General features: G+C 54.2%; 7 protein-coding genes across 14 annotated transcripts in view; 3 read left to right on the top strand and 4 right to left on the bottom strand.

The window, feature by feature from the left end:
* Positions 1–38965, bottom strand: part of LOC144946158 (receptor-type tyrosine-protein phosphatase gamma-like) — a 77498-nt gene extending 38533 nt beyond the window's left edge. For 3 of the 6 annotated variants that reach the window (XM_078874933.1, XM_078874934.1, XM_078874935.1), the window contains exons 1-2: positions 37338–38965; positions 27689–27793 (exon numbers count right to left, since the gene is read on the bottom strand). In XM_078874933.1, coding sequence (XP_078731059.1) covers positions 27689–27793; positions 37338–37446 — 214 coding nt within the window. In that variant the 5' untranslated portion in view covers positions 37447–38965. Of the gene's footprint in view, positions 1–3919; positions 3936–6364; positions 6413–27688; positions 27794–37337 lie in introns of those variants that run through there. The other 3 variants (XM_078874936.1, XM_078874937.1, XM_078874938.1) reach the window with 3 other exon arrangements.
* A 16807-nt stretch (positions 38966–55772) lies between these two features.
* CFAP20DC (CFAP20 domain containing) lies at positions 55773–73760 on the top strand. Its single transcript, XM_078874932.1, has 15 exons — positions 55773–56125; positions 57479–57568; positions 58113–58206; positions 58304–58376; positions 58770–58884; positions 59250–59391; positions 60597–60719; positions 61997–62115; positions 62521–62941; positions 63422–64015; positions 64262–64377; positions 65300–65578; positions 66236–66318; positions 67517–67593; positions 73423–73760. Exons 1-15 carry the CDS (start codon positions 56039–56041, stop codon positions 73527–73529), a joined length of 2520 nt encoding a protein of 839 aa, XP_078731058.1. The 5' UTR covers positions 55773–56038; the 3' UTR covers positions 73530–73760.
* Positions 73761–77409: 3649 nt separating this feature from the next.
* LOC144946282 (pinopsin-like) lies at positions 77410–82400 on the top strand. The gene is made up of 6 exons (XM_078875172.1): positions 77410–77890; positions 78606–78798; positions 79502–79743; positions 79946–80029; positions 80762–81007; positions 82132–82400. Exons 1-6 carry the CDS (start codon positions 77747–77749, stop codon positions 82276–82278), a joined length of 1056 nt encoding a protein of 351 aa, XP_078731298.1. The 5' UTR covers positions 77410–77746; the 3' UTR covers positions 82279–82400.
* A 796-nt stretch (positions 82401–83196) lies between these two features.
* LOC144946251 (uncharacterized) lies at positions 83197–90144 on the bottom strand. Its single transcript, XM_078875144.1, has 9 exons — positions 90078–90144; positions 86477–86577; positions 85939–86021; positions 85606–85667; positions 85138–85217; positions 84502–84681; positions 83957–84086; positions 83340–83607; positions 83197–83204 (listed from the first exon to the last, which is right to left on the bottom strand). The coding sequence occupies exons 1-9, from the start codon at positions 90117–90119 to the stop codon at positions 83197–83199; spliced, it is 954 nt and encodes a 317-aa protein (XP_078731270.1). The 5' UTR covers positions 90120–90144.
* Positions 90145–92563: 2419 nt separating this feature from the next.
* On the bottom strand, positions 92564–103501 carry ATRIP (ATR interacting protein). 2 transcript variants are annotated; one of them, XM_078874924.1, is made up of 13 exons: positions 103326–103501; positions 102478–102994; positions 101634–101825; positions 101174–101307; positions 99806–99879; positions 99227–99313; positions 98784–98856; positions 97529–98281; positions 96856–97001; positions 96074–96171; positions 94266–94346; positions 93746–94043; positions 92564–93306 (listed from the first exon to the last, which is right to left on the bottom strand). In XM_078874924.1, the coding sequence occupies exons 2-13, from the start codon at positions 102874–102876 to the stop codon at positions 93224–93226; spliced, it is 2418 nt and encodes an 805-aa protein (XP_078731050.1). In that variant the 5' UTR covers positions 102877–102994; positions 103326–103501; the 3' UTR covers positions 92564–93223. The 2 variants fall into 2 exon arrangements, with proteins under 2 accessions (XP_078731050.1, XP_078731051.1); XM_078874925.1 differs by lacking the exon at positions 103326–103501 and having other exon boundaries at positions 102453–102510.
* Positions 103502–108465: 4964 nt separating this feature from the next.
* LOC144946154 (epiphycan-like) lies at positions 108466–120205 on the top strand. The gene is given in 8 exon segments (XM_078874929.1): positions 108466–108569; positions 108572–108642; positions 111727–111952; positions 113093–113228; positions 113564–113722; positions 115426–115628; positions 116927–117022; positions 119434–120205. Coding segments are annotated over 8 exon segments (1116 nt in total). The 5' UTR covers positions 108466–108512; the 3' UTR covers positions 119602–120205.
* Positions 120206–124776: 4571 nt separating this feature from the next.
* Positions 124777–137669, bottom strand: LOC144946153 (biglycan-like). 2 transcript variants are annotated; one of them, XM_078874926.1, is made up of 8 exons: positions 137525–137669; positions 134916–135276; positions 133794–133906; positions 130806–131019; positions 129146–129259; positions 128237–128330; positions 127743–127881; positions 124777–126527 (listed from the first exon to the last, which is right to left on the bottom strand). In XM_078874926.1, the coding sequence occupies exons 2-8, from the start codon at positions 135265–135267 to the stop codon at positions 126327–126329; spliced, it is 1227 nt and encodes a 408-aa protein (XP_078731052.1). In that variant the 5' UTR covers positions 135268–135276; positions 137525–137669; the 3' UTR covers positions 124777–126326. The 2 variants fall into 2 exon arrangements, with proteins under 2 accessions (XP_078731052.1, XP_078731054.1); XM_078874928.1 differs by lacking the exon at positions 137525–137669 and adding an exon at positions 137272–137291.
* Positions 137670–144179: the final 6510 nt, after the last annotated feature.

Below are 144179 nucleotides of genomic sequence, written 5' to 3'. Positions count from 1 at the left end.
CCCCACCACTCTCTCCCCAGCCCCACCACACTGTCCTGCCCCACCACACTGTCCTGCCCCACCACTCTCTCCCCAGCCCCACCACACTGTCCAGCCCCACCACACTGTCCTGCCCCACCACTCTCTCCCCAGCCCCACCACACTGTCCTGCCCCACCACTCTCTCCCCAGCCCCACCACACTGTCCTGCCCCACCACACTGTCCTGCCCCACCACTCTCTCCCCAGCCCCACCACACTGTCCTGCCCCACCACTCTCTCCCCAGCCCCACCACACTGTCCTGCCCCACCACTCTCTCCCCATCCCCACCACACTGTCCTGCCCCACCACTCTCTCCCCATCCCCACCACACTGTCCTGCCCCACCACTCTCTCCCCATCCCCACCACTCTACCCAGCCCCACCGTACTCTCCGAATCCCTCCCCATCACGCTGTCAGGGTCCCGCTCCCCACCCAACACACTCTTCAGCCGGCTCCCCTCCACGCTACTCGGCCTCACCACTCCGGCCGGCCCCAGCACACCGCACGAGACAACCGCGGCGCCGCACGCACGCAGCCCGGCGCCAGCGGGTACACACGGCGTGTCGGCGCGGGGTGCGGGGCACGGTCTGATAACGAGGCGCTAATATTGAATCCCCGCCGTGGCAGATTACAGAACCCCGGGGTCAACGCGCGGCTCGGAGGGGAGGAGGCTCCCGCCACGCACGGAGACTCGCGGCCCAGCCCGCGCGGAAGCTCACACGGCCCTCACCGGCTCTGTGAGTACGCAGTGAGTACTCGCCGCTCCGGTGAGCACTCGTGATGGCTACAGTACTCTTTTCATCGAGGCTTGGGGCCTAATTCTCCCGAAATGTATTTGAGCATCTTACGATTATTTTATCATTCTATTCATTCCCCAACCCCCTTCCCCTTATAATTTAATGAGTGTGTTTACAGATTTTCTCTCTGTGAGTGTGTTTGTTTTATCTGAACTTATCTAGTGTCCTTGAATCTCTTGGCATGGAAGACGCTCTCTAAATAAAGATTCGTATCATCATCATGATCATTGTGCCTGCGCTAATGCTCCCGGCTTCGCTGTTCAACTCTTGAACCACCACAGTCAATCGCGTGGCTGGGATCGAGACAGCCTCTCGGAATCGTTGTGGGGTCTGGGGGGGGGGTGTTTGAGGCTTTGGGGTTTGGTTGTTGGGGTGGGTGGGGGGAGCGCCCCCCCCCCCACTCCATCTCCGTCCATCACTGCTTCTAGCTTCGACGGAAAACAGGAACACAAACGAGGAATCCCACCGGATGACGGCCTCGGCCATCGGGCGCCCGTACCACACCGCACCCCCACGCCAGCCCCCCCCCCAACTCCATCACACCACACAACCCCCCCCTCATTTCACCCTACCACACCACCCCCACCACACTCCAGCTCCACTTAGCAGAGGTGGGACAAAGTCATTGTTATGCAAGTCCAAGTCGAGTCGCAAGTCATCAAATTCATGACTCGAGTCTGACTCGAGTCCAAGTCACATGACTCGAGTCCACATCTCATAGGTGGGACAAAGTCATTGTTATGCAAGTCCAAGTCGAGTCGCAAGTCATCAAATTCATGACTCGAGTCTGACTCGAGTCCAAGTCACATGACTCGAGTCCACACCTCTGCCACTTAGCCCCACCACTCTAGCTCCACCACGCTCCCCTTGCCCCACACCGCTCCAGCCACGCCACCCCAGCCCCACTCACGCCAGCCCCTGCGGTGAAATCTCTGTTAATCGGCTACCGCCAGGGAGTTGCCGGCTCAAAGGACGCGACTTGCGTGTTCACCGTCGTCGTCGTTTCAAGTTCAGAGTCAAAACAAACGAGCCGACTGCGAGCAGTTGCGTGAGCGTGCACAATACACATCAAATCTCGACAGTCACCGTAACGAGCCGTGATCAACAGACTGTCGGACAAAGGCCACCTCCATCCCCAAACCGCCTCCATCTCTCACGGTGGTTCCATCGGTTGAGACGATCCGTCCGGTTTGGCCAATCCCGTCGCTCCGTGTCCCTGGCGATCTCGTCAAGTTGAGATCGCTAATTAATAATTATTAACGATCGGCCTCAAAGGCCAGATGTCATCGGGCAGTCGGCTCGGCGCGCGAGTCAACGTTGGTTTAACGCGAGGGTCGCGAAACCGGGGCCAAACGGCGAGTCGTCCCAAATGAATTCTCGCCGAACTTTCCAAAGACCATCACCACCACGCTCGCCACCCACACCGCGTCCGGTGGATGACGCCAAGGGTCAGCAGCAGCAGCAGTAATGGGAGGCAGCAGTTTCAGCAGGAGCATCATCATCAGTAGCATCAGCGGAATCAGCAAGAGCATCAGCAGTGGAAAGAGCAGTATCATCAGTGGAAGTAACAATAGCAGCGCAATTAGCATCATCATCAGAAGCATCACCGTCATCAAGCAGCAGCATTAGCAACAGCATCTCTAGGAGCAGCAGCAGGAGCATAGACATCGTCATCATCGTCAGCAGCATCTGCATTGGCATAAGCAGCATTAGAAGCATCAGCAGGATCTTCGCCGCCACCACCACCATCAGCAGCAGCGGCATCAGCATCATCATCAGCAGGCCGGCCGTGCGTGGGTGCGGTACCACCACACGCCGGCGTGGAGGGGTACCGCACGCAGCGATAACCCCGACAATTTGGAGGCCGCTGTCAGTGGCGCTCTGCCGCCCCGATAACAAACCCCCAGCGCGGAATTAATCTCAAAACCCATTCCTTTTTCTCCTCGCCTTGTCCACTCCATTAGGGCCCGCACGCACGTACGTGCCCGTTCCGTACGCACGTACATCTGTATGTACGTTCGTCTGTCCGTACGTGCGTGCGCCCGTGCGTTTATCTGTGCGGGTGTAGTGGGGAGTGGTGGTGTAGCGGTTAGCGCACTGCGATACAAACCGGGCGAACAGAGTTCAATTCCCACTCAACACCAGTGACGATTATCTGAACCAGTCCAAGGCCTCCGCTAGGTATCAAATAAGTACCTGGTGCAGTGGCCTTCATAGGAACTACTCGCTAAAAGCACTTGCCCCAACAGTCTGTTAAAGGCCACATGTTGGAACTTTGTCTATGGTTTGTGTGTCGAGTGATGGTTGATATTGTATTGAGTGATGGTTGGTATTGTATATGGTATGTGTTCACGAGTGTAAATTTTCACGTGTGTTTTATGTGGTCTTGTGTGTCTGAGTCTGTGCTTACGTGCCCTTTGTGTGAGTGTTTCAGTCTATATATTTACATCAGTGTGTGTGCTTGTTGTATGTGTTGAGTGAAGGCTTGCAGTCTTGTGCATTTTTGTGCAGGCTTTGTGTGCATGCTGGCCTTGGGGCTCTCCTAGGTTGACTCAACCTTAAATGGGTGCCTACTGCAGTGTGTAACCATTAGCACTGGGGAGACAAAGGCGGCCGGGGCGCGGTTCCAGGTACGGTTCCGGCCACACGAACCCCCTCGTAGGCGCGCTGAGCTGGCCTTCACCGCCGCTCGCGAACAGCACTTGCTCCCGGAGTGTGCAGGTTACAGGGGGGGATTTAGTGTGTGTGCGTGCGTTGCACCGAGGGCTGAGTGACAGCGTGCGTCGCCTCCGATTGCTGCGTGGGAGCGCGCGGGGGGGGGGGGCCTCCCTGATGCACGGTCGCGCGGCGCTGATTTACGCCGCACGAGCTGCCTCCCGCGGGAGGCGGCGGAGTGATGGCATCACCGCCTCCATGGGCAGCTGTTTATTTATTTATTTTACTTGCCCCACCTCCCCCCACCACACCCCCACCCCCCGGCCCAAGCCCCCCACCGTTATCCCGATCGCTCAATCAGCGCCGCGTCGTCACTAGACGAAGGCGGCGGCGACACGCCCTCCCGCGTTCGAGAACGGCTCGCAGAAGCGGACATGGCAGAGCTACCTCCGAGATCCCCGGGAGCGACCGTCCCTCCAGTGTGGACAAAAAGACGATTCCGAGAACGCGAGTTTGGCCTCGTGCGGTGGGAGGAGGAAACCGGAGAACCCGGAGAAGACCCAGCGTCCCGCTGCTGTAGCACGAGGGGGAGACACTCAGCACCACCACCTCCTGGCCCACACCTCGCAGAGAGAGGTGAGCAGACCTACAGCACCTGGAAAGCTCTGACGAGTCAAGCGTGCAAGCACTGACCAGGCCCAATTCCGCTTAGCTTCCGCGATCTGACGCCATTGGGGAGGGGGCGCAAGCCACGTGGAGCGATGACGGCCGATATCTGCCCCGTGATCGCGACCCGCTCCTCCTCCCACAGGAAGCCAAACGCTAATTTTCCACATCGTCCAAACATCCCAAAGCAGGGCCCGGCCATGACAGTCTTGAGACTTTCCCGGCAGAGCGATTGGCATCGTCACCATCACTGCCATCACTGCCATCAGCGATGGTCTAACCGCCGCTCGGCAGCCTCCTTGCGTCGCTCGTTACGGCGACCGTGTCGCCAGCGAGTGTGACATCAAGTTTCAGGTTGGTTTTGTTCCACCCGGTGAGACCTCAAGAGACCAAGACATGAGTCTCATTTGCAAGAAGAGTGACCTGGGGCATCAGGCTGCTGCCGGTAGGGGGCGATGATTGATGCTGCTGATGCTGCTGATGCTGCTGCTGCACGTTTGGAATCCCAATTGAGTCTTTTGGCGTGTTTTTTTAATTTCAAACTTTTGTAAAATCCGGGGGATAATCTTCAACATCCGCTGCGAATGAGGCGAACGGCGCGTAGCCAAATTGCACGGCGACAACCAGGGCGGCTCCTCGGTTCGAACAGCAACCCCCGGAAACGGGGGGCAACGCGGGGGGGGACGAAAGCGCTACGGCTCCGCCACGGTTATGACTCGCCGTGCGTTCGTGTTCATTCTCTTAATTCCCCCGACTCCAATCGTCAGAACGTAACTTGTGATGTCGTCGAGACAGGCTTCAGCAAGCCCCCAGCCCCGTGCCTGACATTTACAAAGAATGCTGGAGCTGCTCTATTAATTGAATTGCCAAGGGAGGTGCTAATTGATGCACACCCTCCCCCCAGTGCCCATTAGCCCTCAATGGGCGAGGTGAGTGTCGGGCTGTCAGTGTTACAAGCGTGCAACTCTTCTCACCCGATTATCCGTGACCCCTATGATCCACAACCACTATTATCCGCGGGAGCTGTCGGGAAAGCAAAAACTCCTATTATCCTTACCCCCCTATTCATCCTAATATCTGCATTGGGGAATGGCTTCCCATGATCCGCTACATTTTTTAGGGATAAGAGGACTTCATCGCCAAATTCACCCCCTATTATCCACGACCTCTCACAGGGGCGGGGTGAGGACCGGTGAGGTCGGGCGAGGTCGGGCGAGGAGGCCACATAGGCGAGAGCTGCCCACCTGAGCGGCAGAGAGAGACGGAGGGAACGAGGACGGGAGAAACGCGCGGCGTCCCAGGGCAGGGGATTGGCCCAGTTCCGGCCGACTGCGTGGCGGGGAGATTAAACTGGCGCACAAACGATTCACGGCAAAAAAATGGGAACACGGGCAGAATTATCCGTGGGAGTTGAGATATTTCTGAAAACTGCCATTTCCGCTCCTCTCCCGTGCTGCCCCCCCCCCGCCCTAGACCCCAGAATCCCGAGGGCTTTGTTCCGCCCGCAGCCCGCGTTTAGCGAAAGCTCGAGCGGCCAATGGCCAACAAAAGAAAATGCAGCACACAGCTGCTGCTGCTGCTGCTGGAATGGAGACGCGGGGGCTCAAGGCTCCCGCACCGCGGCCGCGTTCCCACACGCCGTGCCAAGCGCTGCCGCCGCTGCTACCGCCGCCGGCACCACCGCCATGGGCGCACCGCAAACACAATCGCCAACGCCGCCGCCTTCGTCGTCACTCGTACCACCATGACCACCACCACTGCCGCAACAACCACACCGCAAATGCAACTGGAACAAAGCCTGCCACCATCACCGCCAACGTCTTCACTGACACCACCATCACCGTCGCCACCATCACTACCGACCGCCACCACCACCACAACCGTCACCTTCACTTCTACGACCACCACCACTGCTACCGCCTACACCGCCACCCAATTCCCTGGGGGCAGCCATCCATCAGAAGCCAGCCCGACCGCTCTAAGCCGGCAGTCACCACCACCCCACCCCCACCCCCCGCCGAACCGGCATTGTCCACCTTTTTCACGGCTCGCTAGCCGGGAGATTCACCGCCTGCGGTGAGCAGTGGGGAGACGAACGGGTCATTAAACCATGACAGCGCCGGCGGAGGAGGCAGCGGCGGCGCACAGAGGGAAGGCTCGGCGCACTCAAGAGGCGCACTGCATGAGGCACACGCATCGGCAAACACGCGGCGCGTACACACACACCGTGAAATATACACCACAGACAACGATCCGCCCCGCCATCGCCTCGACAGGCTGTGGGGGGGGCAAGTGCTGTTAGCGTGTAGCACCTATGAAGGCCGGCACGGCACGCGAGGGGGTGGGGTGGCCGGGACCACCACGTCCGGCCGCCTCGGTCTCCCCAGTGCTGTTTACGCACTGTGCATGGGTACACATTTAAGGCTCAGTTCACCCAGGGGAGGCCCAGGACTGGTTCAGATATTCGCCGCTGATGTTGGCCGTTAGCATGAATCAAACACAGTTCGCCGAGTTTATAGCACAGTTGTGTTAACCGCTGCGCCACCATCCCCGCACACGCGCGCACACACACCCATACACTGTCAGCACACAACGATAATATTCAGACCGCCAAATACACACCGGCAAACACTCGCCGCCAAATTCACACCGCCGAACGTGTGAGCGTGTGCACGCATGAGCGCGTGGTGTGTGTGCGTGTAAGGGTGTGCGTGCATTTGTGCGAGCGTGCGTGTGAGAGTGTGTAGGTGCTCGTTAACAGAACTTTCTCCAAAAGTCCGTTGAGGCTACATGGGGGATCTGGGTCTAGTGAGCGTCTGTGCCTGTGTATATTGCATATTCTCTTCCTCTTTAAGTAAAATAATAAATCACGGGAGAGGCCCCCCCACCTGCCGCCCCCTACAATCCCACTCAGCGGCTCGAGACGAGGCACCGGTGAGGCTGCCGATGGCTCCCCCCTCCATCGCTCTCCCTCCATCCTCTCTCCTGTCCCAGCACTCTCCAATATCCCCTCTCCCTCTCGCAGATCTCCACTCTCTCCATCCCCTCTCTTTGCACTCCCCACCCCTCCCCATTACTCCCTTTCTACCTCTCCCACCTCTCTCTCACCCCCCTCTGTGCTCGCTTTCCCCGCTCCTCTCCCCTCTCTCTGCTGCTCTCTCTCCACACTACTCTTCGCTCTCTCTGCGCTCTCCCCTCCTCTCACATATCCATCTCTCTACTCTCTCTCCCCTCTCGCTCTCCCCTCCCCCATCTCTCTCTGCTCTCTCTCCCTCCTCTGTCTCTACCATGCAGCAAGAGCTGGCGAGAGACAGGAAGCCCTGTGTCTATTAATACCATCCCAGAACCCCCCCCACCGCCACACCCCACAGCCTCCACCCCACTCAGGAGCCCCCGAACATAAACAAAGTTCCGTGGGAGTCACTGCCAAGGGGATGTGCATCGCTGCCTCCCACACGGGGGACCCCTCGAGCCCCCCCCCACCCTGCCCTCACTGCTCACAGGGTGAGCGTGAGGGTGAGTGTGGGGGCAAGTGTTTTTGTTTGCAAGGGGTGAGTGTAAGGGTGAGTGTCCGGGTGTAGTTGGTAACTGTATGGATGAGTGTCGGTGTGAGTGTCGGCGTGAGTGTCTGAGTGGCGGCGATGTTGTAAGGATGAGTGGGTGTAGGTGTCCAGGAGTTGGGGGAGAGTGTGGGGATCAATGTTGGTGGGTACAGGGGTTTGTATCCCCCCAACCACACTCGCATCACGGAACTCGCATCACGGGACCCGCACTCACACCACTAGCCAGGACGAGTACCGTACGGGACGGGTAGCAGGTTAACCAAAACAGCCGACTCAAAAATTGAAATCGGCTACTTGTTTTGTGGTCGATATTCTGCCTGTGGAAAGCTGGAAACCCCGACAAGCCACACCCAGCCGGGCACGACGCAGCTGATGAAGCCGGCGATGTCACCGCCATCACCACCACTCGTCCAGCGGCACACGTGCGGGCGCGGAACAGCCGAGAGACGTTCTCCAAACTCACCCCACCCCCCAACTGTCGTCACGCTATCCAATTCGTCGAGCGGAGGAAACGATGACTTGCGAGGTCGCATCACACTCAAGCTCCACAACGACCTCTTGACCCCGAGTCGTCCGGACAAGACGTGTGAGCACATGCGACGGGGGTCGCGAGGGGGTGGAGGAGGTAGGGGATCCCTGGGCGTAGCTACCCAGGAGGGTTCCTCCTCGCGGGGCTAAAACGACGACATGGGCACGCGGGGGGCCTGGTTGGTGGCGGGGGGCTTGGTTGGTGGCGGGGGGCTTGGTTGGTGGTGGGGGGCCTGGTTGGTGGTGGGGGGCCTGGTTGGTGGTGGGAGGCTTGGTTGGTGGTGGGGGGCCTGGTTAGTGGTGGGGGGCCTGGTTGGTGGTGGGGGGCCTGGTTGGTGGTGGGGGGCTTGGTTGGTGGTGGGGGGCCTGGTTGGTGCTGGGGGGCCTGGTTGGTGGTGGGGGGCTTGGTTGGTGGTGGGGGGCCTGGTTGGTGGTGGGGGGCTTGGTTGGTGGTGGGGGGCCTGGTTGGTGGTGGGGGGCCTGGTTGGTGGAGGGGGGCGAGCCGGCGGGCGGCGCCGTGATTGACGATCGCGCCGCATGCGATGTTTTGATTACAGGCAGCGAGGCCAGGAAGGGCAGCGCCTCGCACAGGAAGCGCGCGGGCAAATAAATAGCGAGGCGTTTAACAAAAACGAGCTGGGGGTTCCTTATCGCGGGCACGCCCCCCCCCTCACGTCCGCCTGTCCCGCCACCCCGGCGGCCAGGCGGTCACCACGATTAACCACGAGCGGACGTGCGCGCGTGCCGCAGGGCCGAAACACAACCGCAGCCGCCAGTGAACGTGAACGCAGACATACCGACACGTATGCAAGTCCAAAGACAAAACACATGAACGCCACACACGACGGTGACCCCCACCACGTGAACGCCACGCACGACGGTGACCCCCACCACATGAACACACGAACGACGGTGACCCCCACCACATGAACACACGCACGACGGTGACCCCCACCACATGAACACACACACGACGATGACCCCCACCACATGAACACACACACGACGGTGACCCCAACCACATGAACACACGCACGACGGTGACCCCCACCACATGAACACACACGACGGTGACCCCACCACATGAACACACACGACGGTGACCCCCACCACATGAACAGACACACGACGGTGACCCCCACCACATGAACACACACGACGGTGACCCCCACCACACACCACCCTAACTATCACCACCACAACCATACACAATTCTAACCATAGACACACACACCACCATAACCACAACCACATACTAGCCTAATTCTAACCCTAACCACACACAAACACACCACCTCTGACGAGACCCACACCACCCAAACTCTAACCCCACACCACCCTAACTAGACACACACACCACCCTAACTAGACACACACACACCACCCTAACTCGACACACACACACCACCCTAACTCGACACACACACACACCACCCTAACTCGACACACACACACACACCACCCTAACTAGACACACACACCACCCTAACTAGACACACACACACACACCACCCTAACTCGACACACACACACAAACACCACCCTAACCATAGCCACCCACTAGCCGAACTCTAACCCCTAGACAATGACACACACATGACCCAAACCAGATGCATATCAAGTGAACCCAGAGAGACACCACCCTCGCCCTAACCACACCCACACACAGACTGTGCATCTAATTACTGAGCTGGACCAGGCTCCGGTTTGGCCAAACTTGAACGCCCAGGCCCCACGGTCTACGGGCGACATCCTAAAGTGGTGCCCGCTAAGGGAAGTTGCTGGGTCACGCACAGCACCCCCCGACACCGCCCCTCCAGCAATGACAGCCGCAATTCGCAACGAAGTGGCGGCGATGTCACCACTGCACTTCTGCCAGGCCAGGTGTACTTTGAATACACGCGAAGTGTCGAAGGCTCACTGCTGACAGGAGGTCACGGGACAGACCCGGTTTCCATGGGTGTTGCCTGACATGACTGGCCGAGGCACCACCAGTGTCCTCTGTTGTGCCAACTTGCTGCATTTTAGCAGCCCGGCACTCTGCTCATTGTTGTGAGCGTTGCTCCTCTATCCTCCATTATTGGAGGACGACTCCCTCCAACTGCCCAGTCGGGTTCTCCATAAAGGCCGATCTCGACACCTCTGGTACCAGTCTTTGGCAAGTCATCATCCTCCCGTACTGCATCAATCCATCTCTTCTCCAGCTCGTGCCGTGTCCAAGCGGTGGCTAAGCATGCGGGCTACATGACCCAGTCAATACAGCCTCGCCTGCCAGAAGAGCTCACCGATGGGACTGTGTCCAAAGCTCTCAAGGACCTGTGAGCTCCTCACACACAAACCAGCCTGGTTAAAACCAGGATGGATCTTAGGCAGGCCAGCCTGAATGTTTAAAATTGGCGCATATATTCCTTTAAAGGGGTCCACGTGTTGCAGGCATAGCGAAGGGAGAGCATAACTGTGGCCGAGAAGACTCGGAGCTTCATATGGAGTGACAGGCAGCTGCCACAGTGTTGCGCTGACAATCCGATGGTTAGTGGGAAAATCAACTCCATCGTTGATCTTGGTGTTGTGGACATGGGCCCACTTTCGCTGTTCCGTCACTATGTAATTCAGAAGATGTTCTTGCTTGGACTTGGCATGCATCCATGATGTTGGGACAGCGTGTTGGTGATTACAAGCTCATTTGGCTGCACATAAGTCTGCAAGCCTCCTCCTGCGGATGTTATTGATCTGATCTGGCCCGTGCCTTCCAATCACTCCAACACAGGTGGCTGCGTCATGACCCACTTGGGCATTGAAGTCACCCAACAGGATGACTCTATCCAGAGGGGCCACGGCTGGTTAGTATCAGCCGTCCCCCCAATGGCAACGCCGCTCACAGCGCACCACAGCGTTAGTGACTGGCAACCATCGAGGAGGTGGAATTACAGAATCTGAATATTTAGTTACATTGGAGGAATCCGATGAGCTATAAAGCTCTTTTTCATGCATGTTCTGTAGGGGCACGGGGTAAGAATGTTACAACAATACAAAAATACAATATGAGGTAAACAATTCACTTAAAAAAAATATACAAATAAAACTATTTTTTTTTTTATCTTACCAGGTAAAGCCCACTGAGGTATGAAGTTATTTTTCATAAGCGACCAGGCCACAAATTACGTCTCAACCCAGTGGCTTATCACACACACAGCCCCCCCCCCCGCACGCACACAGTCACTCACTCACAGTTGTCCAAATTCACTTCTCATTTTAATTTCTCGCTAATTTTTTTCCCCAAAGCGCTTTTACGGCGCACGCTCGGCCATGAGGGAAATTAAACGGCGTCGCGGACAAAAAGGGATCAGCCCGCTCGGCATTATCTTAAAATTGTAAGATATCATCTGGGGCAAACACAGTCCCCTCCTTTGTACAATTACGGCAGATTATTAACCCCACCGGGGAGCCAGAGAGGGGGAGGGCTGCGTGGAGACCCCCCCCCCGCAGGCGGCGCCTCGCATTGTCACGTCTCAGGGTCACGATTCAATTAAAAACTCCCCTTTCTTCTCTTGTAATTCCACATCCGTTTATTCCTCCACCGGCGTGGACGACCCAGCTGAGTCCTCCACCCACGTGGGGGACTCGGTCGCTTCCACAGAGTCCTCCACCGAATCCTCCACGTGGGTGGAGGGCTGTTATCAGCCACAACAATGCACTCACTCACCCTCTCACACACTCACCCGCCCTTTCACTCGCTCACCCTCTCATACACTCACTCATTCACTCACTCACTCACCACACTGCAGGTCACACCGCTTCTCTTTTTGCTTCTTCCCTCCACTTAAAAATTCCCTCCTCCCATCATCATCATTATCGTTTCTTTTTACCAAGTTCTTACAATAAATAATCTTGCCCAATTCGTTGCACCTCGACTACAAAGCACAGACCCTGGGGAGCCCAACTGTGGACTCCCCAAGCTCACGGTGAGGACAGCAAGAAAAACAATTGGCATGGCGGGGAGATCTTGTCAGAGACGCAAGGACGTTATCGCTAGCCAGCTACTGCTACACGCTCACGGCAGCAGGAGACGGCGCATCTGCCGGGTCATCAGGACGCCGCCGCCACTGTTCCTGCCGTCACTGCTGCCACCATCACCGCCACCACAGCCGCCACCGCCACCAACGCCACCACCACAATCACCCGCCGCCGATACCACCATCACCATCGCTGCCGCCACCAGAGCCATCACCCCCCACCACCGTCACGACCGCCATCATCACAACTGTCACAGCCACCGCTGCTGGGACTCGCATCAAAGCCGGCAAAATCGGTCACCGTTTACAGCTCCGACAAAACTATCGTACATGCTTTCTTCCGATAAAGGCTCAGGACGCATTATTATATTTTTTTTTCTTCAAGACTTCCTCCCCTCCGCTTTCTCTCTCTCGGCAGCTGCTGCTGAGCTCCACGCTCCACCGCCCAGGAATATCAAACCATTCATTGTGTGAGCTCTCTTGCCTCGCGCATGAGCGAAAAGTGCAAGCTTTAAGAATAACGAGTTTTGACAAATATCTCGAGATGTGTCGACGGCTGGCATCAATACGGCGGCGGTGACGGATGCTCGTATCGGCACAGCGAGGACGAAACTTCTTTCCTGCGACGTTTTAACCCGCGCGGAGGCTCCCGAGTGGCCGAACTACGCAATCTGTCCGAGGCATTTTCCAGTTGTTCCACGGAGTTTCATCGGGGAACCGACCGGCACATGCAGCACAACCGTGAAAGCCCTGCGCAGTCAAGCGTACACACAAAAACACAGTCGGCAGTGCGCCGAGACTCACAGCTCTTAACGCGAACAACCACAAACCAAACCCGCGCTAACCTGGACAGACACCTGACCCCTCGACCTGGACTCAATCGTCATCATCCAGTCCAAATTTGCCAAATGTGAGGATCACACAATTGGAATAATAAATTATATAGAACGATTAGCCCCCCCCCCCCCCACAACTTGCACAGGGTCGTTCTGGCGAACAGAGTCACGGGACTCGATGAGTCTTTCCTGGGTGCACGAGTGGAGCAACGGGAATGACAATGATAATTGTCCGGTGCTGGCTTGCCACCGTCCGTCACGCTCCTGCGATGCCCCAAGCCCACGTTGCTGGGTCACGTGGGCGCCGCGTGACGTTCTCAAGGCCACGGGCTTTTTGTTCTGCTCCGGTTTATTGACTTGGAGCTCGTGGCGGCCTGGCAGCAAGAGGCTATTGTGCGCAGCGGCTCTCTTTCCCTAATTCCTTTCCCGCCGGTTGTTGTAATGACCACGCATCGTCAGCAAATCGGTGGAGCGTCTCCCCATGTGTAAATGCTATCGATACGCTCCATAGATTTTTGTTCATTGTCTGGACCCACGGCTACCTGCCCAGCGGAGCTGGCCCCAGATATGGATGCAAAGCCCACGGCCAAGAGCTCCAGGCACACCACATCCAGTGGACCTCTTGCTGGTCACATGCCACTTATTCGGTGGGGAGATGTTAACTACCTCGCCTGGTCTACAGGAGGTCGTGGGTTTGATCCCAATTCTGACGCCTGCTGCTGTATATTTGGAGTTTGCGTGTCTCTCTCCCCGTGGCCGCAGGGATTTTTCTCCGGGACCTCCGGTTTTTCCCTCCACATTTAGAATCAACATGCATTTAGAGTATTTGGCTGCTATAAATTTCCACATGATGAGCCACTTCGTTGAGCTGTCATTTGTGGCCAGGTTGCTTCTGAAAAAGAGCTCGGTGGGGCTTCCCTGGGGAAATAAAAATAAGTTTCTAGTTGAGTTTTAGTTTATTCCTAACTCCCAAGATCCCGAAAAATAGATCTGCTCCCAGTACACCACATCCACCATGGCTGTGGCTACTAGTCACGTGCCACAAACTCGAGGCTACCAGCGACCCACACCATATTTCCGATCCCGTCAAACTATGTACGGGTCTCTAAGAGAGTCTCTGAGCATGGTTAAAGTAGACAGAGAGGCGGTCGGTGCAAGGCAGAGGAAAGTCCCAAGCCTGGACTCCACCCACGGTCGGCTATGTTCGGTGCGGAAGAAGTTCAACGTACATACGTACGCACACGCACCTCTACCCACTCACACGCACACCCTACACAGCTTACACACCGCTACCCCCTACGGGTGACACTAATTCGGCTCCCTGTCGAACCACGACATTGACCCTCACCGAACGCCAACAACCTCGAACCGCGACTCCGGCTCGATGACCTTGCCCTCACCCGACCGCTCGACCTAGCGCGAGCACCCAGGGACGTGGCATAATTAACGAGCGGCGGGCGGGGAGATGTATTTCGGCGGCGGAGGCGGCGTGGCGCAGAGAGGGACGGGAGCGATAAATCAGTGCAGATGCCAGCCAGCAGCGCCTCCCGCTCGGCTCATTAATATTTACCCCGTATGAATATTAAAGGGTTTCAGGTTAAACAGTGACATGATGAGGGCCGGCACGGTGAGGTTCCCTTCGCTTTAATGAGGATGAAGAAAAGGGGGAGGGAGGGGGGAGGAGCTTCGTGGGTGGGGGCCGCAATGGTGGCGGCGCTGTCACCCCCCCGTCACCCCAGCACCATCATTGTCATCAGCCATGGTCTATCCGCTGCTAGATAAACGTATCCCCAAGACTCAGGCTTATCTCAGCTGGGGCGGCCGCATAGAGATAAGAAGCTCTGTTACAAGGAAGACCACAGCCCTGTACCGTCGTTGGCAGTTAATGTGCCTTGCAGTTAGAGTTACATAGAGATACACGTATTTACATAGAGATCCACGTATTTACATAGAGATCCATGAAGATACATAGAGATCCACGTATTTACGTGGAGATCCATGAAGTTACATAGAGATACACAAAGAGTGACAGAGATCCATGAAGTTACATAGAGATACACAAAGACGTTCTTAGTGTGAATGTTTATCGATGTGGACTGTTCGCGTGACGATAGCTCTGGGAGGGGGACACTCCGCGAGGGGGAGGCTCCGCAAGGAGGACGCTCCACGAGAGGGACGCTCCGCTAGGGGGAGGCTCCGCAAGGAGGACGCTCCACGAGAGGGACGCTCCACGTGGAGGACGCTCCGCAAGGAGGATGCTCCCCAACGTGGACGCTCCACGAGAGGGACACTCCACGAGGGGGACGCTCCACTAGGGGGACGCTCCACGAGAGGGACGCTCCACGAGGAGGACGCTCCGCAAGGATGCTCCCTGAGGGGGACGCTCCACGAGAGGGACGCTCCACGAGAGGGACGCTCCACAAGGGGGACGCTCCACGAGGGGGACGCTCCACGAGGGGGACGCTCCACGAGGGGGACGCTCCGCGAGGGGGACGCTCCACGACGGGGAGGCTCCGCGAGGGAGACACTCCGCGAGGAGGCTCTGTGGCTAAGCTCACATTGCCGTGCAAAACCCTCAGGTGCTGAGGATTATTACGAATACCACCTCTCACGTAACTATCAATAATACCTCCTCTCAACACATTGCAATACCCCTCATATTGTTACAGATACCTCCTCTCAAAACAATACAATACCCCTCACACTGCTATAGACACATGCTCTCAACCCATTACACTGCCTCTCTCACAGCGTTACAAATACCTCCTCTCAAAACGTTCCAATGTCCCTCTCATTGTTACAAATACCTCCTCTCAAAACATTACAATGCCCCTCGCATTATTACAAATAATGGCTCTCATGGGCGAGCTGTGAATTATTGATTGTGCCGTCACACGGGGCGCACGGGGGAGAGCGTGCGGGGCGGACGGGTGGTGAGCGTGAGAGAGGCCGAGAGATCGGGGGCGAGTGCGTGACATCATTTTTTCAAATATTTATTTTCCACGTTTCCCCAGTTTTATCCCGATTGCGGATTGCGATGTCAGCGTCTCATCTCGGGACGAAGAATCTATTCGGATCTCTCGCAGCGAGCGGTTTAACCCACCTTGCCAAAAAACGGCCCACAGAAGTGGAAATCACAGAGCTACCTCTGAGATCCCCGGGCGGTGGCGGCGATGCTGCACATGGCTGGCTCTGGTCCAGCGCTGTCGTGGAGACAGCGGCGAGGGTTGGTGGATGGCCCCACTATTACTGTGAAGCTCCCTTCCCGTAGGCGTCCGGGTGCCCTTACCCTGGCTCGCCAAAAATCAGTACAGCAAAGTGAGGACTAATATCGATCTGTTCCACACTCCCTTACTGTGGGCGCCGATGAGGATGCGTATCCTGGATCGCTAGGAGAAGGCGGGCGGTACGGAAAAGTACGGAATACCATCTATCCGTTCTGTACGGGATCGAGTGTCCGGGTGCTCTAGTTTCCTCCACACGTGTATAATGAACACTCAACAATTTGCTGAAAACATCTTAATGTATCGAGGACTGCAGAGCTTGGGCAACTGTTGGTAGCGCTGGCTCACCGCCCTACTGCTGCCTTCCGGTTCGTGATTGTGAGACGCATTCTGCACGAACGCCGCCACCGCTGTACGCAACTAAACACGACGATTATTATCGCGAATATTGTCCCTTCAAGTGACCTTCAATCCACACAGCATGGGAGCAGCACTTTCCCGCCCGCTCTGCATACAAAAGTAATGTTTGCGTGGCTTGACAGACCAACTGATGTTTTTAATTCTCCGAGATGGATTCTAGCCACACCTAAGGGCGGACACCCGTACAGAGAGGGCGGTAAAGTAGGGCCCAACGGCAGCTGCCGCTGGCGCCGCACGGGGAGGGGAGGGGGGCCGCTACTTCTGCCCCGAGGCCTCAATCACGCACGCAGACGGCGAGCGCCATCTTTATTCATCTCCGCGCCTTAACGAGCCGACCCGCCATGCGCGCATCATCGTCGCTAATTGGGAGCGAGGCTCGGCGTCGTGGCTGCGAGCCGTGGTTTTACGAGCGCCGATGTCTTAATTAAGCTCCACGCGCCGTAATTAATTTCTCCAGCCATTATCGCCAAGTTGGTTGGGGCGGGAGATGTGGGGAAGGGGTGCGCGGGGCAGAAAAAGCCGCCGGAAAAGGCTTAGGGCGAATGCAAAGTCAAGGCACGCTCGATTCCTCACACACACACACACCCTCCCCATCCCTCACACACACACCCTTCATCCCTCACACACACACTCTCCATTACACACACACACTCCATCACACACACACACACACTCCATCACACACACCCTCCCTCACACACACACACACACTCTCCATCACACACATGCCCTCAGACTCAGCCCCCCCCAGACCCGGTCTGTATTTTCATGAATTTGCCATTTTAGTACCTCCCAGGGCCACGCGACAAAGCTCCGCTTGTAGCCTGTTAGCAAGCACCTTTGCCTCCCCATTAACCAATGTTGACACCCCTAAAGAGGAACTTTTTCAAGGCTGAGTCAACCTATGCCTGTCCCATGCCCGGTTCAAATAATCAGCACCAATTTCAGCCATTGGTGGGGCGGGGATCAAAATGAAGTTGCCAGGATCGTAGTGCAGAGGAATAACCACTGCGCCAACGCTCCCCGCAGCCAACACACAGACACACACGTGCGCCTGCGGCATCACCTTATCAGCAATCGGCAAAGGTGCGGAGGTGGTGGGAGTAGGAGAGGAGGGAGGAGTAGGAGGGAGCAAGATGGTGGGGGCAGACAGACCCTGGAGCGCAGGAAGAGGGAGGAAGGTGGGGAGCACAAATAAGATAAGAGTCAGATAGAGTAATACTGAACGGAGAGTTGAGGCGAGAGAGCGAGGAGAGAGTGAAAAGGGGAGGGAGAGGGGGGGCAGAGGCGAAAGTGGAGGGAACAGACAGATAGGTGCAAGTGATGAGTGAGGGGGAGAGGGGGAGGTGGTGAGAAGCAGGGAGGGCGGTGTGCTCGGAGGTGGAGAGTGCGGGAGACGAGTGAGGGGTGGTGAGGAGGGACGTGGGTCCTGCCGGAGTGCTCCTCAACCCCCCTTGCACCTCCAGCCACCAGGTGTCCCTTGAGAGATAGCACATGGAGGAGGCTAGGGTTCGTGGATTACGCAGAGATTTGTGACACTCCCAACGCCACTGGGGGCCAGGGTTCTTCGGTTTCCACTCACGCCAAGCCAGGCAGGCTCTCCCGAAAAACGAACTGGCAAAACATCGCCCATGCAGGACCCTCCTGAAAACGTGTCTTGAAGACTCATCATTGAGGCTTCTGGTCTGGATGCGTTAACGACGGTATTACCGCGCTAACGTACAACATCGCACGTCCGACCCGCTGGGGGACTGCGGGCACAGGCGGTGATGTCAAGGGTGGGGTATGGGAACAACGTAGAGAGAGAATCATTGTTGCACCATCGCACACAGGTAGGTAACACTGGACCAAAATCACAGAGAGGAGGAAAAAAAAACTGCTTCGCCTGTGCTCTGCAAGTCAGCGGATGTGCACGAGATTAAACATGCACGTTAATTAGTGTGCGTGGAGAGGTCACACTTGTGAACGTCTACAGGAAATGACAATGGCGCACAAAACACCGCATGGCAGAGCCGTGAGCAGGGCGTCGACCGGTCGCGGCGGCCACGCGACGACGGTGGGACGTGACGACGGTGGGACGCGACGACGGTGGGACGCGACGACATTGCACACCGGGCTGGATGAGGGCTATGGGGAGGCTAATAGGGGGGAAGGGCCTAAGTAAGAATCGGAATTTTTATTCACTAATTCCGGAATCAGTCACGTAATCTGGAATCGGTCACCGGTTCTAGAAGTCAGGATCCGGTAACCGATTACAATAATGAACGCAACCCGTTCAACACATTTAGCCCCACTGTTTCAGCTCCCGCGCCGAGAGACGGACTCGAACCGGCACCCTCCGCAGTGCAAGCCCCGAGCAACGGTAACCAACGCACCCGACAATTGCCATTCGTGCAGCAAACTGGTAACCGCATTTACCGTTTTGTTTTCGTGCAGTTACCGGTTATACAGACGTATGATAGAGTAACGGCGTGGGTGGGAGCTACGCCTGCACCCAGTGACCCCCACCACTCCCCTCACCCCCCCCCTTCCACCCCCTCCCCCGCAGTTTAATCCGTTGCCGCCGGGAGCGACAAGACGGACCTCGGCACGGCGAGCGGCGCACCGCCATTCATCACGTCGCCGCCACCACGTGCCACGCGGCACAAAAAGAAAAGATCCTCCGAGTAGCCCACGCATGCCGGTGGGGCAATTGCTCTGGGCGAGTACCGATGACAGCCGGCACGGCGCGGGAGCGGGTGGTGCGCAGCGCACCAGGTGCTCATTTATATCTGAGCCGACCTAGGCGAGGCCCAGGATCGGTTCAGACATTCGTCACTGGTGTCGGGAATCGAACTCGGGGCGCCAGGTTCTTAGCGCAGCGCGTTAACAGCTCCGTGTGTGACACGCACACACGGCACACACAGGGGCAGTGATGGGACAACTGCCGTTCACCACTAAGTTGCGGTGACATCACCACGGCGCTTGTGCCAGGCTCGGTGCAATTTGACACCACGTGCAGTGTCGAAGGCTCACTGCTGTCAGGTGACGGGACAGATCCAGGTTCCATAGTTTGACTGCCTGAGATGACTGACAGATGCACCAACTGTGCTCCCTACTGTGACAATTTTCTTCGTTTTACCTGTCCTGTGCTAAGACAAAGATCCCCCATATAGCCCTAACAGACTGTTGGGGCAAGTGTTGCTCGTGAGCACCTATGAAGGCCGGAACGGCACATGAAGGGCGTTGGTGGACAGCACTACCCCGGCCGCCTTTGTATCCCCAGTGGCGATGGTTACACATCGCACTCGGTACTCAATTGAGGCTGAGTCGACCTAGGGGAGGCCCAGGACCGGTTCAGATAATCGTCACTGGTGTTGGCTGTGAGTGGGAATGGAACTCGGGTCGCTGGATTCGTAGCGCAGCGTAGCGCTAACCGCTTCAGACCCACTCGCCACACACACCGCCCGCTCCCTCGCCTACACCACCCTCACCGCTCTCACTGCCGCCACCACCACCCTCACCACCGTAGCACGAGGTGGTGGCTCCGGCTCCGCGGATCAGCTTGATAACGATCGGCAAACACAGACCCTAATTGGTGTCGTGTCAGCGCTTCTTCACGGTCTGCAAAGAGGCGGCACGGAAGGTGGGGGGGGCAGTGGGGGGGGCAGTGGGGGGGGGGTGGTGGCGGCGGTGGCGGCAGCAGCTTCTGCTCGAGAGACCTGGGATGCAGTCGCACCTCACGAGATTTGTCCAGGGTCCGCGTGTGGGCCCCACACCACAACATGTCCACCGAGGCCCCCCAGTCACTCGCCAGACCCTGCTATGGGCCCCCCACACCCACCATGTTCACTGTGGGCCCCCACATACCCAGCTAGTGATCGGCCGGCTAGTTGGTGATCTTTACGGTGAGGGCACGGGCGATCGGCCTGCTAGTGGTGAGCATTACGGTGAGGGCACTGACGATCGGCTGGCTAGCTGGCGAGCGGTACGGTGGGGACACTTGCGATCGGCCGGCTGACACTCTCCACCCCTAATCTGCTCGCCCATCGCCACACGCAACGTTTTCACTTTCCGTGCTGTGTCCCCCGCCCTGCTCGCGCCTCTCCGCACGCACGACAACAATTGCCGTTTGCCACTAAATGGCGGTGACATCGCCAGGCTAGGTGCACCTTGAGGCCACGTGAAGTGCCAAAGGTTCGCCGACACACGCACGCATACACGTGTAATGCGGGCGTAAACGGCTTCGCGGATATGACGTCATGGGGGGAGGAGTTAGGTCACGTGAGAGAGAGGGGTGAGGTCTTAAGGGAGAGATACCGGAAGAGACGGGAGAGTGTGGGAGACAGAGTTAGAGTGAGGCCACGCAGGGCGGAGGTCGAGGAGTGGCGAGATCGCCACATACACGGAGGGTAAGACTTGGCACCGTCGGCCAGCGGTGACCAAGCACGGAGGAACGACGAGCAGCGGTGGAGCTGCAGTGAGGGCAGCGATGGAGCTGCAGTGAGGGCAGCCGGAGGACTGCACAGGGGGTCTGCAGCTGAGCTGCAAAGGTGTGGAGGCTACGGGAGCGAGGGCAGCTACGGAGCTGCCAAGGGGAGAGCTCTGAGCGAGGGCCGTGCGGGAAAAGTGTAAGAACCCGAATAAAGGACGACGGAGACAGAACCAGGATCGAGTCCCTTATTACACTGGTGTCAGAAGTGAAACGGCATGTCAAAACAGCTCAGAAGAAAGAATATTCCTGCGCCATCGTCTGCTACAACATCCGACGACGACGACCTTCCTCGGGCGATCGACCTACCTGCGATGGAGGAGGAGATCCGTGCGGGAACAAGTGCGGGTCCGGGAGTCCAAGAGGTCGCCGCGTCGGTGGACCCGTCTGCACCTGTGGACGCGGATTGGCGATGGAGGCAGATGGCGGCGCAGCTGGAGACGCTGAAAATCGTGCTCGCGCAATTGTGCGAGCTCGTCACGCCAAGGACGGCGTTGGGGGCAGCCGATGGAGGTCCGCAGGTCGCTGCCTTGCCTCCGCTGTCGGCGCCATTGACCACGCGGCAAGAAGACGCCATCTTGGGCGTGGCAGGAGAAGAACGGCGGGAAGCCGCCATCTTGCGCTCTCCGTGGCGAGAGGCCGCCATCTTGAACACGCGGCGATGCGACGCCATTTTGAATATGCCGCCTGGTGAGTCATCGGAGGAGGACGGTGCAACAAGGAGTCGCAGTCGTCATCTCACGACCGTCAAAGAATTCTCTATCGGGGGCGATTGGAGTGCTTTCGCCTGCAGATTTCTGGCGGCGGTACGCTCAGCGAGGTGGACGGACGCTGAGGCGTTGGAGGTTTTACCGACTCTTCTCGATGACGAGTCGGTGAGATTCTTCCGCTCCATCAAGGCGGAGAAGAAGAAAACATTGAGAGGTGTTTTCGACGAGATGGCAGATGCATACGAGCCACCGGATGATGCTCATCGCCGGTTTGTTCAACGTCAGCGAGCACCCGAGGAGTCGCCGGTGGCATACAGGGGTGCGGTAATGGAGTTGGCCATGGCTGCATACCCGGAGACGGAGCCTGACCTGCTCGAACCTCTCATCTTGGGTAAGATGCTCGAGCTGTCCCGGGATTTGGGGATTCCTATGCCGGTGTGTGGCCACGAAAAGCTGACATCCCGGGCGGCCGCTAAATGTCTTGATGCCCAGTTCAACCTGCGCCGTTGGAAGCAAGTCACGGCGTGGACGGGGGGGCCCATCGTCGAGGGAGGTGCCGCGGGTTGGGATCCCAAGAAGGCGGTGTACGTTCCTGACGGGGGGGGCCCGCAGGAGCTGACAGCCGCCTCTGCGCAGTGGTCGGCCCGCAGAACGCCGGGGCCGCGATCTGCGCCACCGCCACGGGAGCGTCGGGACGGGGTGCCTGCGGCGCGGCGTAACAACATCGACTGCTTCCGCTGCGGCCGTAAAGGCCATTACGCCAGGGACTGCTGGGCCCGCGTCCCGGGTCCGCCCCAGCAGGAGGCCTCGTCAGCGGACGTGCCACGGAAGGATCCTCCAGGACAGGCAAGTCGGTGCGCACCAGACACCCGGCAAGGCTTGACACCTCACTCATCACCGTTGTCGTGCGATCCGGGTGTTGTTAATAACGGGGGGAAGCCATCGACTGGGCCACGTCGCTCGGTAACGCAGTGGCGTAAATTGGCACGGCGGGTCGTCGCGGCCGCTACTGGTTCGTCCACCGTACCTGGTTCTATAAAAGGGGTGGACGTACGTGTGTTAGTGGATTCCGGGGCGTCCGCGACCATTATATCGGATGTCATTTTCCATCTGTTGAACATCCCACCTGAGGCCGTGCGTCCGGTTTACGATTCTTGCGTCGCTGCCAACGGGGGTAGCATGGGCATTGTGGGCCAGGTGGACGCTACAATATCTATCGGGGGAGTGTCGGCCTCGGGAATTGTGTTAATTTCGAGGTCCCTCGCAGTTCCTTGCTTGTTGGGAACTGACTTCCTGGCCAAGATGCCCATTCTAATTCGAATTAATCAAAACTGCATTGAATTACCGGGTGGCCGAAAAATTACATTTCTACCGTCTCCCTGGGGGCGACCTGCTCCGGTCGCTCAGGTGCAGGCGCTGTCCGAGGTATCTGTTGATATTCCACCTGGCTCACAGATGCTTATCCCCTTGCGATATCGGAAGCCTGTACCTGGTCGTCAGGGTGCAATTGGGATTTTGTTGTCGCCGTCCGCCTCTATAACGGGCGGAGCGGCGCTCGTTGGGGCGCAAACTATTGTCCGGCATGACCAGCAGCCGTTTCTGCAGGTGCTTAATGCAAGTTCCGAGAATGTGTGTGTGCCGGCTGGTACGGTTGTGGCACATGCCACTACGGCGTTTACGGCACAAGATCATCTGGGCAGCCAGGTCGTGGTTGGTGGTGTTTCAGGTCCTGGTGCCGCTGATAATCGCTGGATCGCCGAATTGTGTGGGGAAAATTCTTCCCTTTCCGGTGAACAACGTTGTGCGCTTCGTAAATTATTATTGAGTTATTCTGATGTGTTTAGCTCCGACGATTTGGACTTGGGACGCACCTCGTTGCTTTACCATCATATTGACACAGGGGACGCTGCCCCTATTCGGTTGAACTCGCATCGGATGAGTCCGGCGGAGCGAGATCAGGTTCGAGGGGCAGTGGATGACATGTTGGCTGCGGCCATAATATCTCCATCTAACAGCCCATGGGGCGCGCCTGTTGTTTTGGTTAAAAAGGATGGCAAATTGCGCTTTTGTGTCGACTTTCGTAAGTTGAATAAAGTGTCTGTGGCAGATGCGTACCCCCTGCCGCGTATGGACGACTCCCTCGATGCCTTGTCGGGGGCGAAGTTCTTTTCAACGCTAGATCTCTCTTCGGGATTCTGGCAGCTTCCCTTTGACGAGCCCTCGCGGGAGAAGACTGCTTTCCGTACGCCGCAGGGGTTATTCCAATTTAATTGTCTTCCGATGGGGCTGAATGCTGCCCCTGCCACATTTCAAAGGTTGATGGAGTTGGTGTTAACGGGGTTGCAGTGGGAGACATGTCTGATATATTTAGATGATATTATCGTCTTCAGGCGGTGTTCGCCAGGATGCGTTCCGCAAATTTGAAATTTAAGCCTAAGAAATGTCACCTACTGCAACGGTCCGTGCGCTATTTGGGGCATATCGTAAGTGCGGACGGGGTGGCCACGGATCCGGACAAGACAGCATGCGTCCGTGACTGGCCGACCCCGGCCACGGTGGGGGATGTACGTCGCTTTTTAGGGTTTGCCTCATACTATCGGAGGTTTGTTCCGGATTTCGCGACGATCGCGAGGCCCTTGCACCTCCTTACGGGTAAAGGAAGGAAATTTGCTTGGGGACCGCCGGAAGAGGCGGCGTTTCAGGGCCTGCGCGATCGACTGGCTACGGCACCGAAGTTAGATTATCCTGATTTCGATCACCCCTTCATTCTGGATACGGATGCGAGTGACACGGGCATTGGGGCCGTGTTGTCTCAATCAAAAGGTGGTGTGGAACGCGTGGTGGCGTATGGTAGCCGGATTTTGTCTCCCGCAGAAACTCGCTACTGCGTCACACGCAGGGAACTTTTGGCTATTGTTTTCTTTCTCCGCCAATTTCGACCGTATCTCTACGGTCGTTCGTTTATTGTTCGCACTGATCATGCGGCCTTGCAGTATGCTCTTAAGATGGACCAACCATCCGGCCAGTTGGCGCGGTGGTTGGACACGCTGCAAGAATTTTCCTTCCAAATTCACCATCGGAAGGGGTTGCGTCACGCGAATGCGGACGCGCTTTCTAGGTTGCCGCAGCGATCCCCTTGCGCGTGCGCGTCGGGGACGCACAGATGTGCGCCGATTCAGCAACCCCTTCAGCCTGTTGCGTTGGCGGTCGATGTGCCTGAAGCTCCAAAGGAGCCGGGACCGGCTGATGGGATTCTGAATCTTCCAAGGGCTGTGTGGATTCGGGAACAAATGATGGATGGTTCATTGGTCTCGTTACGGAATCGGACTGCGAAGAAGAGTGGGGGACTGGGTACGGGGGGTATGCCGGAAACCGCTCTCCGCGATGGTCTGCTGATGTGGAGGGAAGGATTACAGGAACGCTGGCGTCTGGTTGTACCGGCATCCTTGCGGTACGAGTTGATTAGGACTCTGCATGGGGACACGCTTTTACATCTGGGGGTGCAGAAGACCCTATTGACGCTGCAGCGAGACTATTTTTGGCACGGCATGACAACGGATGTCGTCGATCACGTTCGCGCGTGTCCCGATTGTGCCCGGCGAAAACCACCTAAACAACCATATGTGCCGCCCATACAGTCTATTCAGGTGTCTAGAGTTAACGAATTGGTGGCGTTGGACATTTTGGGACCCTTCCCGCCATCCGCTAAGGGAAATAAATACTTGCTAGTTGGGGTAGAGTACCTCTCCCGCTGGCCGATGGCCTGGCCTTTGCCTGACCAGTCAGCGGCGTCTATCACAGACGCCTTTCTATTCGGGTACGTTATGGACAAGGGGGCGCCGGAGAGGCTCCTCACAGACCAAGGCCGTAATTTTTCTTCTAAATTGTTGGGGGAGGTGTGCGCGGCTCTTGGAACTAAAAAGATACGGACATCTCCCTACCATTCGCAAACGGATGGTATGGTTGAACGGCTAAATCGGACACTGTCCGCCATGTTGTGTCACACCGTGAGTGAGAAACAGTCGGATTGGGATTTGCATATCCCTGGGGTACTTTCGGCATACCGAATGACGCCGCATGCGGCTACAGGATATTCGCCGTTTTTCCTTATGTATGGTCGCGAGAACGTGCCGCCAATGGATGTGCAGTTGGGAACTGGAGTGAGGGGACCTTCTAAGCCTCTTCCTGATTACATTCGGGATACCGTTCGCCGGGTTACTGAGGCACGGGAGGGGGCCCGCATGGCTACTGCCAAAGCCCAGGCCCGGAACGAGTGGTGTGCTCGACGCTCGAAGGGAGAGTGCCCCTGGAAGGTGGGGGACATGGCCTGGCTCCATTGCCCGCAGGTGCGGCCAGGTACCTCTCCTAAATTACACAAACCATGGCAAGGGCCGGTCCGCCTCATCGAGGTTCCCAACCCACAGTCTGCGCGTGTTCGGTTTGGATCTCGGCGTTGGTTCGTTCACACGTCGCGCTTGAAACCATATGTGGCCCCTCGAGACGATGCGTCATCTCCCGATGTTGCCTTGCCGGGGTCTGTGGCTGCCGACTCATCCTTGCCTGTGCCTGTTGACCTTGCAAGAGCGCCTGCCGTGCCTTTTACAGACAAGCCGGCCGTGACATTGCTGGAGACAGGAGACTCTGCTCGGGGTGTGCCTACCATGGCTGCGGGGACTCCGAGCCCCGCCGCCCTTCCGACCCCGTCGCAGACACGATCGCGACGCACCCCCGACGCTGGGCCTTCAGGGACACGGGACCGGGACGTTGACGGGCCTCCAATAGCGACAGGAGGACTTCATCCTGTCGCTCCTAAAACCCCGTCACGTTCCCGGTCTGCAGGAGGGCCGCCGCCCGTCCGGGACGGACCGGCGACCCGAACGCGCTCAAAGTCCCTTACATTTCGTTAAATTTTACTGTTGTGTTTGTTGTTGTTATATTGATTGTATGCTTCGTTGTCCTTGAATGTGTGATGGTTGTGTTCGCTCGCATTACTTGTCTCGTTATTGTTCAGCCGAGGTCGGCTGGATTTTCTCTACGGGGGAGGGTGGTGTAATGCGGGCGTAAACGGCTTCGCGGATATGACGTCATGGGGGGAGGAGTTAGGTCACGTGAGAGAGAGGGGTGAGGTCTTAAGGGAGAGATACCGGAAGAGACGGGAGAGTGTGGGAGACAGAGTTAGAGTGAGGCCACGCAGGGCGGAGGTCGAGGAGTGGCGAGATCGCCACATACACGGAGGGTAAGACTTGGCACCGTCGGCCAGCGGTGACCAAGCACGGAGGAACGACGAGCAGCGGTGGAGCTGCAGTGAGGGCAGCGATGGAGCTGCAGTGAGGGCAGCCGGAGGACTGCACAGGGGGTCTGCAGCGGAGCTGCAGAGGTGTGGAGGCTACGGGAGCGAGGGCAGCTACGGAGCTGCCAAGGGGAGAGCTCTGAGCGAGGGCCGTGCGGGAAAAGTGTAAGAACCCGAATAAAGGACGACGGAGACAGAACCAGGATCGAGTCCCTTATTACACACGGGCACACAAAGAAAAGACAAAAATCCCCCGTGTAGCCTTAACAGACTATTCGGACAAGTGCGGTTAGCGAGTAGCACGCACGCACACACACACAGACGGGCATGCGTGCCCTCCGCCAAGCTGAGCGCTTCACTTCCATTCCCAGCGGCGTCTCTGATCGACGTCAAACTTAATTGCGTGCTGCCTGGTGCGTGGGTCCAGTAGGGGGGGGGAGGGGGCGGGGGACAATGAGTTCACGTGAGAAAGGGGGGCAGGGGGGAGTGCCTCACCGGAGTAGGACCAGTAGGCCCCGACGTCGCCGGCACCGCTCACGGGAGGCGCCTCGCTGCCGTACTCCCCCGTGCTGCTGTGCAGGCAGCTACGCGCGTCGCTCCCTGCGGCGCACACGCGCGGTCACGAACAAACACTCGTCAGCACGAGAGAGACAAAGATCCCCCAATGAGGTGCCACCGCCGCCGCACCTCGTCGCGACCGCCGCGTTTGCACCCTCCCCGCCAGATGCCACAGCTGCTGCACAGCACAGGAGAAGCACGGCCACCTCCAAGCTCTACCCTGACAGTCTCTCTGCACCATCTGGCATTAGATAGACTCTACAGAGACCTACAGAGTCGTACAGGGCCCTATCGACTCACACAGAGAGATCCATAAAATCAAACAGAGACCCATAAACTGACAACAGAGAGCCTACAAACTGAAAGAGAGACACGCAACACATGAGACACGTACCCACATGCACAACACCCACATACTGGCGTAAGCACACACGCAGACAGCACAAGCCATCACTCCACACATAACACGCTCGCGACAAAGACAAAGACCCCCTGTATGGCCTTGAACAGACTGTTCGGGAAAATTCTGTTGGCCAACACCTATGAAGGCTGGAATGGCACAGGAGGGGTGGGTGGCCAAGACTGGATAAAATATGTGCCACTATTATGGGTCATGAGGAGAAATTTAACTCAGATCATCAATTTCATGGTGCAGTGTGATAACGACTGTGCCACCGCTCACCACACACACACAAGCTCAAAAGTACAAAAGTCAAAAAATCATCACGGTGATTAGCCGCTCAAATTATCGAGGCACTGGTGAAGCATCTCCTGTTACAACCCTGCACAGCTCGTAGTGGAAAATCCACATTCCTATGGCGAGGGTTAGTCCAACCGTAGGACATAAATACACACCACAAAGTATTCATGTAAGGCTGTGTCGCTCCAATTGAGTTATTCGCCACTGATAATTGCCGTGGCCGGGAACAGAACTAATGTGGCTGGGTTCTTAACCTTGTGCGCTAAGCACTGCACCGCCACTCCACCAACACACCCCCAATCGAGGCTTTAACAACATGTTGGGGCAAGTGCTATTAGCGAGCACCTATTAAGGCTGGCAAAGTACAAGAGTGGGTGGTGCGCTCGGAACCACGCCCTGCCGTATTCATCTTCCCAGTGCTGTTGTTTACACTCATTTCAGGCCAAGTCAACCTAAGGGAGTCCCGGGTCCGTTTCCGAAATCACTCGCAGCTGATATTACAGCGACGGCCAGCAATCGGGTTTCCGGGTTCACAGTGCAACGCACTATCATCCACCAGCAAACCACCGCCTCCCACACAGACTAAAAGACAAAGCTTCCCCGTAAACCATTTTAAGTATGTTGGGCCAAGTGCTGTTATCGAGCACGTATGAAGTCTGACAGGGAGGTGGTTGACAGTAATACGCCCGGCCACCTTTGTCTCCCCAGTGTTGATGTTCACACACCATGCGCTCATTTAACGCTGGGTCAGCACACGCACACACAAGTATACAACACTGTACACATACAAATATCGCATTTAAATACGTAGACGCACACACACACACATATGCAGACATACACTCAAATAAAACAGAGAACAATTGCCAATTAGCCAAAAAGACAGCTTGGGTCAAGTACTGTTTGTGAGCACCTTACTCTTAGTTCTTTTGGTAAAGTCACGTAGGTAAAAAATGAAATTAAAATTAATAAACATAAAACAAGAAAAAAAAATCACGACGTTTCGGAGGCAACACAAGTCTCCGCCATCAGGTGGGACCATCACAGCCAGATTTGCTGCATCAAGTGAGGCAAGGATTCAAGATGTAAGCCCTTAAATGCAAGTTGAGGGGGCAGGAGAGGGGGGGGAGCTTATCAGAATGTGGTAGCCAATGAATGGAGCACCTTTTATACCAGGCATGGCAACAAGAGCAGCAACACCACCAGAAACACCAGCACCAAAGATCCCCCGTGTAGCCTTAACAGACTGTTGGGGCAAGTGCTGTTAGCGAGCACCTAGAGAAGGCCGGCACAGCACACGAGGGGGTGGGTGGCCAACACCACGCCCGGCCGCCTTCGTCTCCCCAGTGGCGATATTTACATACCGCACCAGGTACTCATTTGAGACCGAGTCGACCTAGGGGAGGCCCAGGACCGGTTAAGCAACAACACCACCAGCAACGACAGCTGCAGCAGCCCCACAGCCACGCGTGTGGCGGCGCGCGAGCGAGAGATCAAAACCAAGGTCAGCCCCGCACCGCTGCTGCCACTCTACATAGGTCTCATCTCCACGGCAACTCTCCTGCATATTTTACCTGCCCCACTTGCCTCTTGTCACGCAGACGTGCGGCGGGGGGGGGGGGGCGCGCTCCAGCGGCGGCGGCGGCGACGACGAAACGCCGGACTGACTCGGCAGCGCCTCGCCGTCTAGTCCCGAGGCCCGCACTCGCGAGGGTTCTGCGCCGAGACGTTTGGCACGCTCGCCCCCTTTGCCCGTCCGCTGCCGGGTGAGGGCCCCCCCCCCCCACACCGCACAGCGCGCGCATGGGTCGTCGTTTAGGGGTAAACCTGACCGTACTTCACCGCGCTCGACGCTGCCGTTGTATTTGGCGACGGCGCTGCTGCTGCGTTGGCAGCCGTGCACAAGCACGGGAAGCAATGGTAACGCTCGGCACTTCTAGATTTGAAGCTTTCGTGACTGCAAGGATTCATATTCTTCGGTTTTTTCGGTAAAGTCACGTAGCTAAAAAATAAAAATTAATAAAAGTAAAATAAAAATAAAATAAAAAACCACGACGTTTCGGAGGCAACACAAGCTTCCGTCTTCAGGTGGAACCGTCACAGCACGATTGCTGTATCTTTACAGCACGCTTGCTGTATCTCACTTGATACAGCAAGCGTGCTGTGACGGTTCCACCTGAAGACGGAAGCTTGTGTTGCCTCCGAAACGTCGTGATTTTTTATTTCATTTTTATTTTACTTTTATTAATTTTCATTTTTTAGCTACGTGACTTTACCGAAAAAACCTAAGAAAATAACGCTCGGCACATTCGTCAATAACCCCACCGCGTGTGTGTGGTCTGAGAAGGAAAAAATATACAGCAGCCGTCGTGTCGTGCAACGGCCCTAATTCTTCATAGCACTGCGAGCTTCACCTGGTAAATAATAAAAGTTTAGTTTTGTTGGCAAACGTGCCGAGTTTTTTGGCGAGCGCAGGGTTGCTGGTAAAGGCGGGATGAGCGTCGACGCAGGAGCATCGAACCGCAGTACAGTACAACAATGGGTGTCGTTGCGCTGCCCAGCACACACAGCCCAGATTCGTTATGGATTCACACACACAATGTCAATTTAATCGTTAAAGTGAATTGCCAATTACACCCTTACTCTCCTGACATTAGGAGTTTAATGAATTCTCGCCCTCCTCCCAATGCGATGAATCGTCAGAGAACACAGTTCCTCATGAATCTCTTCTGAATGGTAGCGCCTCTCGTGGCTGCAGGGTAAAGTGAAAACCCCGTTACTACACGAGTTTATTGCTTTGGCAATAAACTCCCAGATGAAGGCCTCCCTCCACCCAAGAGCCACCACCACCGCCATACTTCACGAATCCTGTGATAGTGGCGATCCACCTGGCACCTGCACGCGAACTGATTTCATCGCTCCATCTCCATTGGTTAAGACGTTCTTGCGGGCGCTTTCCATCCATTGGATGACCCTAAGCCATTACTCTTGACCTCTGGGTAACCATCACACGTTCTGCCCTAGCCCACTCACTGAACAACGACTCATTTTTAACCCAAGTACGCTTTCTAATCCAGAAGCTTCCAAAAGTTTTGCCCGTAGTGCAATCCCCTACCAGACGTGATTAGCACACAAACGGCGCAAGGATTATTTGTGGGGTGCCTTTCTGTCTTGGACAAATTCTGTCTTTTTCAAGTCCAGTGGCGAAATGTTAACTACCTCGCCTGGTATGCCAGAGGTCGTGGGTTCAATCCCGACCCTGACGCCAATATATTTGAAGTTCACATGTTCTCCCCGTGATCACGTAGATGTTTCTCCGCATTTAGAAACAACATGCGTTTCGAGTATTTGGCTGCTATACATTTCCACGTGAAAAGCCACTTCATTAAGTTCTCATATGTGGCCAGGTCGCTTCTGAACAAGAGCTACATAAGCTCAGTAGGCCTTACCCTGTAAAATAAAATTAGTTTATTGTTAAAAAAAAATTTTACTGTACAGAATTCGATGCCGCAAATTAGATGCAGAGCAGCACGGCATACGAGGAATCCCACGGGCCACACCGCATGCTCCACCCTGGCGACGTCGCGCGTAGCCCCAAGCGCTACGCGTACCGCAGGAAAAGGGAAGGGCTGCGCTAATCCGCGCGTTCCTCTGCTCCGCACGACTATTCAGGAAGCAACAACGCCGAGACGCAGTGCGCCCCCACCGCCTTGCCACACTGCTGCCTGATGAGTAGATACTCCTCTCCCGGGCAGAAGGGGAAGTGGCTGCCCATGTCATCAATTACTGCTCGTTAGGGGTAATTGGTGAAATTCAACCAAACACACGCTCCACCCCATGGATTAAAATGTCAGGATGGTGGCGACGCAGATGCCAGCTCTCGCAACCGGTCACTTGTGCGCTGTTCCGTAACCCGGACCAAGATTCCCCCCCGTGTAGCCTTTAACGGACGAGTGTTGTTCACAAACACCTCTGAGGGCCGGCACACGAGGGGAATGTACTGCTGGCACCACGACTGGCTGCGTTCCTTGTCTCACCCTCGTTTCTTCCCAAGTGCTGATGGATACGAATCGTGCCAGGCATTCCTTTAAGGCCGAGTTGACCGAGCGGAGGTCCCAGCAACAATTTAGATATTTGTCACCGATGTTGCCTGAGAGCAGGAATTAGTAGCGCGTTGATCTAACGACTGGCACACACACACACAAAGATCCCCCGTCGTATAGCCTGAACAGACTGTTGGGGCATGTGCTGTTAGCGAGCACCTATTAAGGCCGGCACGACATCATGCCCAGCCGCCTTTGTCTCCCCAGTAGCAATGTTTACACAACACACCAGGTACTTATTTGAGGCTAAGTCGACCTAGGGGAGGTCCAAGACTGATTCATATAATCGTCACTGGTGTTGGCCGTGAGCAGGAATCGAACTCGGGTCGCTGGGGTCGCTGCAAATCATGCTAACCGTTGCACTAACCACACCCCACACAGACTTCCACCTACACACAGACAAAAGACACACTTGTAGTCTCACAAGCACAGCCACATAGTCACACGGTCTCTCTCACACACACATATTCATACATACAGATAAGAGACATACACACAGCCACACTATCACATACGCACAGTCAGCCACACACAGCTATGCGTATAGCGTTTTACACACACAGCCAGTCACACACAATCACACACAGTCACAAAAAAATATATAGTCCCAAACACACAAAGATAAAGTTCCCCGAGGATCCTCCAATGGCTATTGGGGCAAGTGCTGTTAGTAAGCATCTCAGCCACACACAGCCACACACACAAAAGACAAAGAGCCCCCGTATATCATCTTGGTTCTTTCGGTAAAGTCACGTAAAAGGGAAGTAATAAAATAATAAAAATAAAACATAATAAAATAATTCTCACGACGTTTCGGCCACAACGCAAGCAGCCGTCCTCAGGTGAAGAGGCCGAAACGTCGTGAGAATTATTTCATTATGTTTTATTTTTATTATTTTATTACTTCCCTTCTACGTGACTTTACCGAAAGAACCAAGAAGATGAATCCCTGCAGTCACGAAAGTTTTAAATCGAAAAAAGCCCCCGTATAGCCCATCACAGGGTGTTGGGGGCAAGTGGTGTTCGTGAGCACTTAACAAGGCCGAGAACGGCGCACGAGGGGGTAGGGTGACCAGCACCACGCCAGGCCACCTTTGTCTCCCGCAGGGGTGAAGTTTACCATAAAACCACACCACGTTACCCGTCTAAGGCTGCGCTGACGCCACAACTGAATGGGGGGAGGAGCCGAGCGGCTGGGGAGATGAAACAGGGAACCCACTGGAGGTGTTTGGGTTTTTTTATTTTGTGGAGCCGACGAAGATAATGACGCCCCACCTCTTCGCGGCACGCTCCCCCGGTTTTAGCAGCTGCTCACTCCTTCCTTCTCAGAGGGAGTGAACAATTAGCTTGTGATCAGCACACACCGATAGCACGAGTTAACCATTGGGGGGGGGGGCGGGGAGCCCATCCCTTGACAGCGCCAGGGCATTGATCATCCTCATTGTGTCTTATTATCTGGAGGAACCCATGCAACTGCTTGTTCACACGCCACTGCTGGCAGAGGAAGCTCTAGAGAGAGAACCCCTTCTACAGCATTGTTCTTCACTAATTTTCCGAGCGGGGGGGGGGTCACTTTCGCCGATAAGGCATCATCAATGCGAGGGCCACCACACATTTGAAACCATTGGGGATTTGACAGCAGGATGATGATGGGGAGGGGTGTGTTTTCACAATTTGTGTATTGTCGGGGGCCGCACTAAAGGCCACGAGTGGCCCACGGGCCTTGCAATGAAGAGCACTGGACTAGAGGGTAATTTGCCCAACTTCTCCCACAGGGAGTACCCACCCTTCACCCCGCCGCACCAACTGGGGTGCACCCACTTGGACGCAGGCGGTGTGGGCAACTTCACAAACTTTCGCCATCGTTTCATCTGCCTCGCCGGGGGACTGAACCGGCGGACCTCTGCATCGCAAAGCCCAGTCAGGGTATCCTGAGGGTGGCAGAGGACATCCCTGTCGCCACCCCCAAGGTGAACACGGAATGGCTCCGATTCGCGGTCACGCAGCTTTACCCGGGCCTGCCCATCCACAGCTAAGAAGGTCTTGGATGCTCGCGAGCACAGGGACGGTGTTTAATTAATGTCACGCGTCACCGGGTTCACAGCTTAGTCCCTTAAAACCACGGCTGCCCGCAGACTTTAGACACAGGAGGCATAGATCCCCCCCCCCGGATAGCCTTTAAACAGACTATTGGGGCAAGTGCTGCTTGCGAGCACATATTAATGCCGGAACGGAAAATAGGACGGTCAAAATCACGTCCGGCCGACTCTGCCCCCCCCCCAGTATTGTGGACACACCGTGCCAGGCGCTCGTTTTATGGCTGAATGGACCTAGGGGAGAGGGGTCCAGGACCGGTTCAAAAATTCGCTCACGACTGTTCACGGTCGTGTGCAGGAATCGAACTCGCGCGTGCCGGGTTCGTGGAGGAGTGTGCAAACCACTGCACCACCACTCCCCACTTACAAAGGCCCTGTATAGCCTTAAATGTTGGGGCAAGTGTTGTTAGGGAGCACCTATGAAGACGGGAACGGCACACGAGGGGGTGGGTGGCCAGCACCACGCCCGACAGCCTTTGTCTCCCGAGTGGCGATGTTTACACACCGCATCAGGTACTCGTTTGAGGTTGAGTCGACCTAGGGGAGGCCCAGGACCGGTAAAAATAATATAATCGTCACCGTTGTTGCCCGTGAGCGGGAATCTAACTCGGGTCGCCAGATTCATAGCCCAGTGCGCTAACCGCTACATTACCGCTCCCCAAAGCAACACACTCAGATCCAAAAACACACCGTACAGCCACACACACAGCAACATGTAAACACAAACACACAACACTGCCATATAAACAAGGTCAAACACACCACACACACACAGCAAAACACACAGCCACAGCTACACACAGAGCCAAAAACACACCCTACAGCCACACACACAGCAACACGTAAACAAACACACACAACACTGCCATATAAACAGGGTCAAACACACCACACACAGCCACACAGCTGCATAGCCACACACACATAGCCACACACACAGCAACACGTAAACAAAAACACACAACACTGCCATATAAACAGGGTCAAACACACCACACACAGCCACACCGCTGCATAGCCACACACACACATAGCCACACACACAGCAACACGTAAACAAAAACACACAACACTGCCATATAAACAGGGTCAAACACACCACACACAGCTACACAGCTGCATAGCCACACACACACATTGCCACACACACAGCAACACGTAAACAAAAACACACAACACTGCCATATAAACAGGGTCAAACACACCACACACAGCTACACAGCTGCATAGCCACACACACACATTGCCACACACACAGCAACACGTAAACAAAAACACACAACACTGCCATATAAACAGGGTCAAACACACCACACACAGCTACACAGCTGCATAGCCACACACACACATAGTCACACACAGCCACACACACACAGCCATACACACAGTCACACACAGCCACACACACACAGTCACACACAGCCACACACACACAGCCACACACACACAGCCACACACACACAGCCACACACACACAGCCACACACACAAACACCCTCGCATCCACCCCCCCCCCCCCTTGGTCAACACCAACCCCAGACTGAACACTCCAACCGCAGCGCAACATCGACACGAAGCCATGAGCACACTTCACCAGTTAGGCACAACGTCGCACACCCGAGCCTGAACACCACAACCAACCACAACCAGCACAACCACCACAACCACCGCAGCACAACCACGACACTTCTGCCTCAACACCATGGTCTGCAGACCACCACCACCACCAGCTCTAACCACTGCCCCACTACTCCCCACTTACAAAGGAAAAGATCCCCCGTATAGCCTTAAATGTTGGGGCAAGTGTTGTTAGTGAGCACCTATAATTTGTCTACAGTGGCCTTCACAGGAGTCAGATATCCCGGCAGGGTGGACTATCCGTTTGCTTAAACGCGTCAATATTATTAGTCCTTGATCGTTTCTGCGTGGATTAAATATCGGCCGTTCTATAGGATTCGGGGGGGGGGGGTAGAAAGTCCGCATGCGTACAGGGAGGGGGGGGGGGTCAAGTTGACAGATTGTTGCGTACCTACTACATGGGGGGGCCCTACTACATGGGGGGGGGGCCTAAACGGGCGTACTAATGCACCAACATGATGAGCCTGGCCTCGCAACTCGACCATGGGACCGACACGCTCACGCCACAACTCGGAACAAATCTGCGCCACAACCCACCCCCACAACCCCCCCACCCCCACCACAACCCCCCCACCCCCACCACAACCCCCCCACCCCCACCACAACCCCCCCACTACAACCCCCCACCCCCACCACAACTCCCCCACCTCCACCACAACAACTTCCAGCCTCAGCCGTACCACGAGCCCTAAACGTTGCTACAGCATTCGAAGTGAGCAGTAATAGAGCGGTGAAAACCATCACCATTATCATCATCACATAGTGCAGAAAGGGATGTGTTCGGTTCCCGCTCACGGCCAACACCGGTGACGATTATCTGAACCGGTCCCGGGCCTCCCCTAGGTCGACTCAGCCTCAAATGAGTAAACATCGCCACTGGGGAAACAAAGACGGCCGGGCGTGGTGCTGGCCACCCCTCGTGTGCCGTGCCGACCTTCAAAGGTGCTCGCTAACAGCACTTGCCCTCCAGTCTGCTAAGGCTACACGGGGGGGTCTTTGTGTTTATCTTTGGTGTGTGTGTGTGGACTGCAGCCGCTGATGGCAACTCACACGGCGCGAGTCTCGCCAAGATGAGCCCCGCCACCAGCAGCCGGGGTCCCGGGAGAGCCGGCGGCGTCGTCCCCTTGCCCGCCGAACCCCGCAGCAGCATCATCATCATCACCTGGTTGATTCCGAGCGGGTTCCTCCTCAAAAGGTTACCAGACGTTGCTTTTGGTCCCAAAGTCGTCCGGCGATTTTGGGGGCCTCAAGCCATCAAAGGGGTCCCAGATTCTGGGAAATTCACGTCACGAATCCTCTTTCGCCTTTCCAGTTGTACGGATCTAAAAAAAAGTTATTGGTCTTTCAATTCCACGCTCCTCAATATTGCAGGGTTTAAATTCCCTCTTCTTTTCGGTAACCAAGTCTTCAAGGCTCCTGGTCTTTTAGTTCCATAGTTCCCGATGCTATTTGAATGTCATTCGACTCTTCGGTTGCAAGATGGCCAGGAGATGGCCAGGAGATGGACACTCAAGCTATGGATTATTGAATATCCCCGTGCCAATCGTCGTGTCACCTCCTCGTGGGTGGTGGATTTTCTGCCACACGAATCCCAAATCGCTCGTGGGATTGGCCAAACATCTCAACGTGGCAGGAGCCTCCTCGAATGAAGTCTTGAGACTCGGCGAGGATTTACTGGGAAGATAATTGGCATCGCCGTTAACCCTTATGAGTTAGGTCTTCACGCCGTCAAGGCTCCGAGCTCTTCAGCTTTGCCAGGGTGTCTGGGACTTCACGAGCCAGCTGACCACGTCCTTCCGATAGCTCCAAAGTCGTTTGGGTCTTCAAAAGTCAAAATGTCCCAACCTGTATTACACGTTTCTAAGTTATTAGTAAATCACGTGCCAGGTACTTGCTCTCCAGAATTTCCAGATCTTCCGGCTCATGTCGACATGAGGGTCCCAAGTTGTTCAGTCCACAATCTCTTTGGTCCAGTGGGCCGTGACCTGAGAAATATCAGACCCTGGTCCCCGTAGCGATCAGAACCCACAGTCTCTTTTTCCGTCACAGGTCTTACACATACCCCGGGTCCTTGTAACCCCCGTGACCCTCAGGGTCCCACGTCCTCTTGGTCCCAACTTGTCGTTGTGCCAGGCACCCGTGTCCCCAGATCCGCGTGGCCTCACAAGCACCCGCGGTCCCAGATCTCAAGTACCAGGCCCCTTCTGGATCCAAGTCCTCGTGGTCCCAGGTCGCCAGAACTCGTGGGCTCAGGTACCCGATGCTCGAGGTCCCAAGTCCCCGTGGTCCACAGGTCCCCGTGGTGGTCCCAGCCCCCCTTGACACGTGGTTCCCCAGAGGTCGTGGTTCCCCGGTCCTCGTGGTCTCCAGCTCCTCGTGGCCCCAGTGCCAAAGAGCTCGTGGTCCCAGTTCCCCGAAGCTCTGCGTCCAAGGAGCTCGTAGTCACCAGATCCCCGGAGTTCGTGGTCCCAGATCCCCGGAGCTCGTAATCCCCAGATCCCCGGAGTCCCCAGATCCCCGGAGTCCCCAGGTCCCCGGAGCTCGTGGTCCCAGGTCCCCGTGGTTCCGAGGTCCCCGTGGTTCCGAGGCCCCCGTAGTTCCGAGGTCCCCGTGGTTCCCGGGCTGATCACTCCCGCCCGGTCTCCCACTCCGCTCTGCCCGAGCGCTCGTGGCCTCGCCCCCTTCCCCGATGCCCCTCCCCTCGCATAGTCCACTCCGTCAGTAAACGGGGGGTGGTGGGGGTTCGAATAGTCCCCCCCCCGCCCCCGAATATTACCACTAAGATTCCAGTTCGTACAAATAATACGAAGGTTTGTGAAGCTTCTTTAAAAAAAAAATCGCAAATCATTGAAAGGGAAGTAATCATTACTTTAGATTTGTTGCGAACGCGGAGCGCGAACCGTACACGAAACAGCGATGCGTGAATGTGAACGCGACTTGATTTAATTATTTGTAAACTTATTCTTAGGTTTTTTCGGTAAAGTCACGTAGGTAAAAATATTTTATTTTACTTTTATTAATTTTTTACCTACGTGACTTTACCGAAAAAACCTAAGATTATGAATCCTTGCAGTCACGAAAGCTTCAAATCCAGAATTATTTGTAAACTTCCCTTGCTCCCCCCCTACTAACGAGCCGCAGATGGACTCGCCCACTTGCTCGTGGTCACGTGTGGCGAGCGGACCAATGGAGATGCGGAAGGCGGCGCTAAAGTTTCGGTTTTGGCGGGAGCGAGTTTTTTTGGGCCCAAGCTGCCGCCTCCGGAAGCTTCTACCGAATTCCAGCTCACAACTTTAATTCGACTGAACATTACACGTTGTCGTCGATATATACACATCTCGATGCATATATTACTTTTAATTGGAGACGCAAAGACGAATAAGCAGAGGCGAGCGGCAACACCTCTATGAACCCCACGCGTTACTACATCTCAGCTCATAAATTAGCTACTTTGGCCAGTGGGTGCAGAATCACAACAAAATAAAAAATGTAATCGGTGACGTTTCGGGCATTGGCCCTTCTTCATGGCACATCAACTGAGAGATGTGGAGGCGGATTGTCTAATGTTGTTATTTGCTGTACTGGCAAGGCCGTGAATGGGCTTTAATATCGTTACAGGACGATACATTTCACTATTGTGTCGTTCCTCCTCGACCAGGAGGTAAGCTCCATCTCCAGGGTGGACGCTCCTCCAGTCGTCCCGAGAAATTAGTTCAGCTCTCGTGTGTAGAGCAGGGGCAGGGGGATTGTCACATCGCGAGGGGTGGCGGTGAGTTGAGCCCTTCATCCAGCAGTGTGTCGATCATGGCTGGTCCTGCTTAGGGCGCCTTCACTCGAGGCGCTTGACACAAGCTGTATCAGACATGACGGTGACAGATTGGAATGATGTAGTTGACAGGGCGCACTATCGGATGCGGTGAGAGGGAATGGAATATCTGACCCCCCAGGTGCGATCTTAATTTTGGAGCTTTCGTGACTGCAGGAATTATTCTTAGTTTTTTTCGGTAAAGTCACGTATAAAGATAAAATAATAAATTAAATGATAGCATACGACGTTTCGATTGCAACACAAGCAATCATCATCAGGTATAAATGAAATAGCAACAAAAAATCTAACCAGAAAACTATAGACAGACATATAAGCAGACAGATATCACCAAGATACATAGAGAGAGTAACACACAGAGACGATCTCCCTCTCTGTACCTGTGTTACTCTCTCTATGTATCTTGGTGATATCTGTCTGCTTATATGTCTGTCTATAGTTTTCTGGTTAGATTTTTTGTTGCTATTTCATTTATACCTGATGATGATTGCTTGTGTTGCAATCGAAACGTCGTATGCTATTATTTAATTTATTATTTTATCTTTATACGTGACTTTACCGAAAAACCAAAGAATAACCCCCAGGTGCGGTTCGAGTGAAGTGAAGTCGTGGGTCGTGGGGGGGTCCCCCCACTCCCCGCCTCAGCTCACCCATGCCTGTGTATGTACAGTGTGTTAAACTTCTTTCGCACCCTACGTAGCCCTCCGTGCTAATGTGAAGGGGTAAGATGCTGCGAGTGGCGGCTACGTGCAGAGCTCCTCCAACCCGGCAACGGCAGGCAGCCTGCTCCAGGTGTTGCTTAAACCTGGCTCGTGATTAAGTATTAAACGTGAACACATTATTAAATGTAAAATACAATTACGTGTAAAATATAACGTCAGGCGCTATGATCGGGAGCCGCTGTAAATCAGCGCGATTGTAATTAATTATGAAGGCGGCGGGGGAGGTGGATTGTGAGCGGGGAGGAGAGAGTCGAGGGGGCATTGGGGGGGGGGTGGGGGTAGAGCGGTGGTGCAAGTGTTAGCACGCTGCGCTATGAACCCGGCCGCTTGAATTCGATTCCCGGCCATGGCTGACATCAGGAGGTGAGTGATATTTGAATCTGACCGAGGCCCGATCTCCCCTTCCCCCAGCCAACAATAACGAGCTTCGTGAAGTATGGTCAAACAACCCCCTCTTGGCACAGTGAAGGCCTTCATCCAGAGGGCAACCCTCCATCTCCGACTGGGGGGACGAGAGGGCTTCTCTCACCTTGACTTTAACCCTCACCTTGACCCTGCGGCACAAACCTTAAACGTAACCCTAATTATAACCCTGATCCTATTCCCGAATCATAATCATTGACCCTGCGGCCCAAACCTTAAACGTAAACCTAATTATAACCCTGATCCTATACCCGAATCATAATCCTTGACCCTGCGGCACAAACCTTAAACTTAACCCTAATTATAACCCTGATCCTATACCCGAATCATAATCCTTGACCCTGCGGCCCAAACCTTAAACTTAACTCTCATTATAACCCTGATCCTATACCCGAATCATAATCCTTGACCATAATCCTAAACAATTACTATTGCATAATCCTGAACCAGACCCCTGACCATGAATACTAACCATATCTCTTAACCGTAAGGCTGACGACTCCAGCTCAGGTAGGGCGACTTCAGGGAATCTGGGTTCGGAGGCGTCAGGCAAGAGCGTCTCCGTAGGTATAGCAGTGGATCGATCATAGCTGATGACGATGAGCACGGATAATCGTTGGATTCTCTTACACGTGGGAGTCTCTGATCGGGGATTTGGGTGAGGGCGATCATTAGGTGCTCCAATAGCCCCCCCCCCTCCACCACCCCCACCCAATTACCCCCCCCTATTTTTACCACAGTGCACGAGCCCCCCCACCCGCAAGCTCCATTTTAATACCCACGGTGCCCCCCCCCCGGTCCCGTTAATTATTCACGGACGTTGATTTCGCCGTTAATTACGAATCAACAGCACGCACTGGCGCGGTAATTAGCGGAACCGCGAGGTCACCAAGGGGAGCTTGGAGGGGAGGGGAGGGGGGGAGGGGAGGGTGGCAGGAGGGGAGGGAGGGGAGGGAGGGAGGGGAGGAATGGGAGGGGAGGGATGGGGAGGGAGGGATGGGAGGGGAGGGATGGGAGGGGAGGGAGGGAAGGGAGGGGAGGGTGAGTGGAGGGCTGTTCGCGGGTGCTGGGGATAGGTGGGGGGGGGGACTGTGGCGAGGGTGGTGGTGGAGAGGATTGAGTGCGGCGGGGGGGGGCAGGATAGCGAGAGGAGTGGGTGAGAAAGATGGAGGGGACGGTGGGGAGGGCAGCGGAGAAGTGGGGGGCAGGATGAGATGGGGTGGGTTGTTGGGGGGGGGGGGCGAGGGGTGGGGGGGGGATCGCTCCTGTATTCAGGTGTGTGTGCCCATCTGTTATCACCTACTCACAGAGACAAAGACCTTCCGCTTAGCGTCTACCAGGCAATATTGTTGGGGCCAGTACTGTTAGCGAGCACCTACTAAGGCCGGCACGCCAGACGCAGGGGGTGGTGTGACCAGTCCCACACCCGGCCGCTTTACCTCCCCAATGCTGATGTTTACACACTGCATCGAGTACTTATTTAAGGCTGAGTTGACCTTGGGGAGGCTCAGGACCGGTTCTAATATAACTCGCCACTAATGTTAGCCGTGACCGGGAATCGAACTCAGGGCTGCGAGCCTGGTTTGCAGTGCAGTGCGCTAACCATTGCGGCATCGCTCCTCACTTTACACGTGTGTATTCACACGCAGGTTTCAGGCATTTCGTAGGCAATGGTCAATCAATTAGAGGAGTTAAAAATCACCGCCTTCATCATTAACCTTGCCTTTTAACAATTACAGAGAGACGCCGAGAAAACACACAGCCGGGAACAAACACTGATCAGAGAGTTTAACACGTAGCAAGCTTTCGCGACCAATATCATTCATAATTAACGTTTTTGTTCTTCTTGGTTCTTTCGGTAAAGTCACGTAGAAGGGAAGTAATAAAATAATAAAAACAAAACATAATAAAATAATTATCACGACGTTTCGGCCACAACGCAAGCAGCCGTTGCTGACAACGCAAGCAGCCGTTGTGGCCGAAACGTCGTGAGAATTATTTTATTATGTTTTGTTTTTATTATTTTATTACTTCCCTTCTACGTGACTTTACCGAAAGAACCGAGAAGATGAATCCCTGCAGTCACGAAAGCTTTAAATCGAAAGTTTTTGGGTTAGATCGCGTTATTTATAAATGTGTCGTAACCCTCCACCACCCCACACGGCCAATCAGCAAAAAAGTGTCACGTTGACAAGAGACAAATAGTTCACTGCTTTAGCCCAACGGTGTGTTGAAGAGTGAAACCATCATTCTGGCGAATTGCCCGATGATGATGGATGCAATTACCAGCGAAACGTCGTACTACTCAAACATTGTAAATGTTGTGGTTTCACTCTTCAACACACCGGTGGGCTAAAGTAGTGAACTATTTGTCTTTTGTCAACGTGACACTTTTTTGCTGATTGGCCGTGTGGGGTGGTGGAGGGTTACGACACATTTATAAATAACGCGATCTAACCCAAAAACGTTTATTATGAACTGATCAGAGACATAATTTCCAAGTAATTAAAGCTCAATTGGCCTGGGAGGTATACGCCGCGGGACGAGATGATGGCCACATATGTATGTTGAACTTCTATCGCACCATATACGTAACCAACCATGCTAATCGGAGGGCTGCCCATAGGGGGGGGGGGGGGGGTGTGCGGGGCATGTCACACACTGTGGGCCCCCTGACGCCTTCAAACTAAAGCAGAAGTATTACATCTGACACCATGACGTCGAAACGCGGAGCCCCCCAATGCGCTGGGCTTGGGCCAGTCGCCCCGATTCGCCGTACCGTCGGGAAGGCTATTCCTGATGATGTACGAGACCGGCGACAGATTGGCACCCAGAGGGCACGACAAGTCCAAGAGGACAACCGCCGTGGAGACGGAGTGGCGAATTCAGCTGATGTGCGCGTTCCGGGTGGATTTTCTAAATGGAATAAACCGTGACCACACACGGCGACGACGGCTTCTAGAGACCTTCATCCAGCAGTGGATGATCTGAGCTGATGGTAGTTGTGATGTTTAATAGGCTTGACGTTTCGAGGCATTACCATTATTTTTCAGCGGAAGGAGGCGCAGAGGTAGGGATTTGTGGATGGCTATTTACACTGCGTGGCGCTGACACTGCAAGAGTATTTTGATGCAATAAAGTTGACGAGTAGAAGTTTTGTATTGACACGTGAACAGTTTTCCATTACTGAGCGTGGAATAGCAAACCTTTACAGAGTCAACAATATATATAGAATTTAAATTAAAAACATATATCAAATGTTACTGAAGAAATGTATCACGGGAAAGTCAATAATGTTGACGTGCGCACACACTCGCACACAGATTACGAGTAAAAAGACAAAGATCCCCCGTGTAGCCTCCAAAAGAATGTTGGGGCACGTCCTGCTCTCGAGAATCTATGAAGGCCGGAACGGCACACGAAGGGGTGGTGTGGGCTAGCACCGCGCGTGGCTGCCTTTGTCTCCCTATCGGTGTTGATTATCAGAGGTGGGACAAAGTCATTGTTATGCAAGTCCAAGTCGAGTCGCAAGTCATCAAATTCATGACTCGAGTCTGACTCGAGTCCAAGTCACATGACTCGAGTCCACATCTCATAGGTGGGACAAAGTCATTGTTATGCAAGTCCAAGTCGAGTCGCAAGTCATCAAATTCATGACTCGAGTCTGACTCGAGTCTGACTCGAGTCCAAGTCACATGACTCGAGTCCACACCTCTGTTGATTATACACCTTAGCAGGTACTCATCTGAAACTGCAATGTCAAATGACCGGCTTACATAATCGTCACCGGTGTTGGTGTCCGTGAGCGCAAATCGAATTCGGGTGGCCGGGTTCGTAGCAGCGAACAGCTGCACTACCGCTCCGCCCTATGAACGCACACAAAGACAAAGATACCCTGCATAGCCTTGAGATACATTCGAGGCAAGTGCTTTTAGCATGTACAGCAGTGTCCTTTAAGGCAGGCACGCGCACGGAGACACAGGCAGAGACAGGCAGAGACACAGGCAGAGACGCGCACCTCCGCTCACTGCACACCTACCCGCATGTGAGGAATGCGTGCCCCCCCCCCATCCGCCGCACCCCCGTGCCTCTGCACTCGCCAGCTGGAAAAGACCCCCAGCAGACAGTGAAGCACGCATTTCGAGAGCCATTGTTCCAGCCCCCCCCATCTCCCCGCCCTTCTCAACCACCCCCAACACCTGAATACCGAATAACCCAACGAAGAAAAATATCCCCCACTTAGCCTTGACAGACTGTTAGTGCAAGTTATGTTAGCGAGTAGCGCCTATGAAGACCGGCATGGCACACGAGGGGGTGGGTGGCCAGCACCACGTCCAGTCGCATTTGTCTCCCCAAAAACCTATTACACACTCACACTCCATACATACAAATACAGCCTTATACATGCTTCACAGTCATACAGAGCTCTACACACTCACACAACCCTCCTTACACATACTACACACACATCTCGACACACTCACACACCGCTATATATGCTACGGGCACACATGTCTGCATGCTACACACTCACCGCTGCACACCTCCGCACTCACATATCTCTACACATTTAAACACATCTACACGCAGTTTTGCACAAGAGTTGCTACACTTTCCCCGAAGCCCAGACATGTTACTCAGTCACGAGAGGTTTGTTATGAAGTTAAAGACAATACTATCAGATTTATTTTAAAAAATAATTTCTGCCACCCAAACACATGTCAATTTCCCAGATTATGTGGAACAGTCTAGGAATAAATCCGGGACAGATGGCAACACCAAACTCTACACACCCATTCCCATATTCCCCGTAGAGCAGTTGTGTCTCAAACTGTGTGGGCCTGGGGACCACTCAAGCCGATGCAAACATTTGCGCGGAAGACCCCGACCCCCCGCCAATCGTAACAAACAACATTCACTTCTCTATAAATGCCGATAACACAAAATCATTCGTATTGTCGGAACATAATAAAATATATATAGTTCAAACGCAGCTATAAGGTATGTTTGAGGGGGGCATTTAGATCTTAGGGTTGGGGTAGTTTGCCAAACTTCATTTTTTATTTAAACAGCATAAGTAAAATATAAATGACTGTCTAAAACAAAAGGTTGTCATTATTTCCGGATCAACCTGCATCAACCACGGCGTCCACCCGGACGACTGGTCCTCCGGGGACCACACTTTGAGAGCCACTGCCATTGCGTCTTGAACAGACTGTCGAGGCAAGGACTGTTCGCGAGCACCTCCAAGGGCGAGCACATACACACACAAGTGGGTGCGTGGACAACACCACGCATCGGCCGCATTTCTCTCACCAGGTACTCATTTAAGGCTGAGTTGACCTATGGGAGGCCCAGGACCCATAGGCGGAGTTTGACTTATATATTTTGGGGGGGGGGGGGGGCAGGAGTTCGCTTTGTCACTCGCATTAGGAATCGCGGGTGCATATAATTAATTTATTTGTAATTGTAAACTACTGAAAATAAACCCCGCAAACTCCGCTCGGGATTTGAACTCGGTTCTGTAGCGCACTACACTACCGCTCCCCATACACCCATATATCATCCAAACAACATACGCATCCCTTACACGCTGTACGCAAACCTATATACAACCTACACACTCACACACTCTGTATGCCTCCTACGACAGCCGCGATTCGCCACGAAGTGGCGGTGACATCCTCAAGGCGCTTCTGCCAGGCCAGGTGCACTCGGAGGACACCTGGAGTGTCTAAAGCTCGCTCACAAGAGGTCACGGGACAGACCAAGCTGCCATGGGTTGACTGACTGTGATGACTGGCAGATGCACCCCCTACCGTGCCAACTTGCTGTATTTTAGACGCCAGCCACTCCGCTCGTTGATGTGAGCGTCGCTCCGCTGTTGTTGGAGGGCGACTGCCTCCAACTGCCCAGCAGCGTCCTTCACGAGCCTCCTCTCGAGACGCCGATCTTGACACCGCTACCTCCAACACTCATCCCATACACATAGTCGAGCAGTGACACGCGCCCACAAGCCTCTACAGACTCATCCACACGCCCCTTTATAATACAGTTCAAATTGGACGTGTGTATATACGGTCGAAATGCAAACGCATATCAAGATACTGTAAAACACAGCCGTTATATTTATTGCATACAGAAAGAGGAAGTCATAGGTCTCTATGTGACGATAGGTCTCTATGGGTTTCTATACGAGTCTATGAGTGTCTGTCAGTGTATGGGTCTTCGTGCGAGTTTATGGGTCTTCGTGTGAGTTTATGGGTCTCTACGCTAGTACAGTACATAATATGCATATAATTTTTTATAGCATCTGAATTGAGAGATGCAGAGTCTGTCATAGGCAGAGGAGAAACGGTATTGAGCCTGGATTTGTTACCACACACGCACCGAGCTCTACCCACTCATATGCACCTCTGCAGACCTTAAACATACACTCCTGCTTGCACCAATTTAAATAAGAACAATTCAGCCCCTGGTCAATCCACTGCTGGATGAAGGCATCCCCATGCCTGGTTGTTCGACCATACTTCACCACGCTGGTAAGTGCGCGTTGGTGACGTGGAGGGAAGCCCCCCCCCCCCCCCCAACACGGTTCTAATATAACTGGCCACTGATCTGGAATGCAGCTTAGTTGAGGCGGCTTCGTAGCCCCAGTGCGCTTGCCCCAGCGCCACCGCTCCCCACGCCCACGCGGTCGCGCTCACGCATGCACGCGCACGCACGCGCGCGGCCGGGGTCAAGTTAATCCGCCCCTCCCCCTAACCCCCCCGCCCCTCCAACCGCATCTCCGTCGTGCGCGATGTCCCATGCGTTAATGGCTGCGCAGCCTCGCCCATGCCCTCTGCATTAATGACCTCAGAGCTCTGTCCATGCCCCCTGTATTAATGACTCCACAGCACTGCCAGTGCCCCCCTGTAGTAATGACTCCACAGGATTGCCAGTGCCCCCCTGGATTAATGACTCCATATATAGTCTCGTCCATGCCCCCTGTAGCAATGACTTCATAGCCTCGTCCATGCCCCCTGTATTAATGACTTCATAGCCTCGTCCATGCCCCCTGTATCAATGACTTCATAGCCTCGTCCATGCCCCCTGTATCAATGACTTCATAGCCTCGTCCATGCCCCCCTGTATTAATGACTTCATAGCTCTGTCCATGCCCCCTGTATCAATGACTTCATAGCCTCGCCCATGCCCCCCTGTAGTAATGACTTCATAGCCTCGCCCATGCCCCCTGAAGTAATGACTTCAGAGCCTTGTCCATGCCCCCTGTATCAATGACTCAACAGCACTGCCAGTGCCTCTCTGCATTAATGACTCCAGAGAGATGCCCATGCCCCCTGGATTATTCACTGCACAGCCTTGCCCTTGCCCCATTGACACCACAGCCACCTGCACCATGATGCACCATTATTTGCGGTGATGAGTGTTTCATGAGTAGATGAAGTTCGGGTATTTCCAACTATTGTGGTCCCCATGTCACCATGTCCTTGTCTCCCTGTCTCCCCTGTGTTCCCTGGGTCGCTGTGTCTCCCCACGTCCCTGGCTGTGTGTCTCCATGTATCACTGTATCACCATGCCCCTGTCTTCTTATGTCTCTGTCTCCCCGTGTCCCTTTCTTCACACCCCACGTCCGCTCACCTGTGTCTCTGTATTCAGTCTCCTCAGAGTCGTGTCACGCTGTCTCCACATATCCCTCGACATCGCCTCTCCCTGTCTCCCCATGTCCCAGTGTGTCGGTGTCTCCATGTTCTCGTAGCCCCGTTGCTGGGCCCTCACTCCCCCCCCCCCCCTGGGGGTATCTGCCCCCCCCCGCCCCCACCGCCGCGTACCCATGGCCGCTCCCCGGAGCCCCCATCAATATCCAATTAGAGAGACCGCTCCTGCGGAAAACCGCATCGATCCATCTGCGATCCCACCCATTCCCCATATCACCCGCGAGAACAAAGCGCAGCAGGGGATCCCACAGGACCCCCCACCGTTACACTCGTCCCGTAGCGTCGGGGGAGGGGCGTGGAGCCCCCCGCTCCCCCCTGGAGGATTCAGCCCTCTCAAATTCTTAAGTCAATTGACTGTATCCTGCCACTCCTGAGATTTTGTTACAAGGTAAAAGACAAAAAGAAAGGTGTAAAGGTGCATCCTTGGCACTGCTCGCGCGCCAGAAGCTAGCCGGGGTCAATTGTGCCGTTGTAAAGGGCTCGTGTGGGAAGCATTGGAGACGAAGCAGACTCGTGCTTGGAATTGCATTGAGAGACGGATCGAGGGACACGCAGATTAGACAACATGCGTAGGCAGGGCCGTCCATAGGGCGTGCGGGGCTCGGGGCAGATCCCACTACCTGGGCCCCCCTATGCCTTCAAAGTAAACTGGAAGTATTACATCTGACACTGTGACGCCGAAGCGCGCCCCCCCCCCCAAAGCGTGGGGCCTGGGGCAGTCGCCCTGATTCGCCGTATCCCACGGACGGCTGTGTGCGTGGTGTAAAGACATCTCTCAAACCAGTGACGGATCCACTTGAGTTCCATGAAAATTGGTGTTTTGTTAAAATGTACCAGAGAAAATTCATTTTTTTTACATTTCGTAATATGGGGGAGCCCAATTTAAAATGCTTGACATTTGGTCCTCCCGCCCGCCCCTCCCCTCGAGATCCCCATCTGATTCAAGCTGTCAAGAACCGTAAGAGAGACGGGCTTAGGCAGGGCCCGTCTTGGCTTCAAGAGATGATGGGGCCGGTGGGAAAGAAAATAATGACTTGAGTGACAGCCAAGCAATGGAACGCGTCCGTGAGGACTTCCACTGACGTCGAGAGACGTAGCGATGGCATCGGCTCGCCTGCGTGCATGTTCTGGGATGATCATCGCATTGTCGGACCGCGAGAGGCCTTCCAATGCGACAATCCAGCAGTGGATTGAGCATAGTTGCTGCTGCCGCTGATGATGAAGGGTGAAAGGTTAAAGGGGTTAAACCCTTTAACGTGACCTTGTTTAAACGAGGGTCATTCAAAACATCGGCGCTGCATTTGAAATAATGGTTAAAGTTTATTAAATCCACCACCACTCACTTATCTCTCTTCCACCGCCTCTGCCCACTCAGCAGACGATCGGCAAGATCGCGTGTGGTGGGTCAGAGTGTGGGTGCTGCCACTTCAGATTTACGTTTAAGTCGTAGTTTCGTGGTAATGAATTGAAGGGTTACCAGCCCCTCGCACCCGTCCAGAGCCCCCGTTTAGCCACTGTGGTGGTCACAGACGCCATAGCACTGTCCACGACAGAGTTGCCCGTCCGGCACTGCGAGGAGGTCGGGGGTTGTTTTGCCGGACACCTCTCCCAAGACGCCAGACCAGTGCTAAAGAGTCGGTCGAACTCTCCTCGAATTAGCGCTGCACACAGAGCGCCCTCTAGCGGAGGCCCTGATGCTCGCAATGGCGAGGGCGACACGCGTGATGATGATGATGAGCCGTGGACGGCGGAAAGATCTCCAGCCGACTCTTTGGTGACGGCGCGCCCTCGTGTGTGAAGCCCTGTAATTACACCTGCCGCCTCTACACTGTGCCACAACCACAGGGATTCCGTGTGAGCTAGACTAGTTATCCATTCGGGAGAGTTACTCAGCGATTTGTAATTGCTGCCACGTGTTTTTAAATTGTAAGGTGCTTTCAGCCAATGAATGACGGAGTTGTGTTTATTATTCACGCGGGGAGGAGGAAGCCGGAGCACCAGGAGAAAAGGCCACGCCTTGCGCGAGGGGACAACGCTCTATTCCCGTACAGATGGGAACACGCGTGTGCGATTAAGAATGTTTTACCCCCCCCCCAACACTGCAAGAATGGGCCAATACATTGTCAAAAATTACCGCTGTACAGAATCTAAGTGCAAAACGAAGGGGCAGGGAAGAAGCTTGCCAGCAAACACGGAGCTCCTTCACGACCTCACCTCCAGTGGGCATTGATTCTTAAGAGCATTCATGAGGGCATTTAGGCACTTCCACCTTTCACCCGTCCATTTCTTCTTCTTCTCCTCCTACAGGGGTAGCAGAGCTTAGGACGACCCCAGGGTTATAGAGTTTATTCTGTTTACTGAAACATGCGGTTTAGACGGGTTTCCATTGCACCGCGATCCGTAATGTGTTTGTGCTGGTGTCAACCCCATTTCATATCCTCTGTGTACACAATTGTTTTGTTAATACAATACTTTTGGGGGGGGGGAATAAGTTGTCCCTTTCTAGCAATAAAACAGAAGGTGTTAATATGTTCAAACACCACGTAGAAACCTTTTTTCAAGGCATCAAGTCTGCATTAACCACACATAACTTGTGGTAAAACATGCAACCACACTGTGATGATAATAACAATATACATTGTCTTTGAAACTGATTGGCCTAGACCAGAGGCAGCAGCAGCCTCGTCGTGGCCTCGTCTCACCGCCGCCAGTGTGGGACCAGAGAGCACTGGCCAAGAGGTCCCATCGAGAGATGGCCAAGAGGCCCCATCGAGAGATGGCCAAGAGGCCCCATCGAGAGATGGCCAAGAGGTCCCATCGAGAGATGGCCAAGAGGCCCCATCGAGAGATGGCCAAGAGGTCCCATCGAGAGATGGCCAAGAGGTCCCATCGAGAGATGGCCAAGAGGCCCCATCGAGAGATGGCCAAGAGGCCCCATCGAGAGATGGCCAAGAGGCCCCATCGAGAGATGGCCAAGAGGCCCCATCGAGAGATGGCCAAGAGGTCCCATCGAGAGATGGCCAAGAGGTCCCATCGAGAGATGGCCAAGAGGTCCCATCGAGAGATGGCCAAGAGGTCCCATCGAGAGATGGCCACGAGTCCACTTGCCCTGCCTCCCCCTCCTCCTCCTGGCGAGCCGAAGTATTCACAGCCTCCTCCTCCTCCTCGCCGACCACGGTGAGGGGGTTTCACAGCAACATCTGCGTGTGATCCACCAACCCTGGCTGGGCCCTGGTGCTGCGTGGGCCCCGAGTTCTGTGACGAGGTCGGCACTGATCAGGGGCTGACTGGTGCGGGCTGACTGGTGCGGGCTGTCCATCAGCCAGCAGTTGGTTAAAGAGGCTGCACGTTTATACTGGTAGGAACGAAGTGGACCAGACCACCAATAGATTAATGTGTCCGTCCGTCCGTCCGCGTTTGTCCGTCCGTCCGTCCGCGTTTGTCCGTCCGTCCGTCCGCGTTTGTCCGTCCGTCCGTCCGTCCGCGTTTGTCCGTCCGTCCGTCCGTCCGCGTTTGTCCGTCCGTCCGTCCGTCCGCGTTTGTCCGTCCGTCCGTCCGTCCGCGTTTGTCCGTCCGTCCGTCCGTGTATCAACATCGCCCCCTACTGCAAACACTTGGAATGACCCTGTCTGACAAGATGGCCGCCCGCTCCCCCTGCGATATGTGAATTAAACAAGATGGCCGTCGCTTCCGGCGCATCACGGCAAAACTTTAAACTTCGCTTCAAAATTACTTTACTGAAACGCAGCACGTTTATTTAAAAAATTACGTTACTGAAACGCTGCACGCTTTTTAACACAGAGACAAGAAACATTTATTAACACAGAGACGAGATACATTTAATCGCCTTATTTGTGCACGAAAAGCACGGCACGAGGCCTAGTGCGGCAGGCTTCGTGAGGCCTAGTGCGGCAGGCTTATTAACACAGAGATGAAACGCAGCACGTTTATTTAAAAACAATTATTTTACTGAAACGCAGCACGTTTTTATAACACAGAGACAAGAAACATTTATTAACACAGAGACGAGATACATTTAATCGCCTTATTTGTGCACGAAAAGCACGGCACGAGGCCTAGTGCGGCAGGCTTCGTGAGGCCTAGTGCGGCAGGCTTATTAACACAGAAATGAAACGCAGCACGTTTATTTAAAAACAATTATTTTACTGAAACGCAGCACGTTTTTATAACACAGAGACAAGAAACATTTATTAACACAGGGACGAGATACATTTAATCGCCTTATTTGTGCACGAAAAGCACGGCACGAGGCCTAGTGCGGCAGGCTTCGTGAGGCCTAGTGCAGCAGGCTTATTAACACAGAGATGAAACGCAGCACGTTTATTTAAAAACAATTATTTTACTGAAACGCAGCACGTTTTTATAACACAGAGACAAGAAACATTTATTAACACAGAGACGAGATACATTTAATCGCCTTATTTGTGCACGAAAAGCACGGCACGAGGCCTAGTGCGGCAGGCTTCGTGAGGCCTAGTGCGGCAGGCTTATTAACACAGAGATGAAACACAGCACGTTTATTTAAAAACAATTATTTTACTGAAACGCAGCACGTTTTTATAACACAGAGACAAGAAACATTTATTAACACAGAGACGAGATACATTTAATCGCCTTATTTGTGCACGAAAAGCACGGCACGAGGCCTAGTGCGGCAGGCTTCGTGAGGCCTAGTGCAGCAGGCTTATTAACACAGAGATGAAACGCAGCACGTTTATTGTTGTTGTTGTGCATATTGGCAGTGGTACCTGACTCGGCTGAATCTGCAGCCCGGCAGCGGCAGAGCAGAGGCAGCGAGAGGCCTCGTCGCTGCTGCTATTCACTCGCTTATAGTTCTACCGTGTTCACTACATCTGTCGTGTTCACTACATCTGCTGTGTTCACTACATCTCTGCCGTGTTCACTATCATCTCTACATCTCTGTCGTGTTCACTATCATCTCTACATCTCTGTCGTGTTCACTACATCTCTGTCGTGTTCACTATCATCTCTACATCTCTGTCGTGTTCACTATATCTCTGTCGTGTTCACTATCATCTCTACATCTCTGTCGTGTTCACTACATCTCTGCCGTGTTCACCACATCTCTGCCGTGTTCACCACATCTCTGTCGTGTTCACCACATCTCTGCCGTGTTCACTACATCTCTGTCGTATTCACTACATCGGCTGTGTTCACTACATCTCTGCCGTATTCACTATCATCTCTACATCTCTGTCGTGTTCACTATATCTCTGTCGTGTTCACTATTATCTCTACATCTCTGTCGTGTTCACTACATCTCTGCCGTGTTCACCACATCTCTGCCGTGTTCACCACATCTCTGTCGTGTTCACTACATCGTATTCACACGCAAGTATTTCTACTTGTGCTGCAATCTTTGATTATTTAGCTGCTGGCTGCATGTTTGGTGGCGATGCTACCGTTATAGCAGCACCAACTGCGGTTGGTTCTGGGTCCATGGAAACGACGCTTTTCACTGCGAGTTTGTAAAGGGTTCCAGCCGCAAATGCGGTCTCTGTTTCAGCAAGCATCTTTTCAACGTGGGCGTCCAGACAACCATTGGGGTCTTCAAAGTCGTGGTTGTTTTCGGTACCCATGTCGTGCGCGCGAATAAAAACTCGAAGTGCCAAACAAACACTGCTCAATGTAGTACTGTTATATGAATATGCCAAACGCCCGTTTATTCAACTCTATGTAGACGACATAAAATGCACCAAGGTGCCGTTTATTCCCTCTATTTTATTTCACCTTTATACTAGTAAATGCATTCGAGTTTCCCCATCTAAGGTCAATTAATCTCAGATGTGATCGTTTGGAAATGAAAGACTACGAGTCTTTAAATCTCACAGCGTTTCTTGTCAAAACAAACACTTTTAATTAACGTTACACTAGAATACAGTATTTTTTTCTTTAACTCCTCTATACCCGGTCGATATCCCTGTACCGGTACTAAGTATTATTCCTACCAGCCCACCCCGCAGGGTCCTGTTTATTATTATTCTGTTTTAGTTGCAGTAATTATGGTAAATTAAAGGCAGCTTTCCCACAAAGGTTATTTCCCACAAAGGTATTAATTAACCCGTAAAGTAGGTCCGTCGTTCTGTAGGCCTTACAGTGGTACGAGTTTGAGTAGGGTTTGACCAAACTTCACTACACGTCACCATACTTCACCAAACTTCACCACACTTCACCACACTTCACCACACTTCACCATACTTCACCACACCTCGCCACACTCCACCACACTTCACCAAACTTCACCACACTTCACCAAACTTCACCACACTTCACCAAACTCCACCACACTTCACCACACTCCACCACACTTCACCACACTTCACCACACTCCACCACACTTCACGACACTTCACCAAACTTCACCACACTTCACCACACTTCACCACACTCCACCACACTTCACCACACTTCACCACACTTCACCAAACTTCACCACACTTCACCAAACTTCACCACACTTCACCAAACTCCACTACACTTCACCACACTCCACCACACTTCACCACACTCCACCACACTTCACCACACTTCACCATACTCCACCACACTTCGCCACACTTCACCATAGTTCACCATAGTTCACCACACTTCACCATACTTCACCAAACCTCACCACACTTCACCAAACTTCACGATACTTCACCACACTTCACCAAACTTCACCCGCCAGCCCCGCGTGGCGAGAAACCCAAGAACCGTAACCCCGCGTCGCGTCTCCGTGGCAACGGACGCCAACACAAACACAGTCGAAAGTGGCGCGGTTTTCACTAAAAAAATAGTTGTTACAATTAAAAGTTAATTTGTTACAATCTGTTTAAACTCCGACAGGTCTCGGGGCGGAATTCGCACGCGCAACGCCGAGCGAAACGCGGTTCCAGGCCGAGGAGAAAGGGTCGGGCCTGTGTGCTACGTGAAGCCTCGGCGTCGCCTGGTGAGGCTGCCGCCTGGGAGGCGGGGAACCCCGCGGCCCGGTCCGGCGGGAGACCCCGCGGCCCGGTCCGGCGGGGATCCGAGCGAATGCGGCTCCTCTTGCGTGACCGGGATACACCAGCAGGGCACGGCGGGGACTCGCGAGGATCCACGATGTTCAAGAAAGAGTTCCAGGTGTCTGCGTGGGGCCTCACAACAACGCGCGTCGTTTATATCGGGAAGCGGCGTTGAGTCTCAAGACGCTTTGTCGGGAGAGTGCTGCCACTTGAGACGTTTTGGTCGCTCGTCCCATGAATGAGTTTGGCTCCGCGTGGATGGAGACCTGGCTGAGAAAACGCACGCGTGTATTACTATCACCCATTTCTATCCACTGCTGGATGAAGCCCCCCCCCCCCCTCAAGTGGTTGGGATGAGCTGGTGCCATTCGTGATCCCTCCTTCGGCTGATATTCCGTTCCCGGTCTCGTCAATCATCGTCATCTATAGCAACAGCCTGTCCTTGCCGAGCCCACCTTTATCAACACTCGATGATGCCACGTCTCTAAGTTGCGACTCTTATGAACTCGAGGTTCCTGACAATGCCGTCACTCCGACGCGTTGCTTCGAGCGCCATTCAGCCCACGTTCGACTTTCTTGGTCACGTTTCTGATCCCACGTCACGGACAATTTTACGATCTAATTGAAAACTCTCCGCCTCGGGTTTGTTGCTTTTCACAGTGCTTTGACCTGGTTTGCTTCGTTTCTTTATTTCATAAGCTTGATCTCGGCCCGCCTTTTAAGTATTGCCTGAGGTATACAGACAGTAACTCTCCCAGTAAAACATGCCAACGTTGACGCACCCATGGCATGTTTACCCAGCTGCTCTTTTTCGATTTAAAGCTTTCGTGACTGCAGGGATTCATCTTCTTGGTTCTTTCGGTAAAGTCACGTAGGAGGTAAATAATAAAATAATAAAAATAAAACATAATAAAATATAATTCTCACGACGTTTCGGCCACAACGCAAGCAGCCGTCCTCAGGTGAAGAACAGGGCTGTCGGAAAGACAGCGTCTAAATTAACTTGTTCATTCATTCTTCACCTGAGGACGGCTGCTTGCATTGTGGCCGAAACGTCGTGAGAATTGTATTTTATTATGTTAAATTTTTATTATTTTATTATTTCCCTTCTACGTCACTTTACCGAATGAACCAAAAAGACCAGCTGCTCTTTTTTATATCGAACTCGTGCATTACTTTTGCTTGCTCATTTATCTTGAAGCTCATATTTTCAGTATTCTCTGAGTTATATATCGTCTACTTTTGGTTTAATTCAATGGTCATGCATTCATAGAGCGCTCAGAGACACCCTGGCAAATAAGGCAATATACGGTATATTTTAAAAAATCATAATTGACCAAACCACAATTTATAACCCATGGATATGATCCCGTCCGTATAGGACCGCCCCGGTGTCTGCATATGACCCCCAGTGTGGTGGAGGCTTCACAGAGTCCCCCGCTGATGACTGTTAATGTTGTCTCTTGGTCAGGGAGGGGAAAGCGTGGAGGTGTTCAGTGCCCAGGGCAAAGACCCCACTGCACGATGGCATCTACATGGGGGCACCAGCTGCATCCAAAAGGTGAAATGCCCCCGTCTTGTCCTTGACCCTCCGCCCCATCCAGCACCCCCACCTGCACCCCCACCTGCACCTTTGCAGCAATACCAGGGAACCCCTCCGCACTGGAATTCCTGCACGCCGGTGAACTCACCCTGGACCCGGTGTGCAGGCTAACGCCATATGCCTTGGCTATTCATGCATATGCATTTGTAAACTCGTGATGTACATGCGCAGCATTCTTGTCTATCCACTACTGGTTGAGGGTCTCCCCACACCGTGTCGTGAATGGAGGTTGTTTGACCATACTTCACCACACTGGGCAGCGTGCGTTGGTGAAGTGGGGGGTATCCCAGGACTCGCTGAGATATCATCCGCCACTGATGTTATAGCCCTGGCCGGGAATCGAACTCCTCAGGTCGCTGGCTCCGAGAGCAGTGTGCTAACCACTGCAACACTGCTTCCCCTTTCATTTGCATATCATGTGCATATGATTAAATGAACGATGGGCTTTAACGTCCCCGAGCGATGTGGGGGCCTCACCGTTCATGGTGTCGCGCTGCTGCAGGTCTTCGCGCGCGACGTGCGGGGGTTCGTGTACACGCTGGAGGGCAGCCCCCAGATGACTCGCATGCAGCTCCCGAAGGACTCCCACCAGCAGCGTAAGTCACCCCCACACGGACCCCGAGAGGGTGGATCCTGACCCTTGTACTGACCCTGACCCCTGTGTCCTCCGCTCCCCCCGTCCCCACGTACCAGTGAGTCTCCTACAGCCGTTCCTCGCCGTGCAGCTAAACCAGGCGGCGGGCAGTGATTTCTCTCTCGAGCTGCTGTGAGTGGCCCCACACAACACTTTCCCATGCACACACCCCTACAAAGACAAAGATCCCCCCTATGGCCTTCACTGACTTTTGAGGATAGTCCTGTATGGAGAACCTATGAAGGCCGCCGCGGCACACGAGGAGGTGGGTGGCCAGCACCACGCCGATGTTTACACACCGCACCAGGTTCTCATTTTGAGACTGAGTCGACTTAGGGGAGGCCCAGTACCGGTTCAGATATTCATTACTGATTTTGGCCGTGATCGGGAATCGAACTCGGGTCGCTAGGTTTGGAGTGCAGCGTGGCAACCGCTATATGCGTGCACATACGCACGTACACGTGTGTACACGCACATATGTCCCTCCTCCACCCGAGTGAAAAGTGTGCCCCCCACCCCGTGTAGTGTGCAGGACCTGGGCGCCACGCGCAGGAGGCTCTACCTGTCCACGGCCCAGCGGGAGGTGGCAGGGACACAGCTGCATGCTCGCCTGCCCCTCGCCTCGCTCCCCCGCAGCGTGGCAAGTGCACAACACAAAATCCCTGTTGCCAGACTCCTTACGGGCGCCCAGAAATGAGACCGCATCACCCCAATCGCTAGCTCTCGATCTGATGCCGGTTCAATTGCATGAATTAAAGCTCCATGGATTTGCTCCTCCCTACCTCTCCCGCTATCATCTTACTCTAGTTCCCTCCACGCCCTCTCCTACTTTTCCTTTCTCACGTCGCTGTACTCCACTCCACGCACTCTCCTACCTCTCCCCTCTCATCTCACTCTGCTCATCTCCACGCACATGGTCGGTGTGGTCAGTCACATGCTCGGGGACATGACAACCGGGCGATCGGTCACGCGGTGAGTGTGTCGCGTGCGATGCGGCGCATGTAGTGGTGTGTGCTGGTGCTGGACCTGGCCTCGCTGAGCTCCCTCGCCTTCCCGGGCAGCACCTTCAGCTCTCTCGAGGGAGTCGCCATCTCCGCCAGCTGCCGCCTGCGGAAGATCCTCACCCTCAAGACGGCACCCTTAGATGGTGAGCTCGGGCTAGGGGTGGGGGGGGGACCGGGAATCACGTCGACGGAAATTGGCAAATCATGGATTCTAACACAACAGGTGGAATCAACTCAACATATTCAGCCACGATGTATCCACAGGTAGATGAAGGCCTCCCCAAGCTGTCGTAATCACTCGTGGTGAAGCAACCATCCATCTTTCTCCCACAAACAAGCCCATTTCGTCATTCCTGTGGCAGCCTCTGCTTCCCTTGCCTCGACCAGGGATTATCGTCCCTTCTGTCCGTAACCTGTCCTGCCCAATCCCACTGACTCTTCGTGATCAGTCAATGTGATGTCTCTCTAACTTCTAGATTTGAAGCTTTCGTGACTGCAATGTTCTCTGATTCATGTGTTCCTCTGTCTCTTTTTTACATCAACATTTGTTTCATTTATCGTCGTCATTGCCCATGCTTTCTGATCCATATGCCATAGCGTGTAATACACACAACACTTATTTTCTAGGCACATAGCTACGTTGCTTTTCATTGCCAGATTTCCAAAATCACTACAACCCACTCTCGTTCACCTCGTTATCCTGTAAGTTGATCACGCTTCAATAACTGTCCTAGGTTCACATACTCTGCTGTGTTTATCACCTTTGTCCTCCTGTGAATCTGGTACAGGGAGGTGGTATTTTGTATGGGGGTGAGAAAGAAGCTAGTATGAGAAGTGGAATTAACTACAGGAGAGGTCTAATTCAATATGGTTGGCACGGTGGGGGGTATTGCATCTATTACTGGGAAAATAACCTGAAATTGGGCGTGGAATAAATCAACACGCATTTGTTACTCCTGCAGTTGCCGTTAAGATTCAGGGACATGGGACACCACAGCTGATGCAGGAAGGCAGCGAGAACCGGCGTCAAACATTTCCTCAGCTCCGTGGCCCTATATTTAGATGTTCAGCCAACTTTATATTCATGAGTACTCTTTGGTTCAGGTGATGATCAGGTGATGATGATTGCTTGTGTTGCGATCGAAACGTCGTGATTTAATTTAGTTATTTCAATTTTTATTATTATAATTTTTTCACCTACATGACTTTACCGAAAGAACCCAAGAGTATGGATCCTTGCAGTCACGAAAACTTCAAATCTAGAATGATTTATCCATGAGTGTTTGCGGAGTGAAGTTGAACTCAGCAGGGAGGATGTTTGTGGAGGAAGCTGTCTTGGTTGGGGCAGGGTTTCCGTCTCCTCGTGCCTTCCAGCTGCCGCCCGACGTCGCTCAGGTGGCGCACCTGCTGGACGCCACCGCCTTCCGCCCGCAGGACGCCGGCTCTGGCGACCAGCTCGCCGGGGCCTCCGGTAGTCATGCCATGCCTTGCACAAAGATAGAGATCCCCCACATAGCCTTGACAGACTGTTGGGGCAAGTTCTGTTAGCGAGCACCTACGAAGGCCAGCACAGCACATGAGGGGATGGGTGGCCAGCACCGCACCCGGTCACCTTTGTCTCCCTAGCGGCAATGTTTCCACATTGTACCAGGTACTCATTTGAGGCCGAGTCTGCCTAGTGGTAGTCAACCCGGACCCTCTACAAGCACCAACACCCCCGACAGTCACACATTCGCTGTGTACACACAGAGGCCTCTGGTAGTAAACCTGTTCCGTGTACATGCACACACACACAGAGGCCTCCGGTAGTCACTGCTTGCCCCTATAACCAATTCTAACCACTGTCTGTAACTTACAAGAAACTCTGACACACAAGACTAATAACAATGGACGCAAAAGGTGATATCCAGTGACAGGTGCGATTGTGACCATGGGATCGATCCTCCCAGAATGCCCTGCTTGTCAGGTGACATATCCATGCTGCGTGCATAGTGCATACAGCCTTGTGTTATAGGCAGGACAACGTCCAATTGTGCTGCTGCTGTCTAAAGTAATATGGCCACAGTGATGCCGATTTTGAGTTGGGAGTCTCTCCGTGTCGCGTTGGATGCATTTATTAACAATCATCTGGCGCGTGCAGCGAGTAACGACAAAGCAAACGTTTAAAAGTGGAGAGGTGAGGTGCAGTGGGCCGCGAGGGCCGGATGCAGGGAAGCTAACTGTGCACCCCTCACCTGCACATCCCTCACCTGCACACCCCTCACCTGCACACCCCTCACCTGCACACCCCTCACCTGCACACCCCTCACCTGCCTGCCCACCCCTCACCTGCACACCCCTCACCTGCACACCCCTCACCTGCCCACCCCTCACCTGCCCACCCCTCACCTGCATGCCTACCCCTCGCCTGCACACCCCTCACCTGCACACCCCTCACCTGCACACCCCTCACCTGCACACCCCTCACCTGCACACCCCTCACCTGCACACCCCTCACCTGCACACCCCTCACCTGCCCACCCCTCACCTGCCTGCCCACCCCTCACCTGCCCACCCCTCACCTGTGCACCTCTCACCTGCCTGCCCACCCCTCACCTGCCCACCCCTCACCTGTGCACCCCTCACCTGCCTGCCCACCCCTCACCTGCCTGCCCACCCCTCACCTGCCTGTGCACCCCTCACCTGCCCACCCCTCACCTGTGCACCCCTCACCTGCCTGCACACCCCTCCCTCGTTCTGGGCCCCCAGCATCTCGGGCTGCCAGTGCCCGCGGGGCCCCCCCGGAGTCGCACATCGCCTTCGGGTCCCGCATGCCGGGCCGCGCTCCACCCTCCGGCAGACAGGCAATCTCAGCCAGGGCCCGGGAGGTCAGTTAGGGAGCGCAGTTGCATGCACGCACACAAGTACACAAACACACGCGTGCACGTGCGTAACACACGCGTGCGTGCGCACGTATATCACTGCGCGCACGAACGTACCGTCGTGCACCGCACGCATACGCAGGTGCAAGCGAGCGTGCAGGCACGTGAAGATAACTACACGCGTGCGCACGCGTACGTATCCATGCGCACGTGCAGTACAAACGCACGTGCCCATACACACACATGCGGAGGCATACACACACATGCAGAGGCACACACACAAGCACACACGTGCATGCGCACACAGATTAACCACACACGCACATGAACACACACGCGACTTTGTTGGCAAGTGACACTCCCTTGCGCACCTGCCTTCCCCCCCTGCTGGGTGCCGTGTGTGTCACGCAGCCCAACACCGCCGCTGCTACTCACAGGCAGGCGGAGGAGCAGGCCAAGGGGCCGTGCCCCCCTCTCAGACCCTCGCCTGGCCGACGAGCCCCCCTTGCAGCCAGCCCCACCGGGCGGGCCCAGGGCTCACCGCACCAGCCCCGGCCACCGCAGCGGGAACCGTCGGGCGAGCGCACGGGCGACGGCGGAAGAAGTGGCAGCAGCAGCAGACGGAACCGGATTGAGGGTGCGGATCCGGATCGCATTCGCCTGCAGGGGAAGTCCCCCACGGTCACGTCGCTCGTGACGAGGTCACCTGGGATGAGGTCACCCGTGATGCGGTCACCCGAGATGTCACCCGTGATGCGTTCGCCTGAGATGTCACCTGTCCGGGAGATGTTGCGGATCAGCATCCCGGTGTCAACTCCATCGCAGAGCACAGGTGAGCTGTCTGTGCCATTCGGCACATCGGGGTGCGTCGGTCGAAGATCATCGGTCACGCTCGCGATACAAGCGTCAGATCGTGGCTTCAACAGTCGATCCTATTCGTCGTTTGCGTGGAGCGTGCGTGCGTTGACGAGATCTGATCGTATGCAGCAGTGAATAGACCGTGGCTAATGATATGTTGTGCGTGCATGTGTATGCAGTATACTAGAGAGCGGTAGTGCAGTGGTCAGCACACAGCGCTACGAACCTGGCCACCTGATTTCAGCAATCTACCTGAGAAATAACAAAAATATGAACCATCAATAACAAAAATATGAACCATCAATAACAAAAGTATGAACGTCCCAGCGTCGGTGTACGAGAGCGTACATGTGTACAGTTGACTAAAGGTCACGTGCGTGTGTACACTCTAATATAATGCACACACTTCACACACACACACCACGTGTACGCCGACTATCGTTGATCGTTTCAGACGGGTGGAAGTTTCCCAAGCATTTGGGCGACGATCTGGACTTCCATTGGGGCAGGAGGCCCCTCCCCTGCCCGACCCCCGACCCCCGGCTGCACCTGAGTCTGGGCGGCCTGGACAGTGATGGGGGCAGCTATGAGGGGAATGAATTTGAAGGCGACGCAGGAGGAGGTGACACGGAGAGTGACGCAGTCGGTGACGATGAAACCCACGCATCACTGGGGCCCGACTCGGAGGGGGAAGGAGGGGCGCTTCTGGACCCTAAAGATGGGGGTTCCACGATGACCAAAATGTTCACCTTTTCGTCCGTCCCGCATGCGGTGTGGGAGCGAGGCGGCTGCTCCCCCTCCACGTCCCCCGCTCCCTCCCCCTCCTTATCGGGGCCCCCCGGTCTGGGGCACCACTTCGGAGCCTCCCCCCTCAGAGCCGGGGCACGGCTTCCCGCCCCACCCGCCGTGGCTCCCACGCCCAGCAGCGGACTGCCCAGCCCCAGTCAAGGCCTACCCTCAACAGCCCTGCCCTCAACAGCCCTGTCCTCTACAGCCCTGCCCTCTACAGTCCTGCCCTCAGCTAAAGCCAACGCCAGCACGAATGGAGGTTAGTGAGGGCAATGACCGGGTCACTGCAGTCGTCTCAATTGTCGTGACAATGATGATGATGATGATGCTCTTCGACCAGTTGATCTCAAGGAATGCCTCAGCCAGTCCCGAGTCTCAGGACTCTGTCCCGGGTAAATGTGGTTGGAACGGTTTTTCCACCCTCCGGGTTCTATGAGTTGTTGTGATCCTGGGCTCGTGATGGTAAATAAAACCTTGTTATTAACGTCGCTCCCTGCATGTGAAGCCGGGGAGATGGGGGCAGAGGTCCCAGGAACCGGCAGGAGGAGCGGGGACCCGGGCTGGACGGCGCGCATCACACGACGCTCCCTCCGGGAGGTGGCGACGCCCAGAGCAACAACGGTGAGTGCTGTCCCCCGCAGCCTCGCACGACGGCCGCACACGGACAAAGATCCCCGATTGAGGCAAGTGCTGTTCGCAAGCAGCGCCTATGAAGGCCGGCACGGTGCTCGAGAGAGTGGGTGGCCAGCACCAAGTCCGGCCGCCATTGTCTCCCCAGTGGTGATGTTTACTCATCGCATCAGGCACTCATTTGAGACTGAGTCGACCTCGGGGAGACCCAGGACTGGTTCAGATAATCGTTTCTGGTGTTGGTCGTGAACGGAATTCTAACTCGGGTTACTGGGATTGTAGCGCAGTGCGCTAACCACTACACTTCCGCAGTGAAGCAATTAAAGCACAGAGTAACACCGTGCCAATGGACCGGTTATCATGCAGTGAAATGTTACTTGCAATAAAATGCATTTCGGTGAAATCATGAAAGCTTCTGATCCTATTGAAATAATGAGGCCCAAAAATGGCTCACGGAGTAGACAATGCGCCTTCTTTCAACAAGATACCAAAATTAAACACGGTTACAAAAAATTCAATGTGCCATTAAGTTTTAAATCTTTTATTTTTAATACAAATTCGTGTATGCTTCACACATTTTTGATTTTGGAAGGGTTTTGTCTGGGACTTGATGTCCACTAATGGATAACTATTAACATGCCAATTTAAGATCGTCTATCCGAAAACATTCTTAAAATATATATTTTTACCAGGGTACAATGGTCCATGTGCTATGAAGGAGTGCCACTACCTGAAACGACACCTGTTATGTATTTTATTCCTTTCTGACTTTTTTAAAATGAACTATTCTGTCACCTGGATTTCGTGTTTGATTATGATGATGGTAATTGTGGTGGTGGTGAGAACCACTGACTCAAAATCAAAAGGTTTCCAGTTCAAGCCCGGGTCTCTCTGTGCGTCCCCCCGCATTTAGAACAGGAACGGTGCCGTTCCGCCGTCCTGGGTACTGGGCACAGCGGGGGTCCACAGGGTCCCCCTGGGCCCCCCAGACTCGCTGGAGGCCAGCGTGCTCGCCAGCCTCCAGCGGCAGCAGTTGGCGGAGGCGCGGGGCGAGTGGGGGGGCGGCAGCAGCGCCAGGGGCCCCCCGGTGGGGCACGAACGCGCCCTCATGAGCTTCGGCAGCGACAGCGAGAGGAGCCTGAGCAGCGACGACGCCGGGAGCTGCATCCTCACGGGCCCGGGGACCCCAGTGGTGTGACGACGCTGCACGCCGGCCCTGACAGAGCCGCACCTCAGTGATAGCATCAGCACAGATAAAAGATTACAACAACTACACCGCAGCAATAGGATTAGCACTGCTACCTGCAGCAGGTACCAACACTTCCAAACTTCGTCGTTTGACTGGGGCAGTCCCATTCAACTCAAAGAGGCTGTCCGAGTGCCCCTCCTATCACCCCCGGCGCCGGACCGACACATTTTTGAAACTCCGGATTTTGCCTTGATTTTAAATATTCCTGGCCTCGTGCTCGACTCAAGATACGAATGGCAGGTGACGCTGCCTGACACAGGTGCAAGCGGGACACATGAGCAGTGTTACACAGATAGGCCACTCACTGCGTGGGTGGGGCTCGTGGTTGAGTGGGTGGTGCTATGTGAAAGTGGGCGGAGCTGAGGGAGAAGGAGGCTGCCAGCTTACCATGCGACCCGAGCGAGTCTCCCAGAAGTTTTAGCAGCGGCACTGGCACGGGATCGACATTTGGAGCTGCCCCCACCCGCTCCCTCCCCCAGTCGGTGAGGTGAGGGGGCAATCTGAGTGATGGTACGATTGCCAGGGCCCCCCACATTCTTCCCCTTCTTTGATGCCTGCCTCCCCCCCTCCTGCTACTTGTCCCCCCCCCCCAAACCCCAGGGCTCGCGGTATCAGCAGGAGATGCAGCTGCTGCTATCGCGACGGACGGGCGATGAGGAGGACCTGGCTCAGTCCTCCACGCGGTGCGCGCTGCCAGCCACAGCCCTGACCCTAGCACTGACACTGACCCATGACCCTAGCACTGACACTGACCCATGACCCTAGCACTGACACTGACCCATGACCCTAGCACTAACACTGACCCATTACCCTAGCACTGACACTGACCCATGACCCTAGCACTGACACTGACCCATGACCCTAGCACTGACACTGACCCATGACCCTAGCAATGACACTGACCCATGACCCTAGCACTGACACTGACCCTAGCACTGACACTGACACTGACCCATGACCCTAGCACTGACACTAACCCATGACCCTAGCACTAACACTGACCCATGACCCTAGCACTGACACTGACCCTAGCACTGACACTGACACTGACCCATGACCCTAGCACTGACACTGACCCATGACCCTAGCACTGACACTGACCCATGACCCTAGCACTGACACTGACCCATGACCCTAGCACTAACACTGACCCATGACCCTAGCACTGACACATGACCCTAGCACTGACACTGACCCATGACCCTAGCACTAACACTGACCCATGACCCTAGCACTGACACTGACCCATGACCCTAGCACTGACACTGACCCATGACCCTAGCACTGACACTGACCCATGACCCTAGCACTAACACTGACCCATGACCCTAGCACTAACACTAACCCATGACCCTAGCACTAACACTGACCCATGACCCGGACTATAATCACGATTTCTATACTGACCCATGCACAATCGTTGACGATACTGACTCTGGAACTCACAAAGATCCTCGCACTAACCTTCACCCTAGCACTAACATTGACCCTGATCATAACTGGCTGCAGCCATGATAAAGACATGAACACTGCCGCCAGTATTAACACTGACTCCAGCACCAACACTGCTGCTTGCACTAACAATGAACCTGAAGCTAATTATAAACATAATGTCAAACTGAGTTCGATTCTCGGTCATGGCTAATATAAGTAGGCGAATATCTGAACCAGTCCCGGCTCTCCACTAGGTTGACTCAGCCTTAAACGTGTAACTTATGTCGTGTAAAACTTCAGTACTGGGGAGACAAAGGTGGCCGGGCGTGTTGTTGGCCACCCACCCCCTCGTGTACCGTACAGGCCTTCATAGGTGCTCGCCAACAGGACTTACCCCAACGGTCTGCTAAGACTACACGGGGGATCTTTGTCTTTGTGCGTGAGTAGGGGGTACAGCCCCCCCATCATCCTGCCCAGTGAGAGGATGCAGCTCACTACCCGCGACAGCCTCCATAGCAGCCCAGGTGACACCCTCACCACAACGCTCACTCCACACAGCACTCACTCCACACAGCACTCACCACTCCACACAGCACTCACCAATCCACACAGTACTCACCACTCCACACGGCACTCACCACACAGCACTCACTCCACACAGCACTCACCACTCCACACAGCACTCACTCCACACAGCACTCACCACTCCACACAGCACTCACTCCACACAGCACTCACCACTCCACACAGCACTCACCACTCCACACAGCACTCACTCCACACAGTACTCACCACTCCACACAGCACTCACCACTCCACACAGCACTCACTCCACACAGCACTCACCACTCCACACAGCACTCACCACTGCACACAGCACTCACTCCACACAGCACTCACTCCACACAGCACTCACCACTCCACACAGCACTCACCACTCCACACAGCACTCACTCCACACAGCACTCACTCCACACAGCACTCACCACTCCACACAGCGCTCACCACTCCACACAGCGCTCACCACTCCACACAGCGCTCACCACTCCACACAGCACTCACTCCACACAGCACTCACTCCACACAGCGCTCACCACTCCACACAGCGCTCACTCCACACAGCACTCACCACTCCACACAGCGCTCACCACTCCACACAGCACTCACCACTCCACACAGCACTCACTCCACACAGCACTCACCACTCCACACAGCACTCACCACTCCACACAGCACTCACTCCACACAGCGCTCACCACTCCACACAGCACTCACCACTCCACACAGCGCTCACTCCACACAGCACTCACTCCACACAGCACTCACCACTCCACACAGCACTCACCACTCCACACAGCACTCACCACTCCACACAGCACTCACTCCACACAGCACTCACCACTCCACACAGCACTCACCACTCCACACAGCACTCACTCCACACAGCGCTCACCACTCCACACAGCACTCACCACTCCACACAGCACTCACTCCACACAGCGCTCACCACTCCACACAGCGCTCACCACTCCACACAGCACTCACCACTCCACACAGCACTCACTCCACACAGCACTCACTCCACACAGCACTCACCACTCCACACAGCACTCACCACTCCACACAGCACTCACTCCACACAGCGCTCACCACTCCACACAGCACTCACTCCACACAGCACTCACCACTCCACACAGCACTCACTCCACACAGCGCTCACCACTCCACACAGCACTCACCACTCCACACAGCACTCACTCCACACAGCACTCACCACTCCACACAGCACTCACTCCACACAGCACTCACCACTCCACACAGCACTCACCACTCCACACAGCACTCACCACTCCACACAGCACTCACTCCACACAGCACTCACTCCACACAGCACTCACCACTCCACACAGCACTCACCACTCCACACAGCACTCACCACTCCACACAGCACTCACCACTCCACACAGCACTCACTCCACACAGCACTCACCACTCCACACAGCGCTCACTCCACACAGCGCTCACCACTCCACACAGCACTCACTCCACACAGCACTCACCACTCCACACAGCACTCACCACTCCACACAGCACTCACTCCACACAGCGCTCACCACTCCACACAGCACTCACCACTCCACACAGCGCTCACTCCACACAGCACTCACTCCACACAGCACTCACCACTCCACACAGCACTCACCACTCCACACAGCACTCACCACTCCACACAGCACTCACTCCACACAGCACTCACCACTCCACACAGCACTCACCACTCCACACAGCACTCACTCCACACAGCACTCACCACTCCACACAGCACTCACCACTCCACACAGCACTCACTCCACACAGCGCTCACCACTCCACACAGCACTCACCACTCCACACAGCACTCACTCCACACAGCGCTCACCACTCCACACAGCACTCACCACTCCACACAGCACTCACTCCACACAGCACTCACTCCACACAGCACTCACCACTCCACACAGCACTCACCACTCCACACAGCACTCACTCCACACAGCGCTCACCACTCCACACAGCACTCACTCCACACAGCACTCACCACTCCACACAGCACTCACTCCACACAGCGCTCACCACTCCACACAGCACTCACCACTCCACACAGCACTCACTCCACACAGCACTCACCACTCCACACAGCACTCACTCCACACAGCACTCACCACTCCACACAGCACTCACCACTCCACACAGCACTCACCACTCCACACAGCACTCACTCCACACAGCACTCACTCCACACAGCACTCACCACTCCACACAGCACTCACCACTCCACACAGCACTCACCACTCCACACAGCACTCACTCCACACAGCACTCACTCCACACAGCACTCACCACTCCACACAGCACTCACTCCACACAGCACTCACTCCACACAGCACTCACCACTCCACACAGCGCTCACTCCACACAGCACTCACCACTCCACACAGCACTCGCTCCACACAGCACTCACTCCACACAGCACTCACCACTCCACACAGCACTCACTCCACACAGCACTCACCACTCCACACAGCACTCACTCCACACAGCACTCACTCCACACAGCGCTCACCACTCCACACAGCGCTCACTCCACACAGCACTCACCACTCCACACAGTACTCACTCCACACAGCACTCACCACTCCACACAGCACTCACTCCACACAGCACTCACCACTCCACACAGCGCTCACTCCACACAGCACTCACCACTCCACACAGCACTCACTCCACACAGCACTCACCACTCCACACAGCGCTCACCACTCCACACAGCACTCACTCCACACAGCACTCACCACTCCACACAGCACTCACCACTCCACACAGCACTCACTCCACACAGCGCTCACCACTCCACACAGCACTCACTCCACACAGCACTCACCACTCCACACAGCACTCACTCCACACAGTGCTCACCACTCCACACAGCACTCACCACTCCACACAGCACTCACTCCACACAGCACTCACCACTCCACACAGCACTCACTCCACACAGCACTCACCACTCCACACAGCACTCACCACTCCACACAGCACTCACCACTCCACACAGCACTCACTCCACACAGCACTCACTCCACACAGCACTCACCACTCCACACAGCACTCACCACTCCACACAGCACTCACCACTCCACACAGCACTTACTCCACACAGCACTCACCACTCCACACAGCACTCACCACTCCACACAGCACTCACTCCACACAGCACTCACTCCACACAGCACTCACCACTCCACACAGCGCTCACTCCACACAGCACTCACCACTCCACACAGCACTCGCTCCACACAGCACTCACTCCACACAGCACTCACCACTCCACACAGCACTCACTCCACACAGCACTCACCACTCCACACAGCACTCACTCCACACAGCGCTCACCACTCCACACAGCGCTCACTCCACACAGCACTCACCACTCCACACAGCACTCACTCCACACAGCACTCACCACTCCACACAGCACTCACTCCACACAGCACTCACCACTCCACACAGCGCTCACTCCACACAGCACTCACCACTCCACACAGCACTCACTCCACACAGCACTCACCACTCCACACAGCGCTCACCACTCCACACAGCACTCACTCCACACAGCACTCACCACTCCACACAGCACTCACTCCACACAGCACTCACTCCACACAGCACTCACCACTCCACACAGCACTCACCACTCCACACAGCACTCACTCCACACAGCACTCACCACTCCACACAGCACTCACCACTCCACACAGCACTCACTCCACACAGCGCTCACCACTCCACACAGCACTCACCACTCCACACAGCGCTCACTCCACACAGCACTCACTCCACACAGCACTCACCACTCCACACAGCACTCACCACTCCACACAGCACTCACCACTCCACACAGCACTCACTCCACACAGCACTCACCACTCCACACAGCACTCACCACTCCACACAGCACTCACTCCACACAGCGCTCACCACTCCACACAGCACTCACCACTCCACACAGCACTCACTCCACACAGCGCTCACCACTCCACACAGCACTCACCACTCCACACAGCACTCACTCCACACAGCACTCACTCCACACAGCACTCACCACTCCACACAGCACTCACCACTCCACACAGCACTCACTCCACACAGCGCTCACCACTCCACACAGCACTCACTCCACACAGCACTCACCACTCCACACAGCACTCACTCCACACAGCGCTCACCACTCCACACAGCACTCACCACTCCACACAGCACTCACCACTCCACACAGCACTCACTCCACACAGCACTCACCACTCCACACAGCACTCACTCCACACAGCACTCACCACTCCACACAGCACTCACCACTCCACACAGCACTCACTCCACACAGCACTCACTCCACACAGCACTCACCACTCCACACAGCACTCACCACTCCACACAGCACTCACCACTCCACACAGCACTCACTCCACACAGCACTCACCACTCCACACAGCACTCACCACTCCACACAGCACTCACTCCACACAGCACTCACTCCACACAGCGCTCACTCCACACAGCACTCACCACTCCACACAGCACTCGCTCCACACAGCACTCACTCCACACAGCACTCACCACTCCACACAGCACTCACTCCACACAGCACTCACTCCACACAGCACTCACTCCACACAGCGCTCACCACTCCACACAGCGCTCCCTCCACACAGCACTCACCACTCCACACAGCACTCACTCCACACAGCACTCACTCCACACAGCACTCACCACTCCACACAGCACTCACTCCACACAGCACTCACCACTCCACACAGTGCTCACCACTCCACACAGCACTCACCACTCCACACAGCACTCACTCCACACAGCACTCACCACTCCACACAGCACTCACTCCACACAGCACTCACTCCACACAGCACTCACCACTCCACACAGCACTCACCACTCCACACAGCACTCACTCCACACAGCACTCACCACTCCACACAGCACTCACCACTCCACACAGCACTCACCACTCCACACAGCACTCACCACTCCACACAGCACTCACTCCACACAGCACTCACTCCACACAGCACTCACTCCACACAGCACTCACCACTCCACACAGCACTCACCACTCCAAACAGCACTCACTCCACACAGCACTCACCACTCCACACAGCACTCACTCCACACAGCGCTCACCACTCCACACAGCACTCACCACTCCACACAGCACTCACCACTCCACACAGCACTCACTCCACACAGCACTCACTCCACACAGCGCTCACCACTCCACACAGCACTCACTCCACACAGCACTCACTCCACACAGCACTCACCACTCCACACAGCACTCACCACTCCACACAGCACTCACCACTCCACACAGCACTCACTCCACACAGCGCTCACCACTCCACACAGCACTCACCACTCCACACAGCACTCACTCCACACAGCACTCACCACTTCACACAGCACTCACCACTCCACACAGCACTCACTCCACACAGCACTCACCACTCCACACAGCACTCACCACTCCACACAGCACTCACCACTCCACACAGCACTCACTCCACACAGCACTCACTCCACACAGCACTCACCACTCCACACAGCACAGCATCCCACACAGCGTTCACCACTCCGAGCACCGTACACCATACCGACTAACACAACCCACTCAGCACGCTGCTCATCACACAGCACTCATCACATCATACGCCTCTTCTCACACCTCTCATCACCGCTTACACGACTCGCCATTCACGACACCACAGCTCTCACCACGCTCACCGCAGTGCCGTTTGGCGTAGACGCCGCCCCCGCCGGTGACGAGGACATGCTGGAGCTGCTGTACGACCCGTGCCTCGACTGCTACTTCGACCCCGTCAGCGGGAAGTACTACCAGCTCCGCGACTGACGGGCCCTGGCTGGCCTTCCACAGGGCCCACCCTCCACAAAGAACATCTACAGGACCCACCCTCCACGGGGCCCACCCTCCACAAAGAACATCTACAGGACCCACCTTCCACAGGGCCCACCCTCCACAAAGAACATCTACAGGAGCCACCTTCCACACGGGGCCCACCCTCCACAAAGAACATCTACAGGACCCACCTTCCACAGGGCCCACCCTCCACAAAGAACATCTACAGGAGCCACCTTCCACACGGGGCCCACCCTCCACAAAGAACATCTACAGGACCCACACTCCACACAGGGCCCACCCTCCACAAAGAACATCTACAGGACCCACCCTCCACGGGGCCCACCCTCCACAAAGAACATCTACAGGACCCACCTTCCACAGGGCCCACCCTCCACAAAGAACATCTACAGGAGCCACCTTCCACACGGGGCCCACCCTCCACAAAGAACATCTACAGGACCCACACTCCACACGGGGCCCACCCTCCACAAAGAACATCTACAGGGCCCACCTTCCACGGGGCCCACCCTCCACAAAGAACATCTACAGGACCCACACTCCACACAGGGCCCACCCTCCACAAAGAACATCTACAGGGCCCCCCCTCCACACGGGGCCCACCCTCCACAAAGAACATCTACAGGGCCCACCCTCCACACGGGGCCCACCCTCCACAAAGAACATCTACAGGACCCACCTTCCACGGGGCCCACCCTCCACAAAGAACATCTACAGGACCCACCCTCCACACGGGGCTCACCCTCCACACAGGACCCACCCTCCACGGGGCCCACCTCACACGGCCTCCATCTGCACCCCCAAGGGTCCCACACCCCCTGTGGTTTTCTCCGAGGTCCCCTTGGTCACTTTGTTCCCCTTTGCCAAGTGCGGCTCAGTGGCTGTAGCTGATGGATGAGTGGCCATGGTCTCCGCCGATTCAAAATGAACGATGGCGATGACGACGATGACTATAGGATGAGAACGTCTGTTTGAATCGTCGCTCTGAGAGTCGCCGTGTCTCGGTCCCTCTTGGTTGCTCCCCTCTCTCACTGTGATGTGCGCTGTAAGGTTCGGGTTGCATAAATAAACCGCCACGGTGCTGGCCGTGATGATAATGGATCTCTGCATGTGAGTTCTGGCCTGTGTGGTGTGATAGCGGAGGTGTTCCCGGATGAGACGCGGTCTCTGAATGGGGTCAACGTGTCGATTAAGTTTGATCATTCGACTCTAAATCCTGATCGACACAGCTGTTTTTTGTGGTCGATTACTCGGGCCCATTTAGAAAGTGGCTGACCACTCCCACATCCTGCTTCCACGAAGGCTGGAAACCCCCTACAAGCCACGCCTGGTGTGACAAGGTTGATGATGCCGATGACGATCCCAAGCCCCGCCCTGCCTCCCATGTTCAGTGGCACCCGTGGAGACAAGAGGTAAAGACTGATTTCTTCTTCCCCCAACTCTTTTCGTATTATCCAATGGGTTGTGGAATGGAACCGATAACCGACAGAGGAATCGATTGCTCGAATGATCAGATATGGTTGCTAAGAAGCGACCTTCATTGAAACTTTTTGCAAAGTGCAGAAAAATCGCCCGTGCCTACGACACCTTGTCTTCCCCAGCGGTCCTCCATCCAAGTACCAACCAGGCTCAACCCAGCTTGGCTTCTGAGTTCTGGAGCGATACATTCCGGGCCATGTGGTCGCAGACCAAAGGCAAAGCTCGCTTGCCTCCTGCCTTGTCTGCCCCGATGACCGCTCAGCTTTGGTCTTAACTGCCATGAGCAATCCGAGTGAGTGCTCTGTAAGAGGCATCAGGACGATACAAATTCCATTTACTAATCAATCCTTTTCGGCAAAATTAATTTTTCCTCCGCCGCTTTTTGATCGGATTCAGGTTTTATGGAGACGTCCCAAGGACGGGCGGCACAAAGGGGCCGTGGTAATCCGAAGAGTTCAGCTCCGCACGGGGATCGTGGGGGGAGGGGGCCCTGGGGCCACGGTGCCCCGGAGTTAATCTGCTGCCCCCTCCTGCACCAGCCTGCGTCCTCCTGTTCCTGGCGACGTCTCTTCCACTCACCTCGCCCTCCTACCCCACTCACCTCGCCCTCCTACCCCACTCACCTCGCCCTCCTACCTCACTCACCTCGCCCTCCTACCCCACTCACCTCGCCCTCCTACCCCACTCACCTCGCCCTCCTACCCCACTCACCTCGCCCTCCTACCCCACTCACCTCGCCCTCCTACCCCACTCACCTCGCCCTCCTACCCCACTCACCTCGCCCTCCTACCTCACTCACCTCGCCCTCCTACCCCACTCACCTCGCCCTCCTACCCCACTCACCTCGCCCTCCTACCCCACTCACCTCGCCCTCCTACCCCACTCACCTCGCCCTCCTACCCCACTCACCTCGCCCTCCTACCCCACTCACCTCGCCCTCCTACCCCACTCACCTCGCCCTCCTACCTCACTCACCTCGCCCTCCTACCCCACTCTTCTCTGTGCCAGCTTCTCCACCTGCTCCATCCTCTTTCTGTTCCATCTTTTTCCTCCCTCCTGCTGCCTCTTCCTCCTGCCCCCCCCCCCTCTTCCTCTAACGCAGTTCTCCCTCCTCTTTTACCTCTCTGACCGACTTCCCTCTTTCGTCTCCCTCCTCCCTCTCTCCTTCTGTTCCCTCCTGCTCTCTCATCCAGATCCTTCCTCCCATTCCCTCCTCATAATCCATTATCCGCCCTGGTACCTCCCCCCTGTGCCCCCCATTTGTCACCGCTGGGAAACAGATGTAATCACCCGCCCCCCCCCCCCCCGACTCACATCTATGCCGGCACGGTGAGCTCACCACTCACGGCTCACTCCGACCGCAGCGCAGAGCAACGTGGCGTGGACAGCAACACGCCCGGCACCTGTCAGCTCACCTGTCAGCTCACCTGTCAACTCACCTGTCAGCTCACCTGTCAGCTCACCTGTCAACTCACCGGTCAGCTCACCTGTCAGCTCACCTGTCAACTCACCGGTCAGCTCACCTGTCAGCTCACCTGGCGAGAGCACGACTGGTGAGACACACCGGGTGAGAGACACGCCGGGATAGACAATTGGTGAGGCTCCCTCCCCGCCTCGCTATCTCAGTGTAGCTGTAACGAGACACAGACGTCGTCAAAGATATCCCCTCTACTCTCGTCTGTCCTAACCCTCTCCTCTCTCCTCTCTCCATTAACCTTCTTCTCTGCCTAAGAAGAAACCTCGGTTATGTTTGGTTGAGCTCTGGTTAGTTCGTCACGACAGCGGTTTCATTAATGCTGCACCGTGAAATACTTGATCCCCCTTCAACCTTGAGCTGGAATTCCTTTCCAGCTCAGCCCCCGCCTGCTTGCCCTTCGCCACATATATAGCGTCTTGTTGTAACAGCTCTCTCGCTGTGCTCTTCCTGGTTCAGCAGTTCCACTGCTGGATTATTTTGCCGCCCGAGGACGACCGCTTGTGTTGCGATCTAAACGTCGTGATTTATTATCTTTTATTTTATTTTTCTACCTACGTGACTTTACCGAAAGAACCAAAGAGTATGGATTCCTGCAGTCACGAACGCTTGAAATCAAGATTGATTCCCCCTTGAACCTTTAATTACATTAATTTCCGCATCTATTGACTCTGGTCACTTTTGCTAGGGCGACGGTTGAGCTGGGCAGGGGTCAGCAACCTGTGGCTCCCAAGCCGCATGCGGCTCTTGAAGGACTGTTTCGTGACGTCATGTTTGTATGTATGCATTGCGGCTCTTGAAATAAGAGTTTTGTGCCGAATTCATGTCTCTTACTATTTTGGTTGTCGACTCCTGAGTTGGGTTGAGCTAGGGTTGAGCTAAGGTTGGGGTTGAGCTAGGGTTGAGCTAGGGTTGGGTTGAGCTAGGGTTGAGCTAGGGTTGAGCTAAGGTTGGGTTGAGCTAGGGTTGAGCTAGGGTTGAGCTAGGGTTGGGTTGAGCTAGGGTTGAGCTAGGGTTGAGTTGAGCTAGGGTTGAGCTAGGGTTGAGTTGAGCTAGGGTTGAGTTGAGCTAGGGTTGAGTGGAGCTAGGGTTGAGCTAGGGTTGGGTGGAGCTAGGGTTGAGCTAGGATTGGGGTTGTGATAGGGTGTGGGTAGCATGAGAGGCTTCATTGCAAGAGCCCATCCAGAGACACGAAACTCGCGGCCTCCTCCTCCTCGTCCCCTTCCCAGTGAGGACCATGCAGGAGCAGAGCAGCAGCACGGCGGTGGCGGTGCCCGGCGCGGTGACGCCAGGCCCCACCATCTTCCCCCCCGCCGGCTACAGCTTCCTGGCGGCAATCATGTTCCTCGACGCCAGCCTCTCCATTGTCAACAATACGCTGGTGGGGCTGGCGCGATGATGAGGGGGAGGGTGCGGTGAGGGGTGGTGAGGGGTGGCGAGCAGGTAGTGAGCAGGTGGCGAGGGCGTGGTTGTGGTGATGGGGACCCAGTAAACGTGCAACATTGGGCCAACGTTGGCATTTGGTTGGAACCGTTGGCCCAAAATTCCATGTTCACTGGGGAGGAGGTGATGGTGACCGTAAGGAGGTCGTGATGATGATGAAGACGTGGTGATGGTGGTGAACAGGCAGTGGTGATAATGTGGATGTCGCAGTGGTGATGAAGATGAGGTCATGGTGTAGTGGTGATGAAAATGAGGTCATGGTGATGGTGTAGTGGTGAGGAAGATGAGGTCGTGGTGATGGTGAGGACGTGGTGATGATGGTGAACAGGCGGTGGTGGTGATGTAGATGTCGCAGTGGTGATGAAGATGAGGTCATGGTGATGGTGTAGTGGTGAGGAAGATGAGTGCGTGGTGATGGTGAGGACGTGGTGATGATGGTGAACAGGCGGTGGTGGTGATGTAGATGTCGCAGTGGTGATGAAGATGAGGTCATGGTGATGGTGTAGTGGTGAGGAAGATAAGTGCGTGGTGATGGTGAGGTCGTGGTGGCGTGGAGAGGTGTCAGTGATGGTGAACAGGCGACGGTGGTGGTGGTGAGGAGGCGACGGTGGTGGTGATGGTGAGTGAGAAGGTCGTGGCGACGGCGTTTTCAGGTGATCGTGATCACCTGCCGCTACCCGTCCCTGCGGAGCCCGCTGAACGCGCTCATCCTCAGCATGTGCGTGTCGGATCTGCTCATGTCTCTGTGCGGCACCACCATCGCCATGGTCTCCAACTTCCATGGCTCCCTGCGCCACATCGGCCACGCCGGCTGCGTCTTTCAGGGATTCTCGGTCAACTACTTCGGTGAGACCGGCCGGGGGGGGGGGGGGGGAGGGCAGTGTAATAGAAGACTGGGGTCACAGGGGGGTTCGGCAGAGAGGTGCAGGAGTCAATGCGAAAGAAGTTCAACATACAGACATTACACACAAGGGGGATGAGGGCACCAGGAGGTTCTGTTCCAGACAGAAGCAGGAAGTGACCTTTTCCAGTCCTCTGCCCAATGCCAGGTCCGTGGCTCCACCACCTTGCCCGCCCCATCTGGAGGTTTCCTCTTCGCCCTTCTCTCGTTCCGCCTCTCGGCCTCGTTCCCGACATCCCCGAGGCTTGCAGAACTTTCCGCATCGAGGTCCCAGCTCTGAGAAGAACGCGGCCAAACCACGTCGTTCGGCAACCACAATTCTCACGTCCTGAACCTGCTCCACGGCTTACTCGTTTCTATCTCTCTCCATCCAACTGGCAGTCTCCATTCGGGACCCACAACTCACGTGGATCGACTGCAGTCCAAGAGTCCAAAGTTTCTGAAATCATAACACGGGGGTTTCCCACCTTCACGAGGCAGGATGTGGTGACGCCCAATATTTTTAAATGGTGCTGAGTGATCAGCTGCCCGTGGTGGACACCGCTGCTGGTGAATGCTGGCAGCATTGCTGGCAGCATTCACCAGCTCAAGTTCTACCGAGCAACCCCCGTGGCTCCTGCGCTACTTCCCCGTGTCTCCCTCCCCCAGGCTGCGTGTCCCTCTGGTCTCTCACTCTGCTGGCCTACGAGCGGCGCCTGGTGGTGACCCACGGCTGTTCGATGAGGGGCGGGTGGCCCCGTGCCCGCCGAGGCCTGGCCTTCATCTGGACCTTCTGCCTCGTGTGGGCCGTGGCGCCGCTGCTCGGATGGAGCGCCTACGGGCCCGAGGGCGTTCAGACGTCCTGCTCCATTGCCTGGGAGCGGCGCTCACTCAGCAACTACACGTACCTGGTGCGTGGGGGAAGACATGTGAGGAAGCGTGGGGGGGGGGGGGGGAAGTGGGAAGAGTGGGTGGGGGCAGCGGGGGGGGGGGGGTGCTTCGGGAAAGTAGAACATGGTGAAAGCACAGGTGTAGTAATGGGGAAGCAGTGGGGACGCACAGGTGGAGTATTGGGGAAGTAGTAAAGTAGTACCCACCCGTGTGTATTCTCAGGTTTCGTACTTCCTGGCATGCTTCGTGATCCCGGTCTCCATCATCGTCTTCTCATACGGAAACGTGCTCTGCTCCTTGCACACGGTAATCCCCCCCTCCCTCTTCCCAAGGACCCCAACACAGCCCCCCCCCTCACACCACACCTCCACCACGGTTAACATCCAATGCGGCAACTGCCGAATGGGAGGAGCTATAGTCGGGCGTGGTGGCGTCCTACGCCTGTGATCCGTCAACCCTTTTGAAAAACCTTCCCCCCCTCCCCCCGCCAAATGTCATCCCGATTGTGCTCGCGGTGTCGATATGGAGAGCTCATCGGGACCTCTAGCAGAGCAGCGAGACGCGCTGCGTCCCAGCGCTGCATCCCAGCGCTGCAACCCAGCGCTGCGTCCCAGCCTCCCGTGGTCCTTCGGCCACTGTGTGGGCCACGCCGCCTCCGTGAGCAGTGGCCCATGGAACTGTTCCAGCATTTGACCCGCTGACAGGACTTGAAGGTCTACCACTGCTCCCCTGGTCCAGAGAGGTTGGGAACCAACGTTTCTATAGAACGCAGGTGGACATCACAGAGCTACGTCTTTCAAAAATCTCTGGTGCAAATGGTTGTGATGGTAAAACTCTCTCACCTGCCCTGCATATGGAACTTTTTTTGGTAAAACTGAGTGCGGAACCAAATTGAATGTGCCGCAATTGTGTTTTTGTGCAGTCATTGATGACCGAGCTTGGGTCAGAGGGAGGTGACTCCCAGACCTTGCTCCCCCCCGCACCCTCCCCCCCTCCCCTGTTTAAAGCCCCCACCCTCCTCTGCCGTGTCCCCGCCAGTTGAACAAGAAGATTAAGCGCGTGGGCGGCCACCCAGACCCGCGGGAGGAGATGCGCGCCGCGGTGATGGTGCTGGCCATGGTGGGCGCGTTCATGGCGTGCTGGTTGCCCTACACGGTGCTGGCGCTCTGTGTGGTGCTCTCACCGGGCACGCAGATCCCCCCGCTGGTGGCAACGCTGCCCATGTACTTCGCCAAAACGAGCCCCATCTACAACCCCATCATCTACTTCTTCCTCAACCGCCAAGTGAGCCCTGCATCAAACCACACAAAGTCGTGTATTTTGTTCAACCGGGTGGGAACTCAAGAGAAACCTGGGTAGTGCCTTTGGTATTGGAGCTGTTGCATCACGGAGGGTGCCATAAAGAACCAAGGTGACGCCGAGTTTCACAGACACGGTTGGCAGTGGTTTCGCAGTTGGGGGGGGGGCAATGTTGTTTGTGTGTTCTCCCAATTATAATATTACTGCACTTAATTTTTTCGGAATAGGCAAATTTGGACCATTCTATTTTATTCCTGTGTATGGTAATATCCATAATAAAGGTTTGTTGGGTTAGATCGCGTAAAATATAAATGTGTCGTTCAACTCGCCGCCACCCGACACAGCCAATTAGTGAGGTTTGTCACGTAAACAGAAGGTGCCAATTCGTTACTAGTACACAGCATTTACAAATCCACATTTACAATCCGAGTACTCCAACACACCGTGACGCTGTACTAGTAACGAATTGGCACGTTCTGTTTAGCGACAAACTTTAATAGTTGGCTGTGTCGGGTGGCGGCGGGTTTAACGACACATTTATATATTTACGCGATCGAACCCAACAAAACCTCTATTATGGATATTGGTCGTGCAAGCCGACTACGTGTATGGCAATATGTTCAGCAGATTGTTGCCAACGTCGGGGTCTGCTGTCTACGACGAGAGGGCTTCAGGAGCGAGGGCTCGTGTCGTTTTGCTAACCCTGCCTGTTGGGACGTTATTAATTCGAATCGAGATGTTTTGACCGTGACGCTGGCATATGAGGCCTGCTCATTTTAAAACACCACGTGATCTTGAAAGTCCACTGTGAGCCAGACGGTTAGCGTCCCCGCAGTATCGACGAGGGCGTTGCGGTGCCATCGGCCCCCAAGAGGCTCGTCGGCGTTTAACAATCACCAGACTACCCAGGGTCGCCACTGCCCCTCAAGAGGCTCATCTGCCTTCAGGTGCAGTCACTCCCAGACCAGGGCTCCCGCACCTCGACACCAGAGCTCCGTTTAGCCATCGCTCTCAGCAACGCCAGCTCGCGATATCTGAACGCCCACCCCCCCCCCCCACCATTTCACCCGCGGGGTGCTCACTGCGGTGGTCCCTTCGTCTCTGCGCAGTTCCGCGCCTGCGCCGTGGAGTTTGTGACGTGCGGCGCCGTGAAGCTCAACGAGCCCAAGGACGAAAGTGCCTCACCGCCGCCTGCCGACACGGCCGAGCTGCCGGGCCCAACGCCCCCGCGGCACAACCAGGTCAGCCCGGCCTGAGGCTGTCGACCCCCGGGCGGCAACGGGTTAGAGATAGAGGAGTTAGACCTCCGAAGGATTTGGACCGCAGGGTCAGAATGCTCTCCGATACGACACCACACATTCCACTCACTGAGGACCGAATAGGCCAGATTAGTGAACATCTGTAGAAAACCAGTTACACCCAGTGCACAAATACTACACTGGGCGTGGGCGGTGATCGCTCAGGGTAGATACTTGAAGGTCGGATATAAGACGTTGTACTGTATATGATTTAACCTCCCCTCCATCAAGTATGTCGTTACATTATACATCGCTTCTGACCCTGGGGTACAAATGCCACTAGTCAAAATACTCTCTCTGTCACCGGCGGCAGCAGCAGCACTTTGACAGCCGTAGTAAGAGTGCAGTAGAGGCTGAGCACCATGCACATACAAACACACACACATACAAACACGCACACAGACAGGCGCCTTCATGTTCACGCACAGATTTATTAGTGAGCGGCAGCGAGGACGGTACCAATACGGCACGGGGAAAGTGGCGGCTCCCTCCCGGTGTGAGAGGAAGGGGCGACTCACAGCGCGGCCCCCTCAGCCAGCGTGGTCACCCAGGAGTTGGAGTCGCGCTTTATCTTCTCAAACTCTGGGGGACGGGGGCGGAAGTGGGGGGACGGCGTGAGTGGTCGTAGCACCAGGAGACAATAAACGCACCCCTGCAGACAGCGCTGTGCGTCACTGCTGCGTGTGTTTCACGGATTGTGCGTCATTTAGAGTGTCGCCATTGCATGTCACTCGCTTGTCTCTCGCGTGTGTCGACGAGTGCGCCACTGCCGCGCGTGCCGCTGTCTTACCCGCGCTGTGCTCCGTGCGCCGAGCCCTCCGTGTGTCGTGCATGGAGTGGATCTCGCGGCACTCGGACAATATCCGCGCTTGCGCGTCAGCCGCCTGCTCCACCGCCATCAACACCATCAACATCATCAGCCACGGCACCAATATCAACATCATCGCCACCAGTGCCACCATTGGCCACCGCTACGGCCGGCACCATTGGGAGCCCAAGCTGCAATAGACGATTGGTGCCAGCGCTCCTCCTCACCTGCGCCAGCGAGCCCAGGTGCGCGTGCAGCTCGTCCAGCAGGGGGCCCAGGCGGGAGGGCACGGCGGGGGGCGAGCGGCCGCAGACCGGCGGCGCCGGCAGGCGGAGCTCGCCCTCGCTCAGCGAGCAGAAGTCGGCGGCGAGACGCTGACAGTCGCGCAGGGCGAGGGACAAGGCCTGCAGGGTGGCCTCCTGTGTCGCCCCCTCCTGGGCCCCAGGAGGCACGGTGTGCGATGGTGCAGCTTGCCTGGCCTGCACAAGGGAACAATGACAAAGATCCCCCGTTTAGCATTTACACAGACAGCGGGGGCAAGTGTTGTTAGCGAGCACCTATGAAGGCCGGCGTAGCGCACGAGGGTGGCTAGAACCCACCCTACCGCCTTTGTCTCCCTCGTCGCTTTATTTACACACCACACCGGGTACTCATTTGAGACCGAGTTGACCTAGGGGAGGCCCAGGATCGGTTTATATATTCTTCACCAATGTTGGTCTTCGCCGATGTTGGAATCAGACTCGAGTCACTGTGTTTGTAGCACAGTGCGCTCACCACTAACGCGCAGCCACAGGCACATGCACACATCTCCGTGCACCCACACGGCACCTGCAGCTGCTGCTGCAGCTGTCGTTGCAGCTGCGTCAGTGCCCGCGTCTCATCCTCCCGCTCCTGCTGCAGGGCGTCTCTCCGCTGCTGCAGGTCCTGCAGCTGCTCCTCCTCTTCATCTTGCTGCTGCCTGCGGAAGAAGTCCACACACTACATTGAAGTCCACGTTGCATTTGCGATGACGCGGCCCAGCAGTAGCACGTTCGCCGCTTGTCGCAGAGGCCTACGGTTCGAATCCAGCGGCGGCCGCTCTGGTTATTACTAAGAGTTGACGTTAAAGATCCCGTGACGCCATTCACAAGAGTAGGCCGCTGTGTGCTGGCATCACGGTTAAAATTTGAAGAATCGCACCACAAATCACTCAATATGTTGCAACTATCGCCCCCCCGTACTGCGATAACTTGGCGGGACCCTCCTACAGATGAGTTATGAGTCAGTGGCGGCTGTTCTGGGTAAACAAGAGCAAGAATAATAACATGATTGTGGTATTGTACTATGCGAGACCGTGGTGGTGGTGAAGTCACTGCGACTGGTGCGACGCTCACTGCAGCGTGCCGAGTGTGGTGCCGCCACCGCCACCACGATGCTCCAGCAAGGGGGGCAGCCCCAGTGTCATCGGGCGCCCAGTCGCCAGCTCCCCCAGCAGCTGCCCGGTGCTCAGCTCCGCCGTGAACCAGCATGACGCCAGTACGTGGCTCTGCAGGGCAGAGTCCTCGCCCGTGGCCCTGCAACGACGTGGGGAGGAGGAGAGCATGGAGAGGGGCAGGATGATTAAGGGAGGTGGAGGAGGACACGGAGATGAGGATGGCACGGGGAGGAGCAGGACATGGGCAGGACAGAGGGGGGAGGGGGGATTAAGAAGATACCGGGGAACACATCTTAATCAGACACAAAACATTTAGGAGCGACAGGTACAGAGACAAGTGGATACACAAGTAGGGAAAGACAAAGCAAGGGAATGCCACAAGGAGAGACACACAGGGAGACACGGGGAGAGAGACACACAGGGAGACACGGGGAGAGAGACACACAGGGAGACACGGATAGAGACACGGGGAGAGAGACACACAGGGAGACACGGATAGAGACACGGGGAGAGAGACACACAGGGAGACACGGATAGAGACACGGGGAGAGAGACACACAGGGAGACACGGAGAGAGACATAGGAAGGAACACACCTCTCTGCGCGATCCTTGCTGTGGATGAGCTGCAGCAGTCGCCTGTAGAATTCCTGCTGCCGAGATACATCAGCTGTGCCCTGGAATTAGAGAGCACACACTTTACACAAATATCACCCGTATAGCCTTCACAGGCATTTGGGGCAAGTGCCGTTAACGAGCATCTATGAAGGCCGGCACGACGCACGAGGGGGTGCTGATGTTTACACACAGCACCAGGTATTCATTAAGGCTGAGTTGACCTAGAGGCCCAGGACTGGTTCAGATATTCGTTACCGATGTTGGCCGTGAGTGGGGATCGAACTCGGGTAACTGGATTCATAGTACATTGCTCTATCCATACTGTGTGCGGTGCAGTGCGGTGTGTGTGTGTGCGGTGTAGTGTGGTGTGTGTAGTGTAGTGCGGTGTGTGTGTGGTTTAGTGTGGTGTGTGTAGTGTAGTGCGGTGTGCGCCGGATGGGTTCTCACCGAGACGCTCTCCACGTCGTCACCGGCACAAAGTCCCAAGAGCTCGCCGAACCCGGCCAGCTCTGAGACGCGGCAGAGCAAGCCGATGGTTACCACCAAACAAAACAACACCGAGATCAGCAGCTAACATGGCCTCTGCTTGGCGAGGCCGTTGAGGCTGGGGAGGTAATGTTGGTGAGGATGGAGTAGTGAAAGTGGTGAGGGCTATAAAGATAATGGTGGAGTGGTGAGATGACGTAGTGAGTGCTCAGCATGGTGAAATGGAGTGGTAAGGATGGGGTGATGAGGATGGGGTGGTGAAGGGAAGTTCGATGCCCTCAGGGCTCCACTCACGCCGGAGTCTGGGGTCAGAGGTCGGCGTGGAGGGGACAGCAATGGGTAGCAGATCAATCTTCTCCCGGAACTTTCTGTGAATCCTGGGTTTGGGGTCAGGAGTCACAAGTGCAGAAATCATGGGATCAGAGGTCAACGCCAACAAACTCGTCTACTCGGCCTCAGGCTTCACCTATAACCATAATCCTCACCACTCCATCCTCACCAACCCCAGCACTGACCAGCATGCTTAGCATGGCAGATGCGACATCGCCCCCTGAAGCCACGTGACTGCTGGGTCAGTGGTGAGGATGGAGTGTGGAGTGGTGAGGATGGAGTGGTGAGGTGGGTGAGGATGGAGGAGTGAGGATGAAGTGAATGGCAGATACGACATCACCTCCTTAAGCCACATGATGTGGTCAGTGGTGAGGATGAAGTGGATGGAGTTATGATGATGGTGTGAATGGAGTGGTGAGGATGGAGTGGTGAGGTGGGTGAGGATGGTGTGAATGGAGTGGTGAAGATGGAGGTGGTGAGGATGGTAGCCTCACGGTTTCACCTGCAGAACAAGAACTGCAAGAGGCGGGTGCGGATTTCGCTGGGAGTGAAGAGCAGAGACTCATCCCCGTCCCAGCCCTGTAGCAGCGGGCAGTCAAGGGCCTGGGGGACACGGGGAGACACACGGAGATGGAGACAAGGGCATATGGGAAAGACAGACACTGGGACATGGAGGCACACACGTGGAGACGGGGACGTGGGGACAAGGGGCCTCTGAAATTAAATTTCTCTGAATCTGAACCTGGTAAACCTGGTAAGAATAAAAAAAAATATCTTATATATTTTAGGTGATTTGTTTACCTTTCCTATACTCCGATTTAAAGCTTTCGTGACTGCAGGGATTCATCTTCTTGGTTCTTTCGGTAAAGTCACGTAGAAGGGAAGTAATAAAATAATAAAAATAAAACATAATAAAGTAAAATAATTCTCACGACGTTTCGGCTACAATGCAAGCAGCCGTCTTCAGGTGAAGAATGAGACACTGCCAAGCTAGGAGCTTATATATAAGCTGAGTTGGAGGTGGAAAAAGAAGAGAGCCTTAACAAAAGATATGCACATTCTTTTGTTAAGGCTCTCTTCTTTTTCCACCTCCAACTCAGCTTATATATAAGCTCCTAGCTTGGCAGTGTCTCATTCTTCACCTGAAGACGGCTGCTTGCGTTGTAGCCGAAACGTCGTGAGCATTATTTTACTTTATTATGTTTTATTTTTATTATTTTATTACTTCCCTTCTACGTGACTTTACCGAAAGAACCAAGAAGATTTCCTATACTCCTATCGTGTTTTTGTATTGTTGTTGTAACGTTCTGACCAGCCCCTACTGGACATCTGTGAATAATAGCGTTATAGCTTCGACATCATGGGACCTCCTTTGCCAGTACCAAAATATGAGATTAGGTTTTTTACCATTTTTTCTGACAACAAAAAACACCTTTAACAAGGAATCATGTCTTCATTAACCACAATACTTGTGGTCAGAATGCAAACAAAAACATACTCTGATAATATATGCATTGTCTTTGAAACTGATTGGTCCACACCAGAGACAGCTTTCTTTTGAGCCTCGTCTCAAACAGTGTTAGCTGTCCCTTCACACTCACAACTGATACCCCTGTCATTACCTCCCGTAGCCATCAGTCCCTTCACACTCACAACTGACTCCCCTGTCATTACCCCCCATAGCCACCAGTCCCTTCACTCTCACAACTGACTCCCCTGTCATTGCCTCCCGTAGCCACCAGTCCCTTCACTCTCACAACTGACTCCCCTGTCATTACCTCCCGTAGCCACCAGTCCCTTCACACTCACAACTCATACCCCTGTCATTACCTCCCGTAGCCACCAGTCCCTTCACTCTCACAACTGACTCCCCTGTCATTACCCCCCATAGCCACCAGTCCCTTCACTCTCACAACTGACTCCCCTGTCATTACCTCCCGTAGCCATCAGTCCCTTCACACTCACAACTGACTCCCCTGTCATTACCCCCCATAGCCACCAGTCCCTTCACACTCACAACTCATACCCCTGTCATTACCTCCCGTAGCCACCAGTCCCTTCACTCTCACAACTGACTCCCCTGTCATTACCTCCCATAGCCACCAGTCCCTTCACTCTCACAACTGACTCCCCTGTCATTACCTCCCGTAGCCACCAGTCCAATCACACCGCATGCAGGCTATATTTTCATTACATTTGTACGTGTTCGGGTGATTTCTTTACCTTGATTTTAAGCTTTCCTGACTGCACGAATCAATACTCTTTGGTTCTTTCGATCGCAACACAAGCGACCGTCTCACCTGAAGACGGTCGCTTGCGTTGCGATCGAAACGTCGCGATCTATTATCATTCTAGCTACGTGACTTTACCGAAAGAACCAAAGAGTATGATTCGTCTGCCTTTGTACTTGGCACGACTACCAAATTGTATTTTTGTTGTTGTAATGTTCTTACCCGCCCCGACTAGATAATTGATTCCTCCTCCTGCAGTCTAAATAAAGATTCAGATTCTACTTCACAAACCTCGGCTGTCCACCCCCCCCCCCCCATTCTGTTGTAGAAATTCACGGTTCGATTTCGGCGGCTGCCCCGGTTAATACTGCGGTGAATGGCAGCGGACGTTAAACGATCCCCTGGGGCCACTCTCAGGAGAGTTGGGACGTCGTGCGCAGAGTCCAGGTTTGCCAAACTCGCAAATAAACCCGCAAGAATGGTTCTAATGATTCTAATGATTCTAATGGGGATGACGCAGCAGCAGCAGCAGCGAGTGTCGCCCTCCCCGCCTCACGCCGACCCCTGCCGGGCCCAAGGTGGCGCTCGCTAATGACTCAAAACCCACTCCTGTGTCAGTGCCCTACCTCGTTACAGACCAATTTAGACCTTATTGGTCACCCCGTGCCCTTATACATCTCAACGTGCATCCTACAAAGTGCCATCGCAAGGGAGAAACACAAACAAATAGACACAGACATTGATGTTGTTGTTGCCCGCATGAAACGGCTGTACGCGGTATAGACCTGGAAACTCAACTCCCTGCACAAGAGTGACCCGTGCGGGTGGACGCGGTTTGGCCACCCCGGGGCCTCCTGCGCGCTCCACCCGGGCAGACAAAACAACCCCGAGCCACCCCCCATCTCTCGTGCCCCCCTCCACCCCGTGCCCCCCCCACCCCGTACCCCCTCTCTCGTGCCCCCCCACCCCGTGCCCCCCACCCCGTGCCCCATCTCTCGTGCCCCCCCACCCCGTGCCCCCTCTATCGTGCCCCCCTCCACCCCGTGCCCCCCCCTACCCCGTACCCCCACTCTCGTGCCCCCCACCCCGTGCCCCCACTCTCGTGCCCCCCCACCCCGTGCCCCCACTCTCGTGCCCCCCCCACCCCGTGCCCCCTCTCTCGTGCCCCCTCTCTCGTGCCCCCCCACCCCGTGCCCCCTCTCTCGTGCCCCCCCCCCCACCCCGTGCCCCCCCCACCCCGTACCCCCTCTCTCGTTCCCCCCACCCCGTGCCCCCCTCTCTCGTGCCCCCCTCCACCCCGTACCCCCTCTCTCGTGCCCCCCTCCACCCCGTGCCCCCCCCCACCCCGTGCCCCCACCCCGCCTCTCTCGTGCCCCCCCCACCCCGCCTCTCTCGTGCCCCCCCCACCCCCCCCACCCCGCCTCTCTCGTGCCCCCCCCACCCCGCCTCTCTCGTGCCCCCCCCCCACCCCGCCTCTCTCGTGCCCCCCCCCCACCCCGCCTCTCTCGTGCCCCCCCCCCACCCCGCCTCTCTCGTGCCCCCCCCCCACCCCGCCTCTCTCGTGCCCCCCCCCCCACCCCGCCTCTCTCGTGCCCCCCCCCCACCCCGCCTCTCTCGTGCCCCCCCCCACCCCGCCTCTCTCGTGCCCCCCCCCACCCCGCCTCTCTCGTGCCCCCCCCCCACCCCGCCTCTCTCGTGCCCCCCCCCCCACCCCGCCTCTCTCGTGCCCCCCCCCACCCCGCCTCTCTCGTGCCCCCCCCCACCCCGCCTCTCTCGTGCCCCCCCCCACCCCGCCTCTCTCGTGCCCCCCCCACCCCGCCTCTCTCGTGCCCCCCCCACCCCGCCTCTCTCGTGCCCCCCACCCCCCCGTACCTCGATCTCGTCTCGTATCGCGCCTCCCACCTCCCCCTCCATGGCGCCGCTGCCGCCTCTGCGAGCGGCGCGCGCGTCGCTCAAATAAACGCGGGAAAGTCGCGGTGCGTGGAGGAGTCGACATGCAGAGCGGCTTTCCTCTGCCCCTCGCCTTCGTTGCCCTGCCAACGCGGACTGTTGTATTTCAACCCAAACCCCGCGGTGCCGTGTCAGACAACCCCCACACTGAGTGGCTGCACTCCCCACTGCAGTTATTTTTTCTCTTTTGCAGCGCGCGGTGCAGCGGTAACACATTTAGCGCGGTGCATGCTCGCGTCGGCGGCCAGCTACGCGGCGACGTCATTTTTTAGAATTGAAATCCGATGACGTAACCGCACGGGCGCCGTCATTCAACTGGGTGACGTCACCACGCCGGGGTCCTGCCAGCTGGATGGCGTCACTACACCAGGTGCTGTCAATAGACTCGATGACGTCACCACCTCTTGTCATCAACAGCCATGGTCATATTCTTAGGTTGTTTCGGTAAAGTCACGTAGGTAAAACATTAAATTAATAAAAGTAAAATAAAAATCACGACGTTTCGGAGGCAACACAAGCTTCCGTCTTCAGGTGGAACCGTCACAGCCACGACAGCTGTATCAAGTAAATGAGAGATTACAAGAGCTACCACTCCGTATATATAATGGTTGGAGAGGGGAAGGGCCAAGTACGGCACACTTTTTATTAATATGGTAAGGTAAGGCTTAAGACTAAGAATAGACTGCATAACAAAGGCTGAGCCTTTGTTATGGAGAGGTACAGTTTGTGACTAAGCCTGGCCTACATAACAATAGTGTGAAAAAAGAAAACAACTAAACATGGTAAAACAACTACACTATGGGAACCTCATTTGCCAGTAAAAATATGATAATTGGTTCTTTACCCTTCTATCTGGCAACAAAACTGACACCTTTTTACAAGGAGTCATGTTTGCATAGACCGCAATACCTGCAGTCATAATACAAACAAAAGAACATAACTCTGATAATGTGCACTGTCCTTGAAGTTGATTGGTCCACACCCGAGACAGCTTTCCTTAGAGCCTAGTCTCATATGGGTTGGACCAGATGACGCCAAAAGGCGCACAACTTGAAGTTGATTGGTCCACACCCGAGACAGCTTTCCTTAGAGCCTAGTCTCATATGGGTTGGACCAGATGACGCCAAAAGGCGCCTTTTGGCGTCATCTGGTCCAACCCATATGAGACTAGGCTCTAAGGAAAGCTGTCTCGGGTGTGGACCAATCAACTTCAAGGACAGTGCACATTATCAGAGTTATGTTCTTTTGTTTGTATTATGACTGCAGGTATTGCGGTCTATGCAAACATGACTCCTTGTAAAAAGGTGTCAGTTTTGTTGCCAGATAGAAGGGTAAAGAACCAATTATCATGGTAAAACAAGCCTGGCTGTCTATCAATAACCTATAATAGTTGTCTGTCAAATAAGATGGACCAAATAAGTGTAGCTAAATCTTTTTTGCATGGTTAATCACATCTTTCCAATGATTACTCAGTTTGTAACCATCATCACGGTTGAAATTATGTCTGTGTTTCAGAGGTGGGACAAAGTCATTGTTATGCAAGTCACAAGTAAGTCTCAAGTCTTTGCTCTCGAGTCCCGAGTCAAGTCGAGTCAAAGATGAGGCAAGTCCAAGTCGAGTCTGAAGTCATCAAAATCATGACTCGAGTCTGACTCGAGTCCAAGTCGCATGACTCGAGTCCACACCTCTGCTGTGTTTGTATATTTGTATGGCTTCGTGTACAAACCTTTGATGGTAGCCAGGAGGTTAGCCATGGTCACTCCACTGCTGGATCAAGGACTCGAGCCGTCAGCGTCCTTCACAAGCTGCCCAGCGACCTTAAAAAAATCGCTCCATCTCCACAGCGGAGGAGGGCCTCTGAGGCCTTCCCTCACTTGACTGACAATTCGTCAGTTACGTGCTTTGGCAAAGGGCCATTGCCTGAAACGTTGCCTATTGTATATCTTTCCTATTTGAGGGAGCGTTATTGACGAACATCTTTAGTTGTATTCGTTTAACACGTCGTCTTTCGCGACAAATATCCATAATAAAGGTTTTTGGGGGTAGATCGGGTAAGTAATGTCGTTAAACCCGCCACAGCCATTGGGAAGGTTTGCCACGTAAACAAGACGTGCCGATTAGCTCGGCACAGCGACGTGTTGGAGAGTAAACCCACACGTACAATTCTAGTTCGATGTTTCCCGGGCGATTACAACCAGCTTCATCAGGCGATTAGCCAGAATTGTGAAGAAGTCTTCCTATTTTGGTCTCAAGTAGAGTAAAGGTGATGTCATCACCGAGTTTTGCTGTGCTTGGGGACGGCTGCCTGAAGCTTCTGCAAAACAATATCGCGACTTTGCTCCGGGTCAACATTTCCTGGCTAATGTTTGACTCATGATATGATCAAAAAAGGGTACAGAGCTACTCGAGCCCAGCAGCACCGCCTGAGAACTTTTATTTCAACTCAACTCCACAATGGGCGCGCTGTGAAACACACGACGAGGTGGTCGCCCTCTTTCTCAAGCGTGGCGCGCGCACAAACAGACCGAGCCCGCGCTCGCTCCCACTCGACCGGTCGCGTCGCAAAGTGAATCTGATCACGTCACCGCTACAGGTGATGCCGCTCAATCCCATGACATTGTTTCGAGTGCTTGACGGTAAACCCCATGACATAACTGCTTCAAACGGTAAGTCCATGACGTGACCGTCACAACGTTGTCACTTTTTTCAATGACATCATTGCGACAGGTGCCGGCAATCGGTTCAATGTCACAGCTCTACGTGCTCCTCGTACACGCGATGACTTCGCCACTTTACGCATCGTCAAATGCTACGTCGCAGCATTAAAAGCTGGCAATTAACCAAAATACATCATTGCCGAACGTTTCCTTGTAAGCGTAAACAGAAAGACGCCGACACTTCACGTGTTCAGGTTGGCGCAATGACATCGCTGCTTAACGAGCCATCGGTCCACTCGCTACGGCACCGCTGCCTCCCGCTTTGGAGCTATTTTATGACCTGTGACCCAGGTGACATCGATGCAAGGCGGGGGGGGGGGCGGGGGGCGTGACGCTCGTGGGTCCAGGAGGTCATGTGACCTCCATGTCGTCCACGTGGCTGTGCTGCTCGCTGGCCGCGTGAGGATTAAAGCAGAGTCCTTCCAGGGCGGCCTCTGCGGGTCGACGAGAGACGGGGTCACGCACATGACTAGAGCCGCGATATCTGTTCGGTAATCAACCACTACCAATTATCAGCTCCATTACTCGATTAATTGCAGAACACAAAAATTACTGTTTTCACAGTTGCCACTGGACAGGTGGTGATGGTTGGGTATAATGAACGCCATTGGCATCACCTGCTGCATCACGCTAGGAGTGGTTTGTAAGGCGTTTCCCGCCTTCGGAGAGTAAAATATGGAGGCAACCGACCTTTTAAAAGGGCCCCAAGTGATCGACCACAAAACAAATAATAACGTAGTCGTTTGATCGATTTAATTCGGTAATCAGCTGAGGTAGAGTGATGATTTACTGGAAGGACAAAGTTTTTATCCTAAAGTCATAACAGAACTTTGTGAAATTCCTCCCTGACCCCTGACCTGTGTGAGACCTCACCATCAGCAGGCCCGTAGTCGGGCAGCAGACTCTGCAGGAGGAGGCCGCTCCGCAGGCTGCGGGTGGCCTCCACGAATGGGTGAGCCGCGTCTTGCAGGAGGCTCCAGAACCGCCCGTCATCGGGGCCGGCCGACAGCGCGCAGAGGGCCCACACGAGCTCGCGCATCACCCGGCCCGTCCGGCGCTCCTTGCAACCGGGCATCGGCGCTACCCAGCGAGTCGCGCCGTCCACGTAGCACGTGGGCTCCCGCACCGAGAGCCAGGCGCGGTGCAGCGAAAGCGCCAGCGCCTTCGCCACCTGCACCACCGCCACCACAAAACACCACCGCGACGGCACGCGGAGGATCACGGCGCCATATCTTGCGGGGCGGCGCGGCACGGGCGTGCCCTGCGGCATCACGCTCGTGAGCCGTGCGTGCGTCGGCAACGTATCTGCGTTTGCGTGAAGTCGTGTTTGTACTTGTGACGAGTTGTGTTTGTGCTGCGTGACGTTTGCGCCGAGTCACACTACTGCCGTCACCTCGTGCGAGCAGGAGCAGGGGGAGGCGAGGAGCTGCGGCACCAGCCCCGCCTCTGCCATGGCACCCACCACCCGTGCCAGCTGTACCCATGTGCACAGCCATGTACACACACACAAAGATATATATATACAAGACAAAGACCCTCCGTACAATAGCCTTAACAGATTTCTATGGTAAGTGCTGTTAGCGAGCACTTATGAAGGACGGCACGGTACACGCCTAGCTGCCAGTGGCAATGTTTACACTTTGCACCAGGTACTCATTTGCGGCTGAATCGATCTCGGTCAAGCCCAGAGCTAGTTCAGATAATTACCACTGATGTTGGTGGCCGTGGGCGGGAATTGAACTCGGATTGCTGGGTTCATAGCACAGCATGCTAACTACTGCACTACCGCTATGCATGCACACACAACAATGTAGGTGCACACACTGAGGCACATTCCAATAAAAACCACCATTCTTAAGCACCAGGGTTCTTGTGCCAGGCTAGAAGCACTTTCAGGCTGTCACGTAAAGTGTGGAACGTTCACTGGCAGGTGATCACAGAACAGACCCAGGTGTTATGAGTTAATGCGTATAAATGCCCGACAGATGCACCACCTGCACTCCCCACTGTGCCGACTCTCTTGGTTTTTGCTGCCCAGCACTCTGCTTATTATGGTATGCGTCGTTCCTCTGCAGCTGCCGCCAACTGCTCGACAAAATCTTTCATGCACCCTTTCTGTTGGTACTTGTCATAAAATAGTGCATTCATCTCCCAATCCCCCTGTTATCGTACTAGCTCAGCTCTTTACAGCAAGTGCCACACTTGGGCATACTGTGATTGATCATGTGGGCTCCATGACCCCGCCAACTCAACTTTGTCTACCAGAGCCCAGTCATAGAACGATGTCTAGATCATTAAAGGCACGATGAGCACCTCGCACAATCCAGTCTGGTTAAACCCAAGATGGACTGAAGGGAGGTAATTTTCCAACTGGTGTAGGCGTCCTTGTCAAGGGGCGTATTTTGCTCATTCATAAAGCAGAGAGGGGATGAATGTGGCTTCGGAGACCCAGAGCTCCATGTGGAGCAACAGGCCAGCCAGGCAGCTTCCAGACAGCGTGATGTAACCAATGAAAAGATAATGCTAGACAAAACGATTCGAAGTTCTCTGCTGCCAAACCACACGCACGCACAAGCATCCAAGTATGCACACATGCATATACACGCAAGCACATGCACACTCGGGAACACACACACGCACACTCACAAACGCACCCACACAGATGGAGCCGTGCACACACAAATGACAAAGACGGCACGTACATGCAAGCACAACAAAGAAGCAGATTCCCCTATTGCTTTGACAGGCTTTTGGGGCGGTACTATTAGTGTGCACCTATGGAGGCCAACACAGCACATGAGGAAATGGTATGTCTAGTACCACGCTCGGCCACCTTTGTCTCCCCAGGACTGGTTCAAATATTCGTCACCGATGTCGATCGTGCCCTGGCATCGAATTCGGGTTGCCGGGTTGGCAGCACAGTGTGCTAACCACTTCGTGTAAGCAACAACAACAGCTACCATTCGCACCTAATTGGCAGTGACATCACCACAGCGCTTGTTCTAGGCTAAGTACACTTTGAGGCCACGCGAGGTGTCGAAGGCTTGGTGCCAGGAGGTCACGGGGATAGATCCAGGTGTTATGGGTTGACTGAGACGACTGGCAGAACTGCACGTAGGCGCGCACACACAGCACTAAAGACGCGAGCCCTCTCTCTCTGCATGTGCGTGCGTGCCCACAGGGTGGCGCCGGCTGCCTCACCTGTAGCTGGAGATGGAGCCAGGCGTCGGGGTGAGGCTCGGAGCCCCGGGGACCCCGATCACACACGTACGTGCACACGTGCAGCAGCGTGCAGTGGTCTTCGGAAACGCACACGCATGCGCGCGCACATACATGCACACAAACAAGCATAAATGCATGGATGCACCCTCACGCACATGTGCACACAAGCACACAATAACAAAAATAACCCTGTAAAGCCTTGAACAGACTGTTGGGGCAAGTGCTGTTCGCGAGCACCTGTGAAGGCCAGCATAGCACACGACGGGGTGGGTGGCAAACACCGTGGCCAGCCACCTTTGTCTCCTCAGTGCTGATGTTTACACACTGCACCAGATACTGATTTGAGGCTGAATTGACCTAGATGAGGCCCAGGAGTGGTTAGAAATATTTGCCGTTATATGTCGTGAGTAGGATCGAAATCGGGTTGCAGGGAATCCTAATGCAATGTGCTAACCACTACACTACCGCTTCCCAATCTGCAATACACACCACGCACACAAATTCACACACTCGTACACCTCACACACTCTGCAGGGAGAGAACATACAAACTGCAACACGGAAAGGCGCCCAAGTCGGGAATGGAACCCAGGCCATCTTTGCTGCGCTACACAAGCGTTACCACTTTCAGGCCACTGCATACACCAGGAGGGTGAATGCCATTTTCTATCGCCTCCACGTTGCCGCTTCACTGACGACATCACGGCCCATACCTCCACGACTCCGTGGCCCTGTGACCCAACGACTCCAGCGAGCTCTCACCTGACCCGCAGCCAAGAAGGGAGAGGGCGCGGGGCTGGCAGCACACCGCGGTGAGGATCCGTGTGACCTGCAGCACCGTGTTGGGAGGAGTTTTCACGGTGACGCAGCGCGCCAGCCGCCCGCTCCCCTCCAGCGCCAGCAGCAGGCTGCACCATCACACGGCAACATTACAATCACGGCATCATCGCAGTCACATCACCATGCAGCTAAACATTATGATGATATGGCCATCATCTTGGCAACATCACAGAAACATTACCAGCGTCATGGCAACATCATAATCATGGCAATATCAGCCTATCCCGGCAATTCCATCATGGCATTACTCCCTTCAAAGAATTATCACCGTCACAGTATACCTGTGATCAGTTATAACTGCAAGTTCCAGCAGCACTGTTACAATTTCAATTACGTTTCTCTTGAAATTATTTACAAACTGCACATTTAGAGTAATTGACTCAAGACTATTTCAGCTGGTAAGGGCCATTGGAACTCCATAACAGACCCCAGGTCTGCCTGACAGCAGCACTGCCATCACAGCAACATGTCATCGTTCCCATCACAGCACCATCTGCATCACAGCCCTGGTGCCATCTCCTCATTATTAGGGAAGTGGGTTGTTCGCGGTTGTGGTTCAGGGAAAGTGTGTGCGGTTAGGACCCTGTGGCGTCACCTCTCCGTGAGGTTGCCGTGGCGATTCTCTGCCAGCTGAGCCAGCACCCGCAGGACGGTGCAGACGATCGTCTCCCGCTGCCCTCGCCCGGGGCCCCCCAGCAGCCCCGCCCCCCCTCCCCTGCTCCGTACAGCCCCCGTTCGCTCCAAGCCATCGCCACACGGCTTCAGCACCTGCACCAGCCTCTTCAGCAGGGGGTGAGGTGCGCCTGGCTCCCCCACGATATTTCCCAAGGCCCCCTTCCCCAGAACCGGGCCCCCTTCCGTCTCGGGTTCCTGAGGCAATGACGACAACTCCTTGGCGATGGGGGCGGGCGCGCCGGCGAGGAGGGCAAGGAGCGTCTTCAGCGCCGCCTCCGCCTCCTCCTCCAGCACCAACGCGTCCACCGCCGCAGCCGCTGCTGCCTCGGCGTCCGTTTCCATAGCAACCACGGCCGGCTCCTCGCCAGGCCTGGATCGGGAGGTGAATCGGGCCAAGGCCGCATCGGCGTAGCGGCCCAGCCGCAGCTCGATGAGCGGCAGGAAGTGCGACAATGTTTCGGCCTCACGACCCACGATGCCCCACTCCAACAGGTCTCCCTCAATGCGACGCGGGCCGGTCGGTCCCGAGGTCCGAGATCTGCTGAGTGGACTGGGAGGGCCGGTGGGGTGCAGCAGCCGGGACAGGCCGTTCAGGGAGAGCACCATAGCGGAGCGGACATCGCCGGGGTTGTCATGACCAGCGGCATCGGCAGAGACCGCACCTCCTCCTCTCCTGTCGTAAAAAAGGGTGGTGGTGAGAGGTTACACAAGCTATGTCGTGTACGTGCGTTTATGTCTGCGTGTGTAAATGAACGCATTCATTTATCTGCGTGTGTAAATGAACACATTAATTTGTATGCATGTGCGAGTGTGCGCCTGGATGTAAATGTCTGTGTGGGTGTATGCCTGGCCTACCACAAGCGCCGTGGTGACATCACCGCCACTTAGTAGCAAATGGCAGCTGTTGTTACGTATGTGTATGCATACACATACACGCACACTTGTGGGGAGCGGTAGTGTAGCGGTTTTCGCATTGTGCTACGGATCCGACAACCCGAGTTCGATTTCCAATCATGTTGCGATGTATAAACGTCAACACTTGGGAGACAAAGGCGGCTGGGGCATAGTGCTGGCCACCCATCCCCTTGTGTACCGTGCCGGCCTTCATAGGCACTCGCTAACAGCACTTGCCCCAACAGTCTTTTAAGGCAATAAGGCGGCTCTCTTTGTCTCACCTAGCAGCCGAGCTCACAGGCAGATGGGCACACACACCAGGCACGCGGAGAAGCTTATCCACCAGCAGCGCACCTGCACATACAAATACAAGCAGGGTTCCAGCCAGAACTGGGGTCAATAATAATTACAATTACAGCTGCAATGTCAACTGAAACTACAATAACATTGTTGGTACAAGTCATTATAAATGGCGGCACTGGATCCCAATACCGTGTTTTGTTCCGGCAGTATTAAAACACTGTATTCCGGCACTACGTACCATTCTGTAATTGTGTTTTTAGCGCTACATTTCAGCACTGGGTCATCGTAGTCTGTTACCGTACTGTTCCAGGACTGCGTATTTTTATGGTACTCTGTTCTGCTGTAGCAATGTTCCATTTGTGTTCTGTTCCGACCCTGTTAAATGTGGCACGTGGAATGCGGTCAGATGACGAAGGCTCACCCTGGCTCCATTGGCGCTTGATCACCCACGTGCCGCGCCCATCCTCCGAAGCCTGCGATTTCCCACAATCTTTGATCTGCTTCTTCTCTGCACACACAAATAAAAATACAAGATTCCCCCCATATATCCTGAACAGACTGTTGGAGATAATGCTCTTAGTGAGCACCTGTGAAGGCCAGAACAGCTCACGAGAGGGTGGTGTGGCTGAGCACCATGCCCGGCCGCCTTTGTCTCCCGAGTGGTAATCGTTACGCATCACACTAGGTACTCATTCAAGGTTGAGCTGTTTTAGGGGAGGCTAAGGACCAGTTCATATTTTTGTCACTGATGTTGGCTGCAGGTGGGAATTTAACTTTGGCCGCCGGATCACGAGCATACACGCACATGCAAGCTCCATGGCCGTGAGTGGCACTGCTTGCAAAACTGGATGGATTGTGTTTAAAGCAGCGGAGATTGTGCTGGTGATGGTGCTGGCGACAGCAGCGTAAAGAAGGGATCACACGGGGGGGTGGGTGGGACGATGGGGGGTGGGGATGTGGTGTACACAGTCAGCGGAGGGGAGCATATAGGGAGACAAACCCTCTGCTGCATCCGCCCGAGTGCCACGGTCAAGCGAGGAGTCTGCGCGAGGCGACGATGTGCCCACTCGTGGACTAAAGAAAAACAGAAATACACAGCGCACAGACTCGGCGATATTAGTGTAAAACACACACACACACATGGCAGAGACACGCTCGAGCAACACAACAACACACAGCACATATACACACTGCAGAAACATAACAATACAGTAGACAGCCACAAAAAGTAACAACAGAAAACAGTTGAGTCTCACACCAAGCAACGACAGCAGTACACACTCTCTGTACAGCAAGGCCGTGATTATGTGTGTCTGTTCAAAATGTTTAGCGTACTTCCCGACATGCAACAAAGTTGAAATTTGCCATGTGGGTACTTTCCAGACTGTACACCATGCACAAATTATAACAAATACATTTTTTTTTGGGGGGGGGAGCTCAATAATGCATAATTGTTTGCACGGCAAGTCAGCTGTGAAGTTAAATCTGTCATGTGACCCGCGCATGTGGAAGCGTAACGCATTGTAGTGTAGTGGTTAGTGCGCTGCGCTATGAACCCGGCGACCCGAGTTCGATCCCCCGCTCACGGCCACCACCGGTGACGATTATTTTAACCGCTCCTGGGCCTCCCCTAGGTCAACTGGTGTGGTGTGTGAATATCGCCTCTGGGGAGACAATATTCAAATATGCTCAAAATGTCCCCCCCAATATATTGCTCTAAAAAATATTTTAAAAAATAATTGCGATTGCTATGTAAATAAAAACAACAATTTGCTAAACCTTGGCCACAATATCTGAACTTGTCTTCATATAACAATGCATATATTTCTGTTTATATGATTGTGGTTATGGTTGTACTTTATGAATCCCTAATCTCCGCCATTACATACAATGAAACAAGAAAAGGTAAAAAAGAACAGAGCAATGTAATACAATACACTATTAGACATTATTGTAAAAAATAAAGAAAAAGTCCATCCCATGTGTTAGTGAATTTTTTTAATATTTTAGGCAGGAAATTCGCTTTCAAATTTAGATTTTTTTTTGGGGGGGGGACCCCAGACCCCCTGGAAGATTTGGTCCCCCCCAATGTTGACTCCATGGCTACGGCCTTGCTGTACAGCAAGACAACTACGCACCAGAGTTGGGTGTCAAATATAATTACAATCACGGTTCTGGAGAGGACCAGGTGTCAGGCTACAGAGGAGGGGGAAGGTAGAGAGGAGGGGACTTATTTTAATTCCTTGCACAAGTGCTCATGCCAACCGCACGTTACCACCGACTAGAACAATATAACACACAGCAAAAACTATCTCACGCAAGCACGGACGCACACAAACAGTCCCACATGCCTCGCGACGCCACTCACCTGCCAGCGGTGAGGCCAGAGCCACCCCAGGGGGAACGCGGGCTCCGTGTGCCCCGCTCCAGCACGTACAGGCGGTTCTGCAGCGACTTCGTCTCGGCGTCTTTGAACTGCAACTGAGACTTCAGGCCCTCCACCTACACAGACAACATCGCCGGGGCATGGAAACGGCTATGATTAGGGCTCTTGCGTGAGGTTAGCATAAGGGCTATGAACAAGGCTAAAGGTGGAGCAGAGGTACAGCTGGTGTTAGCCTTCGGGTTAATGTAAGGGGCAGAGTTAGTGACAATCTTTAAGAGTCAGGGTTATTCTAAGTGGCACAATTTTGGTGTCAAGGTCAGCGTTAGTGTCAGTGTGTCAGCTCGTGTCAAGTGTGGGGTGTATGTTAGTATCAGCACGTGGGTTCCCGCTGCGGCAGTGTCTGCATCTGTTCCGTCGTCCTTGTGTCATCGCCATGGCTCACCTGCTTGTGGAGGTGGAGGTCCCGCTCACGCTGGTCCCGCTCACGCTGGCCCGTGGCGAGGGTGGCGTCCCTTTCGTGTCTCAGTCGCTCGCCGCGTTGCTCTTCCTGGGCGGCCTGCACCGCTTGCAGGGACTCGCGGAGTATCCGTACCTCTCCCTCGCGCATGTACAACTCCTCCTGCAGTCGTGCGCACTGCCGCATGCACGCAATCAACAGGGAGTGCAAAGGCCAGTGTTAATTTAGTCAGCATTTTCTATTTTACTTCTTAAGTTTTCACAATGCTCTATAGCTTTCTTGTGTGTATATATATTTCTCCCAGATGTGTTTTAAATTGTTCAGTTTTCAGAGAAGCGACCGGCACGTAATAATATTTTGTTTTATATTGTGTCGATCATGCAAATTGCATCTCACAATCACTGAGGAACCACAGATAAGCTGGAAGGCAGTCAGTCGATAAGCCAACGCCAATAATTGCCCAAGCTCTTAAGTTCTATATATATTAAGATGTTTTGAGTCAATTCATTATTATACGTGGAGCTTAACGATTACGCCAAACAACACGTGGTACAACCAGAAAAGACACGAGCCATTTTTTGTCATAGTCTCGTCGACCACAACCTGTGGAACATTAGTCAAGGATTTGGTCAGTAAAGGTGGATTCAATTAGTCTCGTCGACTAAAGCGGTTAATGTTTATGGTGTTTCCCCAAGGGGGGGGGGGGGGGAGACATTGATATAACAGTATTAGTACCCTGGAGTTAAAACTAAGAATTGTAAGGAGGCCAATATACAGAACGACCTCACACCAATTGAAACCTACCCCCGTGGGTGACCGCGTCTCTCACCTTGTCCCTCCATGACCGTCCCTCCTGTCTCAGAGCCTCCACCTCCATGGGCCCTTGACCTTCCGAGGGGGCATCGGCCGCGGCCACCACCGCCGCAGGCCGCGGCCCAGGGACCGGTAGGGCCCAGGGCCCAGGACCCTGCGAGCCGCGTGTTGGCCCAGCGACGATCGGGCTCTGCAGCCGAGGGAACGTCGCCGCGACCCGCGGTGGCTCTGGCTGCTGGTTTGGCGCCTGAGAGTCCAACAGATTCAGCTGCTCGAAGTCGGAGTCGGACAAGTTCAAGTCGTCCGGGAAGGGGTCGGTGGCCGTGGGGCCGCACGGCCGCTTGACGGGGGGGGGGCCCTCCTCCCGCGACGCGGGGGGCTCATCGCCCCGAACCCTCGCGAAAGTCCCCCTCATGGCGCCAGGAGACGGGGGTCCCCCCTCGAGGTCCCCGCGAGGTCCCCGCGAGGTCTCCGGTGAGGGAGCCTGAGCCGGGTCCCAGCTCACAGCTCCCGGGTGTCGGATCACTCGTGACCTGCCGCACACGAGAGCAGCGCGAACTTCATTGAGCGACGGTTCGCGTCGGTGTCGACTCAGGCCGACGGTGTCCACTTGAGGCCGCAAGTCTCGAGTCGAGACAGGGGGGGCCGGGGGGGGGCCGGGGGGGGGGGACGGGGGGGCCGGGGGGGGGCAGAGGGGGGGGGCCGGGGGGGGGCAGAGGGGGGGGCCGGGGGGGCAACGCCGCCTCAAGCACTCGGGGGGGGGGGGGTCTGGGGCGGAGCGTGAAGGGGCTGGTGACGGGGGGGGGGGCTGGTGACGGGGGGGCTGGGGACGGGGGGGGGCTGGTGACGGGGGGGGGCATCTACCTGGTTGAGAGCGAGCAGGGGGTGAACTTCGCTCCTCCACCGGCCGCTCCACTCACCCCTCACTCGCCCCACGACTCACCACGCCGCTCACCCCTCACTAACTCCACCACTCACTCACTCACCACTCACTCCTCACTCACTCCACCACTCCACCCCTCACTCCACCACTCACCCCTCACTCCTCACTCACCATTCAAACCCAGCAGGCCGCGGCTCGCCTGCGATTGGCGGCGGGCTGGTCACGCGGTCTGAGGGAACGCGCCTCATTGGACAGAAAACTCAGCAAAACATGTAAACCAAAGAAACTTGAGCGCGCACTCAAACAACTCAAAATCTGACCTCTACAACGAATCAGAAACTTGTGATTTTGTGTTCTAAAACACAAGGGGGTTAACTGCACCGTGTGTACCTGACAAACAACACAAACCCAAGAAACAGCAGTAACAAGAGTAATTCAATAAACTGGTTAAATTAAAGACTATAGCTTTCACAGTTAATATTGACGTTTTGGGTTAGGCCACTTCATGGTCTGACCAACATCCGAAAATCATCATCAGCGTCGTTGTGGAGAATAAAAATAGCATAAACAAGCAGACTATCGCTTCTTCCATATATATATTATTATGTGCCTTCGCTAACACAAACAAAAATATTGTACACAACCCATGCAGCATTGATTCAGGACCAGCAAAACTTCTGGACCGGTTTCAATCTGTTGTGTTTTTTTAATGACCCTCCACCACCCGACACGGCCAAACATGAAAATGTCACGTGGTCTACAAAGATTTTAATAAATGCCTAATTAGTTTTAGCTCACACCTGCTAATTTGAAGAACAATTCTCATACCTTACCAGTGCCCTACCTTATTACTGACCAATTCAGACTTTATTGGTTACCCCGTGTCCTTACACATCTGAACGTTTATCCTACAAAGTCAGTTTCAATGCTCTTGTTATTTGATTTGGTTTTGGTATTCAATGCCCTGTTGATTTGTGCTTCATTGTAACCGTTAATTTGCAGCGCTTCTTTAACATGTTGAATTTCACTTCTCAGACTGTCACCATCTGACACTTTCTCTGCTCGATGAATGAGCGTCTTGATAAGAGCAGATTTCTGTCAGCTTCCACTTCCCTGGTGAACTGGATGGATGGGTTTTGCGAGTTGAGATGATTTAGAAATGCGTTCAGTGTATCTTTGCCATGTGGCCAGACCACCAATGTGTCATCCACATATCTAAACCACACCATCACCACGCACAGAAATCTGCTCTTATGAAGACGCTCATTCATCGAGCAAATAAATACATTTATATATTTACGCGATCTAACTCAAAAAGCCTACTTGTTCAACTTATTCGTCACCCCGTGCCCTTACACATCTGAACGTTTATCCTACAAAGTCCCATCACAAGGGAGAAACACAAACAAATAGACACAAACATTGTTTCCCGTATTGAAACGGCTGTACGTCGTATGGACCTGAAAACTAGATTTCCCTGTACAAGAATACGGGGTAAATCGTGTGGGTTGACAGCTATGGATTCTCAGTGTGACGATTAAAATAATCATGAAGAAACCACATAGACCCAAACAACTCATGAAATGGCAATTTCAAGCCTGTCCGTAAACCAAGAAAGTCATTAATCAGGCGGCTGCGTGACCGAGCCATCACCATTGAGAACCTGAGTTGGAATCCGGGGTTCGGCTGCCTGTGATTAGACCAGGATCCCAAGTGTCGTGAGTTCATAGTCTCAGCCTGGTCTCCATTGAGTTGCATAGACCCACAGAGAGACCCACACATTTGTATAGACTCACAGAGTGACCCACACACTTGTATAGACTCACAGAGAGACCCACACGCTTGCATAGACTCACAGGGAGACCCACACCCTTGCATAGACTCACAGAGAGTCCCACACACTTGCATAGACTCACAGAGAGACCCACACACTTGCATAGACTCACAGAGAGACCCACACACTTGCATAGACTCACAGAGAGTCCCACACACTTGCATAGACTCACAGAGAGACCCACACACTTGTATAGACTCACAGAGAGACCCACACACTTTCATAGACTCACAGAGAGTCCCACACACTTGTATAGACTCACAGAGAGACCCACACGCTTGCATAGGCTCACAGGGAGACCCACACACTTGCATAGACTCACAGGGAGACCCACACACTTGCATAGACTCACAGAGAGACCCACACACTTGCATAGACTCACAGGGAGACCCACACACTTGCATAGACTCACAGAGAGACCCACACACTTGCATAGACTCACAGAGAGACCCACAAACTTGCATAGACTCACAGGGAGACCCACACACTTGCATAGACTCACAGAGAGTCCCACACACTTGTATAGACTCACAGGGAGACCCACACACTTGCATAGACTCACAGAGAGACCCACACGCTTGCATAGGCTCACAGGGAGACCCACACACTTGCATAGACTCACAGGGAGACCCACACACTTGCATAGACTCACAGAGAGACCCACACACTTGCATAGACTCACAGGGAGACCCACACACTTGCATAGACTCACAGAGAGACCCACACACTTGCATAGACTCACAGAGAGACCCACACACTTGCATAGACTCACAGAGAGACCCACAAACTTGCATAGACTCACAGGGAGACCCACACACTTGCATAGACTCACAGAGAGTCCCACACACTTGCATAGACTCACAGAGAGACCCACACACTTGTATAGACTCACAGGGAGACCCACACACTTGTATAGACTCACAGAGAGACCCACACACTTGTATAGACTCACAGAGAGACCCACACGCTTGCATAGACTCACAGGGAGACCCACACCCTTGCATAGACTCACAGAGAGTCCCACACACTTGCATAGACTCACAGAGAGACCCACACACTTGCATAGACTCACAGAGAGACCCACACACTTGCATAGACTCACAGGGAGACCCACACACTTGCATAGCCTCACAGAGAGACCCACACACTTGCATAGACTCACAGAGAGACCCACAAACTTGCATAGACTCACAGGGAGACCCACACACTTGCATAGACTCACAGAGAGTCCCACACACTTGTATAGACTCACAGAGTGACCCACACACTTGTATAGACTCACAGGGAGACCCACACACTTGTATAGACTCACAGAGAGACCCACACACTTGTATAGACTCACAGAGAGTCCCACACACTTGCATAGACTCACAGAGTGACCCACACACTTGCATAGACTCACAGAGAGACCCACACACTTGCATAGACTCACAGAGAGACCCACACACTTGCATAGACTGAGTTGTGATCAAACTGCGTTCTCAAGTGTCGTGAATTTATGGCCTCAGCCCGATCACAACTCCACACACGCAAAAACCACCACAATAAATTTGGCTAAATTCCAATTCTAATCTTTAAAAAAATATATTAGTTTTATTGTCATGCCATAACCATTACTGTACTCACCGATGGCAGAGCAGCTGGGAAAGCGTGGCCCACAAATGTGTGGACCAGATGTCACCTACATTTATCTCAGAAGTAGTTAACTGACATCCCCTTCCATGGGCCATCCTCTAGCTAACACGGAAGGATCTTTGTGTGATGGGGCATTATGCAAATAACACAATAAAAATAAAATCTTGGAAAACACAAGCATAAGATAACACGAATCTTATAAAACATAAATATAACCAAACATTGAAAATCAATGACAATGGATAAGGCATTCATTGTCGAAGTGCAAACTGGAAACGTCAGTGATTTATAACGTTTGAATACACCTGTATTTACGTGTTTGTTATGCACTTATTAGCCCAGTAAATATGCAACGTTGAGCCAACATTTGCATGTGATATATTTGTGCCAGAAAGGCGCGCCACGTATTAAAAAAAATGTTTTACTTGACTTGGTAGGAACCATTGGCCCAACGTTGGGCCAACGTACCATTTATATTGGCAGTTGATACCTTGGGCACCCTTGCAAGCAAGAAGGGCCATCTCCAGGGCTTTTTTTTTTATAAGTTAAATGTTTTCACAAATAAATATGATACAACCTACAACAATAAACCCTAGACATCCAATTGATCAGATTCCATTCAACCTAAGCTCTCTAAACCACAGCATAATGGTTTTGGCACTTTCGAGGTTGTGTGTAGGTGGGAAGGGAGGGAGGTAGAAACTTCCACAGATTTCTGTCAATGGGTTTTCCTGATGCCGGGGGATTTCCACAGGGGTCCGTCCAATAACGGGGACCGGCGCCAGGGCGAGGGGGGGTAGAGACAGGGTTGAACCCCCAGTCTGCCCTAATGATTCTGATTTCCCCAACCGTTATCCCCCAGTCTTCTCTGCCAGTTCTGATCCTCCATTCTGATTCCTGATATGCCCATGCTTGATTCCCCACCCCTCCAATTTGAACCCCCCATCCCTAAACCCCCAGTATTGATACCCGAGTTTGATCAGTTATTCCGATCCCCAAAGTCTTAATTCCCCATTCCCGATTCCCCAGTCGTGATGCTCACGTCTGAACTTCCAGTAAGATCCCTCATTTGTGATGCCCCGTAGTGGCGAGATGTCAACTACCTCGCCTGGTATGCAGGAGCCCGTGGGTTCGATCCCGACCCCGACGCCTGCTGCGTATTTGGAGTTTGCATGTCTCCGGGTACTCCGTCCCCCCACCCCCCCTGTGTTTAGAGTATTTGGCTGCTATAAATTTCCACGTGATAAGCCATTTCATTGTCCTATCATTTGTGGCCAGGTCGCTTCTGAAAAAAGAGTTATATAGGTCAATGGGCCTTACCTGGTATAATAAAAAGAGTTTACAGTTTAAAACCACCAGCATGATCACGGGTTCCTGACCCCCCACTAAAGCCATCAGGACCTCCTCCACAGATTCTGGATCCCATCTATCGAGCCTGTACCCAAATCCCCCTTTCCGGACCCCATGCCCGCACCTTATCTGTTTGCGCGCACAGCACCCTCCATCACCCCGATCTCAGGGGTCATAGGGGGCAGTAGAAATCCGCGGCGGCACCTACGTAAGTTACCGCCCCTATATCTAAGATAACGGGAGCCAAGTCAGCCAACCCCGTTGGGGGGGGGGGGGGGACTTCCGCGGATGTCTGCAGGGAGCGCGGGGATGGAGTAGGGGGGGGGTCTCAATGGCTCCATTGTTGTAAATGCCCCCAGCCTCTCGCATTACCTCTCGTCCCCTTCGTCTCTCCCGCATCTCTGCTCCATCTCTGCTCCATCTCTGCCGACCAGCAGCGACTCCTCCAGATCGACTCTCCGTCGACTTCGAAGTTACAGGTTCGATACGCGACACACACTCTCTCATTGGCACACACTACTGATCTTCCCTGGATCCGTTACCAGCATGTGAGTTAGGGAAAGTGCTGTTAGCGAGTACCTATTAAGGCGCACGAAACCACACCGACCGCCTTTGTCTCCCCAGTGCTGAAGTTGACACAATGCTGAGTCAACTGGTTTGGATATCACGTCAATGATGTTAGCCGTGGCTGGGAATCGAACCTTGCTTATTTCAGGGCGTCGTGCCCTACTGACTTGTGATAGACACACAGACACACACAGATACACAGAATACGCACATTTGCATTGAAAACACACAAAGACGCAAAAATACGCATAGACTCAAAAATGCAGACACAAACCCACATTCCTATTCTGTACACCGCACACACTGACACATCTAAACAGCACATGTGACAAAGACACGCACACACAAACTACGGCGGCGTGAGCGCCTGTTAAGCAGACAGAAATGTATAGATATTATTAAAATAGCTCCATTGTTCATTCGGTAAAGTCACGTAGAAAGAAATGTAATTAAATTATAGAATACGACGTTTCGATTGCAACACAAGGAACCGTCATCAGGTACAAATGAATGAGATTATATTATATTTCCAAGTTTACTATGTTTCTTTTTCACATCAATTTGTACCTGATGATGGTTGCTTGTGTTGCAATCGAAACGTCGTATTCTATTATTTAGTTGATTTCGACGTGACTTTACCGACAGACCCACAGAGTAACTCCTGCAGTCACGAAAGCTTCGAATCTAATTGTAGCTCCATTGTGTTCAAATGGCTCACAGGGCTATACCAAATAAATGAAATGAAATGTTAGTGGCGGGGCTCGCGTTAGACTTTGGGGTTATGGATAATTACGGCTAAAGTTACGGGTTAAAATGTGTTAAAGGTAAGGATGTGGCCTGTATGCATGTTGAACTTCTTTTGCACCGTACGTAGCCAACCGTGCACATCGGAGGTGCACAGGAAGGACAACAAACTGTGTTAGGAGTAGGGCTGATGCTAGAGATAGTGGTAGGGCACGTGTTCGACTACCTCTGAGTGTGGATATGGCTCGTGTTAAGGCACGTGTTAGAGTACATAGGAGTGAGGATATGGCTCGTGTTCGTCGTAGGGCACATGGTACGAGTGGTGTGGTTGTGGCTAGTGTAGGCGTGGTACGAGTGGTGAGGTTGTGGCTAGTGTAGGGGTGGTACGAGTGCTGTGGTTGTGGCTAGTTGTAGGGGTGGTACGAGTGGTATGGTTGTGGCTAGTGTAGGGGTGGTACGAGTGGTGTGGTTGTGGCTAGTTGTAGGGGTGGTGCGAGTGGTGTGGTTGTGGCTAGTGTAGGGGTGGTACGAGTTGTGTGGTTGTGGCTAGTGTAGGGGTGGTACGAGTGGTATAGTTGTGGCTAGTGTAGGGGTGGTACGAGTGGTGTGGTTGTGGCTAGTGTAGGGGTGGTACGAATGGTGTGGTTGTGGCTAGTGTAGGGGTGGTACGAGTGGTGTGGTTGTGGCTAGTGTAGGGGTGGTACGAATGGTGTGGTTGTGGCTAGTGTAGGGGTGGTACGAGTGGTGTGGTTGTGGCTAGTGTAGGGGTGGTACGAGTGGTGTGGTTGTGACTAGTGTAGGGGTGGTACGAGTGGTGTGGTTGTGGCTAGTGTAGGGGTGGTACGAGTGCTGTGGTTGTGGCTAGTGTAGGGGTGGTACGAGTGGTGTGGTTGTGGCTAGTGTAGGGGTGGTACGAGTGGTATGGTTGTGGCTAGTGTAGGGGTGGTACAAGTGGTATAGTTGTGGCAAGTGTAGGGGTGGTACGAGTGGTGTGGTTGTGGCTAGTGTAGGGGTGGTACGAGTGGTGTGGTTGTGGCTAGTGTAGGGGTGGTGTGGTTGTGGCTAGTGTAGGGGTGGTACGAGTGGCAGGTCACATGGCTCGCGTTAGTGGTAGGGTTATGGGGTTATGGATGGTCCATGGCCAATATGAGTGGCCAGGCTTGTGGCATTGTTTGGGCGTTGATGTGCTCCAGAGTTCACTGCACGCTCAGCGGTTGACCCCGCAGACAACAAAACACACACAGAGACAAAGCAAACAAACCCAAACCAACATCAAACACAAGTGGCGCGGGTTTGTGTTTGCAATGGACAAACACTGGTGGGAGGCCCCGTGTCCTTTAATGTTACTGTCTCCCCAGTCCTTGTGTCCTCTGTCCCCTCCCGTCTCCTCCTTATGTCCCCATGGCCTGATGCCTCAGTGTCTCCCTGTGTCTCCCTGTGTCCCCATGTCTTCTTTAAAAAATGCCAGGCGTGGTGTGGTTGCTGGTGCTACTAGTAATCCAATGTCTCGCAATGACTCTCAGTGTCTCCTCGTGTCTCCTACGTCTCCCTGTGTCCCCATGTCGTCATCAAAAAGGCCAGGCGTGGTCGTTGCTGGCCCGCCCAAACTGGACATCTGTGAAAAAAAGCTTCATAGCTCATTGGATTCCTCCAGTCTAAATAAAGATTCTGATTCTGTTGTTGCTGCTGGTGAATTGTTCTACCCGTTTCTCCCTCGTCTTCCCTTATCTCTGTGCAGGCCCGGACTGGCCATTGGGCAGTCCGGGCAAATGCCCTTTCGCCTGGTGCATTCCGAGGGCCGGTGGGCCGGTCTGTGTGGGGACATTTCAAATGTGATCAGAATAAAAAAAATATTAATTGAAAATGTTTTGTTTATGTAAATATTTTATTATCTCAAATATATATTGCTTATTTACGCTCTCAGTTGGCACTAAGTCCCATCCCGCAGCCCCAAATATTCTTTCTCACCGGCTCATTTGTTTTTTTGGACCAGCCCAAATGGGCCAATGAAATTCGAAGGCAATTTGGGCCAGTGTGTTTACAAATGCCTGGGCTGATGTTTAGTCGCAGTCCGTCACTGTCTCTGTGCCTCTCTGTCTGTCCCCAGGGCGCGCCTCCGTTCAGGATGCCCGCCCTGGTGGTGTCGCCGCTGGTGCTGCTGGTTAAACACTTTCTCGCCGTGCCTCCCTTGACTCCCCTTGTCTCTGCGTCTCCCCGTCTGTCCCCTTGCCTCCGCGTGCGTCTCCGTTCAGGATGCGTCTCCTGATCTTGTCGGCGCTGGTGCTGCTGGCCGTGGTGCCGATCCTCGCCGCGCCCCCCAAGGAGAAGAAGGCCCGCAAGAAGCCGCGCCCCACGGAGCCGCCGCCGCCGCCGCCGGAGCCCGAATACGTTGTGGAGGCCCCACAGGACCCCGTGCCCGACCTCAGCAACTACGACGACCTCCTGAATTACGACACCGAACTGCTGGCGGAGCCCAAGGTTAGGGGTCTGGGGCAGGGGAGGGGGGCACAATATGGAGAGCGGGTAGAGTTTGACCCCTGATCGAAACTCTGACCCAATCATTGACCTTAATATTGATCCTCACAGAAATATAAATAGTGTTGCTCTCAAGACAACGTCTGCGACTCAGTCGGACTCACTATACAATGACATGAACAGGAGCCCTCTAACCCCGCTCGCAAGTCTCACCCAGAGACGGAACCTAACCCTGATCCCAATAAATGAACGCAGCTTTGACCCAGATGCTAAGGGTAACCCTAACCCTGATCCTAACTCTGACCGTAACCCTGATCCCAACTCTGACCCTGAGACTAATCCCAACTCTGACCCAGAGACTTATCCCAACTCTGGCCATGACCCTCTGACCATCATTCCAAAACACTAACACTAATACTCAACCTAGATCCTAACCCTCACCATAATGGATGAAGAATGGCATCAGCCCTAAATATGAAATTGACCCTGGCCCTGATTCCTAATGTAATGCGGGCGTAAACGGCCTTGCGGATATGACGTCACGGGGGGGGAGGAGTTAGGTCACGTGAGAGAGAGGGGTGAGGTCTTAAGGGAGAGATACCGGAAGAGACGGGAGAGTGTTGGGGACAGAGAGAGAGAGAGGCCACGCAGGGCGGAGGTTGGAGAGTGGCGAGATCGCCACACACACAGTAAGACTCGGCACCGTCGGCCAGCGGTGACTGAGCACGGAGGAACGGGGAGCAGCGGTGGAGCTGCAGTGAGAGCAGCCGGAGGGCTGCACCAGGGATCTGCAGCGAAGCTGCAGGAGCGCGAAAGGCTACGGGAGCGAAGGCAGCTGTGGAGCTGCCAAGCGGGGGAGGCTCTGAGCGAGGGCCGTGTGGGACAAGTGTAAAGAACCCAAATAAAGGACAACGGAGACAGACCCAGTGATCGAGTCCTTTATTACACTAACACTAACCCTGCACTCTAACAGGCTAACAAAAACACCTGACCCTGATCCAAAAACCGACCCTAACCTGACCTATAATAACAACACTCTGACCTTGACCTGGCTGTTAACTGTGCTGTGAGAGCCCAAGGTGAAAGCATCAGGGCACTTGTCAATCGGCCCTAACCCGGACTCTAACTTCTCCCCTGCTGTAGGAGGAGGCCGGGTTGCTCATCCCGAAGACGGAGGCACAGCCCAAGGCACCCGTGACCGAGAAGCCAAAGACCGCACCGCCCCCCGCTGCGGGTGGAGCAGGGGGACCAGGGCTGTTTGGCCAGGAGGCACCAATAGGTAATTGTGAATCTCTGGTGTGGTGGTGTTGGTGAAGGTGGTAGTGGTTGCAGCGATGGTGGTGATGATGGTGTTTGTGAAAGCAGTGTGGATGACGGTGGTTTGCGGTGATGGTGGTTTTTACAGTGATGGTGGTTGTTACGGTGATGATGGTGGTTGCGGTGATGATGGTTGTTACGGTGATGGTGGTTGCGGAGATGGTGGTGTAAAAGACACAAATCCCTGAACACAAACACAGCGCTCCTTGAACTCTAAACCCTGACGCACTCAACTCCTGTCGCCACCACCCCCATGATCCCTCTCTCCGTGCAACCCGTGTGCCGCCCCCGTGCCAGGCCTCCCCACGTGCCTGCTCTGTGTGTGCCTGCGCGGCTCCGTCTACTGCGACGACAACGACCTGGACGCCATTCCGTCGCTCCCTCGCGACACCTCCTACTTCTACGCGCGATACAACCGCATCGGCACCGTGCGGCTCGCCGACTTCCAGGGCCTGAGTGAGAGGACCGGGCCCGAACACGATGGGGGGGACGGTGGTGGTGGTGGGGGGCGACAGCGTAGGGCACCAAAGCACAGGAGCACGCAGATATGGGGCAAAGACAAAGACCCCCAGTATAGCCTTAACAGACTGTTGGGGCAAGTGCTGTTAGCCGCTAGCACCTTTGAAGGCCGGCACGGCGCACGAGGAGATGGGTGGCCAGCGCCACGTCTGGCCGCCTTTGTCTCTCTAGTGGCGATGTTTACACATCGCACCATTTGATGCTGAGTCGACCTAGGGGAGGCCCAGGACCGGTTCAAATATTCACTACTTTTAATCGTCGTGAGCAGAAACAAAACTCAGGTTACTGGGTTTGTAGCGCAGTGCGCTAACCGCTACACTACCGCGTCCTCCACCACAAACACAACAACAACCGCCATCGCCTCTAAGTGGCGGTGATGTCAGGTACACGAGTTAAGATATCCTGGTGCCCAGACCAAAAAAAACAAAGATCCCCCTGTATAGCCTAAATAGACTGTTGGGGCAAGTGCTGGTAGCGAGCACCTGTGAGGACCAGAACGGCACACGAGGGGGTTGGTGGCCAGCCCCACGCCCGGCCGCCTTTGTCTCCCTAGTGGCGATGTTTACATACCCCACCAGGTACTCATTTGAGGCTGAGTAGACCCAGGGGAGGCCCAGGACCGGTTCAGGTAACTCACTGGTGTTGGCCGTGAGCGGGAATGGAACTCGTGTAGCCAGCTTCGTAGTGCAGCTCGCTGACCGCTACAATACCACTCCCCACAGACACACACACAAACAGACACACACACATAAACAGACACACACACATAAACAGACACACAAACAGACACACACATAAACAGACACACACACACAAACAGACACACACACAAACAGACACACACACACAAACAGACACACAGACATAAACAGACACACAAACAGACACAAACAGACACACACACATAAACAGACACACAAACAGATACACACACATAAACAGACACACACACATAAACAGACACACACACACAAACAGACACACAGACATAAACAGACACACAAACAGACACACAAACAGACACACACACATAAACAGACACACAAACAGGTACACACACATAAACAGACACACACAAACAGACACACACACACAAACAGACACACACACATAAACAGACCCACACACAAACAGACACACACACAAACAGACACACACACACAAACAGACACACACACACAAACAGACACACACACAAACAGACACACACACACAAACAGACACACACACATAAACAGACACAGAAACAGACACACACACATAAACAGACACACACACAAACAGACACACACACACAAACAGACACACACACATAAACAGACACACACACAAACAGACACACACACACAAATAGACACACACACACAAACAGACACACACACACATTAACAGACACACACACAAACAGACACACACACAAACAGACACACAGACAGACACACACACATAAACAGACACACACACAAACAGACACACACACACACACAAACAGACACACAAACAGACACACACACAAACAGACACACACACACACAGACACACAAACAGACACACCGACATGGCACCCTCAAACTCCTGACCCGTGATGACCGCCTCGATTCTCTTCTCCGTCCCCTCCGCCAACGCCGCCCCCCCCCCAGCCCGTCTCAAGCGCATCGACCTGTCCAACAACGAGGTGACCAGCGTGGAGGCCGGCGCGCTGGTGGGGCTGGTGGCGCTGGAGGAGCTGAACCTCGGCAGCAACCGCCTGACGGCAATCCCGGCGCTGCCCTCGTCCCTGCGTCAACTTGACCTGCAGCACAACCAGCTGGTCAACAGCGGCCTCCCCGTCGACGTCTTCAGGGTTGCGTCCCTCCCCCCCCCCGCCACCCACCGCCAACTCCTTCACAGACCCCCCCCCAGCTCCTGCACGGCTGCGTAACGCTCCCTCTAGCTCAGGGGTCGGCAACAAAAATAACAGAAATAACCATTTATTTGGTTTTTTCGGTAAAGTCACGTAGGTAGGAGCTACCACTCCGTTTATTAAACGGAGTGGTACCACTCCGTTTATTAAACGGAGTGGTAGCTCCTGCAATCTCTCATTTACTTGATACAGCTGTCGTGGCTGTGACGGTTCCACCTGAAGACGGAAGCTTGTGTTGCCTCCAAAACGTCGTGATTTTAATTTTATTTTACTTTTTTAATGTTTTACCTACGTGACTTTACCGAAAAAACCTAAGAATATGAATCCTTGCAGTCACGAAAGCTTTAAATCTAGAATTAACCATTTATTGTTCAAATTCGGTCAAAGAAAAACCTCAGTACTACTTTCAAGAGCCGCAGTGCATGTGGCCCTTAATGAATAACGTCACGAAGCAGTCCTTGAAGTGCCGCACGCAGTTCCGAAGCTTCAGGTTGCTGACCCCCTGCCCCTAGGTCGACTCAGCCTTGAATAACTACCCGGTGTGCTGTGTCGAGGTCAGCATTGCGAAGACGACGGCAGTCGGGCGCGGTGATGGCCACACCACCTTCCGCGTGCCGCGTGCGCGCTAACAGCACTTGCCTATCAGTCTGCAGTGCCTATACGGGGATTTTTGCCTTTTGTATATGTGCGTGTGGGCCTGTCTGCCTGGCACCAAGGACTGGCGTGAGTTGGCCGACCAGCCACATCACACCACGTGGCACGCACCCAAGCACCACAGCGGCTAATGGGGGTGACCCCTGATGGCCTCTCCCTCTGCTCTACGTTACTTTCCACGGTACCATTGGGATAATCAACATCAGCGTGTGCCAGCGGCCTCGAATGCACAGCAATCAATCCCAGTTTGAGCCAGACAAGTGCCTCCTAGCCTGGTACAAGCGATGTGGTGATGTCACTGCCACTCAGTGTCAATGGTGGTCGCGATTGTTTGCTGTTGTGCACATAATTCTTCCAGATTTTAAAAATGTCACTGCGGCACAATGGTGAGCGCACTGGGCTACAAGCCCTGTGACCGCACTCAAGGCTACCATCAGTGAGTCATGTCTCAACAGGTCCTGGGCCTTCACTCGATCGACTTGTTATGAAGCGAGTACCGGGTGTGGCGCTTCATCAGTTATCACTAACAGCACTTGCCCCATCAGCATGCGTAGGCTACATGGGGGATCTTTGCCTTTCTGCAGGATATGAATCTGCTCACCTACCTCTACCTTGGCAACAACCGCCTCGACCACATTCCCGTGCCATTCCCCATAAGTCTCCGCGTGCTGCACTTGCAGGTACATGGACACCTACACAGATATATGGGCACTTACACAGGTACATGGACACCTACACAGATATATGGACACCTACACAGGTACATGGGCACTTACACAGGTACATGGGCACTTACACAGGTACATGGACACTTACACAGGTACATGGGCACTTACACAGGTACATGGACACCTACACAGATATATGGACACCTACACAGGTACATGGACACCTACACAGATATATGGGCACTTACACAGGTACATGGACACTTACACAGGTACATGGGCACTTACACAGGTACATGGACACCTACACAGATATATGGACACCTACACAGGTACATGGACACCTACACAGATACATGGGCACTTACACAGGTACATGGACACTTACACAGGTACATGGGCACTTACACAGGTACATGGACACCTACACAGATACATGGGCACTTACACAGGTACATGGACACCTACACAGATATATGGACACCTACACAGGTACATGGGCACTTACACAGGTACATGGACACCTACACAGGTACATGGGCACTTACACAGGTACATGGACACCTACACAGATACATGGGCACTTACACAGGTACATGGACACCTACACAGATACATGGACACCTACACAGATACATGGGCACTTACACAGGTACATGGACACCTACACAGATACATGGACACCTACACAGATATATGGACACCTACACAGATACATGGGCACTTACACAGGTACATGGACACCTACACAGATACATGGACACCTACACAGATACATGGGCACTTACACAGGTACATTGACACCTACACAGATACATGGACACCTACACAGATACATGGACACCTACACAGGTACATGGACACCTACACAGATACATGGACACCTACACAGATACATGGGCACTTACACAGGTACATGGACACCTACACAGATACATGGACACCTACACAGATACATGGACACCTACACAGGTACATGGACACCTACACAGATACATGGGCACTTACACAGGTACATGGACACCTACACAGATACATGGACACCTACACAGGTACATGGACACCTACACAGGTACATGGACACCTACACAGGTACATGGGCACTTACACAGGTACATGGACACCTACACAGATACATGGGCACTTACACAGGTACATGGACACCTACACAGGTACATGGACACCTACACAGATACATGGACACCTACACAGGTACATGGACACCTACACAGGTACATGGGCACTTACACAGGTACATGGGCACTTACACAGGTACATTGACACCTACACAGATACATGGACACCTACACAGATACATGGACACCTACACAGGTACATGGACACCTACACAGATACATGGACACCTACACAGATACATGGGCACTTACACAGGTACATGGACACCTACACAGATACATGAACACCTACACAGATACATGGACACCTACACAGGTACATGGACACCTACACAGATACATGGGCACTTACACAGGTACATGGACACCTACACAGATACATGGACACCTACACAGGTACATGGACACCTACACAGGTACATGGACACCTACACAGGTACATGGGCACTTACACAGGTACATGGACACCTACACAGATACATGGGCACTTACACAGGTACATGGACACCTACACAGGTACATGGACACCTACACAGATACATGGACACCTACACAGATACATGGACACCTACACAGGTACATGGACACCTACACAGGTACATGGGCACTTACACAGGTACATGGACACCTACACAGATACATGGGCACTTACACAGATACATGGGCACTTACACAGGTACATGGACACCTACACAGGTACATGGACACCTACACAGGTACATGGACACCTACACAGATACATGGGCACTTACACAGATACATGGACACCTACACAGATACATGGACACCTACACAGATACATGGGCACTTACACAGGTACATGGACACCTACACAGATATATGGACACCTGCACAGGTACATGGACACCTACACAGATACATGGACACCTACACAGATACATGGGCACTTACACAGGTACATGGACACCTACACAGATACATGGGCACTTACACAGATACATGGACACCTACACAGATACATGGGCACTTACACAGGTACATGGACACCTACACAGATACATGGGCACTTACACAGATACATGGACACCTACACAGATACATGGGCACTTACACAGATACATGGACACCTACACAGGTACATGGATCCATGGGCATAACACGGGTACACATGGGCGAAAATACTCCGGTGCCCAAGCAAGGGGCACATATCCCACCTTGGGAAGTTCCTAGAGGCGATCCAGCACGCCTGACAGCCCGCCATTCTTTGTCGCCCCCCCCCTCCCCAACACAACCCGCCATTTCTACCGCCCCCCCCCCCCCCCACAGTACAACAACGTGCAGGAGATCCGAGACGACACGTTCTGCAGCACCAAGCACCCGATTATGCGTCGCGTCCTGGAGGACATCCGCCTGGACGGCAACCCGGTCAACCTGAGCCGCACGCCCAACGCCTACGTGTGCCTGCCTCGGCTGCCCACGGGCCGCACGTACTGACACCACCACCACCACTACGACAAGCACGACAACAAACATCAACAACGCAAGAACACAACAAACATCAACAGCACAACATCAACAACGCGCACGTGTATCTGCCGTGCCTGCCCACGGCCTCACACACTGACCAACACCACAACAAAAAGAACCACAACACGAGATGTTAACTGCCTCGCCAGGTATGCAGGAGGTCGTGGGCTCGATCCCGACCCTGTCGCCTGCTGTATATTTGGAGTTTGCATGTCTTTCCGCCCGTGGTCGCGTGGATTTTTCTCCGGGTCCTCCGGTTTTCCCCTCCACATTTAAAGTCGACGTGCATTTAGGGTATTTGGCTGCTATAAATTTCCACGTGATAAGCCCCTTTGTTGAGCTATCTTTTGTAGCCAGGTCGCATCTGAAAAAGAGCCATAGAGCTCAATGGGCTTGAACCTGGTAAAATAAAAATAAAAATTGTGATTTGAAAGTTTGTGTTGATTGTTCACATTTTGTTTGTTATTGCCTTTTTATATACTGTACACAGTATTCGTGTATTGTATTTAAAAATGCAATTTAGATAAAGTTACAATGCTGTAAATGCTCAAAATTAGTTTCAATAGAAAACGGATGTACCAGTGTGTTGTCCCACAACCCCTGAATTAGGCCGGTGTTGTGACGGCACATTATATCAGGGCCAAGGCTCGAGATCGCTTATTCAAGCGGTGCTCCATGCCGTGTTGCGGTTTCGACCCGTGTACAGCGGAGGAACATTTGGATCACTTTCCAAGTTCCTTCACATGCTCCATGCCGTGTTTTATGGTGCACCCCTGGCAGAGAACACAAACCTCCCCCATCGTCTGTCGCTGCTACTATACTACTTTGGCCACTCTTTCCATGAGCTTCACCCGTTGATTCCTCCACGCGCGTTGAGGACTCGGTCCATTAGACATTGGTTGAACAGACTCCACACGACTCTGTTCAATCACCACACTGCAGGTCACAACAACACTCACCCACTCACTACACTGCAGGTCACAACAACACAGCCACTCACCACACTGCAGGTCACAACAACACTCACCCACTCACTACACCGCAGGTCACAACAACACTCACCCACTCACCACACCGCAGGTCACAACAACACACCCACTCACCACACTGCAGGTCACAACAACACTCACCCACTCACCACACTGCAGGTCACAACAACACTCACCCACTCACCACACTGTAGGTCACAACAACACTCACCCACTCACCACACTGCAGGTCACAACAACACTCACCCACTCACCACACTGCAGGTCACAACAACACTCACCCACTCACCACACTGCAGGTCACAACAACACACTCACCCGCTCACCACACTGCAGGTCACAACAACACACTCACCCACCCACCACACTGCAGGTCTCAACAACACACTCACCCACTCATCACACTGCAGGTCACATCAACTCACTCACCCGCTCACCACACTGCAGGTCACAACAACACACTCACCCACTCACCACACTGCAGGTCACAACAACACACTCACCCGCTCACCACACTGCAGGTCACAACAACACACTCACCCACCCACCACACTGCAGGTCATATCAACACACTCTCCCACTCACCACACTGCAGCTCACAACAACACTCACTCACCACACTGCAGGTCACAACAACACTCACCCACTCACCACACTGCAAATCACAACAACACTCACCCACTCACCACACTGCAGATTACAACACACTCACCCACTCACCACACTGCAGATTACAACACACTCACCCACTCACCACACTGCAGGTCACAATAGCACTCACCCACTCACCACACTGCAGCTCACAACAACACACTCACCCACCCACCACACTGCAGGTCACAACAGCACTCACCCACTCACCACACTGCAGCTCACAACAACACACTCACCCACTCACCACACTGCAGGTCACAACAACACACTCACCCACTCACCACACTGCAGGTCACAACACACTCACCCACTCACCACACTGCAGGTCACAACACACTCACTCACTCACCACACTGCAGGTCACAACACACTCACTCACTCACCACACTGCAGGTCACAACACACTCACCCACTCACCACACTGCAGGTCACAACACACTCACCCACTCACCACACTGCAGGTCACAACACACTCACCCACTCACCACAGTGCAGGTCGTAACTTCCCTTCCTGCTTCTTTCCTCGCACTAATCCATTGTGGAATTCCCTCTGACATCATCATCATCATTGCCGTCGCCGCTATTCCCAAATTCTTACAATAACCTTGTCCAGTTCAAGGAACGGGTCACACTGTTTTCTTTAATAACTTTGGTAGTGCTGTTTATTACTGGGGGTTTGTTGTTGTTATTGATGTTTCGGGCCTTTGGGCCTGCGCTCACCAATTGTGTTTATATAAACAACAACAATCATCACGTGAATTTCGCCCTGCAAGTCGCCACGGCCTCTGCGCCACGTTCCATCCGGTGCATTGTGTTGCGGTGGACGTGCTCTGCTCCATTCTTCTGTTAGGCAGGCGCCGTGCCGCCTTGCGGTGTGCGCCTGACACAAAAGCGTGGCTTCCGATCCGCTCCGCGTTCCGTCTAAGCTTGCGCTCCACGCCGTGTTGTGTTGCGAGCTCTGCACGGTTGCACGGGGGACTTGCAGTGCCGGATTAAGCTCGTGCGGGGCCTGTAGCATATGATATAAAGGGACCCTACATAAAAAATAAAACACTTAAATATTAAAACACAATTTTTTTACTTGCACAATAAAGTAATTGTATTTTTTCATTGCTATACAGCCAGATAATACTGCAAATCGCTAACCTTAAACACCCAGTCGTTCATAGAAGTTGAAGGCGGTATAGTACTATAATAATAGAGCAAGTGCAGAATCACTGAACCGGAATTGATAGCTTGAAAGCCCATAGCATATGTAGCTACTTTTGCGACTGTGATCATCCGGCACTGGGGAGTTGTGGGGCACAGGAACAGGCACTGGGCAGCAAAGATCAAAACCCGAATAAGGAAAGTCCAGAAGTGGACGGTTGACAACCGGCATCTCTCACGCGTGGAGGTGCGCGCATGTGGAACAGAGGGGCGGCTGTGCTTCAATACGTGCAGGGCATGAGATGCAAACCCTGGTTCAGATGACATGGGATTTGTTTTGTTTTGGCTTTAATATAAAAGACAGATTTTGATTTGTGTTTACCGTAGTACTGTACTCTTTAATGTGGTTGTAGTAACGCGGGCAGCAGAAGGCAGTGAAGTCAAATCCGGGTTGCGCGTGAGATGCCCTCATGCAGCAGAGGAATTACAAAAGACCAAACAGCTGAGTACATCTCACAGCGCGACCCCTACATCACGTTTCGAACGTCGTCAGGGGAACTTTTTAACGCCGGCCACGAACCATTTGTGCGGTTTAACACACGGACCATAATTTGATTATGTTTTATTTTTATATTATTTTATTATTTCCCTTCTACGTGACTTTACCGAAAGAACCAAGAAGACACGGGACCATCATTTGCCAGGGGGCGGCCTGCCACATATTCGAACCGCGAACCACCCTGCAACGAGCTGCCAACGCGCTACCGATGGGCCGTGTTCAATCTGCAGTGCGTGCCGATCGCACACGCACGCACGCGCACGCCTTTAAAACTGTCACATTAAACGTTAATTTGTCCCCCGTGTAAAAACCAGATCCCGTGTCCTTCATTTTGTCGTCTAAAGTCGCCCTCTGGTGTCCCGACCTCTCGGCTGCAGCCGTCTCCCCAATCACAACGCGGCACGGAGTTGCCTTCCTGTCTGATGGACAACGGGGTTCCTTGTGAGCAGCTGCAACCAAGAACACCAGCGCATGTCACCATTCATATGTTTCTCAAATTGGCTCCAACCACCCCATACATTGGGATTTTCCGTGGGGGGCTAAAGACTGCCACCCACCAGAGTCTGCAATGTGAGGATGGGGGGCATACCCCCCCCCCCCCCCCGCTGCGCCCCTGCCAGTCCCCGCGTGGCCCAAGTGTCGTGGTGGTTGAATGGGGTCCGGAGGTCCCCCCCCCACCCCCTCCATTAGCACCGCATGTTTACATGGTCCCAGACTTAACACCATTGCCCTTCTCCTTCGGGGCATTCCAGCCCTGTGTGGGGGTCTGCGGGGTCCTTGAGATCTGCGGGGGTCTTCGTGTGGGGTCCATAGACCCTGCTTAGGGTCTGTGCCGTGGTCCGCGGAGGTGCCGGCCACAATTGCCGACTCACACAGAGTCTGCCGCCCCAGTGGCGCGCACCGCGTAAGTAAATCATCTCAAGCCTCCCGGACACCACGTGACTTCTTGTGTGACCGCCCCCAACTCTGAATCCCTCCCCTCTCATCTACACGACTCGAGTCCCCGCCCCCTGTGAAAACAGACGCTGCTCCTCCTCCGTGCAGCAGCGTCGAGGCCCCCATGTAGCCTCTCCCTCCTCGTCTCTCCTGACCCTGTGCTCCTGTTTCTCCGTTCCTTTCCCATTCTCTTCTCCTTTCCCACGCATCACCCCCCCCCCCCCCCGACTCTAATCCCCTTCCCGCGGAGCGCCGCCAACGCGTACAAACAGTCGCTGGTTGACGTCAAAGCGACAAATTCTTCTGGGACGAGGACACGGCGCAGAGCTTGTGGTGTAAGGGCCCTGCACCACCTCCCTGGTGTGCGTGGAACACGTTGGCGAAGTTGGCCGCCGACGTAAGTCCAGGAATCCGTCGCGGGTTCTGTGTCAGCTCCCGTGCATTTTAAAGGTAACGAGGTAAAGGCGGAGCCCTGCAATTACTTGTTCGCTACACTGCTAGCGGCAGTGGTTGGAGCCAAATCTTGAGAGTGGTATTTGGCCTACTCTTCCACACGTAAAGTGTTGTCTCACGGCATTGTTGATGACATTACAGGGTGGATCTTGGTGAAGAATTTGAGTTTCGTTTGAAGACTCTGGCAGCTTTACGGGAAAGGCATTTCCGCATCGCCTGTGGGATCCTTGGCATCAGTGGGGGGGGGGGGGGGGTCATCGTGGGGGTCCGTGGCTCCTCCCTGTCGGGGGAGGGGGGGTCATGCGTGGTCCTGGTGAGAGCCTGTAGGGCTCCTCGTGATACATGGTCCCACTTGGTTGGGGGAGGCCTGCCGGGCTGTGGTTGGACTCCCGGACAGTGAGGTTCATAAGCCACTTTTATTGAATGAATATGGAACAACGACATCGCGCGGCGGTACAGGGGGTCATCGGCTTTACGTGGATTTATAATAAATCTGTTATAACTCTACTCACACAAGCCCGCCCCCCCCTCTCCGCCCATATACCCCCATGATCACACGTTTCTTTGTATGCAGGTGTCTATGTATACAAGTGTGTACGGTGGGGAGCGGTACACATAGTGGTTAGCGCGCTGCGCTACGAACCCAGTGACCCGAGTTCGATTCCCGCTAACTGCCAACGTCGGTGACTCAGCCTTAAATGAGTACCTGGTGCGGTGTGTAAACATCGCCACTGGGGAGACAAAGGCGGCCGGAAGTGGTGCTGGCCACCCACCCCCTCGTGTGCCGTGTCGGCCTTCATAGGTGCTCGGTAACAGCACTTGCCCCTACAGTCTGTTAAGGCTATATGGGGAATCTTTGTATTTGTATATATTTGTATGCATACAGATGTGTGGATTGGAGTGGCAGGTGTACATATGTGTTCATCAGGACACGTACAGGTGTACTGATCTATGTGTATGTACAGGTGCTGGAAAGCATGTATGCAGGTGCGTTGACACGTGCGTGCAAGTTTGTACACATGCATGCACAAATGTTCAGAGGTGTGTGTGTGTGTAACACGGCTTCAACACTCAGTATTTCCCATCACCATCGTCATCCCCATCATCGTCATCATCACCAACATCACAACCATCATCTCCACTGTCACGTAATCACCAACTCACCCACCCAGACGCTCACCTGCTCCCCCTCACCTTCCTCTCCCCACCCTCACGTGCATCTGTGCCCCCTGCTCTCAACTGTTACGTGATCTGACCCGGGGTCCCAGGTGTGACCGTCGTCCAGAGACCCCGGGGATCATATCCCTCGTAGGTCCCAGGGCCCTTGGGGTAGGACGTACGGGTCCCCACGGCAGACCACAGGGTCCCCAAAATGGGGCTCCAACTCCTGGGGTCAGGATTTAATACCCTCTGTGCCACCGGCACCTGCAACCATAGCCGTGCCGGGGCCGTGTCGAGTCGGCCTGGTGCGGCTCAGGAAGTGCGAGGTTGTCTTTTCCACTGCGGAAGCCGAGCCGAGTCGTGCCACTGCCGTCGCACGCGATAAGCACGAGACATCAGCGCCTGCACGTTCGGCTGGACTAGATGGGACGCAGGGTACGCCGACAAGGATCAACCCCGCGCCTGGTGCTGCTTGGGGCACGAGCCTACGTTGGTATGTCTCGCGAGGCCAGCGTGGCACGGTTTGGTTCCGGTCGGGCTCGGGAAATCACCAGTGGGAAAAAAAAAAAAACCCGTACCGTGAGAGCCCCACGCTGGCTCGGCTGTGCCAGTGGAAAAGGGGTATTTGGGTCACGGGACGAGGTTCGGGGGGGGGGGGGGGGTGATGCTCGGGGTGGGACCTGCTTGCCTCCTGCGGTGGTTCTGGGATGGGTTTCCTGGGCCGTGGGCCCCCAGAGTGAGCCCCCCCCCGCCCTGCCCCCGCCGGCCCTCTGCGCCCCTCACCCCCACCTCTACTTGCGGAAATTCTGGCTGAACTGCACGGCAGAGCGGCTGGCCACGCAGCGGAAGGCAGAGGGCGGCACGTCCCAGTAGTTGACGGGGTTGTCGAACAGGGAGATGCCTGAGTAAAGGACTCGCTTGGGACTCGCGCCCTTGCTGCAGAAGTCGTCCGATTTCACAGCCGCGATCTTGTTGCTGTGCAGGTAGACCACCTGGCAGTGGAACAGGCGAGCACAAGGGAGCGAAATAGTGAAGGCGACAATACGCCACGCAAATAAGAAAATAAATTAGATTTTTACATGTTTTTGGGTGCATGCCACAGCACGCATAATTTCAGCAACATTGATTCAGTGAAAGAAAAACTCTGGACTGGTTTTTACAATTCATTATCTCATCAGGAGAGTCAGACTCGCTGGTGAACTGCCAGATGTTTATAGGCAAGACCGTGGGTCCGAGTTCGACGCAAAATTCTACAACACAACACAATCATATCGAGTGTCGTAGTGGGGAATGTAAGTCCCAACACAGATAAGCACACACTACGTCTCCTTCACATATCTGTCCCTCTGCGTGGGAAAGGAATGGAGAACCGGCTGCAAAAGATCAGGAGAGACAAGGAGAGGGAGGGAGAGGCATCACGACGGCCTTGACACTGCTGCACGGAGGAGGAGCAGCGTCTGTTTTCCCAGCGGGCGGGGAGAGGGGAGGGGCTCAGAGTGGGGGTGGACACGCACAAGTCACGTGGCTTACGGGAGCTGTTTTAGAGATGACGAGCAGCAGTAGGAGAAGACGTCACAGGTGAGATGGAGTGATGGAATTAGTTCAGGTCCTGGAAGGAGTGTTGCATCATATGATCACGAAAGATGGTTTTGGCTTTGCGAGGCCTTAATCCAGCAGTGGGTTGATCATGGCTGATGGTGATGATGGGTGAGGGCAGTGGTGGTTCTGGTTCACTGGGAGCCCACAGAATAAACAACTTTTGTGCCTCCTCCCAGCTTTTAAAATGTTAAACTCCGAGTGAGATGAGAGAAAAAATTTAGACAACAGCGATAGTGAGGTGAGAAAAGAGAGATTTAGACAAGATGGTGATGTGAGAGAGATGAGGGGTGAGGGAGTGGGAGGGTTGGTGGGTGAGCGGAGGGGTGAGGGTGTGGGAGGGTTGGTGAGTAAGCGGAGGGGTTAGGGTCTGGGAGGGTGGGTGAGCGGAGGGGTGAGGGTGTGGGAGGGTGGGTGAGTGGAGGGGTGAGGGTGTGGGAGGGTGGGTGAGTGGAGGGTTGAGGGTTTGGGAGGGTTGGTGAGTGAGCAGAGGGGTGAGAGTGTGTGAGGGTGGGTGAGCGGAGGGGTGAGGGTGGGTGAGCTGAGGGTTGAGGGTGTGGGAGGGTGGGTGAGCGGAGGGGTGAGGGTGAGGGTGGGTGGGTGAGACTCACCTGCAGGTGCTTGAGGAAGGCCAGGCCAGGGGGCACCTGCGTTAGGACGTTGCTGTCCAGGTGCAGCTCCCTCAGGTGTGGGCAGGTCTCCAGGCTTCCATTCTGAATCACCTTGATCTGGTTATAGCTCAAGCCCAACCTGCACGGTGCACACACGGGGAGAGATATCACTTCACACAGAGATACTCTCTCCACACAGATACTCCACACGGTATGATGTGTGGTTTAGTGTATGACGTGTGGTCTAGGAAATGATGTGTAGTCTAGTAAATCACACGTAAATCTTGACTTAAAGCTTTCGTGACTGCAGGCTTTCGTGACTGCAGGAAATCATATTCTTTGGGTCTTTCAGTAAAGTCACGTAGATAGGTGCTTTGAACCTATCTATGTGACTTTACCGAAAGACCCAAAGAATATGATTTCCTGCAGTCACGAAAGCTTTAAGTCAAGATATACGTGTGATTTGGTGCATGATGTGCGGTATGCGGTGGTACCGGTGAATGAGCGGGTATCGGATCAGATCCTCTTGCTCCAGAGCTGTGATCTGGTTGTGCTCCAAGTGCAGCTCCTGAATCGAGTTGGGCAGGTCTGAGGAGGGGCGGGGGGAGAGGAGACAGCGGAATGGGGGTCATGGGGTGGGTGGGAGACAGTGGGGGGGGGGTGACGGTGGGGGTTTGGCTGGGACAGTCCTGGCTTCAGGAAGTCTGCTACTAGTGTGCTGAAGCTTTCATAAAAAATTCAAATTGTCTCCGGTTTAAAATGTTCTGAACTCGTACACAACTCCTTATATGGGCACATGGCGGCGCTACCTTAGCAGCGGACGGAGCTACCTGCGTAGTGGGCGGGGCTACCTGAGTAGTAGGCGGGGCTACCTGCATAGTGGGCGGGGCTATCTGAGTAGTGGGCGGGGCTACCTGAGTAGTAGGCGGGGCTACCTGAGTAGTAGGCGGGGCTACCTGCATAGTGGGCGGGGCTACCTGAGTAGTGGGCGGGGCTACCTGCGTAGTGGGCGGGGCTACCTGTGTAGTGTGTGGGGCTACCGTAGTGGGCGGGGCTACCTGAGTAGTGGGCGGGGCTACCTGAGTAGTGGGCGGGGCTACCTGAGTAGTGGGCGGGGCTACCTGAGTAGTGGGCGGGGCTACCTGTGTAGTGGGTGGGGCTACCGTAGTGGGCGGGGCTACCTGCGTAGTGGGCGGGGCTACCCGAGTAGTGGGTGGGGCCTATAGGCAGTGAGCGGCATCAGACTCAGGAGGAGCGACGAGGCCTCCCCCCCCCCTCCAGTGGAGGCACTGAGGGAGGCAGTGAGGGAGGCAGTGAGAGAGGGAGGGGGGCTGCGGGCTCACTGCTGAGTGTCCCCCCATCCACATCATGCTGAGCCTGGCGAGACGCGAGGCGGCGCTCACCTTTGGGGATGCGCGCGAGCTTCGAGTCGGACACGCGCACGTACACGAGGCGCTCCAGTCCCTCGAAGGCCCCCACCTCGATCCCTGTAGACTGCAGGGGGTTCCCTCCCATCTCTGCCAAAGGGGAAGGGGTGCGGGGATAAAGGTCGGAAGAGGTCAGGGCCAGAGTAGGTGGGAGGGGGTGGGGGGGCCCGAGGGGTGGGAGTGTACGGGAGGGGCCAATGCGAAATACAGGCGAGACCCAGGTGAGATCAAGGTGAGACCCAGGTGATGTGTGAGATCCATTAGAGATCAAGGTGAGACCCAGGTGATGTGTGAGATCCAGCTGAGATCAAGGTGAGATCAAGGTGAAACCCAGGTGATGTGTGAGATCCATTAGAGATCAAGGTGAGACCCAGGTGATGTGTGAGATCCAGCTGAGATCAAGGTGAGACCCAGGTGATGTGTGAGATCCAGCTGAGATCAAGGTGAGACCCAGGTGATGTGTGAGATCCAGCTGAGATCAAGGTGAGACCCAGGTGATGTGTGAGATCCATTAGAGATCAAGGTGAGACCCAGGTGATGTGTGAGATCCGGCTGAGATCAAGGTGAGACCCAGGTGATGTGTGAGATCCAGCTGAGATCAAGGTGAGACCCAGGTGATGTGTGAGATCCAGCTGAGATCAAGGTGAGACCCAGGTGATGTGTGAGATCCAGCTGAGATCAAGGTGAGATCAAGGTGAGACCCAGGTGATGTGTGAGATCCATTAGAGATCAAGGTGAGACCCAGGTGATGTGTGAGATCCAGCTGAGATCAAGGTGAGACCCAGGTGATGTGTGAGATCCAGCTGAGATCAAGGTGAGACCCAGGTGATGTGTGAGATCCAGCCCAGATCAAGGTGAGACCCATGTGATGTGTGAGATCCAGCTGAGATCAAGGTGAGACCCAGGTGATGTGTGAGATCCGGCTGAGATCAAGGTGAGGCCCAGGTCGCTGGTGAGATGCAGGTCATTTGCAGGTGAGTAAGGTACAGGTGGAGTTCAGGTGAGGTTCAGGTGAAGTGCGTTTTACAGGTGCGATCTCAGTGACATCGAATAAAGGTGGGGTTCATGTGAGGAGGCAGGAGATGCGGGTGTGGAGCAGCGAATGAGGGAGCAGCTGAGAGGTGAGGAGCAGGAGAGAGGTGAGGTTTCATGTGAGGAGCACGTGAGATGATGGTGAGGAGGTGAAGGCGACTCTATACCACACATCCTACACTCGACCAGGATGGCCAAACTCCCATCATGGCATCAAGGAGGGTGCTGTACCTTGGCTCGCCAGGAGAAGGCGGTACAGCAAAATGCGGACTAATATCACCTGTCCCTTGTGTATGGGATCCAGTGTTGCCCCCTCGCACACGTGGGGCTTCTCCAGGTGCTCGCACGTGTGTACACATTCATTGGCTGAAAACGTCTTCATATCTAGAAGACCGCAGAGCTTGGGGCGATCACCGACAGCGCCGGCTCCGACCGGCTGGCTGTTGTTGCTGCTGCCTTCATCCCCGCCTCTGGTCCCTCGGCGAGTGTGGGAGATGTGATTTGCACGAGCTACAACGACGCTGCTTTGTAAAAAAGAAACCCAAGAGAGGTAGGTGAGGAGCGTGTGTGGAGCGGGGGAGGAGGAGGAGGAGCGAGGCCTCACCGAGCGCGTGGAGTCTCTTCATGCCGGAGAACGCGTCCTTGGGGATCTTCTTGATGTTGTTTTCGTGGATGCGGAGCTCCACCAGGGAGGGCGGCATGGAGCCGGGCACCTCGGTCAACTGGTTGTGCGAGATGTACAGCTTGTCCAGGCTCGAGAGCGGCGCAAACGCCTTGGGGTGCACCTTGCTGATGAGGTTGTTCACCAGGTACAGCGCCTACGGGCAGGAGGAAGGGGAGAAAGTGTGGGACGGCCCCGATTGCTCGATTACTCACTGCGATGCGGAGGTTCACATTCTCAAGCTGATTGTGTTTGACACCAGTGGAGAACTCATAGAGACCTACAGGATGGAGACGTCTCATTTGCAAGAGTGAGCTGAGGCATCAGGCTACTGCCAATGGGAGGGCAACGATTGCTGCTGCTGCTGCTACTGCTGCGTGTGTGTGTGATCCCAAATGGGAAATTTGCGGTGTCATATTTTTTGAGATGGAAAATCTGGGACCATGACGCCGACAACGCAATGGCCGACTCCTCGTTTCGAATGACGTCATGGGGATCTTTAACGTCCACTGCGAGTAAAGCAGCATCACGGTCAATGCCACTCAACCGCAGTACTAACCAGGGAGGCCGCTAGATTCGAATTGCGACTCTCTGCAACAATGGCGAACGCAAACCTGTCAACCCATACGGTTTACCCCGTATTCTTGTACAGGGAAATAGAGTTCTCAGGTCCATACGGCGTACAGCCGTTTCAATACGGGCAATACAATGGTTGTGTCTATTTGTCTGTGTTTCTCCCTTGTGATGGCACTTTGTAGGATGAACGTTGAGATGTATAAGGGCACGGGGTGACCAATACGTTTAACACGTAGGCTTTCGCAACCAATATCATCCATAATAGAGGTTTTTTTGGGTTAGATCGCGTAAATATATAAATTTATTTCTTTGCTCGATGAATGAGCGTCTTCATAAGAGCAGATTTCTGTGCGGGGTGATGGTGTGGTTTAGATATGTGGATGACACATTGGTGGTCTGGCCACATGGCAAAGATACACTGAACGCATTTCTAAATCATCTCAACTCGCAAAACCCATCCATCCAGTTCACCATGGAAGTGGAAGCTGACAGAAATCTGCTCTTATCAAGACGCTCATTCATCGAGCAAAGAAAGTGTGGTGACAGTCTGAGAAGTGAAATTCAACATGTTAAAGAAGTGCTGCAAATTAACGGTTACAATGATGCACAAATCAACAGGGCATTGAATACCAAAACCAAATCAAATAACAAGAGCATTGAAACTGGCCAAGTAGTCAAACGATCAAAATACCGTACATTGCGGGAGTAACTGATAAACTAGCCAGATGTTTGGAAAAACAAAACGTCCGAGTCAGATTTTGTACGGTACATAAAATACAGAATTAAATATCTGGTACAAAATATGTATTACCGAAGCTATCAACAGAAGGTGTGTACAGGATTAACTGCACGTGTGGTCAACGTTATGTTGGGCAAACAGGACGAATGTTCAGCACGAGACTAAAAGAACATCAGAGAAATATTAAATTCTCCCAAATGCAACTGTCAGCAGCAGGAGAATACGCGTGCCAACAAGGACACTCAATTGATTTTGATGATGTTGAAGTTTGTGCAAAACTAGCTACTACTGGCCAAGACTAATTAGAGAATCTATCGAAATTGAAAGAAATAAAAAAAACTTTAACCATTCGGATAGCTACCGTCTTAGTGCTGCATGGAAGCGAATAATCAAATAATACATTATTTAAATGCATGCCTACAAAGGGCAGCGTACTTCAGTAGGGATTACCGTTGGTCGGGCTATTTTAATAAACACAATAGACAGGAAGGACAAGTAGAAAGTGCTCGCATAATGCACATGCATCATGTACGCTACTTCAGTACCCCCCCCCCATCACTGTGCAAGAGCGCAGAAGGGTGGTCAACACATCTACGCCTCGATATAAGGAACGAAACAGTAAGACTTCTCCACAAATCTGGCTGTCGCCTGATGAAGCTAGTTGTAATTACTGGCGAAACGTCGTACTCAGATTGTAAATGTTGTTAGTGCTGTACTAGTGACGAATTGGCCACGTTCTGTTTACGTGACACACCTTACTAGTTGGCTGTGTCGGGTGGTGGCGGGTTTTAACGACACATTTATATATTTACGCGATCTAACCCAAAAAAACCTCTATTATGGATGAGCAATACGGTCTGAATTGGTCTGTAATAAGGTAGGGCCGTGTTGAGTGCGGGAAGGGTGGGCAGTGGTGGCAGTCATGTTGGTAGGTGGTGGTGAAGTGGTTGGTGGTGGCGGCTGTGTAGATGGTTGTGGTGTCGCGATGGAGGTAGGGATTGTGATGGCGGTGGTTATGGTGATGATGGCAATGACCGTGTGGTGAGCACAGCGAGGTTAACAATGCGGTTTCAAGAGCCTCGGATATTTAAGCCTCCTCCCAAAAAATAAAGTGACCGTATATTCGATATTGCTCCATAATGGTTGAAAAGCTACGTTATAATCCTGTAGCACTGCCATCCCTCCTGGAGGTAGATTGTCCATTAAAGCCGTTGTATCGCTTGTGTGCATCGCTAGCAGTAATGTGACAAAACTGAACAAAGTCTTGCTCAGCTTTGGCCTCGGTGCGGTTGTGGTTGCCGTGTTTGTCGTGATGCGCGTGGTGGTTGTGTGGCTGCGATGTTCATCATGTCGTGGTCGCTGTTGTGTTTTTTTTTTAAATCGTGGTTGTGGAGTTCAGTGTTGGTTCTGTGGTTGTGGCGGTTGCATAGTTGTGTGTGCTATGTGGTTGTGATGATGCAATGACTTTTATGTGGTTACAATGTGCAGTTTTTGTCTCTGTGTTTATGGTGGCTGTGATGCTTGCGTTGGTTGTGATCATCATGACGTTCGTAGTAGTTGGTGGCTGTGGTGGATGTCGTGGTTGTGCTGGGCATGTTGTTGTTGGAGACACTTGCATAGAGTTTATTGAGGCCCTTGAAGTCGTCCTGCTTGATCTCCGTGATCTTGTTGTTCTGCAGATCGAGGAGGCGGGCGTCTTTGGGGATGGCCTGGGGCACAGCGACGAGGCCTGGAGGGAGGTGGCGGCAGAACAGACACAGGGCCCACGTTAGGTAGGTCTCATCTCCCTCTGCTCCCTGCGGCTAGAGCCAGGGGGAGGGCAGTGAGGGATTCATAATGACGACGGTACATTCTCATGTCGATCTCCCCTCCTCCTGCCTCGTGAGATATTCTTATTCTTCCCATGACACGTCCTGGAGACCCTATCCCTGGCCTGAGGTGTGGAGGCTTCAACTTGGCCCGCCCCTGCCGTGGATTCGTTGTCTTCGTCGCGAGGCCCACGTGCCACTGACGGCCCCTGGTGGCCTTCCGTGCGGCCCCTGATGTGCCCCCCCCCCCCCGACAATACACAAAAGGTGACCCCCCCCCCTATCATCACCATCGTGGTGCTGTCAAACCCCCAATGGTTTCAAATGTGGCGGCCCTCACACTGATGATGCCTTCTCGGCAAAAGTGCCCCCCCGCCCCACCCTCTGAAAGTTAGCGGAGAACAGCGCTCGTGGCCCTCAGGCCGGTCGCCAGGGTAACGAGGCCGTCGCTGCGGATCACCAGCCACGTGCAGCCAAGCGATGGGCTTCAAGGAGATGTGACGTCAACATGACCCAATACCCTCACCCGACACCCTCACCCAATACCCCTCACCCAATACCCCTCACCCAATACCCTCACCCAATACCCCTCACCCAATACCCCTCACCCAATACCCCTCACCCAATACCCCTCACCCGACACCCTCACCCAATACCCCTCACCCAATACCCCTCACCCAATACCCTCACCCAATACCCCTCACCCGACACCCTCACCCAATACCCCTCACCCAATACCCCTCACCCAATACCCCTCACCCAATACCCCTCACCCAATACCCCTCACCCAATACCCCTCACCCAATACCCCTCACCCGACACCCTCACCCTCACTCTCTCACCGCACGCGCTCACCCAACACCCTGACGATCCCTCAACAATTCTAACTCTCACCGCCCCCTTCCTCCTCCTCACCACCCCCCCCCTCACCCAGGTCGGAGCACTGCACGACGCGCGCGCTGCACTGGCACCCGAAGGGGCAGCTCGCGTCGGGAGGCGGCGGTGGCGGCGGCGGCAGCGGCGGGGTGGCGGGCCCGCGTCCCGGCGGCTTCCTGGCGCCGGGCACTTTGGGGTGGTCCACTGCGGGCAGCTTGGGAGACGCGGCCGGGACCGCAGAGTCGTCTCCCGAGAACTCGACGGCGTCGTCGGCCATCATGAAGTCGGTGAAGAACTGGCGCTGGGCGAACGGTTTGGAGGAGGTGGCCGCGGCCACCGACGAGGAGATGGAGGGGGAGGAGAGGGCGCAGACGAGGAGCAAAGCGCACACGCACAGCGCGGCCATGCTGGGGAGCTGTGGTGGTGTGGGGGGTGAGGGGGGTGAGGGGGGGAGTTAGAGGTGTCACGCGGGGGGGGGGGGGCAGACACAGGTGTTACAGGTGTAACACAAGTGTAACACAGGTTAACACAGGTGTTACACAGGTGTGACAGGTGTCACAGGTGTAACACAGGTGTAACACAGGTGTAACACAGGTGTTACAAGTGTAACACAGGTGTCACAGGTTAACACAGGTGTTACAGGTGTCACAGGTGTTACAGGTGTAACACAGGTGTAACACAGGTGTAACACAGGTGTTACAAGTGTAACACAGGTGTCACAGGTTAACACAGGTGTTACAGGTGTCACAGGTGTTCCAGGTGTAACACAGGTGTAACACAGGTGTAACACAGGTGTTACAGGTGTAACACAGGTGTTACAGGTGTCACAGGTGTTACAGGTGTCACAGGTGTTACAGGTATTACAGGTGTAACACAGGTGTTACAGGTTAACACAGGTGTTACAGGTGTCACAGGTGTTACAGGTTAACACAGGTGTTACAGGTGTAACACAGGTGTGACAGGTGTCACAGGTGTTACAGGTGTAACACAGGTGTAACACAGGTGTTACAGGTGTAACACAGGTATTACATGTGTAACACAGGTGTCACAGGTGTTACAGGTGTCACAGGTGTCACAGGTTAACACAGGTGTAACACAGGTGTTACAGGTTAACACAGATGTAACACAGGTGTTACAGGTTAACACAGGTGTTACAGGTTAACACAGGTGTTATAGGTGTTACAGGTTAACACAGGTGTCACAGGTGTAACACAGGTTAACACAGGTGTTACAGGTGTAACACAGGTGTCACAAGTGTTACAGGTTAACACAGGTGTCACAGGTTAACACAGGTGTTACACAGGTGTTACAGGTTAACACAGGTGTCACGGGTTAACACAGGTGTCACAGGTTAACACAGGTGTTACACAGGTGTTACAGGTTAACACAGGTGTCACGGGTTAACACAGGTTAACACAGGTGTTACAGGTTAACACAGGTGTTACAGGTTAACACAGGTGTTACGTGTTACGCGCAGGCGTTATACACACAGGTGTCACACACACACACAGTGGGACACACACAGGTGACACACACACAGGTGTGACACACACACAGGTGTGACACACACAGGTGACACACACACAGGTGTGACACACACACACAGGTGTGACACACACACAGGTGTGACACACACACAGGTGTGACACACACAGGTGACACACACACAGGTGTGACACACACACACAGGTGACACACACACACAGGTGTCACACACACACAGGTGTGACACACACAGGTGACACACACACAGGTGTGACACACACACACAGGTGTGACACACACACAGGTGTGACACACACACAGGTGTGACACACACACAGGTGTCACACACACACAGGTGTGACACACACAGGTGACACACACACAGGTGTGACACACACACACAGGTGTGACACACACACAGGTGTGACACACACACAGGTGTGACACACACAGGTGACACACACACACAGGTGTGACACACACACAGGTGACACACACACACAGTGTCACACACACAGGTGACACACACACACAGTGTCACACACAAAGATCCCCCGTATAGCCTTAAGAGACTGTAGGGGCAAGTGCTGTTAGCGAGCACCTATGAAGGCCGGAATGAACACGAGGGGGTGGGTGGCCAGCACCACGCTATGAACCCGGCAACCCGAGCTCGATTCCCGCTTACGGCCAACACCAGTGACGATTATCTGAACCGGTCCTGGGCCTTCCCTAGGTCGACTCAGCCTCAAATGAGTACCTGGTGAGGTGTGTAAACATCACCACTAGGAAGACAAAGGCGGTCGGGCGTGGTGCTGGCCACCCACCCCCTCGTGTGCCGTGCTGGCCTTCATAGGTGCTCGCTAACAGCACTTGCCCCTACAGTCTGTTAAGGCTATACGGGGGATCTCTTATCTTTGTGTCTCACCTGTGAGTGAGATCTGTGCGTGAGTGTGTCACACCTGTGTATGTGTGTGTGTCACACCTGTGTGTGTGTGTCACACCTGTGTGAGTGTGTGTGAGTGTCTCACCTGTGAGTGAGATCTGTGCGTGAGTGTGTGTGACACTGTGTGTGTGTCTCACCTGTGAGTGTGTGTGTCTCACCTGTGAGTGAGATCTGTGCGTGAGTGTGTGTGACACTGTGTGTGTGTCTCACCTGTGAGTGTGTGTGTGTGTCTCACCTGTGAGTGAGATCTGTGCGTGAGTGCTGGACGGGAGTTGGGGTGGAGACGCCTTCGCTTTGCCGCCCGAGTCTCTGACTGTGGCCGCCGGAGAGAACGGAGCGGATGGTGGAGGGAGGGGGAGGGAGGGGGGGAGGGGAAGGGAGGGGGAGGGAGGGAGCGAGGGAGGGGGAGGGAGGGAGGGAGGGAGGGGGGGAGGGAGGGATAGATGGGGTTGTGGGGGGAATAGGGGTCTGACTCAGACCCCTATTCGCAGCTTTTGGGCTGGGGGGGTCCCTGGAGAAAGGGGTAGGCGGAGAGGGTTGGGGTGTAAGGGGGGGGGGATGGTTGAGGGGAAGGGGGAGATTTTGGGGTTGGTGGGGAGGTAGAGAGGGGGGGTAGGGGAGGGAAACGGGCGGGAGATGTGGGGTGAGGTGACGGGTGAGCAAAAGGGAGGTGGAGTGTGTCGCCAAGTGGGGGTACGTGTCGGTGTGTGTGTGTCGGTGTGTGTGTGTCGGTGTGTGTGTGTCGGTGCGTGTGTAGGAACTCGCTCACAGCACTTGCCCCAAAAGTATGTTAAGGCTATGCAGCTGATCTTTGTCTTTGTGTAGGTGCGTGGGTGTTCATCGGTGCTAGCTAAAAACACTTCCCCCCAAATTATGTTAAGGCTATAAGGGGGACCTTTGTCTTTGTGTCTGTGCGTATAGGAGTGTGCGTTTGCTCAGCGCTATGTGTGGGGAGCGGTGTTGCAGGGCAACCCTCTGCGCTACGAACCCAACGACCCAAATTCGATCCCCGCTCACGGTAACCACCAGAGACGATGGTCTGAACCGACTCCGGGCCTCCCCTAAGTCTACTCAGCTTTAAATGCGAGACCTGGTCCGGTGTGAGAACGTCGGCAAAGGCGGCCGGGCGTGGTGCCGTGCCGTTCTGCATCGAGACACGCGAACAGCACTCGCCTCGACAGCCTGTTTGGCGAGATGGTGTCTACGTGTGTGTCTGTGCGTGTGTGAAAATGACGGCGTTATTGACCTGGTCAAGGTCCATCTATCTATGTATGATCCCGTAGAGAGGCTTTGGGTTATTCTCTCGTGATTTCTGACCATTGAAGAAATTCACAATGGTTGGTTGGCCAGGCCCGGGTAATGCTGCGTGACCTGGAGTTTGAGCCCTTCGCTGTTCGACAGGGACATACTCTGGCCCCTACACTCTTCAACCTCGCTTGAGAACCTTTTCTACGGCTCTACCATCTGGCGTAGGGGCAACGGGAGGATGATCGATGCTCGGGCGGCTCTTGATTGGCGCCACCTTTGGCCCCGCCGTGTTAGTATGCGGATCAATCTGAGAAGCAGTCGGAGCATCTGCTGCCAAACCTGGATCCTAAATCCTAAATGAAAATGCTGGTTGGCTTTACCGTCAGCCGCGCGGAGGCAGAACGCCTCCTTGGGTATATTTTGCCATCAACACTCCACCCTCGGTTTCTGGCCACGAGTGACATTTGGCGGGGGGTGATGCGACCCAGCGGAGAGGCGTCGTCGTTGTTGTTGTTGTTGCTGCAGAGGTTTCGCGCTTCGAATTCCAGCGGCCACCCTAATTATTTCCGCGGTTTGTATTAACCGTAAATATATATATACTTCTCGGAGCCGTCAGCTTTCAAAGTGGAATATTAAAGATCCCCGTGGCATTCTCCGCAAGTTTAGGCCATTGTGTGCGGTCGTCGTGGTCTAAACATATTTTTAAAAATGTGCCCGCAAATTACTCAGTGGGCAAACATACGGCAATCATTGAAGACTCGGCAGGACGTTCCTGCAACAAAGACGGCGAGGCTTTCCTGGGCAAACGCGGGCAAAACAAATAATCCTAGCGCGATGGTTGTGGCGTTGCGCGGAGGAGGAATGGCCCCTACCTGGGCAGCGTGCGTGTCGCCGGCTCCAGTTTGGAAGCAGAGGTTCTCACTTCGAATCAGTTTCGCGGCATCGTCGTGCTATTTCAATCAGCTGCGCGAACGCTGTGTGGAAGCCGCCTGGCCTGTCGTTCCATGCGGAGGAGCTTTGTGTCTTCCCGGCCACCGTTATGCCACGGAAAAGGTGAAGGGCACTCAAACGTAACATCTGTGCCGACTTAAAACGTTTAGGCTGGCCTGACTATGATCCGTCCTGGGTTTAACCAGACAATATTTCGTGAGAAACTCACAGGCCCTTGAAAGATCTGGTCACGGTCCTATCATTAAGCTCCTCTGGAATGTGAGGATGCTTTGACTGGGTCGTGTAGCCCACATGCCTAGCCACCACATGCCCAAGCAGCTTCTGTTTTTGCTGGATAGAGGGGGCTTGACGGGCGCGGCATGGGCTAGAGAAGCGATGACTTGACATGGTCCAGGTGATTGCGGCTCTGAGTGGACTTGCCAATGACTGGCTCGGGAAGTTACGCCAACTGGGCAGTTGGAGGCAGTCGCCAGCAATGGAGTGCAGAGGAGCAACGCTCACAACAACGTGAGGGAGCACCGGGGGGCTACATGGCACAGTGGGGAGGATCGTGATTTCATCTGCCAGTCGTCTCGTTCAGTCAATCCCATGGGACCTGTCCATGTCCCATGTTCCTCTGCCAGCAGCGAGCCTTGGCCATTGCACGTGGCCTCAAGGTGTACCGAGCTTGGTGCAAGCGCTGTGGTGACGTCACCGGATGCTGTTGTCGTGCCCAAAACATGGGCTGAATAACAGGCACGAGACAGACGGGAGAGAGAGAGACGGGGAGAGTGGAGACGGGGGAGACAGGGAGAGAGTGGAGAGAGTGTGGAGAGTGAGGAGAGAGAGACGGGGAGAGTGGAGACGGGGGAGACAGGGAGAGAGTGGAGAGAGTGTGGAGAGAGTGGAGAGTGAGGGGAGAGAGACGGGGAGAGTGGAGACGGGGGAGACAGGGAGAGAGTGGAGAGATTTTGGAGAGAGTGGGGAGTGTGGAGAGTGAGGGGAGAGAGTGGAGTGAGTGGAGGCGCGAGAGAAGAAGGGAGCCAGGATTCGGAGCCAGATTTCCGCATCTGGATTAAGTTAAGGGTTTCGCCTCGGTGGGGAGACGGGGGCGGGCGAGTCCGGGGACCCCGGGCTGCCCACGTCTTTGTTCTGGTTGTGTGTCTGTGCCAGTGTGTGTGTCTGTGCGTGTCTGTGTGTGTGTCTGTGCGTGTCTGTGTGTCTGTGTGTGTCTGTGTGTGTGTCAGTGTGTGTCTGTGCGTGTCTGTGTGTGTGTCTGTGCGTGTCTGTGTGTGTGTCAGTGTGTGTCTGTGCGTGTCTGTGTGTGTGTCTGTGCGTGTCTGTGTGTCTGTGCGTGTCAGTGCGTGTGTCAGTGTGTGTCTGTGCCAGTGTGTGTGTCTGTGCGTGTCTGTGTGTGTGTCTGTGCGTGTCTGTGTGTCTGTGTGTGTCTGTGTGTGTGTCAGTGTGTGTCTGTGCGTGTCTGTGTGTGTGTCTGTGCGTGTCTGTGTGTCTGTGTGTGTGTCAGTGTGTGTCTGTGCGTGTCTGTGTGTGTGTCTGTGCGTGTCTGTGTGTCTGTGTGTGTGTCAGTGTGTGTCTGTGCGTGTCTGTGTGTGTGTCTGTGCGTGTCTGTGTGTGTGTCTGTGCGTGTCAGTGCGTGTGTCAGTGTGTGTCTGTGCCAGTGTGTGTGTCTGTGCGTGTCTGTGTGTGTGTCTGTGCGTGTCTGTGTGTCTGTGTGTGTCTGTGTGTGTGTCAGTGTGTGTCTGTGCGTGTCTGTGTGTGTCTGTGCGTGTCTGTGTGTCTGTGTGTGTGTCAGTGTGTGTCTGTGCGTGTCTGTGTGTGTGTCTGTGCGTGTCTGTGTGTCTGTGTGTGTCAGTGCGTGTGTCAGTGTGTGTCTGTGCCAGTGTGTGTGTCTGTGCGTGTCTGTGTGTGTGTCTGTGCGTGTCTGTGTGTGTCTGTGTGTGTCTGTGCGTGTGTCAGTGTGTGTGTCAGTGCGTGTGTCAGTGTGTGTCAGTGTGTGTCTGTGCGTGTGTCTGTGCGTGTGTCAGTGTGTGTGTCAGTGTGTGTCTGTGTGTGTGTCAGTGTGTGTTTGTGCGTGTCAGTGCGTGTGTCAGTGTGTGTCTGTGCGTGTGTCAGTGTGTGTCTGTGCGTGTGTCAGTGTGTGTGTCAGTGTGTGTCTGCGCGTGTCTGCGTGTGTCAGTGTGTGTGTCAGTGTGTGTCTGTGCGTGTGTCAGTGTGTGTCTGTGCGTGTCTGTGTGTGTGTCAGTGTGTGTCTGTGCGTGTGTCAGTGTGTGTCAGTGTGTCTGTGTGTGTGTCAGTGTGTGTCTGTGCGTGTGTCTGTGTGTCTGTGCGTGTGCCAGTGTGTCTGTATGTGTGTGTGTCTGTGTGTGTCTGTGCGTGTGTCAGTGTGTCTGTCTGTGCGCGTGTCAGTGTGTGTCTGTGTGTGTGTCTGTGCGTGTGTCAGTGTGTGTCTGTGCGTGTGTCTGTGTGTCTGTGCGTGTGTCAGTGTGTGTCTGTGCGTGTGTCTGTGCGTGTGTCAGTGTGTGTCTGTGCGTGTGTCTGTGTGTCTGTGCGTGTGTCTGTGTGTCTGTGCGTGTGTCAGTGTGTCTGTCTGTGGCGCGGTTAGCGCGCCGTGCTCAAAAGTCAAGCGATCTGAGTTCTGGTCCCGCTCACGACCAATAACAAAAAAGTGGTGAACATTTAAACGGGTCCTGGACCTCTCCTAGGTTGACTCAGCCTCAAATGAGTACCTGGTGTGGTGTGTAAATATCGCCACGAGGGAGACAAATGCGGACCGGGCGTGGTGCTGGCCACCCACCCCCTCGTGGGCCGTGCTGGCCTTCATAGGTGCTCGCTAACAGCACTTGCCCCTACAGTCTGTTAAGGCTATACGGGGGATCTTTGTCTTTGTATATGTGTGACTGTGTGCGTGTGTGTGCGTGCGTGTGTGCGTGTCGTGGGCCGTGGAGGCGTTTATAGGTGCTACTCGCTCACAGCACTTGCCCCTAAAGTCCGTGCAGGCTATCGGGGTGATCTTTGTCTTTGTGTGTACAATGCAACGTTGAGACGCACAAGGGCCTCAACACGAGGCTTTCTCTGGTCCACGTCTGTGTCCTCCTGTCTTTATCTCTGTGTGTGTCCGTCTGTGTGTCAGTCTGTGTGTGTGTCCGTGTGTGTGTGTCTGTGTGTATCACAGTCTGTGTGTGTGTCTGTGCGTGTCACAGTCTGTGCGTGTCCCTCTGTGCGTGTCCCTCTGTGTGTGTCACAGTCTGTGTGTGTCCCTCTGTGTGTGTCCCAGTCTGTGTGTGTCCCTCTGTGTGTGTCACAGTCTGTGTGTGTGTCCGTGTGTGTGCGTCTGTGTGTGTCCCTCTGTGTGTGTCACAGTCTGTGTGTGTCACAGTCTGTGTCCCTCTGTGTGTGTGTCTGTGTGTGTCACAGTCTGTTTGTGTGTCTGTGTGTATGTGTCTGTGAGTGTGTCTGTCTGTGTGTGTGTCTGTGTGAGTGTCTGTGTGTGTCTGTGTGTCTGTGTGTGTGTGTCTGTGTCCGTGTGTGTGTCTGTGTGTGTGTCTGTGTGGGGTGCGGTAGTGTAGCGGTTAGCGCGCTGCGCTACGAACCCGGCGACACGGGTTCGATTCCCGCTCACGGCCAACACCAGTAACGATTATATGAACCGGTCCTGGGCCTCCCCTAGGTCGACTCAGCCTCAAATGAGTACCTGTTGCAGTGTGTAAACATCGCCACTAGGGAGACAAAGGCGGTCGGGTGTGGTGCTGGCCACCCACCCTCTCGTGTACCGTTCCGGCCTTCATAGGTGCTCGTTAACAGCACTTGCCCCTATAGCCTGTTAAGGCTATATGGGGGATCTTTATCTTTGTATCTGTGTGCGTGGTTTCTGAAACTCACGGAGATTTTTTCCTTCCTTTGGGGTTGGAGTGTAATGTTTATTTATTTATTTAGTCATTGTTGTTGTGGGTGGGTGGGGGTGGGTGGGGGAGTTGAGTGTTTGTTTTGGCTTCAATCTCGCCCGTCCTCCTCCTCCTCCCTCTCGGGCCGGGGATGTGAGGAGGAGCCCCTCCTCAGCTGCCGGGCCACGGTTCCATCCCTGGATGTGGGGGGGGGGCGTGGTCGTGCCGCCCCCCCTCGCCGTTCAGCGTCTGCGACGGGAGACCTGTGAAGGAATCAACCCGCAAGTTCGGTTGTCAGGAGTTCGGTCCGCCAACCATCCGCTCCCCCACCCCCCCAATTGAATCCTCCTAATCACCATCATCGTCGTCGTCCTCGTTAGTGGTGTAACTACGACGATTGTGAAGCGAAACCAAGAATCATCCGGGGAGGTGGAGAGAGAGCGGGGAGGGTGGTCATAGAATAACAATGGGGGATAATAACAATAGGGATAATAAACAACGCGAATAATAACAATGGAGACAGTAACAATGGGGATAGAACAATGGGGATAATAACAATGGGGATATAACAATGGGGATAATAACAATTTTTAAAAATTAAACCCAACATTTAATTATTAAATAATTTAATGTTGGGTTTGTCTATGGCGGTGTATAGTACGGGGTATATCCGTGTGATGTAAGAAAAAAGTTTACCTGGAGGCATATTATATGTTTGCGACATACAAGTGTAATGTATGACTTACTGTTAGTAGCTCAGCTGATTGGAGAGTATATCGAGTATATTGATGATATTGATGTAGTTTATAT

Source organism: Lampetra fluviatilis, chromosome 40 (genome assembly GCF_964198595.1).
Source record: "Lampetra fluviatilis chromosome 40, kcLamFluv1.1, whole genome shotgun sequence".
Classification (NCBI taxonomy): Eukaryota; Metazoa; Chordata; class Hyperoartia; order Petromyzontiformes; family Petromyzontidae; genus Lampetra; species Lampetra fluviatilis.
Note: the sequence above shows the minus strand (reverse complement) of the source record. Positions and strands in the feature narration are given on the sequence as shown.

Bases quoted from the DNA above. Each gene is read 5' to 3' on its own strand.
- CFAP20DC (XM_078874932.1), top strand. From the start codon at position 56,039: ATGCGGCTCCTCTTGCGTGACCGGGATACACCAGCAGGGCACGGCGGG. The intron at 56,126-57,478 runs GTGTCTGCGTGG...TCTCTTGGTCAG, and splicing joins TGTTCAAGAAAGAGTTCCAG to GGAGGGGAAAGCGTGGAGGT. The intron at 58,377-58,769 runs GTGAGTGGCCCC...CACCCCGTGTAG, and splicing joins GATTTCTCTCTCGAGCTGCT to TGTGCAGGACCTGGGCGCCA.
- LOC144946282 (XM_078875172.1), top strand. From the start codon at position 77,747: ATGCAGGAGCAGAGCAGCAGCACGGCGGTGGCGGTGCCCGGCGCGGTG. The intron at 77,891-78,605 runs GTGGGGCTGGCG...CGGCGTTTTCAG, and splicing joins CCATTGTCAACAATACGCTG to GTGATCGTGATCACCTGCCG. The intron at 78,799-79,501 runs GTGAGACCGGCC...TCCCTCCCCCAG, and splicing joins ATTCTCGGTCAACTACTTCG to GCTGCGTGTCCCTCTGGTCT.
- LOC144946251 (XM_078875144.1), bottom strand. From the start codon at position 90,119: ATGGAGGGGGAGGTGGGAGGCGCGATACGAGACGAGATCGAG. The intron at 86,578-90,077 runs GTACGGGGGGGT...CGTGTCCCCCAG, and splicing joins CGATACGAGACGAGATCGAG to GCCCTTGACTGCCCGCTGCT. The intron at 86,022-86,476 runs GTGAAACCGTGA...CCCCAAACCCAG, and splicing joins TTGCAGTTCTTGTTCTGCAG to GATTCACAGAAAGTTCCGGG.
- ATRIP (XM_078874924.1), bottom strand. From the start codon at position 102,876: ATGAGGGGGACTTTCGCGAGGGTTCGGGGCGATGAGCCCCCCGCGTCG. The intron at 101,826-102,477 runs GTGAGAGACGCG...TGCATGCGGCAG, and splicing joins GACGGTCATGGAGGGACAAG to TGCGCACGACTGCAGGAGGA. The intron at 97,002-97,528 runs GTGACGCCACAG...GTGATGGTGCAG, and splicing joins CACGGCAACCTCACGGAGAG to CCTGCTGCTGGCGCTGGAGG.
- LOC144946153 (XM_078874926.1), bottom strand. From the start codon at position 135,267: ATGGCCGCGCTGTGCGTGTGCGCTTTGCTCCTCGTCTGCGCCCTCTCC. The intron at 131,020-133,793 runs GCAAGTGTCTCC...TCCTGCCCGTAG, and splicing joins AGGGCCTCAATAAACTCTAT to GCGCTGTACCTGGTGAACAA. The intron at 126,528-127,742 runs GTGAGTCTCACC...TTCCACTGCCAG, and splicing joins CCTTCCTCAAGCACCTGCAG to GTGGTCTACCTGCACAGCAA.